Source organism: Delphinus delphis, chromosome X (assembly GCF_949987515.2).
Source record: "Delphinus delphis chromosome X, mDelDel1.2, whole genome shotgun sequence".
NCBI lineage: Eukaryota > Metazoa > Chordata > Mammalia > Artiodactyla > Delphinidae > Delphinus > Delphinus delphis.
The window spans coordinates 23252148-23357446 of record NC_082704.1 but is presented as its reverse complement, the minus strand read 5'-3'; the positions used below and the strand labels follow the sequence as shown (position 1 = coordinate 23357446).

General features: G+C 36.5%; 1 protein-coding gene and 1 pseudogene across 7 annotated transcripts; one reads left to right on the top strand and one right to left on the bottom strand.

The window, feature by feature from the left end:
- Window positions 1-532: 532 nt before the first annotated feature.
- THOC2 (THO complex subunit 2) lies at window positions 533-103313 on the bottom strand. Of its 7 annotated transcripts, none has more exons than XM_060001960.1 (39): window positions 103231-103313; window positions 88895-88953; window positions 84762-84853; window positions 82543-82594; window positions 78376-78446; window positions 77388-77509; window positions 76712-76845; window positions 67925-68091; window positions 57856-57948; window positions 54689-54844; window positions 53909-54081; window positions 52460-52655; window positions 40902-40943; window positions 40334-40464; window positions 40135-40236; window positions 35756-35840; window positions 35012-35105; window positions 34528-34608; window positions 32498-32594; window positions 30289-30406; window positions 29125-29304; window positions 28111-28275; window positions 23752-24027; window positions 22348-22489; window positions 21733-21890; window positions 20658-20786; window positions 20163-20294; window positions 19891-20075; window positions 19210-19388; window positions 18862-18964; window positions 17759-18189; window positions 17500-17558; window positions 15964-16080; window positions 10874-11011; window positions 10482-10551; window positions 10242-10399; window positions 8267-8343; window positions 7754-7799; window positions 533-2524 (listed from the first exon to the last, which is right to left on the bottom strand). In XM_060001960.1, the coding sequence occupies exons 1-38, from the start codon at window positions 103299-103301 to the stop codon at window positions 7772-7774; spliced, it is 4863 nt and encodes a 1620-aa protein (XP_059857943.1). In that variant the 5' UTR covers window positions 103302-103313; the 3' UTR covers window positions 533-2524; window positions 7754-7771. The 7 variants fall into 7 exon arrangements, 4 of the variants coding, with proteins under 4 accessions (XP_059857943.1, XP_059857945.1, XP_059857946.1 ...); XM_060001962.1 differs by having other exon boundaries at window positions 15964-15999; XM_060001963.1 differs by having other exon boundaries at window positions 15964-15999; window positions 17759-18186.
- LOC132418081 (tyrosine-protein kinase Fer pseudogene) lies at window positions 1955-2574 on the top strand (annotated as a pseudogene).
- Window positions 103314-105299: the final 1986 nt, after the last annotated feature.

The following is a 105299-nucleotide window of genomic DNA, read 5'->3' as shown; positions in this document are numbered from 1 at the left end:
TTGCATAAGACACTGCTCCCACTTTGATTTTTACTAATATTAAAAACAGGCCAAATAATAAATTAAAACTGAGTTTTTAAATGAGGTAAATTCAAGAGGGTTCAATAATTGTTTATTTTCCATTTCAAACAATAAAAAGGAAGCATTTCAAATTGAAAAAAAAAAACTAAACTCAGGCAATATTTAGTTAACCTAAAGGGAAATTCTGTACATATGTAACCTTATTTGCTTCTTGGAAACTGTATACAGCACATTGTGCTAAAAATATGGAAGTTAATACTTTCAGCCATTTACTGAAAATAAACATGTAGAAACTAAGCAACAAGTTAAATACAATAATGCACAACTCAACAATTTTAAGTTTTCGGCATGGAGCAATAGAGCAGATCACTGAATAATTTAAGGAGATGCAAACGGGCCCTCTTCGTTCATAATTCTTGGCAATCTACTCAGGACAATAAATTTCTGGTCACAGCTGAACAATTTCATTCCAATCTCATCTGAAAGAAACAAAGTGATTATATTGATAGATAAGAAAGGCATTGGTAGGGGGCAGGGAGGAAGGAGAGGGGATGGATGGAAGGGGGAAGGAGGGACAGATGAAAGGAGGAGGGAGGGAGGGAGGGAAGAAGGGAGGAGAGGAGGAGGAGGAAGGAAGGAAGATTTAAGAAAATCAATGAGTTCTGTCAATAACAAAGGCTTGAATTAAGTCCCTAAATAAGGATGAAATATTTGTGTATTTCTTATTGCCTATTCTTAGAAACCACTAAAGATAGGTACATTATGATGAATTTAAAAAAAAACAAACCACAGAACATTTTGTCTGTGAGAGAGGGAAAGGGGGAGTGGGGGGAGGGGAGGGAGGAAAAAATGAAATAGAATTCCACAGGGACAAGCAATAGCTTGTCAAAAGTAAACAGAACACATAACCGTGAAAAGGAACCAATTTTACCTGATCAACAAAAAAAGAGAAAAATGACATCACATTTTTCACAAGGACATGATTTTAATAGTTACTTATATTAAGATGCAATGTCTGCTAAATTATAAAAATTGCTTTAAAAATATATTGACTTAATTATACTCATTTCCTTTCCTTTATGTATTGACATTTTTCAAATACTGCATATTGAAATAAATTCAAAACATGATCATTACAACATGTGGCAAATAGTTTCATATCTGCCTAACATTGTTCTCATTCAAATTTTAATCTAATGCTTAACGCATTAAACTTTATTGATGAAAATACTACATTCACATATTTCATTAAAACCAGAGCTAGAAGGGCCTTAGAAAATAATCACACTTGCATGATATGCTGACAAATAATTTACATATCGTTTCTATACAGTATTCTGTTCACACCATGTATAATCTTGACATTACCAATTATAATTATAGATACATTAATGTTGAACTTACAGTTTTAATACTTAAAAATCATTGTTCCTGTTCATCACTGATGAATGGATAAACAAAATGTGGTACACATCCATACAATGGAATAGTATTCAGTTATAAAAAGAAATCAATTTCTGATACATGCTACAACATGGATGAACCTTGAAAACATGATGCTAAGTGAAAGAAGCCACATATAACAAAAGGCCACATATTGCATGATTCCATTTTTATGAAATGTCCAAAACAGGCAAATCCATCGAGACAGAAAATACATTAGTTGTTTCCAGAGGCTGCAGGAAGGAGAGAATTGCAGGTGACTGCTAACAGATGCAGGGTCTCTTCTGAGGGTGATGGAGATGTTCTGGAATTACTGGTGATGGTTACAACACAGGGATATACGAAAAACCACTTTTAAATGGAATATTTTATAAGAACTTCATCTCAATTTTTTTTAGCTGCAAAAAAAGTCAATGTTCCAATAAAGAGAATCACGGTATCAGCATGATCATAATTAGAATAAAAAATGCCTATTATGAAAATGTCATAATTACTGGGCAAGGGAAATTCTGATGACACATTTAAGGGCACATTAAAGGATAAAACTGCTATTGCTGTTAAAACATGTGAAGATGATCTTTCCCAGGAACTGAAATTAAAATTTTTACAAGAAGCCAAAATCCTCAAGCAATATAATCATCCCAATATTGTCAAACTTATCAAAGTTCGCACACAAATACAGTCTATCTACATGATTAAGGAACTGGTTCCAGGAGTCGATTTCCTCTCCTTTCTGAGAAAGAAGGATGAACTAAAACAGTTAGTGACATTTTCATTAGATGCTGCTTCTGGATGGCAAATCTCGAGTAAACATTGTATACACAGGAACCTTGCTGCAAGAAACTGCCTGGAGGTGAAAATAATGTTCTGAAAATCAGTGACTTTGGAATGTCTCATCAAGAGGATGGTAGTGTGTATTCATCTTCTGATTTAAAGCAGATTCCCATTAAATGGACAGCACCAGAAGCTCTTAATTATAGGAGATATCGTTCTGAGAGTGACGCATGGAGCTGTGGCATCCTCCTCTAGGAGACCTTCAGCTTAGGGGTCTGTCCATACCCTGGAATGACAAATCAGCAAGCACAAGAGCAAGTGGAAAGAAGATACTAGATGTCAGTCTCTCAGCAGTAACCAGAACATATTTATAAAATAATGACGTCTTGGGATTACAAACTTGAAAACCACCCCAAGTTCAGTGAACTTCAGAAAGAACTGCCATCAAGAAGAAAGTCACATAGTGATGAAACAGCACCAAATTCAGACTTCAGGACTCTATCTTCCAGCAGAGTAATATTTTATTCTCATTAATAATAAGTTTATATCACCTTACCTGGAATATTCTTCTTCTTGTTTATTAACTAGTTCTTTAAATATGTGCAACTTTAACCATTGTAATAAGAAAGCACAGGTTCTAAATGCAAGAGATCCCTCAAATCTATCTTTTCACATCTAGGACTCTTTATGTTTCTCAAAGGGTTTCTATTTCAGGCTCAGTTCAGAGTTGACTGTCCTCCATCCTAGACACCTCTACTCTCTCAGTGCTATAAACTGCATTGGTAATACCATCTGTGCAGGATACACTCCAACAAAAGGTGGCCTTCCACTATGCTAAGACAAGATTACATTTGTAAACATCACTTCCTATTGGGAATTATCTGGACAACTTTTAGTAAGGTTGTCATTTCCCTCTGTTCCACCATGCCCTCCTCCTTTGTCAGGGCATCAGAAAACTATGCATGAAATGCCCTCAAAGAGTACCCTTTCAGGGTTGAGGAAGTTGATTTTAAATGATGTTACTTTATAGACAGCTGTGACAGCAAGAACGAAGTCTGAAACGTTAGGTCTGGGTGAAAGAGCAGCTAGACTGGTGATCAAAATAGAGAAGAAAGGCAAATAGAAAATCAGCCTTATTATCAGAGCCATGCCTTTATAAACACACACACACTTTCTATTTTTATGATCAAAAAGGTCCTAAGAAATGTTTCAATAGTTCATAGACTCCTCATAAAAGAACCCTCTGGGGCTTCCCTGGTGGCGCAGTGGTTGAGAGTCCACCTGCCGATGCAGGGGACACGGGTTCGTGCCCCGGTCTGGGAGGATCCCACATGCCGCGGAGCAGCTGGGCCCGTGAGCCATTGCCGCTGAGCCTGCGCATCCGGAGCCTGTGCTCCGCAACGGGAGAGGCCACAACAGTGAGAGGCCTGCGTACCGCGGAAAAAAAAAAAAAAAAAAAAAAGAACCCTCTGGATGGCAACAAAATTTATTTAGAGAAACTATAAAATACAAGCCCAGTGAATTAAAAAATTATTCCTGGTTAATCCTAGTACGTGTACACATACACACACAGGCACGCACATGCCAAGTACAAAGGTACACATGGATGAAGTTGACAGAAGAGTCCAATGAACATTTACAAGAAAGAAAGAAGTTACAGGAGAAAGATATAGGGACAGCCATCCTAATTCCACTTTACTCCTTCATTTACCCTTAAACTGCTGCCTAGCAATTCTTATCATAGCAAACACACTTCCTGAGGTATCCCAAGTGGATAAAATGGAACAGTTAAAACTAGGATTCTACTGAACTGAATCTCAGCATACCCAGGGGTGCCTCTCAAGATAAATGTGTGTGTGAGGAATATGTGTCACACTCAAGGGTAAATGTGGCATGGGAGCCTTTTGGAAGTGCTCATGCCTACATCCAGATAAAGAACAGCACAGCACCTGAGTGAAAATTTGGTCTGCCTTAAGTGGAAGAAAGGAAATAGAAAATCCCTCCTGTTCTCTCCAACTGTTTGGTGCCTATGAATATCAGTGTACAGAACTCACTGATACTTTAAAGGATGATAATGAAGAGAAAAATAGTTTAGGTCTATCATTTCAATCTCCTAACAAGACTTTTTTACACATTTAATGATTGCTACATACAGACCCAGATGAAAGTATAATAAACCTGCCCTCAAAAAATATGTTGCAGCACACAAAGCAACTTCTTAAACAGTATACTATCAAATGCTATAAATACACTGAACCTTCTTCTGGGGGCAAAAATAGTCAGTGACGTTTCTCCTCAATTCCAAAGAGATATAGTTAATACTCCTGTACATAGCTCTCCATGTATAAAGTTAAGAGTATCTGAAACATAGCAGGTAATAAAGAAAAATACTTGATTGTTTGATTAGAAGGAAGAGATGAAGTTACTGCCTTCAACAAGACCACAATCTAAGGAGAGGGATATGTAACACATTCATATATACATAGGAATCAGTGACTAGGACTCTATAGGCAAGCTGACACACACGTGTAAGCAATGGGAAACTACTGAGGAAGATACTTAATTGAACACTTCCTACTCCAACACATATTATTACCAGCATCTAGGACTGTGTCTCAACATGGTAACACATTCCTAAAATAAGCAAACTTGGAGGAGTTAGGAGGTCAGTTCCCAAGTATGGACTGAAGAAGAAAGGCTCAGAACAGGAATTACAAAATCGATTGCTTACAGGGGCTACTATAAAATGGAAACAAATGGAAGTGAGCTGGGTGGGGCCTGAATGAGGTAAACTACAAAAAAAGACCCACTCTATTTAAGGGGAACAAGCACCTAGGCAGGTCTAGCTGACTGTTGCCATGCAGAAATCAGGACACAATGTTGCCAGATGTTCCAGTTCTTCAAAAGAAAATGAAATTTGGATTTTGTCAACTCTTCTGATTTTTAAAGGCAACTTTTTTTTTAATGTTAAATATTGTGCAAGGCCAAGAAGGTATGTCTAATAAGCCACATTCTGCCTAAGGGCTGAGAATTTGCAACCCTGGGTTTAAACGATAAGAGTTAGGTTACACGTAAGAGACCAGAGGTGAGAGACAGACCTGTAAAATATATTATTAGGCTTCACTGGAGTATTAGAATAGGAATGTAGTATACTACAAATGCAGATGGATAGGATAGAGTTAATTGCTAATATTCTTTGAAATTAAGAGCCAAGAATCCAGAATCAAAGTGCAAGAAGACTGAGCTTCTCAAAACCTAGAAGCAAGTCTCAGTTTAGCAGTGTCTGGTTCACAAAAGGACTCTCAAAAGTTAGCTGAACTCAGTGAATTGAGGACCACACATATCAATTTACAATTGCGAAGCTAAAGAATGCTTCTAAGTGGAAATTTTTCATAGACAGGAATTTTTGAAGATTAAACTAGGGGAAACAGTTAAAGGCAAAGCAGCTAGTAGCGTTCAAGAGACTAAATCAAGGAAAGAGTAGATGAATTTGGACGAAGACATTAGCAATAACGAGTAACAGGAGATACAGAGAACAAGCAAAAAGGATTTTGCAACAAAACATTATGAAACAGGAAAAGAAGACTCTGGAAGGAATTTAATCTGGGTCACATTTATATATTGTATTTTCTTAACTCTAACATGATCATTTTAATGTTTTTGAAATCAAGGTGATACATACAAATCAATGTCATTTCTCTATCCACTTTTCTCAAAAAACAGTTCTAGAAACCAACAATGAATCTTACAATTAATGACATCTCTGACTCATGGAAATGTGACATGTGTAGCAGTTCTCCTTTCTGTAGAATATAAAATAAATTAAAAAGGGAGCAGGGAGCAGCAGATTTGAAGTAGCCTAAAGGTAAATGGTGCCAATAAGAAATGATGAGACCTCTAAATGAAAAGGAAGAACCACATAAAGACTTGACCAACCCTAGAAGGTATCCAACAGAAGGCAGCCACAGAACAGCCCAAAAAAAGGGAAAAAATCAACCGGTGCCTCACAAAGAGTCTACCCAAGAAGAGAGTAAAGAGAGATGTCCAAAATCACAATGAAATTGTCGACGACCATGACTGGCCCACTGCTAATGAAGATATAAGAGGCAGAGTGTTTTTGTTTTCTTTAATAAGGGGACCAGGTGAAAGCAAGAAGTAAAAAGCAAAACGCCAAACTGAAACGAAGGTTATGGTGAAGAATAAAAAAAGAAGATTAAAAGTTTATGGTTCACTGGGGAAGACAGCTAGTGGTTAGGGTGGGCAATGGCTAGAATTTAAGAATAGGTAATAATATTTCTTTTATAATCTTTCTAATTTTAAAAAATCTACTGAATTCTAAATGCTCTCTCATAATTCTCATCCACCCTTCTGTAATACTTAGATAACAAGCACAAAATAACAGAACAGAAAAAGCACACTATTTGTCAAGAAGTTACCTACCTGGCAACCTCAAATCCCTGCTTTGCAGCCAAAATAAACAGGACAAAATCCATACTCTAAAGCTCACACCTTTATACAAAACAGGCTCTCAGACATTTCTCACTCTTAAACAACTGTAAACCGCCTTGGCTATCTATCCAGTTTCATTAGAAGATTAGAAGCAGCAAATAATATTAGGAGGAGGGTAGAGAAAGCAAGTATACTTGATATCATTAAAAAGTGACAGCTAATATGGAAACCAGAAAATTGTTGATTCTTCAACAACTTCTAATACAGCCATCTCAAACCATTAAATGTAGAGGGCAAATCATCCTACATACACCTCAATAATCCTAAGGCATCACACCAAACAATAACTATTCAAGTGATGATCTGAGTGCTCAGAAAAGATTATATTAAGGTTCTGAACAGTCCGTCCACATACAATTTATTTAAGATGGATAAAACACTTTTAAAATCTCACATAAGGCATAACTACTTTGAAAACAAAGTTGCATATTTTAAATTCCAGAACTAAAAGCACAGACCATATTTTTGGCTTTGCAAAACATGGGCAGTGGTAGAAAGAGAGGCAGGAAACTTAAAACAAAACTCTGGATAACGTGTCTGCATGAAAGGCAAAAAGAAGATCAGAGAACACTGAAGGGCAAGAAGACCTATGTTTGCATATTGGTGTGTCAGCTAATATCTCTGTCACCCTCTTCTACTTAACCTCTTAGAGTCTCAGTTTCTTCATCTGTAAAATGCAGATACCACCATCACCTACAAGGTACTTTAAAAAAGTAACTATCCAGAGAAGATGGGAATGAGTGGTGAAGAGAAAGCCAGATGTTTTTAAATACATCTTGGTGCTTTAAAAAAAAAAAAAAAAGGCGTAGCTAACAGCAAGCTTAAAATGAAAACAGCTTAAAAATAACCGGGAATCTTGTCTCGCATCTTTACCCAAAGACCTGACCATTATATTTAGGTGAAAAACTCTAGCTGTATCTTGCAAAATGGATCTAGTTTCTTCAACATTATCAGACCTCATTTTATATTTCTATCTTTAAATGAAAAGAGGTGAGAGAACACTCACCTTGATTGAAAGTCTTCATTATCTGTGCTTGTCCGAGGACTTATGAGTAGATGACAAATTAAGGGAAAACAACTTTTGGGGGGAAAAAAAGAATGCTGTCTCATCTTTTAGTATAATCCCTCAGCTTGCAGGCCTAATTGGCTCTTACCAGCCTGGTAGCCTCAAACTCTACCAGCTCTTCTCATCTGCCACATCATCTTGCCCTGCTACTCCCCATGCCCCCAGCCCAAGGAACTCTCTGTTCCCTTTCTTCCTCTCGGTGGTAGAGCCAGAGGGACTTTAAATCCCTTGATGGCATAAAACAATCTCAGTCACCAAAGAAGTTTAAAAAACAATCAAGTCTCCCATTTCCACGTTTTGTACATCTGAGAGGGTTAACTGGAGAGACCATTTAAAAGGTAGTAAGTCCTTGAGCATTTAGACCACATACTACAAGGGTACAATTCTAAATAAGACCAGTATCAAAGCTTTCCATTATACTGATTAAAAACATCAATAAGATGAAAAGGATATTGTTTCTTCTCTTCCTTTCCTCCTGAACTGTCCCGTTTCTCTTTCTTTTCTATCTTTTCTTTATCATGCCTGGACTCCTATAACGAATGGTGGAATTAGTTGGGGAAGGGAAAACCAAATATAAAAATCAGCTCAAAATCTCTTTTCATCACTCACCAGTCATAAATTTTTCTTCAAACTTATTTAATATGACACCAAAAGCACAAGCAACAAAAGAAAAAAACTGGACTTCATCAAAAGTAAAAACTTTCATGCATCAAAGAACACTATCAAGAAAGTGAAAACACAACCTACAGGAGAAAATATTTGCATATCATATATCTCATAACTGTCTAATATCAAGACTACGTAAAGAATTCTTACAACTGAGCAACAAAAAGACAAACAATCCAATTAAAAAATGGCCAAAGCATCTGAATAGATTTCTCCAAAGAAGATATACAAATGGCCAACAAGTACATGAAAAGATGCTCGACATCATTAGTCATTAAGAAAATACAAAATCAAAACAACAATGAGATACTACTTTACACCCACTAGGATGGCTACAATAAAAACTAAATAAATAAAAATAAAAACAGAAACAGAAAATAACAAGTGTTGGCAAGGATGTAGGGAAATTGGCACCCTCATACATTGCTGGTAGAAATGTAAAGTGTGCAGCCACTGTGGAAAACAGTTTGGCGGTTCCTCAAAAAGCTAAACATAGCATTACCATATAACCCAGATATTCCACTCCTGGGTATATACACAAGATCATTGAAAACAGGTATTCAAACAAATACTTCATAGCAGCACACCAATGTTCATAGCAGCACAATTCACAATAGCCAAAAGGTGGAAAACAAGACAAAAGTCCATCAAGTGACGAGTGGATGAACAAGTATGGTACATTCGTAAAATGGAATATTACTTAGCCATGAAAAGAAATGAAGTACTGATACATGTAACACCATGAAGAATCTCAAAAACATTATGCTAAGTGAAAGAAGTCAGACACAAAAGGCCACATTATAATACAGTTCCACTTATATGAAACAGCCAAAGTTTTTGATAAGTCCACAGAGACAGAAAGCAGATTCGTAGTTGCCGGGGGGTGGGGGTGGGGAAGGGGTGATGGAGAATGACTGCTTAATGAGTATGTGGTTTCCCTTTGGGGTGATGAAAATGTTCTTGAACTAGACAGAAATGATGAGTGCAAACACTGCAAATATACTAAATGCCACTGAATGGTACATTTTAAAATGGTTAATTTTATGTGAATTTTACCTCAATTTAAAAAATACTTATTTAAAAGGAGCAGCCTCCCTTTTAAAACGATCACCTTATAATTTTCCAAAACTGCTTTTAAGAACTATGAATATATGGCATATATGTTGAATATATATCATAATGATGCTTTGTAAACACTTTACACTTTAGTAATGGCTTGCTTACTTTATGGCAGATGCATCAGATGTATTCTATCATCCATTAGTATCTAAGAGAATGCACACTATACTTAATTTTAAAATCAAATATGAGTTGTGAACACATAAGTTTATTAGGAAAAAATGTTATAAAAATGTGTTTAAAAATCAGAATTAATAAAGACTTTATAACAGTGTGATGATCAGGGAGAATACATGCGACCATATTTTAACCTCATGAATGAAGAGAAACTAAAAGAACTGTTGTCAGAGAAAAAAGAAAACACGAAAAGAAAGGCTGAAACTCAATGAAAAGAAGTAGCTGGGAGTGGAATGGAGAGGAAGGGAATTTCAGAGGTAAACTAATTCCACCCTCCCAGTAATTTGGGACTGAACTGGCTCAAGTTCTCCAAGATAACCTGCCCTCCCCCAAAGCCTCCTCTTCCTGCCCCCAAATAATTAACAAAAGACTACTTGACTACAAAAAAACCTCAGTATTTGCTAAATTTTCTAATGGGTGATTTTCTAAGAAAAAGTATATTGTTCTTTTTGTTCTTGTAATTTACCTTTTTGCCACCAGAGGAGATTTTATCCATTTTTTCAGATTTAAATGAGTCACCGCCTTTTTCTTTGCCTGACGATTTTGACTTATTTTTTTCCTTGTCTTTCTCATTTGGATAAGGAGACTCACACGGACTCTCACTTTTGTGTTTTGAAACCCCCACTAAAATTATAAAAGAGAATCATGAAAGCCTTTTCCAATTCAGTTTGATGACTGCTTGGGAAGTATTAATAAGTCTACCTACTTGTTCCATTTTCCTCTTTCCGCCTCTTGGTTAAGTCCGGTGGCACTTCTCGGTCATTGTTTGAGTGATCCTAGAACCAAGAATTGTGAACTACATTGATCAAGAGTTTTTGTTTTAAAGTATTACTTTTATACAAGAAGAGAATAGCTAGTAACTAGCATTGGAGAATATCTGTGGTGCTTTCACATACTTGGTAAAATGACATGAAAGACAAGCAGAGCTGGTAGAGATTATTAGGCTGAAGATCCTTATTACTGACTACGGTGAAAATACCAGTTAAAACACTAAATAATAGACTGTCATGCAACAAACTAGTACTTTAAAAAAGGCAACAAACACACTACTGTACATGATAATGAGCTTTCCAAACTAATTTTTAAAAAATTACAAACCCTTTTCCGGTCTTTCCTGTCCTTTTCATCTTTTTTTTCTCTTTCTCTGGATCTTTCCCTCGACTTGTCCAAATCTTTCTTGTCCATTTCTCTCTCCTTACTCTTGGACAGTGGTGGAGGAGTATGATTAATGTAGAGCTGTTAAATTAAGGCAATATTACTAAAGATTATTAGTTTTCCAGTATTGGCATCATTTGCTTGATTGTTTATTTAATGAAAGACATTTGGTAGTAGACCCAAAGTCAAAACTGGTCAGCTGTCTGGATTATGAGAGGTAAAATAAAAGAGCATGGCACAAATTACGCAAAGAATTCAATTCTTGACCTTATAAAAATTATCATTTTTTTAACTCAACCAGTTCATTTCTGCCTCAACTGAGATTTTTATTAGTAAATTCACAAGCTACAGTTCCTTATATAGCTCTATTGTGAAGACCCATAACCACCATTATTACAAGAGTCCATATGTGAAAAATAGTGACTGAATTTTCTCTACTGCAAACAAACAAAAAAATACAAACCTCTACACAATCATGGAAATTTAAAATAGTTTTACCATCCACTGATAAGCAATTGATGACAGTGAGCAAAAGTATAAAATAAAACCTAGCCTTGACTTTACTAATAAGTCTTTTCTGCCTCAGTGTATACCATGCATAGATTATCCTAAATACTGTTATAATAAAGGCTGCATATTCACTACCTCTAAAAGCGCTCCAATTTCTGTCAAATAATCACAACTGATTGTAAAATTTGTCTTACTGGTTCTAAATAGCTCAGAAAGCCATATTGTCAGTTAAGGTTGATAAAACAACTCAGACTGAAAAATGATAAACCAATATTCTCTTTTACCTATTCTTTCTCCAATGAAAGGCCCATAGACAATAAAACAGCCAAAGATCAAGGATATGCTAATTCTAAATAATTAAGAGGTAACCTTACTTATGCAAGTTGTAAATATGGAAATCCATTCTAAAACAAAATATTAAGGAAATAATAAGACACCTAACCTTACGGCATTTATAACTGTGCTACAAGCTTACGTTTAACTTAAGACATTAAAAATGTTAGGCAGCAGAATACTGAATATAACTCATTACATAACTACACAATTCTAGATATAACTTGGGAATGAAAAGAACAGTGAGTCAAAAGTCAAATATTTTTACACAAAGAAATCCTTTGGTATTCAAAGGAATACATGAAAAAAGACAGCCATCAGTTTGAGAATTAAATTAACACTTGTTTTTTAACACCACCAAATATTTTCAATTCAGTTTGCTCAGAAATACTGCCATAGCAATGCATAAGTAGATTCTTTAAAATTTCAATGTTTAAAAGTTGATGATCAACTGAAATAGACAAAATGTTTATTAATAACAAAGAGCAAGAGAATGAGAAACAACCATAAAGTGCTTGTCCAAAAGGTACTCTTGCTGGGTATATACCCTAAATGACACTTTAATATTTTCTAATTGTGAGGTTTATTCACATCTTAAGTCAATACTATTTATGAAACTGACAAGACAAAGAAAGTAATATGTTATTACAATACTCAAAGAAGACTTATCTTAGGGAAGTATTGCTTAATTCTTCCAGTAAAAAATTTTTTTGTTTGTGATTACAAATAAGCACGTGTACACACATACATACACATACACACACACACACACACACACACACACACACACACACACCCCTCCACAAGAATGAAGTTTTTAAGTGTACCTAACTTGAATTCTGTATTGCAGAGAATTGGGAATCCTAGAAATTCTTAGTTTAGAAATGTACCAATTCTATTCCTTCTTTCTACCCTTCTAAGAATAGTTCTGATCACAATACTCTTTTCCACAAAAACATACAGTCTCTCATTGAGTATGGAATAAAATGCATATTCCTTAGCTTGGGTATTCCAAGCTCTTCACAACCCTTGCACAATTCTACCCTACTATGGAGTGACCCAATGTACTCTAGGCTGCGGCTACCGCTGCTCCCTAACACCCTGTGCTTCCCAGCAGTTCTCTTCACCAGAACGGTCGCTCATTTTTATCTTAATCTCTTAAACTCCTACTTTGCCTTCCAAGACAGATCGAAAGCCATCAGCACTTCAACATTCCCTCAACTCCACAAATCACTGTCCAGTGAACTCTTATTTTATATTAACCTTTTTTTTTTTGTGGCAGGAATTCCCAATTAATTTCATGTCATTTATTTTTGTCCATAACATAGTTTACAGGATAGTAGGGGAGCTAATGTGCTTTTTCTACTTTTACACACTTCCTAGTGTCTTGTACACATAGTGAGTACTCAATACGTGTTTGATGAATAAAATTAATGATTTGTTAAACTGATCTGCATGTAGCGTTGTTGGATTTGGGTTTTTTTTAATTTACTTTTATTCCTGATACTACTGGATCCTGTTTTTTACTGGCTTTTATCCTTGACATTGAGATCATTAGATCCAAAAAAACAATTTGACTGATCTTCAAATTCTGTTTAAGAGACCACTGCCACACTGACCCTTTTAAGGATACAATATATAAAGATGGCCTCACATGTAGGTTCAGGTTTGGTTGGTTGTAAATCCTTGTTTTAAGATGATGAACAGAATTAAAAGCTGAATTTTACTGAGGTGGTTATTGCTGCCCTCTGAAACTACAGAGAAGCTTGGTTTAAAGGAGCATGCTTTTGGGCTTCTCTGGTGGCGCAGTGGTTGGGAGTCTGCCTGCCAATGCAGGGGTGACGGGTTCGTGCCCCAGTCCGGGAAGATCCCACATGCCGCAGAGTGGCTAGGCCCATGAGCCATGGCCACTGGGCCTGTGCGTCCGGAGACTGTGCTCCGCAACGGGAGAGGCCACAACAGTGAGAGGCCCGCGTACCGCAAAAAAAAAAAAAGGAGCAAGGTGAACTGACAGAAAAGATTTGGACACTAAACTAGAATCCCACTTGAAAAGCCAAGTCCATGTGTATTACAAAGTGAAAATAGTAACTAGTTTAGTAAAAAGGAGGATCCTAGGGGCAAAGTATAACTAAAAGGTCAAACTAGAGCAGGGAAACATTTTTATATGTATGATGACAAAGTAACCTGAAAAAATAGACACATACCTTTCAAATCCTCTAAAAAGTAAAAGCTACCACAGAAAGTTTAAATTATAGATCATTAATTTTAGAGAGCACTCAAAGTCCAGTGAAATTTTTTTTCTAAGACATTCATATGCTATTAAACTTTCTTAGACACACAAAAAATCAACATCAACTACTATGCTTTACCAAGTCCAAAGGCATAAGAGTTCATTTCGAATATTTACTGAATACCTAATCATATTGCCAGGTACCATACTAAGCACTAAGGATCTGAAAAGTGGTATGAGTTGCAATTTTTACAAGGGTATTCATATGCCATTTTCAAAATTTTCTGGTTGAATGTGGAATAAATCCATTGAATTTTAAATGCCCACAAAATCACCATCCTTTTTTTTTAAGCGGGGTGGGGGGATCACTATAATTTAAAAAATAAGACAAACACACGAAAGAAGTTAAGAACCCTTTCAACTACTATTGAAATGGGTGCTAAGAATCAAGGAACCATATTTTTTTTTGGAATTTTTGTTTTCATTGTGGTAGGAACACTTGAGGAACCTTAATTTTAGTCCAAGTTTTGGTACTAACAAGTTATATGCCACTGGGAAAAGATCAAGAACTTTAGTCTCTTATTTGTTAAAAAAGACACTGTCACCTGCCCTACCTACCTCACAGCACTGTGATGAATATGAGATGAGATAACATATGTTTATCTCATATGTTTTATTTTCAAAAGGCTTTCACAAATGTAAGGAACCATAATCTTCATCATTGCTTAGAAAATCCAGTTAACTATAACAGCAGGTTTTCAACTGCTTCAAAATATGTTTCAGGAAATAAATATTCACAAGGTAACATTGTTAACCCATGAATTTAAAATAGTCCACACAAGCCACTGATGGTTAAGACTGACATACATACACAATCCCACTCTGGTTATGAAAACCTACTATACTGGAATACATATTCAATTTAGCAAATAAAAAGTTTTACTTTAAAAGAAAGCATTCACAGTTCAACTGATTCTCTTTTGATTAATACAGTATATTCTAAAAACAATGCTATAATTTTAGGACACAGGCACATCAGCTAATCTAAACTGTTAAAAATTAGTGCTTACTTGCCCAAAAGCCACAGACATTTCATTATAAAGCTAACAGTTCTAAAAGCAGTTAGTACTGTCAACTGGCTTTGTTTCAAAATATCATTTTTTACTGGTCCACCAGTAAGGAATCATACTTAGCAGCTATAAGAGGAGGCAAAGTAGAAAATCAAAGTGAAACAGGGTACAAATTTTATAATAATAAAGACAAAATAACATGAACATTGGACAATTCAACTATAACCATGAAATGAATGAACTCTGTAATAAGATACACAAACTGCACATGATTTTTAGTAGCAGAATCCTCAAGAAAGTAGAGTAATAGGCAAGAATTAATACTGACATGTAAACACAACCATCAAGTTGAGTATTCCCCTCCAGGAGAATGATTAGTTTACATTAACCATATTTCTTGATAATATGCTACAACTACCAAAAAGGTAGCTCAGCAGAGGCGATATAAAGATTTTTATGGGTTAAGATGGGCTCAGTTTTTAGAACAGTTATGTGAATGCATCAGATATATTTTTTGGCCTTTTGGGTTATCTAAAAAAGTTAGAAAACAGCCTGACAGATTTGTTTTGAGAAATTAAATAAGCCTACTCCTCAAAAGAAACCAACAACTCCTTCCTCAAATCTTAAACTTACTTTCAGATTTTGAAGCATAAAAGGATAATGCATAACAGCAAGGAGAGATTATAGAAAGGTTGCCACATTACACACATTTTATAACAATTTCATTAAAAGGGACCATTGTCATCCATTGTTTCAGTTTGTGATAGGTATTTTTAAAGGTTATTCCACTAACTTACTGAATTTACTAGGGTGAGGGTACCTACTCAATAAATGAAGTAAAGAATTTTTCTTTGTTTTACTTAGGCATGATGATTTTAAAAGACTCAAACCTTTGCTGAAGACTCCTTGAGTTCGATGAGACTGTCCTGTAGAAAATGAATGGAGATGACAGGTGAGCTGGCATAGTTCTCAGAACCCAGAGGAACTTTGGGAAGTATGGCTGTAACCTGGAAATAAACCAGCTACTTCTTGTGAGGATAAATCTCGTGATGTCATTGTTATATGAATATCAACAGTAAAAAACAAAAGCAAAACTATGTAATGGAATTGTAATGTTTAAAAAAAACTAAATTATATGTACTCATTGTAATAAACAAAAATCTTTCTCTGCTCAGAACTTTAAAATAAATGTCAATGCCACATTTTTCATAACACTGCATTTAAACTACAGATAATGGTAAAAGGCTTAAGAAAGCAAAACATTTTTTCTCCACAAAAAGTTTTAAATAGTGGAGGTCACTGTGGAAGAACAATATTGCCTTATATTTTCATAGTTTTTCTTTAATAGGGAGGTTTCAAATTTTCCTTTACTTGTGACTCCACCATAAATATATACACATTTTATCCTAGCCAGAAAACTCAGTGGCATTACATTAACAAGAAAACAAAATGTATTTATAAAAGAGTAATCACTTTTTTTTTTTGCAAAGTGCCTCTAACAGTGAATCTCATACCTCCCACAAAAAAAAGCACTTAAAAAAAGAAAGAAAATGAAATCAATTATGGTATTCAACCACAGTGCTCTTGATGAAGAATTAGTTAACTTACAGGTTTAAAAGTTCAACGTACTGCAAATTCAAAGATTCCATGAAATTAGATGAGTTTAGAATTAAAATTAAATATGGAGCAAGGAATGGCTACCCTGAGTCTTCAAGAAGGCTACACCCACGATTTTGTGCTGCAGTTGAATGCCTGGGGTTTCTCTTTGCTGGGTGGTAGAATTGGATGCCACATCTGCTTTTATCGTAACGCAAGGTTCAACTTGTTGGGAACCCAATGGGTATAAACAAACCTCCAAGGGAAGATACAACAGAAGCTGCATGCTCACTGAATATACACAACTACAGGAGAACTGATCACCAAGGAGACTTTAAAATGGAACTCCTTTCAAGACTCCTTCTTAGAAGGCACACATCGGTATGATGCTCATCAAGAAGCTTGATGAATTCAGAGGTATCTTGTTTATCCTGTATCATCCAGGAAGTCTTCAGTGCTATATATTCTTCAATATTTATGCCGAAAAATAGGCTTCATTCTGCTGAAAAGATTCATTTGCTTGTAGCTACCATTGCACTCCAAAAAAGACTGCGTAAAGCAGTGAGGCACTTCTGGGTAAAATTTCTCTTGCACTTTGAAACACTACAAAATTAGTGCTAGGTCCTTGAAGTTTTAATATTTTTATAAGAAAAATACTCAATAGGAAAAAAATATCAGTCCACCAATATGTAAAAAATTCATTTTCTAATGCAACATAAAACCTCCAGTGGCTCCAGTGAATACTTGGCACAAGACTTGAAGGAAGTCAGGACACGTATTCCAAACAGGTGAGCCTAACATGGACGCTGCCTTCCTCAGGCTATACTAACCTTTACTGTTGCGGAATGTGATGGAGAAGGGTAGGTATCAATTTTGCGACGTTTTTGTTCTGTTGGGATGAAAAGAAATAGTCACAATAAGGTATGTTTCCACTTTTTTCCACACACTTAAAAAAAAATCACCAACTTCTAAGGTTATCAAGTATTAGTTCCCCCTACTAAAGTCCCTAGATAACTTGCCATAATAACAAGACAAGAACCAACTTTATATTACAACAACCAAAGGTAAACAAATATAAATCAAACTTGCCCCTTTCAGGCTCTGCAATATCTGATCGGGGAACAGGTGACTTCAAGGACCCAGAAACTGGTGTTTTCTCTCCTTTAACGTTTTCCTTTAATTTCATTTCCTTTGCTATATCTCTTTCTCTGGATGGCTCCTTCTCTCTTTCCTTTTCTTGAGTCGACTTTGATTCTGCATTGGGGACAGTGGTCTTGAATTTCTCATCTTTAACTTTTTCTTCCTTCTTGAATTTTTCTTTCTCTTTGTCAGACTTAGGTGTTCTTTCCTTCGTCTCTCTTGCTTTTTCATCTTTATTTGGCCGTTCTTCCTTCGGTTTTTCTTTACCATCTTTACCACCAAGTACTCGGGCCTCTGGAGTAGTAGCTGGAGTCTTTTCTTTTTTCTCTTTTTCTTTCTCTTTCCCTTTTTCTTTGTCATTTTCTTTAACAGCTTTGCTGCTTAAGAATAAAAACATGACATTTTAAGACAAATGGTCATAAAATACATTCAATGTTATAAATCATAAAGCGTTTCTTACTGACTTCAAAAATTCTAGAACTATGAGTAGCCCTTTAAAAACTAAAGGACAACTTTAAGACAAGTAAAAAGCAAGTACTTCTTTATCCAGTAAATAATAACCGAATTCACAAATAGCGGATTAAAAAAGAATAATTAAAGTGATGTTAGGCCCTTTTTTTGTACATGTTCATAACCTTTGAGGATTACAAAGTAACAACCCAAAACTATCCCATAAGCCAACCAAGGGTGCTACCATCAGGAACTGGATTACTTGGCTGGATGGACCACTGGTCTAAATTAGTAGGCTTCTCTCATGTTAATTATTCTTACCCAGATTGTACACAGCAAACACTCAATCCTAAAATTTTTTTTTAACTTCACCACATACATTCCCCTGCATATCCCAGCAGAGGAAACAAAGTCAGTCTCAGCATTATACAAAACGTGAGAATGGTAAGCACATCATCAAAACAGCAGTATAGACAAAATTTCTCAGTCCAACAAAAATGACTTCCATAGTATTCATCTATCACCCTCTGTCATTCATGTCTAATGAGGTTGCTTAATCATGTAAGAATTCAGAATTCTGACATACAGCACAGTGTTCCTACCTGTTAGAGCCACTATTTCCATTGCTTGAATTCCCTTTTGGTGTGGCACTAGAAGCTTTATTAACTGCTTTCACACCACACTGAGATCTCTCCCTTGATTTATCTGAAATAAAGGTAAGGTTTTATTTGACAAGCCCCTAGATGTAAATAAGCTACAATTGCACAGCAAAATGATTAGAGACTAGATAGAAAGAAACAAAGGGCTGATCACTTCTTGACAGTTACATACTCCTACTTAGGGATTAAAAAAGTAACACTAAGCCAGCATTTTACTTGTCATGTGATACAAAACATTTCAGTTTGCTGAAACAAAATGTATTACTTATAAATTTCTACAAATAAGCATACCAGTCTCCTCATTACTGCTTTCATCCGATTTAGATGCACTTCCTACTGACGATGAAGAAGGCCCACCGCCAGGCCCATTTTGTACACTGGCAATTGCATTCCTCGGAGGGGGGTCTTTGTGATGAAACTCATTTTCAGGTATCATGTATGACTTTCTACTTTTCAACTGCCCAGAGTAGCTGAAAGTCGCACAAAGTGTTTAAATATACAAATACAAGTCAAAAGGCACAAACATGGGGTTTAAAAGAATAAAATTAGCAAGTTATTCACTCTGCTACTTGATTCCAGAGAATAAAAAATATTAATTTTCAGTAAGTTCCTGAATGTCTTTATAAGAGAACCTAGATGCTTTCTTAAAAATTTCAATGTAAACTAATCCTTCAACTAAAATGCCTTTTTTCCACTATTGAAGATTTGATAACTCAACTGATGATAAAATTACATTTCCTCCAAACCAGGATATACTATATATGATTTTTGAAACTATCATCCAGTATAGACCGGAAGCTGATAATCAGAAGTGACAACTCTCACCAGCCTGTGGGAACATGATCGCATAATCTCCCATAATCTCCTGAAGTAAGGCAGAAGATAAACTTCAACACTGTAAGACATTTTAAAGTCTTCAGAATCCTTCTGTAATCTAGTCTCATAAATCACATTAAAGTATAATTGTGTTACCCCATAGCCAATGCATATAGATCTGGCCTCTTCTCTTTTTCCTCTTGGCAGATTTTATGCACTCTTCTTTCCAAAGCCTGACCCAGATTCAAAACTTTTGGGTACCAAGGAAGTATTTTTGTTAGCACAATCAAGATATTCCTGATGTGAGTATATTCGCCTGTTTCAAGGCAATGTACCGATGCCTACAACAAACATTTTAAGATCTGTTATTAAAAAAGTATAAGTATGAAGAGAAAAAACCACCTTTGAGAAATACAATTTTTTCTTACCTTGGTTAGTTTGTAATGCCATTTATGTACAACGTGTCGAAAATTTTCATAGTCTAATTGATCAGCTTTATTTCCACCATCAAAACCAGTTGCCCGCAATATAGTAAGAAATCCTGGATAATTTCCACATTCCTAAGGCCAAAAAATAGGCTGTCACTTTTAAAGAAAAATTCTGTCCTCCAAAATAGTAGAAGCTGAAACTTAAGTAGACTAGATTAATGATTCCATGTGAAAATATAATGTGTATTTTCAATGATAGGTAGTTTTCACAGAAAGATCCACCTTATTCAATGACATTAATTTGAAATGTCAGTTTGAGATAGGATAAAAATATAGCATGTTTTTTAATAATGAATGAATTGTGCTTAAATTTTAAACATTGTTGTACAACTGAATCTTAAACTCAGCTTCCCTTTTAAAACTGAACCCAGAGCTTACTGGAAGCGGTCATTATATACATGGTAAATGGGTAAAATGTAAGAGTATTTGTCATACCTTTTCATATGTGGCTCTATCACTGTGCCACCTGGTCACAGTCTCTAACATGCAGCAAAGGAATCTCCCATATCGACTAGCTTCATTTTCAGTACAGCTTGCGACTGTGTAAATTATATCAGAGAAAACCTACAGAAAACAATGTGTGAAAAATAAAAACAAATCAAGGTCAAAATTAGTTCAAAATATTAAAAGATCATGTAATAGCAAATCATAATAAACTAAACAGGTAAGTTTAGTCAAAATGCATCTTCCCCTTTTATATTCACAATTCCAGAGACCTTTAAAGATTCTGGTTTTTGTGAGGAAATAGCACATTCATAAAGCAACAATAACAACAACAACAACAAAAAAAACCACTTTTATAAAGAAAGCGGATTTACAATGAGGGAAGAAAAAAACTATCATTATTATTACAACGTAACTTATTTAACAAAGACTTAGCCATAGATATTACTGGGGTTAAGGGGACAGTAAGCAGAGGCGAGGCTGATAGAAACTAGAAATAGGCAGCTGAGAGGCTGTAACATACGTCATGTTTTTAGACCACAAAATGCAGCAACTTATTATTATGAAAAAAGCCAGATGCAAAAATCTGTGAATGTGACCACATTGAAAAGCATCCCTGCTTTTATATATGTGCAAAAGTGTAAGCTTTTTCATTGCTTCTTGAGGGGGTGAAGGTTAAAAATGGAGAAGAGAGTTCTGCCTATTATGACAAACATATAAACCCAAATGTTGAGTTAATGGATTAACTAGGGGTGCTTATTATATATCAGGCACTACTCAAAGTGCTTTTGTGTATAGTGACTCATTTATTCCTCATAACAATCTTATGAAGCAGGTACTATTATCCCGTTTTACAGATAGAAAACTGAGGCACAGAGAGGTTAAAAAAAACTTGCCAAAGATCATATAGCCAGAAAGTAGCAGAGCTAGGATTCAAGTTCAGGCACTTGGCTCTTGAGTTCATGCTTTTAACCACACACACAATAATACCTCTATAGATTATATATAATGTTTAGCTATCTTTGTGTGAGACTTTTTTTTAAAGGTTGCAATAAAAAGAACTTACTCGATCATAGCAAAGAAGTGTGGAAAAATTTGGAGTTTTCTGTTGATGTACCAATTCAACAAAACGAGCACAGTAAACAGCATCAATTGCTGAAAAAATACATCGAGGAAATATACACAGCTGTAGAAATTTTGTGATGGTCTCATTTTTGGTAGATTCTAAAAATAAGGGAAGAATATATTAAGTGGTAAACTTCTTCCTCAAGTGCCTCAAGGCCACTAAACATGACAACATAAACTTTAGTGTAGAGAATGATATAAAACCACAAACTATTTATAGTTTGTAACCAAAAGGTCATGCCTGGGATAAGACTTTCATTTTCACTCTGTGGACATTTTTCTACCTATAATTTCTCCAGAGATAAGATTTTATACAGAAAAGTTGAATGATAAGCTGCCAATATTGTAGTTTTAAGTTAATTAATTTCACCAGCAAATTAAATCTGTTCCTTCAGTGAACATGTGAAGTCGACTCTGCGTTAATGAATAACCAAAGAATGGGATAGTGAACACTGAGTTGAAATACAAACATAATATACTTCAATACCTCCAAAGTTATAAAAGTTTGCTTTTTTAATGTAGCAGTGGCAGAAATGTAACAATTCTAACAACTTACTTGCTAAAAGCCAATTGTCCTTTTCCAGTTTCAGTCTCTGTAGCACTCGCTGTACATGTTCCATCTGCTTCTTTTCTTCTTCAAGAAGCTTGTCCTGAAGGGCAGTACATCGCTCCTTCTCTTTTTTCTTTTTATTTGGAGGCTACAAAGTATAAGTTGGATACTTTTCTAACTACAGGCACATTACCTCTCCTTCTTTTAATTAAAAAATTTGAGGAGATAAATGCTGATATCTTATACTAATTACTTCAACAGGGATGTTTAGGAGTCCACTTGGATGTGCTTTGACCTCCATTCAACAAATCCAAGACAAAGTCAGTCTTCGTACACTATCAAAACAGGATACCTTCTCAACACTGGTACTTTTACTCTGAGGCATGGAATCATCTTTGATCCTTCCTTCTCTGTTCCAATATTCTAACTGCTTACAAGTCTTTTGCATTCCTACTACCTCCACCATAGTCTATGCTCTCAGTACTTCATAATGAATTACCCAAAAAGCCACCTAGTTGGTCTCCCGCCTAATGCCAGTCCCTTGCCCTATCAAACGTATCCTTCATATCACCGTCACAAGCAATCTGCCTAAAGTACCATTTTTACCATTATCACTTCCCCACTGAGGAATCTAAAATAGCTCTCAATTTTATCAAGCCTTCCTTTTTTTTTTAAGTGCATTTTTAAAAACTAATTATTTATTTGGCTGCGCCGGGTCTTAGTTGAGGCACGTGGGATCTTCGTTGCAGCACACGGGATCTTCTTTTAGTTGCGGCATGTGGACTTTTAGTTGCGGCATGCGTGCAGGATCTAGTTCCCCAACCAGGGATCAAACCCCGGCCTCCTATATTTGGAGCGCGGAGTCTTAACCACTGGACCCCCAGGGAAGTCCCTCAAGCCTTCCTTTCTAACTTTCATCGCTCTACATCACCTGGCCCCAACCTAACCTTTCAAATTTATCACTAAGCCCAATCGCCACAGTAAAAGTGGTCTCTTTAAACCTCAGACTACTTCATACCTTTGCTGAAGCTTTACAGTCACCAATTTGCCTCCATATTTCCAAACTTAACCTATCTTCAAGGCCTATCCAGTTCAAGACTCACCTCTTCAATAAAGCTTTCTCCTAAAGGATTCTCCTTTGGGGAATTCCTATTGCTCTTGCAATTGGAGTTAAGCAGATCATTTTAAGTTGCTAACACAGCCCTCAAATACCTTTTGATTGGTCATAACCTCCACGTACTCACCAAGCCCCTGCCCCACCCATGGAGAGGATAACCTCTAAACCCACTTAGAAAAACATTATGTGTAACAACAAGATAGGAACCTGAGCTAATACAATTCCAAAGTATGGATAATGTTGAATTAATACCATGAAGTTATTGTACTTGAGCTACTAGACCAAAAACCTACCATTTCCTGATTGTCATCAATTGCTTTCATCTGGACTTTAAGTTTATTGACTTCCCGTTCATAGCTGGTATGTGGAACTGCAAGGTCATACATTGTCAATGACCAGAATGTGGCATAGAATTGAGGGCTGATGTCGTCCCAGACTTTGGAAACATGTAAGGAAACCACTGCTTCATGGACAGGAGCCATCACCATTTCACATGATGTAATGTACTTGTGAACTTTATGTTGCTGTTTATTTCCCTTCTCTGATTTTTTAAGTTCATCATACTTTGACTGGAGATAAAAAGTAAAAACACACACATACAATATAATTTATAGCACTGATTTTCATAGTATAAAAACCTAGGTTCCCTTTTCAAGAATCAGAAGATGACCAATCAAAACTGTTGCAGGAATTCTAATTTCTTACCAACAACATTTCTTTTAAGATAAATCATCCCTGGAAGCTGTTTCAATATTTAGCCCTGTGTGCTTACTATGAGCTTTTCCAAAGATTCATTCTTATTGCATCTGACCTGTTGAGTAAGTGAATAGGGTATGAGGGCCCCCTGTCCATTTCCCCCACCCTACTCTCTCTTGCTGTTGCATGAAGGATTGAACATGCAGGGTTTCCACTCCTGCTTTTGAGATATTCAAGGGAACCAAGTAGAGGGTCTTAACACTAGTAAAGAGGCAGAATGGAACTAGTAACAGCCAACCAAAACAGAATGTTTTATCGCTACATGTAGCCCCTATCATCTGTTACGATTTGTCAATTAAGAAGCTGGATCAACACAAAGAAAGGTTATGAGAACGTTACCATAAGACCGCTAAGTAGGGGGACCAACTGTCCAGGTTTTCCAGTGATTGAGGGGTTTCCCAGGATGCAAGACTGTAGTGCTAAAACCGGGAAAGTCTCAGGCAAACCAGGACCAACTGGTAACCCTATTGCTAAGCTAAATTATGATTTTCTCTGAATGGCTATGGTATACTGGAGTTTAAAGCATGTGGGAACTGACTTAAACCACAGCTTTTTTTGGCCTGATTGGTTTATCCTAATTTGGGGGAGAGTCAGAGGAAGGCCATACCCTTAATTGTATGAGAAAAAGAATCTGTTAGTACAATGGGAGGGACTACATATTAGTTGATAGAATGTGTGTCAAACATAAAAAAGAAAACAATACAAAGTGGAGTTGTTGCTATTATCTCATGTCCTTCAGTCTCTTTGAGACGAAAGAGCTCTCACCCAGAAAACTGTCTGGGTTAGGCATCATCCCTGAAGATGAACCTAAGAGGAGATCTAAAACTAGCTTCTTCTTTATGCTAGAAAGCACTTAAATCATTTACAGTTTGTGCTAAACATGGAGCCCAGAACTAGAAGGTCTGAAGTCAAAGGTCCCACTTCCAGTTCTGCATCGTGATAGGCAAAAAGAGTCTTGGCTCCTACAGTCCAGCTGCCGTCCCTCCTGAGCGCTCCATACCCCAGGCTCACTGGATTGAAGGCATGCCAAGTACTCTTTGTTCCACAGGGTATCTCAAACAGGCTCTGAGAATCATACAATTACTTTAGAAGTGGGAAAAATTATCTCCTGTCTTCCCCATTTTAGAGAGCATGCTGGTAACTACTGAGGCCACATAGGTGGCAAAGCTATAAATATAAAGAACATTACTTAGGAGAGAGGTCCAATTACACCAGAGACCTGAGAGAATAGCAGCTGGGATAAGAAAGGCTTTTAAATTTTTGAGGGTGGGTCCTATTGAAGGCAACTAATATGAATCTATGTGAACAGAAAGACAGCTGTTGAGGTTCTAACAAAACACAGAATAAAACAGTGATGAAACTACCTAAATAAGATAGCTTATCTACCTGATTTAGTCATATTCAGAATATGAACTAGGGGAAAAGCCTTTCTTTTAGACCAGTGCTGCAAGGTGGCTCTCAGCAATTAAAACTGAAAATTAGGTTACAGGTATGACAGTGTTATAGAATAGCCCCAGTCTCCCTAATCCTTTGGTTCTGAATCTGTGACTTCTATTTCCAGGCACCCCCCTCATTCCTATCTAGTTGAAAAAAAAGCTTGATCAGAAAAGACAGCTATACTGCATATTTGCCTAGGACAAATATTTCCTTGCCTAAAGTCAGTTTAACTCTTCTTCAAGCTCACATCTTCAGTCAAGTAGATAAGTATAACAGCTCTACAAAGTCACCTGGGGAACTAGACCTACGGAATAGAACTGATACCCACTGTTACTGTACTTTTTTTTGTTGTTTTTGGCCGTGCCATGCAGCATGCGGTGTCTTAGTTCCTCAACCAGGGATCGAACCCATGCCCCCTGCAGTGGAAGTACAGAGTCCTAACCACTGGACCGCCAGGGAATTCCCCGCTGTACTTCTAATTACTGTTCAAAAAGCTCTTGGCCTAACAATGTTATTCCCATGAGAGCCTGCCAACAGTCAATTTATGGAAGGGACCTAGCAGCCCTCTAATACTCATACTCTCTCATCAAAGGTTCTTCAAGAGGGGCTTTCACCCAAGAGGCAAAAGTAAGGATCCCTAGGAAAGCCTGGATGACCAATCCAGTGTAACCAAGGTTGCCGAGGAATTCCCTTTCCAGAGGGTGGCATGTGGCCTACCCCTGATTTGGTTGTATAGCCACCTCTGTATAGTTCTCTGTTTTTCTCCTCAAACTTGAAAGGAAAATGACATTTCTTTGTTTAGATATTTTTATCTCTTAAATGACAAAGACACAATATTTTACACAGGCTACGGAAAAAGTAGCTGTTGGTATGAATGACCTGCTCCATTTTCTGACCTGGAAAAGTTCAGCCAACCTCAGGCAACCAGGTGTTCCTGTTTGCTAGGGTTCAATAGCGCTGATTAGTGTGTCACTTCTCAGTATAGCACAGGGCAGGTCAGAATTTCTGAGATGAAGCAATTCTCCCACCTCAGTCCTTCAAGAAATCAGGTCCCCTGTTGTATAGCTGAGACTGATCTACTGTGGGGTGGGGCGACAACACAAAACATAACTACACAAAGAGAGCATAACAATTTTCTGGATTGAGAGAGTCTAAAGGAGAAGAAGCAGCCCAATCCTACTCCCTTATTCCCTTTTTCCCTCTAGAGAGTACAGCACAGTATTACAAGTGATAATTGAATCAATTAACATTTAGTTAGTTGTTAGAGGGTAAGTGTGAGACCGTAGCAGTTGATATGTAAACACTAACAGCTGATGGTTGATTAAATGATCAATTAGATCCCAAATTTCTCAGCACCTTTTCCCCCACTCTACTACACAGCCCTGTATCCCCACTGGGAACAAGAAGGGAGCCTACTTAAAGATAAGGGAACAAGATCTTCCTCAAAATCTGTAGTGAAAGCCTTGCATAGCATAGACTTAAAAAACAACAACAGATAAACAGAAGGGCCAGAATCTAAGCCTACAGAAAAATGAAGAATATGCTTGGGCTCCAGTCAGAGTGGGGAAGTACCACAGTTTCCAAACAGAGTACTGACCATGGCCCTGAGGGAAAAGGAAAAGTAAATTCCTATTAGAGGTAACTGGTTTAAAGGGAAGAGTCCAGGTGGCAGATAGAGAAAAGGAAGGAGGGCTGTCTTCTCTTCCCCCACAACCTTACTTGAATTTCAATACAGTCACTAACAGGATACCCTGATTGGGAGGGCTCGCTCTAGTTTGCTTTTTGTTGTTGTTTGTTGTCAGTTGTTTCATTTAGGTGGAGAGAAATAAAACAAGAGCCATGAATATACCTTTCCTAGAAGTTACACAACAGAGAGTGCAAGAGTATTTAGAATGTTTGGGGGTGGTTAAGTCTGTCAGTCTTTATTTCTTTCAAGGCAGTACATGTAATAGCAAGTCAACTGTCTGACAGTGATACTGTCACTGAGGAAACAGGATTCTCTGTATTCAAGAGGAGTGTTTCTCAGAATGACGTACCACATTCGCCTGCATCAGAATCATCTAGTGCTTGTTAAAAAAACAAAAACAAAACAAAAATCCCCAGGTACCATTCAAATTACTAAATTAGAATTTATGGACATGGGGTTGAGTTTTTAAGATGCTTCCTTGGTGATTCTCTAATAATTCCCTGATGAGCTGCACTAATGTTGGAGAACTATAGTTCTAGAGGGCCCATAAGACATCAACTTGGACAACTGGTGGTGTAGTAACAATAAAATTATAGAACTAGTAAGACTTACTTTTTAAAGGGGATATTTTCACTGCCCACTGCACAGAGCTGAGTATTAACAAAAGAGCAACTCTCTCTATCTATGTCAAATTAAAATGCATTTACAAATAAAACAGTTAAGTAGTAATGTGGAATCATTCCTGAATGGCAGCAAAGATACTTATACTTACCGAAATATGGTGTGCATACATTGGCCTAGACAGGAAAAATGCTGCATCATGGGGTGTGTGAAATTCATTACAGAGCACATCAATTGAAGGCACTCGCTTTATATAATCTTCTGTGCTTAGATTAGATGCTAAAAACCCACCAAACTGTACCAGGGTATCATGACACTAAATTTAAAAAATAAGACAAAAAACACAAATGTGCTACCATTTTACTAAACCAACATAACATTTTCCAAAATGACTAAGATATATTTTAACAATATTTTGATTAACAATTAAGAATTCAAATTTTACTACTTGAAAGAACTTTGGAGACAATCTACAAACTTAATCATATATCATACTACAAAAAAGATACCCAAGTCCTGAAAAGTTGACTAATCTAAGACTTTAATAGTCAACCAAGGTCTCAAGTTCCAAGCTATTGTTCACCACCTTTAGTAGCAGAATATATTTATCTAAATCACATAGAACAATTTTATGTATATGCAAGTCAATTTTCTTGGCCCTTAAAAGTCGAAAACTTTATAAAATATGATGTTTTCTATTTCCTTGTAATATAGTTGGTGACAGTTAAACACATCTTGTAGGCTAACCATAGGTTTTGGTGCTTAATATTTTTAAATATATTTTATAAATGAAGATCATATCTACTTTGTTGTGGCTGAAATTCCAGATTTCCAGAGATCAGAAAAGATGAGAGCAAACAACTTGACGTTATCTACTTAACTGAAAACATTATACATATTATTATATCCCCTAGATCCATCTCTTAAATATCATAATTTGCAAAGAGTCCCAATTTCCAGAATGTCTATTATATATATAATTACATATTATATATTGTATATAATATATATCATATGATATATATATGATGTGCAAAATGACATTTTTCAAATTGTATCACATTCTATATTTTCCACTATCAAGATTTAAAAACCCACAGGGGGCTGGGGGGGAGGAGAAAAAAAAAAAAAAACCCACAGAAACACAAAGGCCACTTTAACTTGCCTGATCATAGAGCTTTCCCACGAGTTTCAAATGTTTCTCTCCACCTTCCTGAAAGATTACCCCATTCCTCTGCTGAGCCATAAGCAAACAGAGAGGAAGAGCAAGGTCATGGTCTAATAGTGCATCCTTTAATCTCTGGGAGGATTTTTTAGTGTTTCTTATCTGGCCAAAGTAACCACCCTGCAAAAGAGAAGACATAACTTTACCAGTGTACCAGTACATAAAACATGCCATCTGATTTGAAGAAAAAACACAGAAAGGGTTTGGTTACAATCCTGAAGATAACAAACCCACACACTCTACATTCCTTCCCTCTCTTTACAAATTTATTTTACTGACACTATTACTGCCACTGGCTTTAGTCACTGGCTTAAAGATAACTGTCAACTGTCTTTAAACTTCTACATATTTTCCACTTTCTACCATGCAGTCCCTTATAAAGGATTATCCTTTAGTCAGTGTGGGGCAGAGTCAACAACTGTCAGATTTATGCCCATTGGGGTATCAAGGACCACAGAAGATTTGATATTTATTTCCCTCCAGATGTATTACTTACTGTCTTTTACACTTTGTTTCAGCTTTTTTAAAAAGGTTAAAATAACTAGTATATCGCAATTTTTAAAAGGGAGGTGGGGGCGATTTTAAGAGGAGGGTATGTATGGCTTTGACACTTAGCTTTATGTACTTATGTGCTGTTTAAATTCTTTATTATGAACATGCGTACATTTTGATTACTGCAGCTTTGTAACACTGTCTGAAGTCTGGGAGGGTTATGCCTACTGCTTTGTTCTTTTTCCTCAGGATTGCTTTGGCAATTTTGGGTCTTTTATGGTTCCATATAAATTTTAGGATTATTTGTTCTAGTTCTGTAAAAAATGTCATGGGTAATTTGATAGGTATTGCATTCAATATATAGATTGCTTTGGGTAGCATGGCCATTTTAACAATGTTAACTCTTCCAATCTAAGAGCATGGGATATCTTTCCATTTCTTTGAATCATCTTCAATTTCCTTTATTAATGTTTTGTAGTTTTCAGCTTATAAGTCTTTCACCTCCTTGGTGATGTTTATTCCCAAGTATTTTATTTTTTTTGATGCGATTTTAAAAGGGAGCATGCATACATTTTGAATTTTGAGTCACTAAACAAAAAGAGCAATTCTCACCTCAGCTTTTAGTTGCTCTCCACCAGTCATGGCCTCTAGTTGCTCCATTGTCATTTCTTCTGTAATTTCTATTCCTGCCATTTTTTGTACCACTTCTTTCAATATAAGCAGGTCAAAACTATTTAGGAAAAATAAGAAATAGTCTATAGTTGAAACTTCAAACATAAAAGTAAAAATGAATTGTAATTAATATACTAAGAATCCCTAAATTATTTGTATATAAATATTTGGGGCATGTAGTATGTTTAACTTTTTACTTGGAAGTAATTTCAAACTTACAGATAGGATACAAAGATAAGAACAGTACAAAGCACACCCACATAGCCTTTATCCCTACTTCACCTGTTATTAACATTGTGAACATCCCGTTCACTTTATCATTTCTGCTTTCTCTCTCTCTCCCCCATCTTCTCTCTCTCTCTCTCTCTCTCTCTCTCTCTCCCTCCCTCCCTCCCTCTCTCTCTCTCACACACACACACACACACACACACACACACACTCTCTCTCTCTCTCTCTCTCTCTCTCTCTCTCACACAATTTTCTTGAACTATGCGAGAGTAACTTATCTAGTAAGTAACATCATTTTAGAGGTACCTAAAATTCCTAATTACCCCTAAAATTGCTAATGTGTTTCCTAAGACTATCGCTATTCTCTTACATAACCACAGCAATAGTTATCAACTTTAGTAAACCTAACACTGATGCAATACTTTTATCTAATATACGGTCATATTTCATTTTTAGCAGCCAACCCAATAATGCCCTTCATAACATTTTTTTTTATCCTCCAGTACAGGATGCTCAATATATATTTTTTGATAGTATAGAGCCATCTCTTTAAACAATCACACACACTTAGGAGGAATGGAGGGAGGGAGAGGAGAAAAGAAAAAAGGAAGGAAATGCAAATTCCAAGTTGTGATATTTGAGCCTAAGATGACAGTTTAGTGGCCTGCCTTACACATATTTATTACTGTGCCAACAGTTATTCATTTGAATTCTCAAAGTTTAGGACTGTCAATGGAAATAACACCTTATGACTTCCAAGATCTTCCTTACTTTGTTAAGTAATGAAGATAAGGAAAAACATTCTTTCCTACAGAACAAATACAGATGTTTTTCCAAAGAAAGGTAAAGCTAGGTATACCCAAGACACAAGTTAATAGACAAAGGAACAGTTTTCTAAGATTCTTATTAAGTGCTTACTCTCTCAACTTGCCTCGCTTCTCTAAACATAGTTTTTGAAAACAAGAGGGCCCTCTTCAAATAAGTATGCAACAAGTACCAATGAAATATTTTGTTTTTCCTTTAAACAATCTTTTCATTAGATGGTCACAAAAACTATATCACAGTACAGAAAACTGAACTAGAGATTTAAAAGTAATGTGATGTTTTCCTGGCCTATACAGACACAGAAGAGTAAAATGTATACGAATGGCCAATAGAGGAGTATAAAGCAAGTGATATATGCGGATTAAATCCCAAACCTAATTTTTTTTAAGCTTTCCCTAAACCAAAATAATCTGTCAAGAATTACTTAGGTAATACTTGTTTGGAGCACCAGATAGCTTTACAGATTTCTGTTTGCTTTCTACCAGAAAGCTTTTGAAAACCATTTCCAGTTCTTTTGAGTCTAGTCAGTCTATTGCTGATGGGGTTTAATATACATTCCAATTCAAACTCTAAGCACTGATATTGGTCCAGAATAAAATAATAAAACTCAGTATTTATAAAGAAAAGAAGACAATGTCCAAAAGGTGCATTAGTGTTACCTATCTCTGAAGTTTAAATTCAAAAAATAGTTGTGTTTTAAAGATACTATATATACCCTCAAAATAAACACATTCCTACCAAATGTTCAATGTAAAGGCCAATTACTGTCCAGTAGCATAATCAATAGTGCAATGAGTTTTGCCATAAGAGGATTTACAATATACCATATCAACCATTTATTCAAAAGCCTAACAGGTAGTCAAAGTGAGTTAGTTACTTTAATGAGTTACACATATAGCCAAATATTACATTTCTTTCTGCATATTTTAAGTTATTTCTTTTAATTAAAGAATTCCATATAAATAAGTGAGCAATTATTTTCTTAAGCCTACAACCAACAAACAGTTTTTCAACATAATAGTAATGTCAGTATCCCAATACCGGCAGAAGTACTCTAATTACTGAATTTCATTTACATATAATTTGCTATGAATACCTTTTGCCTGCCTTTAGCTGATTAGCCACATATTGAAGAAGACCAGCAAGATCAATTGGATATTTACGAAAAACTGCACCACAGAAACTAGCCAGACCTATATGAGATAAAAAAGGAATAGGGCTTTTTAAAAAACAGTTCATAAAACAAAAAGCACAATATTAAGTGTTATTTCAATGAAATTTCCCAAACAAAATGAGGTGGGAAAAATTGTATTGCTGATGCCACTGAACAGAATTTTATAATTAATAATAGCTAATATTTATTGACCATACATATGCCAAGCAGTCTATTAAGCTCTTTATGTAATTATCTCATTTAACCTTGGCAGTAATTATCTCAGGTTGGTATAAACCTATCGATGAGGGAAATTCCGAACAGACAGGTCACGTAACTTGCTCATGGACACACAGTTGGTATGAGGTAGAACAGTGATTCAAACTTACACGGCCTGATTCCATAACTTGTGACGTTAATTAGGCCACAACAAAATCTTGCAGATAACTCAGTAAACTTGAATGATCAACAAAACACCTGCCCCTCAAATGTCTGAGTCACACAAAAAAATCTCATTTTATCTAGGAACATGCCACTAGTTGTGGAGGGGCAAGGAAACATTGCCAGACCAAGAGGCAATCAAAAGACCAATTTTAGCCAAGAGTCCTTATCACATTAGTAGGGAGAAAACCCCACTCAAGACAAGAGCAGGAGGGACTTCCCTGGCCATCCAATTGTTAAGACTTGGCACGCCCAATGCAGGGGGCATGGGTTCAATCCCTGGTCAGGAAACCAAGATCCTGCATGCAGCACGGCGTGGCCTTTTTAAAAAAAAAAAAAAAAGAGGAGGAGACCCCAGTAAAGTCAAGTGATCTGCAGCCTTTTCAAGAATTATTTGCTGAAAATTATTTGCTGAGCACCTAAAGGACAATGGACAAAACACAGGTCCTGCCCTCAAGGAACTTACAGTCCAGAGAGATATAGAAAACTAAACTAAAATAACTATGATGAATAAAAAGTTCCATAGAAGTACAGAAGAGGGGCACCTTATTCTGACTTTTGGGTTGTTAACAGGGAAAGCTTTCCAAAGAAAGTGACCTCTAAGCTAAAATCTAATGAATAAGTAGAAAATGTGTTGGAAGAGATGAGTGGGCATAGAAGGGTATCCCAAGGGTACCCCAAGAAGAGGGAATAACATGTGCAAAAGAAAGTGCAAGAAGTTCAGCATTAACGGAACCTAGAATATTAGGGAGGGGCAAAAGATGAGGCTAGTATAGAAAGGACCTGATCCCAAAAGAACTTACTTGTATGATTTATTACAGATTGCAGACTTCAAAGAGCAATGGGAAGCTACTGCAAGATTCAGCTATCAGAGACACAACAGGTTGAAAGAAAATGTAACTGGCTGCTAGAAATCAAAGGTACAAGGAAAAAAAACAAGGCTAGGGCTTTTTGTTAAACAACCAAGTTTTTGTTCTTTTAAGGTGACTGGAACCTCAGGATGGAAAGGAGAGAAGGGAGAATAGTTCCCTTAAGATTAATTCTTCTAGGGACTTCCCTGGCAGTCCACTGGTTAAGACTTCACCTTCAAATGTAGGGGGTGCAGGTTCGATCCCTGGTTGGAGAGCTAAGAGCCCACATGCCTCACAGCCAAAAAACCAAAACATAAAACAGAAGCAATATTGTAACAAATTCAATAAAGACTTTAAAATTGGTCCACATCAAGAAAAAAATCTTAAAAAAAAAGATTAATTCTTCTAAAGTAATAGAATGGATGGGAACTTTCATCTCCCCAGTAATGCTTGCCCAAATGCTATCACAGCCAATACTGGCCTCTTGAGTTAGAAAATGAATTAAGTACCATATGAACCTCCTTACACAGCCAAGGACATGGACCCTCTGTAGAACAAGTTGAGTGGCTAGATATTCTCAAGAGCACTTGACAAATAGGCTCTTAGCATAGGTAACAGAATACATAGCATAGCAATGACAAAAGATGGAAATTTCATCCTTGGAAAAATAAAAATACTTACTCTGAAGCCAGCTTGAGATGGTTGTGTCGTCATGTTTCATTCTCTCCTTTTCTGGATTAGCTAAAGCTTCAATGATACAATCTTTCATATAATTAAGAAAAAATTTTGTCACCACATCCCTAACAAAGACCGCTAAAACAACAACAACAAAAAGCCACCCCTTGGAAAATAAATTGTTAGCTCCAATTTATTACCAATTATGGAAAAATACACTCACTGTAGTACCAACTTTTCTTTTTTAGCCTCTTTCCCAGCTTTCAGCAAGCAGATTCTAACTATATCAAAGATATTTAGTAATCTTAACATTGTCTTTCTCAGTATACAACACAGACACACACACAAACTCCCAGCTGGTCAACCTCTCGATCAGCCAACTGAATCAACCTCAGATGGTTGCTAAAGAAACTTAGAATGAAAATAAAACATTCACCACTAAGATCTATGAAACGTGAAATCTATGTTATTACTTCACCTGAAAGGATACAGGCCAAGACGTCATAATTCAACGAAGTGAGGTATTTCAATGAATCTACTACAGGTGTTATTAAGTTATCATACTTCTGTATTTGTGACAAGATCTGGAAGACAGCAACAAAGAATAAAAGGCATTGACTAATCAAAAGAGAACTTTTACCGTGCTAACTAAATAATGGCTACACTTTTTTTTCAAAAGAAATAATGCTTAAAATTAGTTTCCTTCCATTGTGTATTTATATAAAACCTACTATTCTATCATTTCCTTAGAAAATATTTTCTTAGGCTACAATTTCCAATTAGGAAATAATTCCAGGGCATCCAAACTTGAATTTTGGAATTATAGAGGCTAGACTTATGTCAAATGTGTTTTAGAAATCTCTTTCTAAACATGAAAGTGTTACATCTGAATCACAATGAAATGCTGTTCAAATGTTTCTAAAAACTAAAATCAACAAATAATGCATCACTTTATTAATGTTTTTATAACTCAAAATGTGGTACACAAGACAATGTCAGTCTGTTTAATAACAGTAGCACTGTCACTTATTGTTAGAAAAGTAGATCAATGTGTTAAACATATTACATACTAAATTTTGTTTTTAGAATAACCATACAATGTTTCATTTGCTAAAGTTTTTGTCCCCTAAAACTATCAAACATTTTTAAACTACATCATTCTATTTCCACTTGTGCTGATTTAAAGACTACAAAAAGAAAAATCCCTGAAAATAGTATTAACCTCAAAACATACATAATCAAACAAAATGGTTGGATTGCTGTGGCTCAACTTCCCAATTTGTCTTCCAGAAGGCTTCACATTTTCCTTGGTTAGACGCCTACAAGGGGAGAAAAAGGTGGCAGGGATCATCTTAAGTAATTTCCCTTTTAATGTTGGTAGCTTTGTTACATCATGAAAAAAATTTTATTTCCCAAATATCCAAAATGGATCCATGTAAACAACCACCCTCATCATATGCTTTACTACAGGACTTGGGCTATTTTGATTAGGCATTCTCCAAGAGGGTATTAAAATTTTGTATTAATGCTTAACATTTACAATATACACATGTTCATTTTATAGTAATAGTCTAATAAGCATTAAAACTCTTAACGTACTCTACAAGTACATAAAACTCTTCTTACAGAGAATAATTATTTTAGATTTAGAAGGGCTCATTATCACTTTAGGGATTAAGATATCAAATTTGGTGTAATACTTTGAAATGCCTCATGCCATCTGTGTCAGTGACCCTAACAGAGTAACAGCTAATGCTGCACTCACTCCTTGATACAAGAAGTTCTCTGGTTTTCATATTCAAAGTAAACAATTCTTGAAAAATCAATTCTACTCTTGTCCTTCCTCTTTAATTCTCCCTCTACTCAGTATTCTTTTACTAACATTTTGGAAATTTATATCTACGAAATGCTTACAAATTCAAAACAATTATTACACAGGATCTTAAACTCTTCTGATGAAATTACTACATAATAAATCTAGAAACCTGAAAAACTAACAAGTGACAGGAAGCTTTCTAGAGTGAAAATGTAATGAAGCAAATAATGAATTTAGTTGACAATTCAAGGAATGTGACCATTCTGGAAGTGACAAACTTGATATAATTATCTTAAGAAACTTATGACAAAACTGATCCATTAATCAAAATTATTTCATCAACAACTGCTTCCCTTTCCCATTCTGCATGGCCCAGTTTCTTTTTGTCCCACGGAAAAGAGAGACCCATCAGTTTTAAACTTTGGCTATACTCTGTTCTACTTTGAAGCTTTATTTGAAGCACAAATAAAGTTCTACCACCACCTGCCCTTACTTCTAACCCTACTATTTCACGCAAGCCCTCCTACTTGCCAAAGCCAACCCTTCCTTTCCATATTTTTTATCCCATTCCCTTCTGCTTCCTCTCCCCCAACACCAAAAAAAATAAATAAAAGGAATATTCTCTTGATTATGTCCTCCTCTCAAGCAACCATGGTGCTTGGCATATGGAACACAATCAATGAACATTTGTGGCATGAATTACTGGATGCCCTATAGAAAATTCATGTTTTAAACAGTAATCAAAACTTGTGAAATTCCCAAGCAATAAATTAATACATTCCATTCTCAACTTAAAAAGTTCAATCAATATCAAAATCATATTATTCAAGGCTGGTGAAATAGCTGAGCTTACAAATATAACAAAAATCCGAGTACATTAAAAATTCTGCACATATTCTTCTGTGATAAACATTTGTATTAATTTACTTATTCATTAATTCATATTAATGTCTTCTGTGACAGGCAAAGTGCTAAGCACCAGGAATACAAGGATGAGTAACAGCACCTGCTCTCAAGCTCAGTCCAGCTGGGGAGGTAGATTTAAAACCACTTTTAAAATTTTTATATTCTTAAACAAATAGAGCAACTTATAGAACAGTACTTATTATATGCTATCAATAGTATAAAAAGGGAGGGAATAATATATTTGTATTCACTTGCATATACATAAAAATAGCCGGAATGATAAATAAGAAACTAAACAGTGACCACTTTTTTTTTCCCTTGGGAGAACTGAGTGGACAGGGTGAGAGACTTTTTACTGTCTACCTTTTCATATCTACTACAATTTAAACCGTGTGAATATATAAAATAGTCAAAAAATTAGATAACTTTAAAAAGAAAAATAATCATAGCAATATACATAAGCGGTATGATAGTAGTTATATGCATATGACATAGTGGTAGCACAAATAAAGAACAATCAATTGTGCTTGGTGGTATGTGCAAGGGAAGGCTTCACAGAGGTGACACTGGAGCCCACTGTCCAATGATGAGGTCACCAGATGGAGAGAGGAAAAAGAGGTAAGGGAAAACCTGTACAAACAAAAGAAACAAAAAATTATATGCAAAGGAAAAGGAGACCATAGCACACTCAGGGAAACATAAGTGGGCTCAGTACAGCTAGAGGTAGAATTGGCGGGAAATGAGGATGGAAATAGGGAGAGACAGATCATGAAGGTTCTCTTATATCACCAAGCCATAAAGTCTGACATATAACCTGCAGGCAATGCTTAGTCACCAAAGGATTTTGAAGAAAGAGAATAATACAAGGCACTATAACACTCCAGATAAAAGAACTAAGTTAGTGGTGGTAGAGAGTGGAAGAGACAGATTCAATATTTAATGTATCGGGGCTTCCCTGGTGGTGCAGTGGTTGAGAATACGCCTGTCAATGCAGGGGACACGGGTTTGATCCCTGGTCCAGGAAGATCCCACATGCCTCGGAGCAACTAAGCCCGTGCGCCACAACTACTGAGCCTGTGCTCTAGAGCCCGTGAGCCACAACTACTGAGCCCGTGCACCTGGAGCCCGTGCTCCACGACGAGAGAAGCCACCGCACTGCAATGAAGAATAGCCCCTGCTCGCCGCAACTAGAGAAAGCCCGCGTGCTGCAACAAAGACCCAACACAGCCAAAATTAAATAAATTTATCAAAAAAAATTTAATGTATCATTAAATAATCCATATAAAGCACTTAGTTCAGCGCCCACCACACATAGTAATGGCTTCAAAAATATTCGTTGTTGTTAAGCTAGAAACTCTACTTGGGGAATTTTTAAGCCTAGAACTCTTTTGGAAGGACCAGTTCTAATATCATCTCTTTCCATGCCTTCCCCAACTTCCATGGGGTGAAATATTCATTCTCCTCTCTATCATCCCATAGAACTTTATACATATTGTATAACAGCATCTATTAAACCAGACTGTGATTGTGCACACACCTGTTTCCCTGGTAGACTGTGACTTACGACAATATCACTCAGCAAAGAAAGTATCACTGGGGGCTTCCCTGGTGGCACAGTGGTTAAGAATCTGCCTGACAATGCAGGGGACATGGGTTTGAGCCCTAGTCTGGGAAGATTCCACATGCCACAGAGCAACTAAGCCTGTGTGCCACAACTGCTGACCCTGCGCTCTAGAGCCTGCGAGCCACAACTACTGAACCTCGCATGCCTAGAGCCTGTGCTCCACAACAAGAGAAGCCACCACAATGAGAAGCCCATGCACCACAACGAAGAGCAGCCCCTGCTCGCCGCAACTAGAGAAAGCCCGTGCACAGCAACGAAGACCCAACGCAGCCATAAATAAATAAATGAATAAATTTATTATTTAAAAAAAAAGTGTCACTGCATACTGTTAGTTAAACCAGTGAATGTACTACTTCTAATTAGAATAACCATACAACTGCACAAATGTAAAAGAAATGATAATGAACAGCCTTGCTGAAAACCCTTGCAATACAGCAGTGTAATTAGTATCTAAACCAATACTGATCTGAAGTATACAATTTTCATAATTAAACTTCAAACAGTTTATCAGGAAGTATCAATAGATTAACATCACTCTTTTGTTTTGTTTTGGTTTTTTTTGCGGTACGCGGGCCTCTCACTGTTGTGACCTCTCCCGTTGCGGAGCACAGGCTCCGGACGCGCAGGCTCAGCAGCCATGGCTCACGGGCCTAGCCGCTCCTCGGCATGTGGGATCTTCCCGGACCAGGGCAAGAACTCGTGTCCCCTGCATCGGCAGGCGGAATCTCAACCACCGCGCCACCAGGGAAGCCCCACTCTTATGTTTTTAATGACATGAAAATAAAGCACACAAATGAAAAAACTAGAAATTTTTCAAAAGTTGACTCCCTAAGGAGATAGTTCTGCATGATTCTACTAGATCTTCCAGAAAGAAAAAATAAATCTTTATTATAACTTTCAACAGAAATTCCTAGAACTTTGACTACCTTGTACAAGCCACCGAATGTATTATGCAAACTGAGCGAAGGCTACACAGTATGCTCTCCTTTAAAAAAAAAAACACGTCATCCTATAATATAATGCATCCTGAAGAGGATTTTTATCAGATTTTATAGCTGGGCAAACATGACAACTACAAAAACTAACATGGTAGTCAAAATGAGCTAAAAACCACAAAAATTGATAGTCACTCTATGTGTAGTATATAATTAGCTACACCATTAGCAAATACTCCTGGGCTTCCTCAAAACTGAGGCTCAGACATAAGCTGGCTGAAAGACAGTAAATCAGATCCAGATATTAAGAAGAAAAATAAATTAAAACTTACTTCATGATATATTTGGCTCTGTCTATTGTTTGAGCTTTAACTTTTACTAAAAGTGGATGACTGTTGTAAGTTTCATTCTTCCACTGGCCATACAGACGATATCTTGAAAATGATGAGATGAAGAATTAGGAAAAGTTAAACACTTAGAGGTTAGTGCACTAGAATAGTAGCTAAAAATACAAAAATATTATGTATTTACCTATGCTGATATGGAAATGTTTTAAACATTCCCCACAGTTCCTCAGACATACAAGCATTGCAGTCCATCAAAGAAAGAGATGGAAGTAATACCTGGTCAGTAATGCTAAGCAAGCAGCTAAGGATAACTTCCTACGAAAAATGGAGGAAAAATTATTTCAGTTAAGAGGTGCATATTAACCCCCCCCAACAAATTTATGTAAGCCTTGGAAAAATTGCCGTTCCTTGATTTAATAACACACCATATCTAATTCCCCACACTATCACTGTACGTTTCACAATGGTTATTTGTGTTTCTCCATCTAAGAAAGCAAATGAGGTGAGGGAAGGAAAGGGGTAGCAAGAATGAGGGACTTTTTATCCCTTTTCCTTTCTCAACATGGTAATCCTCAAAAACAGGAGGCTGTCAATCTTAAAAGATACTTTGTACGATATGCCAAAAGCTACATTCAACATGTAAAGTATAAAATAGTTATTCACATAGGTGATTAAAGCTTGTTCACAGTAAAATTTACAGTATGCTGTACCTAGACAAACATTAGACACATTGGATTTTTCTAGTCTCTTACCGTCTTCTCTTTATCTTCTTGTTTGCTTCCATCAGACTGAAACTAAAATTAAAAAAAACTATAAATAAAATGCAAAAAGGTTAAGATTATGCTGTCACAATTTCGTTTCTAATTTGAAAAAAAATTAACTTGCACGTAGTTGTGAATTATTTCGTTACTTGTTACACACATGTAGATTTTACATACAGTCAGTATTACCAATTAACATTTTAAATTCTCATCTACATTTCTAACCTCCAAATAATTTGTGACATTCATGAACTTTAAATGCCAGTTTTATAAGCCAATTCTTTTCTCAACCTCATTATCACAAACCAAAGCATCCTAAAACTGATCTGAGTATTTATTATAAAATTGTAGCCAGCACAATTTAGTTATAATGCATTTGCATTTCTCCTTCGAGATGTTCTAGTTTTCCCCCTCAGAATTGGTAAAATCTAACACTAAAGCAACGACAACAAAAATTAAACCCAAAGAAATCCAAAGCTATGTTTTAATTCACCACCACTTAAGCCCTAAGAAATAGGCCCAAAATATTAATACCATTGCTGACAAAGACCAAACCACTTCCTAACTTGGACAGACTGAATGAAAAAGCATGGGTCATTATTTTATCAGTGATTTGCAGGTGGGCTGCTGAAGTGCCATGTTTGACAATGCTGTCTATACATACAAAATGAAATTGTGAGTAACATTTGTGTGTGTATAGGCAGGTGGAGTGTTGGGGGAGTACACAAAGGCCAAAAGGACAGGTGAAGCACTGATACTCGAGGACAATCTAGATTCCTGGAATGTATTTAGCTCAATACCAAGTATGAGAAAGGGAAAAGCTAATATGCAGCTAACATACCTTATTGGTAGATAAGGATATTTTGTGCATGTATGTTTTCATGCTTGAGTAAGTTAATGGGTGTTACTACAGGGAAGTCTAACTTCTGTGCAATATTTTCACATAAGACTAATTCAGGGACGGCCATGTTACCTTGATGGGAAAACATACAGAATCACACTTTTTTAACTGGCAGGTTAAAAAGATATGGTTCCCTTTCACAGAAACGATTATTAAGTCAACATACATCCTGGTCAGCAAATAAGGAGTCAGGTTATGAAGGAGTGGCCTGGCAGAAAACAAACTATATAGTTGCTTTTATTTTGTTGGAAGGGGATGGTAATTCTGGTGGCATACTGTGTGTACACTGGGAGGCAGAAATAACGGTATGTCATAATTGGAAGAATCCAGTTTATAGGGTATTGTGTTGGGGATAAAGGCAGTTAAGCTACTCCTTTGCTAGCATACTATGATTCAAATTAACCTAATAAAGCTATAAATAGTTTCCTCCATACAAATAAAACATTTTCTTAGTTACTAAGCTGTCCTAATTCCTCTTACTAGATACTTATATTAGTTTCTAATGTCTGTTTGTCAATTCTCTAGATTTCACAAGCAGGAAAATTTGAAAGAGAGAAAGAAATATGGAAAGCACAAGGAAACTATCTAGAAGAGCAGTAAGAAAAGGTTTCTATCAAAGGCTAATTATAACCAAGATGAACAACAACAACAAAACAAGATGTACATGCATGTAAAAGTGATTTTCTTTACACATTCCACTCCCCTGATGCTTTCTTTTTCATTTAGTTTAACTTAATTTGCTTTTTAATTCAGAGCACATACAAAACTCTCCATTCCCACAATAGAATACTAAAAGTTTTATTGAATGGCCAGGCAGAAGTTGAAGAAAGAAAGGATGGGGAGGGACAAAAGACATTCATTCATTTGTTTACTATGTGCCAGGCACTGGGAATTCAAAGATGAACAGTAGAGAGTTCCTATCTTTGAGGAACTGACAAGGCTACTTGTCAGTAAGAATCTAGAAAATCAGTAAGAATCTGTCAGTAAGAATCTAGAAAAGAGAGATCTTTCAGGATCTCTTTAAGATCAAGACTACACTTACCAATGTACTGTTAGGAACTGAATTTTAAGTTTGAATAAAATTGAGCACTCACAATTATGTCTACACAGACCATCAGCTATAAATGACCCCAAGCAGGTTCCAATCTTGCCCTATAACAACAGAGCAGCTGACAGGGCTGCATAACACTACTGAGCACTGCCCTCCCCCCAAAAAAAGCAGGTTCATCAAGAAGGGGCTTTTGGAGAGTTGAGAAATAAAGGCTGGAGTAAGTCATAGATATAACTAGATAAATTACTTTTTTATTACTAATGTCCTATTTTTAGTACCTCTAACCCATGAATGTTTCAAATGCTACTTTAGAGCAGGGGTCCCCAAGCCCCAGGCCGAGGACCAGTACCGGTCCGTGGCCTGTTAGGAACTGGGTCGCACAGCAGGAGGTGAGCAGCAGGCGAGCGAGTGAAGCCTCATCTGCTGTTCCCCATCCCCCCCACCAACATCCATGGAAAAAATGAAAAGGGAAAAAAATGAAAAATATTTAAATTTGTGACTTCGACTACATCTAAGTAAATTATGGCATTATTGTCACCGTCCTTATTAACTATCATGCATTGAGTACTACATGCCATATAACAGGCTAAGAACTACGCATTTATGTCTTAAAACTACTCTAATAGAAGAATCTTTTTGTTAGGGTCTAAATAAGACCCATCAAAATAACTTAGAAATAGGAAAATATAACCTATAAGTTAAAAGTTATGGGAACCTAGCCAAAGCAGTCTTGAGGGAAAAAAATGGAGCTGGAGGAATCAGACTCCCTGACTTCAGACTATACTACAAAGCTACAGTAATCAAGACACTCTGGTACTGACAGAAAAACAGAAATATAGATCAATGGAACAGGTTAGAAAGCCCAGAGATAAACCCACGCACCTATGATCAACTAATCTATGACAAAGGAGGCAAGGATATACAATGGAGAAAAGACAGTCTCTTCAATAAGTGGTGCTGGGAAAACTGGACAGCTACATGTAAAAGAATGAAATTAGAACACTCCCTAACACCATACACAAAAATAAACTCAAAATGGATTAAAAAGACCTAAATGTAAGGCCGGACACTCTAAAACTCTTAGAGGAAAACATAGGAAGAACACTCTTTGACATAAATCACAGCAAGATCTTTTTTGATCCACCTCCTAGAGTAATGGAAATAGAAACAAAAATAAACAAATGGGACCTAATGAAACTTCAAAGCTTTTGCAAAGCAAACTACAAACAAGATGAAAAGACAATCCTCAGAAAGGCAGAAAATATCTGCAAATGAATCAACGGACAAAGGATTAATCTCTAAAATATACAAGCAGTTCATTATCAAAAAAACAAACAACCCAATCAAAAAACGGGCAGAAGACCTAAATAGACATTTCTCCAAAGAAGACATACAGATGGCCAAGAGGCACAGGAAAAGCTGCTCAACATCACTAATTATTAGAAAAATGCATATCAAAACTACAATGAGGTATCACCTCACAGCAGTCAGAATGGCCATTATCACAAAATCTAGAAACAATAAATGCTGGAAAGAGTGTGGTGAAAAGGGAACCCTCCTGCACTGTTGGTGGGAATGTAAACTGACCACTATGGAGAACAGTATGGAGATTCCTTAAAAAACTAAAATAGAACTACCATATGACCCAGCAGTCCCACTACTGGGCATATACCCAGAGAAAACCGTAATTCAAAAAGAGACATGTACCACAATGTTCATTGCAGCCCCATTTACAATAGCCAGGTCATGGAAGCAACCTAAATGTCCATCAACAGATGAATGGATAAAGAAGATGTGGCACATATATACAATGGAATATTACTCAGCTATAAAAAGAAACAAAATTGAGTTATCTCTAGTGAGGTGGATGGACCTAGAGTCTGTCATACACAGTGAAGTCAGAAAGAGAAAAACAAATACCGTATGCTAACGCATATATATGAAATCTAAAAAAAAAACAAAAAACAAAAATGGTACTTATGAACCCAGTGGCAGGGCAGGAATAAAGACATACACATAGAGAATGGACTTGAGGACACAGGGGGGAGGGGAAAGCTGGGGCGAAGTGAGAGTAGCATCGACATATATACACTACCAAATGTAAGATAGATAGCTAGTGGGAAACAGCAGCACAGCACAAGGAGATCAGCTCGGTGCTTTTCGACGACCTAGAGGGTGGGATAGGGAGGGTATATGGGGATATATGTACGCATATGGCTGATTCACTTTGTTGTACAACAGAAACTAACACAGCATTGTGAAGCAATTATACTCCAATAAAGATGTATTTTTTTTAAAAAGTGGAGAGAGATGTGTCCATACTACCCTTGACTAGTTCACTCATGAAACCCCAGCAACAAAAATTTCCTTTATTTGATAAAAATTCTTTGATTTGTTACTAATTTATAACAAATTTCAAAAATGAGAGGGAAAAAAACATCTATCACTACAACGTAAAGAAGCTAAAGGCATTCCTACATAAAATCAAATCTACTCTTGAGGGAAGTGAAACTGCTACTTTAAAGTGGCATCTTATATTTAAAGACAGAAATAGATTAAAGTATATTATTAACGCTTTTTAAAAAATCATCAAAAGCTAGTGTAGTGATAGCTTACATAAGTGATAACTTATTATGATCTAAAAAATTCATGACAACTATTTTTTTAACTAAAATTGAATACCTAATTATTAGTATCTAATTCATGTTTAGACATATCTCATTTGATCCATATTGCAACCCCAGGAGCTAGATAAGCCAAATATTATTACCACGAATCTCTGGCTTAGAAAAGTGACCAGCTTAAGGTCACATTACTAGCAAGTAGCTAGCAGCTCATCCTGATGAAACTAGTTCACCTAATTATCAATTTCTAATGCTTTAATTACTCTGTTTGGGGGACAGCCTTAAATGAAGAATCTGTGGGCAAGGTAGGTTCCAAAGTCAACACATAAAGTAAAAATTACATATACTCACAATTACCCTACAAAAATCCCTTATATCATCTATAAAGTATACAGACACATTACCTTTCATTTAAGTCCAACTCAAGACTCTGTTTTTCCCCTCTAATATGAGGAGAAATCACTAAGTGACCACGAGATGTGAACATGAAATAAAGTGACTGGCTTGCATTTAGGGGGCCATGTCACACGAAAACACAGTTTAAAAACTAGACTAACTGAATGTGGTGAGATACTCTCTAAGACACCTGAGAAACTGAACCAAAATGAAAGAAAAAAATTTCTCCAATTTCACCCTTGCTCCTAGACATACACACAGTATTTTGATGGAACAAGTCTGGCCACATTCACATAAACTAAGCACAGGTATGGTGTAATTCCACTGTACTTGACTGACTCCCATACCTTCATCCAAAAGGAATATTAATTTTGAGCTCTAACCCACACAACCAAGTTAGATCTTCAATTTTGAAAAGAAATAAATGGACTGAAGCAGGATCACAGGCTCTCCCTCCCCTAATAGCTAACAAAAAACAACAAACATCAAGTCAAAATTCTAAAGTAGCTGGTTCATAAACTAGAGTTTCAGGATCAATGGTATTAAGGTACATTCTCTCCCTAGGAACCCAAATTTTTGTTATGAAAAATTTCAAGTTTACATAAAAGTTGAATGGATAGTATACTTATCCATAAACACCTATATATCTACCATGTAGATTCAACAATTAATATTTTGCCTTTTTTTCTTGACCAAATAAAATGCAGACATGATACTTTATCTCAAAAAAATTCAGTGTGCATCTCCTAAGAATAAGGACAGGGACTTCCCTGGTGGCGCAGTGGTTAAGAGTCTGCCTGCCAACGCAGGGGTTCGAGCCGTGGTCCAGGAAGATCCCACATGCCATGGAGCAACTAAGTCCGTGTGCCACAACTACTGAGCCTGTGCTCTAGAGCCCACGTGCCACAAGTACTGAAGCCCGTGCGCCTAGAGCCCGTGCTCCGCAACAGGAGAAGCTACCGCAATGAGAAGCCCGCATACCGCAACCAAGAGTAGCCCCTGCTCACCACAACTAGAGAAAGCCCGCGCGCAGCAGCGAAGACCCAACACAACCAAAAATAAATTAATTAAAAAAAAAAGAATCAGGACATTCTTCCACATTACCACAATCATCATAATCACAACTATTCCGAATATCATCTAGTACCCAATCTAAGGTATATATCCTGACCCTTTGACTCTAGGTTTCTCTAAGCTTTATCTGTGAATCAATTTAGTGCACTTTGGCTCTTTACCAAAGGCCAACATAAGAAATAGCCATATAAAGAGACAGTGAGATAACTGAATTAAGATGACAGAGTGAAGCATGAACACATAATTTCTCTCCCCCAATCCCTAATGCAATGAACAAAGTACGTCTTCATATTTGTTTTTAATCTCCCAAATTCACCACCAACCAAGCAAAAAAAGAGGAAATTATGCTATTAACTTCAAGGTGATGCACACACAAACACACATAAGATTCTGAACTACAGACAGTGTGGTATGGCGCCTGACCTTAACCCAATCCCCAGAAGTATCGAGCAAGGAAGGTAAGTCAACAAAATCCTTTAGGCAATGTGGCCTGCAAGGTAAATAAGTAGCCTGAGGAAAAACCCTTGTGAGTAGAAGCCCAGCAGGATTCTGGCTACTAAGGCTTGCTGTCTCTCAAAGGAACTGTGCTCAGATGGATGAGAGAATCAAACTCCAAGGGAGTTGGATACCCACTTGGTTGGGCATGCCTAGCATAGGATGGGTAACACGATCTCAGAAGACAAAGCAGAGGTTCCCTAAACTGGGGGCTATACTCAGCCTCACTGAGCTTATTCACTCCCCTATTCCAGACTACAGAAAAGATTGAAAAGAGAACCCAATACTCAAACTGTAGCTTGAGGGGAGAAGGACTGGTCATAAATAAGGTAGGAAGGGTGTGAGGATTCACTCACACTATATCAAAAAGAAGTTGTCCATATTAAGATGAAAAGAAATGCTGTGGCTACTATGGAAACATAAATAGCCTAAAAAAATCATATAAAAGACAAATGAACTTAGTCTGGAAGAAAGTAGAACACAGAGGACAGACAGATTCTCCAAAAGTATCTGCATATTGTCATAGAAAAAAATATTATGAACTCAGTAAGACAAGAAAAGCTTGGATATGAGATACACAGAATGAGATGAAAACAGAGACTGCAGAGATAAAATAAAACACCACTGATACAGATATAATTTAAAATAGCAAGGAATTTCAAGAATTGAAAAATTTAGACAACCAATCATTTCTTCCATTTTAGACACACTACATTTGTATAGGCAGTAGGGCATGGTGATTTTGAGCTTGGCCTCTCTGAAGCCAGACTGCCTGGATTGAACTCGCATATCTGTCCCATACTAGCTGTGTGACCTGGGACGAGTTACTTAACCTAGAGCACAAAAGGCTTGGTAAAGATTAAATGAGCTGATGCATGTAAGGTACTAAAATAGGGCCTGACACAGAGTAAGAGCTCAATATTAGTAATCACTATCAGAAACAACTTAATCCACTAACATCAGCTGGATGCAAAAAAGCACCAAGGAATTCATCTTTATGTGTGTAGGTGCTATCAAAAACATTTAAGTATGTCAGGTGAGCATGTTAAAGCTGTGCTTTATAATTAAAGAAAATTTTAAAGATACCAAAACGTGTGCATTCATATAGAAATATTCTATAGAGCCACCTCCCTCTTTTAAGCCTGAAATAAGGACCAAAATTGGTTAATATACTAGAACAACAGTTCTCAAAGTTTGCTCTTTGGATCAGTAGCACCTGGAAACATGTTAGAAATGCAAATTCTCGGGTCCCACCCAGACCTACTGAATCAGAAACTGAGGGTGGAGCCCAACAATCTGTATTTTAAGAAGACCCCCAGGTGATCCTGATGCATGTAAAGTTTGAGGTTCACTGTACTAGATAGTCCTATACTACATACCTCAAATTTCAGAAATACATAACCACATACACATACACACACACAATCAGAGACATAAATGATTTCAAATAACTATAGGCTGAAAAGACTATTCTGTTAAGTGATATCTAACATAAGCTATTTTTTAATATGCATAATTTATATATACAAGCAACCTCAAGCTTATGAATGAGAGATTTGTTAAAGATTTGTTCATTGTAAATACATTATTTGGAACTAAGGTCATATTCCCCCTTTAGAAGCAATCTTAAAAACTCGTGTTAAATTCCTAGTTAGGCAACATAAGCCTTTTAAACCTATAAACACATAATGATTTGTTATAGTGAAATGTTTTTAGGGTAAAAACAATGAACCAAAATTCTAAGTCAGATCATTGGAAAGATTCACTTTTCCTACCACAACCTTAGCAATGAGAGAAGACAGATTTCTTCCCACACTGGGATCAAAATAAACTTTTTCTGCTTCCCTTCTGCCCTTCTACCTCTGCAAAAATAGAGACTAGAGTTAGGGGCAGGCACCAGACACAATTCTGATAGAACAGAGATAAATGAGGGCTGCAATGGAGATGGCAGAGTGGAAGAGTAACAGCTTTAGCACCTGTGTATCTTGATAACAATATTGTATCTGTATATGTTTATACATATGTCTGTATACGGGACTTCTACAAGTTTGATGTTCGGTCTCCTGCTTACAAGTTTATGATACTTGTAGCCAAAGAAAGAATTTCAGAACAAGAGATCTGAACATTAAGATTTTCAATGAAAAAGAATAGCATAAAAAAAAAGAATACCATTAGTGGGTAAAGGTAAGATGAAAAAGAGGCTGTTTACATTGTCTCAAAGTATCTCCCCACAGGATACACATTAACAACAAAGAGAAAAAGAATAACTACACTGGAGAAACCTGGCAGCCATCACCTTAACCAAGTGATCGATGTTAACAGCACCAGTAATGGGACAAATTGACTTCACATGCTTCCCAATACGATTCAATGGGAAAAACAAGTACTAGTTAACATGACATCCCTTTCAGACGATAAGGATCAAGATAATGAAACACTGTTATACTTCTTTTTTATATGGATATATGCTATATAATAAATATTATGTATAGTAATGAACTACTTAGCAGATTTCTTCAGCATACCTTTACACAATATAAATTTGTTAACATTAAAAAAATTTATCTACCAGCTAAGTATTTAAAGCCAAATCAAACATCTCAGGTCTCAAGTGATTAATACACAACAGTTGTTAAATTTTCTATATAGTTACTGTAGTCGAAAATTAAAATTAGGTGCAATCGCCAAACACTGGAGAAAACTGCATTTGTGCTTGTAAGGATTTCTAGATTCTTTTGCTTACGTTGCTTTACAATTGAAAAGAAATTGTGTATTCTTTTCAACTTTAAGACCTTGGTTAGGCAAAGATCTCATAGAACACAAAGAGCAAACTATAAAAGAGAAGTGCTGTTAAATTGGAATCGATCAAAATTTTAAATTTTTGCTTTTCAAAAGACAGTAAACAAAATGACAAGGCAAATCAGACTGAGAATAAAAGACAACTGAATTTAAAATGGGCAAGAGATTTGAATAGACATTTCAACAAAGATGATTACAAATGGCAAATAAGGGCATGAAAAGATGCTCAACATCACTGATCATCAGGGAAATGTAAATTAAAAGCACAAAAGATAGAACTACACACCCATTAGAGTGACTAAAATTTAAAAGACTGACAACACCAAGTGTTGATGAGGATGTAGAGCAAATGGAAGTCATATACATTGCTCCCAGGAATGCAAAATGGTACACACATGTTGGAAAAGTTTGACAAAAAGTTAAACATACACTTACCCATATGGCCCAGCAATCCCATTCCTGGGGAAACAAAAACATATGCACCCCCCCAAAAAAGACTTGTACAAGAATATCCATAGCAGCTTTATTTATAATGGCCCCCAACTAGAAACAACCCAAATGCCCATCAACTGGTGAATGGATAAACTCTGTTATATCTATATAATGAAATATTACACAGCAATAAAGAACTACTGACATGTGCAACAACTGAAATGACTCTCAAAAGCATTAAGTGGAAGAAATCAGACAAAAAAAGAGTACATTCTATACTATCCCATTTATGTGAAGTTCTAGAAAAAGCAAAACAACAGTGACAGAAAGCCTACCAGTGGTTGCCAGGAACCAGCAATGAAGGGAGGGAACTGATGGCAAAGGGGCAAGAGGGAACTTGCTGGGATGATGAAAATATCCTATATCATGATTGCGGTGGTGGACACACAACTGTATACATCTGTCAAAACTCATCAAATTGTACACTTAAAATAAGTGAGGTTTATTGTATGTAAATTATAACTTGAAGCTAATTTTAAAAAATAATAAGTCAAACATGGAAGCAACCTGTGTCCATCAACAGATGAATGGATAAAAAAGATGTGGTGTGTGTATGTGTATATATCTATATATATATCTATATAGACATATAGATATATATATGTGTGTGTATATATATATCTATATATGTATATATAGATATATATATACACACACACACACAATGGAATATATCACTCAGCCATAAAAAAGAATGAAATAATGCCATTTGCAGCAACATGGATGGACCCAGAGATTACCATACTAAGCGAAGTAAGTCAGACAGAGAAAGACAACTATATGATATCACTTATATGTGGAATCTAAAAAGATGATACAAATGAACTTATTTACAAAACAGAAACAGACTCACAGGCATAGAAAACAAACTTATAGTTACCAAAGGGGAAGGGGGAGGAGGGATAAATTGGGAGTATGGGATTAACAGATGCACACTACCATATATAAAATAGACAAACAATAAGGATTTACTGTATAGCACAGGGAACTATATTCAATATCTTGTAATAAACTATAATGGAAAAGAATCCCAAAAAAAGAATATATATATATATATATATATATGTAGAGCCAAATCACTTTGCCCTACATCTGAAACTAACACAATATTGTAAATCAACTATACATCAATAAAAAAAACAATAACATAAAGTTACCCTTGGGGTAGTGATTAGAAGGGCATTTAAGGAAAACTCTGGGGTGCTAGTACTGTTCTATTTCTTGATCTAAATGGTGGATACATGGGTGTTTAGTTTGGAAAATGTCACTGAGCTGTACAATTATGGTTTGTGTGCCTTCTGTATTATGTTTTATTTCAATAAAAAGTTTACTAAAAAAAATAAAAGAATGGATCCTGAACAGTCTGAGGTTGAAGGGACTTCACACAAATAATGGCAATGATTCAAAACTGCAGCCAAGAAAACTGAGCAGAAGAAAAGCAAGAGGAAAGAATGTTGAATTAACCACTATTTATAAGGGGATTCAAAAAGCAATCACACGTCCAAAGCATATTTTCCTATCTGGAGGACTTGACTAATAATCTGGCTGGATTTAAGTTTTTATATATAAATGGTTGGGACACAACTGACTTTCCCCAAACCTTACTCAACATAACCTTTTCTTAAGTTTACTTTCTTTTTATTTCTAGAGAATATACTCAGAACAGTTTCATTCCATAATTTAGTTTTCTGCTTGGAAGAAAAAAAATCTTACTAACCTCCTTCATAAATGACTTGCCTATCCGCACCACTTTTGCGAATAAAATGGGATCGTGAGAAAGGTGAGGACCAAGGTAACAGAACATATTGAAGACGTCTCTCCTCAAATCTTCAAAGCTCTCTGCTTGTTTTGGTGCTCTCTTATTTTGCAAAGCATTAACAGGTGAGCCTTTAGCACCTTTAGGAACGCCAACTCTACAAAAAGAAGGAAAATTTATATATATATAACTATACAATACCCCATTTTAAGTTAACACAATCATATTAATCAGTAAGTAAAACTTTTCTTGCTTATATTTGCTTTCTCTATTTCAACTGTGCCTAACTTCATTATACCAAATAATTTAACTGGTAGAAAAAGACAAAAACAATACTCATTTGAAAAAAAAATCAGAGCTTAAGAGACTGTTTCAAATTAACTGCATAAGAAAAGGAAATCAGAGAAATGCAGATTCCAAGTAACATTTAACATACATCATATGAATTTGTTTTTAGTTAAATTTGGCCAGTATCAGGAATCTGGATATGGGAATGGGGAACAAGGGATGGACCTCAGAGACACAAAGATGAAACAGAAAAATATGGATATAACAACACTGATTCAAGTTAATAAACATTTCTCAATCTGGCTTCCACTACCTAGACTGAATATGAGGTAGGTGGTGGTAGGGAAGGTGAGCAGCATAATGAAAGAGGGTGTGTCACACTAAAAAGGACAGCATGCCCAGAGTTCTCACCTGCTGAGCAGGTGTCCCGCTGTGGAGTCACAGGGGTCACTCTCTGAGAAGAAGCCTTCATGGTCCACAGCCCAGGTGGCACTGAAGGCAGCAGCCAGCAGCTATGCACGAGTCACAAGGCTGGGGCTTTTGAGGCAGGCTCTGATCTGTGGGGCTGAAGCCAGAGCTGCTGCCAGTACTGCTCCTAAGTATCCTGCAAGTAGGCTGAGGGCTAGCGGACTGGTCGACACAGTAACTATGGGATGATGAGAGAGGCTGCACTACCAATTTCCAGAACAGCAGCCTATATGCCAGGAGAGATAAGGCAAGCAGAGAGGCAAAGTCCTCACTCAGAGCCACTCAACCCAGGATAGAGGAAAATTACACTAAGTAAAAACCTTAGGAATTCTCTGCCCCCCAAGAGAGGAGGAAAAGTCAAAAACAGAAGAATGGAGTTTTCACTCTCAACGGAGCAAACCCAACCTAGAAATCTAACATACAGTTTTTAGACAACACTGCAGCACAAATTCTGCAACACCTGGTCTACATGATAGGACACAATTCACTGATTAATACCTGCCAAACTGATATGCTCTGTGAATAGTTCTTATCTTCTGATAAAACATACTAAAATATATGCCTGGTTTGAGGAGACAAGATAAACATGCAGATTTTTTTTTTGTAGTCCGAAACTATTTCTACCTCAATTAGTAAAGCATACAGTAAACATACCTTCGGTAGAGAGGCTCAATAGTTATATGAATAAGCTTGCAAATAGCAAGGGCTATTAGTTTATGTGAAGCTGCATAGTATGGAGGCATCTGATCCATAATGTTCTGTGCATGCTGCCAATCACCGATCTTTAACAAGGCTTCCAACAAACCAAGTTTTTGGTTGTCAGGTGGCTAAAAAGGAATAATTACAGCAAAGATACTAAGAATACAGACACCAATAAATCTTTATATATGTTTCATTTAAAAAATTAAGCCAAACAATACAACAATGTATGTGAACAACAGCTGCCATTCATGGGAACTGCAACACTATTTTCCTGAAAGTACAATCAAGTTTTTTAGTGATTGGAAAATAACAACAGGATCTGCTTTTTCATTTAGCAGCCAAAGCATGACAGTTTATAGACTTGGAATTAAATTAGGTCCTACTTAATGTTTTATTGTGCCACAGGGAACTAGAATTCATCCATCTTTGAGAATCCCTTTAGGACTGGAGAGACATTAATACACAGAACACAAATATAGTCAAAACGTGTGTTATCTTATTTAGAATACACTCTGAAATTTATATAAGAAAAAACATTGCAGCCTCTTTTGGGAAGGTGCCAATCAGATTAAAAACAAAACCACCTTTGCAAATTTGTATTCCAAAAACCAGGTTTCACCACAATCAAAACTAAGAAATTATCCTTCCATAAGTTGATTAACCATCACAAGTTAAATTTCATAATTCTAAATCCAGAAGACAATGTTAATTTTATCAGAATAAACTATATACCTTCTCCACTTTCTCCTCTTCTTTTTCCTTTTCTTTCTCTCGCTCGTCAATTTTATCGGAAGACAGTACAACCATTGTAAGTTTTCTAACAATCTGCTTAGCTTCTACAATTTCTCGTTTGTGTTCATCCATAATGCAATTATCAGCTGGAAGAAGCTAAAAATGGTTCATTAAAATTTCATAAAACAGCTAATACTATTTGCACATCCAAAATGCAAGCACTATCTACTCTCTATTGGTAAAACTAAATAAGAAGCCTGGCCTATTTATGACCATAATTTCCCTTCTAAATAGGTCTCTCTCCATTATTTTCATATAACCTGACAGGATTAAGTACCTGAATTTTGTACACCTTTTAAACTCAGGTAGCAATTCAAAGTTTCATCTCTTCTGTCTGTCAGAGGTCCTAAATTAATATAATACTACAACAGTGATGCTTACCATTGAATTTATTAGTTTACCCAAGAAGATGTGTACCTGTTCCATTAAAAATATCACAGATTTCCCCTTTAAAGGCCAAACTCCAAATTAAATAAAGTACTACACACGGATCCAATTTGGAAGAGGTAAACTACTGATTGACATAAAGGGGCAAAGTTGATTCCTCTAAATGAAAAATCTCTTGGGACTGACATATATACACTAATATGTATAAAACAGATAATAAGAACCTGCAAAAAAGAAAAAGATTATACTTATGGGTATAGCTCTCAGAGCAGCCCTGATAATTTATACGGGTTTCCTTTATTATCGCTTGCTTCTGTTGTCATGCTTAGAAAATACACACATTTTCTTCTAGTTATATAAAAAAAAAACTCTACAAACTCCATTAAATTTCCATGGGATCTAGAAATAAACTTTACATGTCTATAAAAAAATAAGTAAAAAAATAAATGAAAAATCTCAAGTCGAAAAATTATGAACAGCTTGCCATCTCACTTTTCATTTTCTAGATACCTATTTGACTTAAGTCACAAACTAGTTTCTAGTTTATTACAAAAGAAAAAGTAATATGTGGATAGTTGACCCTCCATTATGAACAAAGGATCAAGTATCTCAAGTTCAGCCATCTTGTATAAATGGAAGATGGCTAATGTGGACATTTCGTAAAATAACCTAGACACATAACCAACAAACCATTACTTAGTAGCTTTTGCTAGGCACTATGGTGAGCTATAAAAGAAGTATTCCTGCCCCTAGAAATGCATAATCTATTTCAGTAGCTAAGTCTAATGCAAAGTAAACAATCAGTAAATAATAAAAGGAAACACAGTGAAATATTAAGCCACATACTATAGACTTTATCCCATTAATCAAAAAAGGGGAGTGGGAGAAAATGCATTATGGACTGGTACAAGGAGGTAAATGAGACTTTTTCTCATTCTTTATTCTCTCCACTGGCAATCAAACCCATTTTTATTGCTTTATTTATATATCTATCACATATCTACCACAGGTCCTCATCTTTTACCTAGTCTACTGCAATTGCCTCTAAAATCTCCATTTAACCCCAATGGGTTAAATCTAAGTTTTTAATTATAGTTCTCTCAATTTCTAGTCTTCTGTATTTTGAGAATATGTTATTAGGTGTATATAAAGTTACAACGATTATATCTTCCCATAAACAGAACTTTATTATTATAAAGTGACTATCTCTATTTTACCTGACAATAATAATTTCCCTAGTATATTTTTCCCACCATTTTACTTTCAACCTTTCTTTGTCCTTAGGTTTTAGACGTCTCATGTAAACAATAAACTGGTTTTTAATCCCATGTGAAAATCTCTGTCACCTTAACAGGAACACTTAGTCTGCTTATATTTAAAGTTAAACTGAAAAATATCAGTAATAAATGTATCATCATTTTTGTACTTTCCATTTGTCCTGCCAGTCTACACTTGCCTATAAACTCATACCTACGTCTTCAGATTCTCCTTTTTCTGACCAAGTTTCCATGTTTTCAGTTTGTACATCCCTTCTCTACTCTAAATCTTGAATGGCTCTCTACTATCAACAAGAAAAAAAATCCAAACTCCTTACCATGGCACTTAACAACCCTTCACAGTTTGGTCCCCAACCTAATTCTTTCTCCCTCCTCATTTCTCCTACATACCACCCGAGGCTCCAACCACTCTGAGCTTCCTGCTGTTCCCCTAAGGTGATAGTGAAGCCTTTTCAAACCTCCTGCCTTTATATTAGGTTAATTCTACCTACAAAGCTTCCCACCTTTTAAGCCTGGCCAACACCTACTCATCTATCAAGTTCCCAGTTCAACATCAGTAGTTTGGAAAAGCCTTCCAGAATCCCCCCAAGACAGAGATGGTCACTATCTATTCTGGGCCCTCACAGCACTTTGTGAATACTTCCAATAAAGTACTTATTGTATAATGCAAAATGTTTTCTCCCTTGCTAGACTATGACTGCTTCCAAGGTAGTGATCAAGTTTCATTCAACTCTGTAACCACAATATGCAATGACAGGCAAGGAAGTGATTTCAAAGGCGGTGAAGATGATGTCAGCTTTGGACAGTTCATAGATATCCTAATGCACAACTTAATAAAACAGGAATTTCTATGTTACAAACCTAGAGTTTTCAAATTGACAGGCTAAGCTGTTGCTAAACTAGAGATCATAAATCATAATCACATACACACTCCTCTAAATCCTAGATCCAGCAATAAAAGCACAATACCAGTCATTTATTATCCAGTAAAAACACAAAAGAAGCCATTTTTTTAAAGTATATGAAAAGTTCCCCATTCATACTGAATGCCTAAAATTAACATGTGGGTGAGAAGGAAGAACTATTTAGGTAATCTCATATTTCCCCTAATTTGTGTATAATACTGAAGTCTAAAACCACATTGATTAGAACTTGGCCTCGCTCTCCATGAGGTATGCCTTGACGACAATTAAGAACTTTAACTTCATAGCCAACCTTGAATTCTGTAACGGTGACAAAAGGTATTTCATTTCCATGGTTCCAATGAACTAAATTCATTTGCTTTATAAGGTAAACACAAAGCAGTAATGCAATAGGGCTTCAAAAATTAAGACTTGAGAGCCTAGAACCAATCTTGGAGTGCTATATATGGCTGCCTACTCCTCTTCCCCACCCCTGGGACGAACAACCAAATATTCTTAGCAGCCCACTGGACGGACTTACATGTACATAAAGATCATCTAAATCAATAAGATTAAATTGTAGAAGTACTGCTGCAACTCTGTACAAAGATGAAGGAGTCTCTCCATTTGGTTCCTTGAAAAACAAAAGAAAAGTTTCCATTTAGTGCCTAAAGTACAACTAAAATCATATCCATTTATCTACCAATAATTAAGAACAATTACATCAAATAACTCTAGGTCAACAATAAGCTTCATTGCTCTTCCTGATCATAAATAACATCCAAATTCAGGACAAAGATATTTATGTGAATATCCCTTTTCACACTAGCACATCTGATGAACACAAGGAAAGCAGTTTCAAAAATGGACACATTTTACAATACATGCTGATATTTGAATAAAATCTGAAACTTGAACAGAATGAGATTTTATACTGCATAATATCTATTTTGGGTTTCTGTTTATATGTGTGTTTTCTTAACTTGGTTTTTCAAGTACTTCTCAGTGGAGATGCAGATAGACAAGACTGACAAATCTGGAAGTACGGAACCATCTGTGTCTGCTTTATACTTTTCTTCCTATTCTTTTATTTCTTGGGGTTTATGCTAAGTATATCTGCTTGCCAGCTGATTTCCCCTTCAAAACAGGTGTCTATACTTAATACACATGAATAATTCAACATTTTAAACAAGGAATGGTCAATTCCAGGTCAGCCCTATGGACCCTACGGAGAAACAGAAGGATCTTTGAATGCTATCAAGAAAACTTTTTCCTAATTTTTAAACTGCTTGGGGTCAGATGAATAGAAGAATGACGTGAGGACAACTAGCAATTATTAAATGGCAAAATGCAAATAAAAAGCAAACAGTGACAATACACTATGTTCTGCTTCTACTCAACACTGAAAATGAGATCTTTGTAAGTAAGCGCCCCCCACAATTGTGATAGGTGTTATGTACATAATATATGAAGCTAACGAAACTAATAGATATCATATAAAAAAGGCATTGTTTCACTGTAATTTTTAAGACAGATAAGTCTTCAACTTAGCAATAGTTTGATTCTAAATGTTTTTTAAACAGTTATTTAGTATCAAAACATTTTCCCGTTAAAAACAAATGGTGGTCACACTTTTGAAGCAAACCCACAAAAGCTCACTACCTGACTTGAATCCACCAGGAATATTCTCATTTTTCCCATTATCTCTGTTTAAATGAGTCACAAGAAGCCCCTGACTCTCAGGACAAATGTCAACTCCCGTAAACTGATCTTCATATTGCTCTGCACAATCCCTGTTCTGTCCTATCCTACCTATCCATAGCCTTCTTAAAAAACTTCCATGGAATCCTCTGGAATTCATGATCCATCCTCAGCAAAACCCCATATATCCTGAACCTCTCCTCTAAATATATCCTCTAAACCCCTCCTCCCCCCTTCACCTTGACACTTGAACAAAGACTAGACTCACTAGGAACACCACTCCCACTGTAACCCAGTCAAGTGGTGGCTCTTTTCCCCAGACCCCTCACACTACTAGGCCTGGAGATGGGGTATGAATCATCTCTGCTTTTTATAGTTGTTTTCAGACTATTCTCCCTCCATGCTCCCTAAAGCTCAGCCAGCTCTGAATTTCCTATCACTCACTATCCCTCACTATTGCTGTGATCTAGTTTCATCTGTGATCTAGTTTCATTCTGCTGTGGTCAAAGAAGATATTTTGTATGATTTCAATGTTACAAATGTATTGAGACTTGTTTTGTGGTCTAATATAAGGTCTATCCTGGAGGATGTTCCATGTGTACTCAGGAAGAATGTGTAATCTATTGTTGTTGGGTGGAGTGTTCTATATATGTCTGTTAAGTCTAACTGGTTTACAGTGTTGTTCAAGTCCTCTATTTCCTTATTGATCTTTTGTCTAGTTGTTCTATCCATTAATGAGAGTAAGGTATGGAAATATCCAACAGTTATTGTAGAACTGTCGATTTCTCCTTTCAATTCTGTTAATCTTTGCTTCATATATTTTAAGGCTCTGTTTGGTGCATATACATTTATTAACTGTTGTGTGTTACGTTCTTGATAGGTTGACCCTTTTATCAATACATAATGCCTTTTGTTATCTATTATAAAAAATTTTGTCTTAAAGTCTATATAGCCACCCCAGCTCTCTCCTGGATACTATTTGCACGGGGTATCTATTTCCATACTTTCGCTTTCAACATATTTATATCTTTGGATCTTAAAGTAAGTTTCTTATAGATAACATATAGTTGAATCATGCTTTTTTTTTCCCTCTCATTTTATTACAATGAATTTTAACAGTACAGAAAAGTCACGTGACCTTGGTGGGTCTGGATCATGCTTTTTTATACATTCTGCCAAACTCTGCTTTTTAATTATAAAGTTTAACCCATTTACATTTAAATAATTAGTGACAAAGAAGGACTTCCACCATTTTGTTATTTGTTTTCTATATGTCTTATATTATTTTTTGTTTCTCATTTCCTCCATTACTGTCTTTTTTTGTAGTGTGCCATTTTGATTCCCTTCTCCTTTCCTCTTCTATTTATTTTTTAAAGTATTTTCTTAGTGGTTGGTTATCTTGAGTCTTACAATTAACATTTTAAACTTATAATAACCTATTTTGAATTAATATCAATTTAGCTTCATTTTTTTTTTGGCCACATGGCATGTGGGATCTGAGTTCCCTGACCAAGGATCGAACTCGCTTCCCCGGCACTGGAAGCACAGCATCTTAACTACTGGACCACCAGGGAAGTCCAAACTTAGCTTCAATATTATACAAAAACTCTGCACCTATAAATCTCTATCCCTCCCCCTTTTATAGTGTTATACATTGTGTGCCAATCAGATTTATAATTGTTGTTTTATTCCTTTGTCTTTTAAATCATATAAGTAAAAAGGAGGAGTTACAAACCAAAAAATACAGTAATACTGGCTTTTATATTTACTATATAAATATAAAGTTTACCTATAAAGTTTCCTTTACCGGTGTTCTTTATTTCTTCACATGACTTCAAGTTACTGCTTAGTGTCCTTTCATTTCAGCCCAAAGGACTCCCTTTAGCATTTCTTGTAGAGTAGGTCTACCAGCAACGAACTCCCCCAGCTTTTGTTTACCGTAGAATATCATAATCTCTCATTTTTGAGGGATAGTTTTGTTGGATATAGAATTCTTGGTTTCATTCTTTCAGCATTTTATATATGCCATCCCACTGCCTTCTGAAGAGAAATCAGCTGTCAATCTCATTGAGGATCTCTTGTATGCAATGGGTCACATCTGTTTTGCTGCTTTCAAGATTCTCTTTGTCTTTCAACATTTGACTATAATGTGTCTCAGTGTGGTCTCTGGTGAGTTTATCCCTCTTGGTGTTCCTAGAGTCTCTTAGATGTGTAGATTCATATTTTTCATCAAATTTGGGAAGGTTCCGACCATTACTTTCTCAAATACACTTTCTGTCCTTTTCTCCCTCTCCTCTGCCTCTGGGACTCCATAATGTACATATTGATACACGTTTTTGGGGGGGTTTTCTGGCCGCCTGCACAGCTTGCAGGATCTTAGTTCCCCAATCAGGGACTGAACCCAGGACCATGGCAGTGAAAGTGCCAAGTCCTAACCACTGAACCGCCAGGGAACTCCCCACATATGGTGTCCCATATAGTGCCAAGTGCCAAGTCCTAACCACTGAACCGCCAGGGAACTCCCCACATATGGTGTCCCATATAGGACACCATCAAGTGTATTGGTACACTTGATGGTGTCCTATAGGTCTCTGTTCATTTTTCTTCATTCTTTTCTGTTTCTGCTCCTTTCAACCTCAATTAACTTATCAAGTTGTCTAATTGTTTCTTCAGCCTTCTCAAATCTGCTGTTGTACCCATCTAGTGAATTTTAATTTCAGTTATCACACCTTTTAGCTCCAGAATTTGTTTGGTTCCTTTTTTTTAAAAATAATTTCTGTATTTTTTATTGATATTCTCTGTCTGGTGAGACAGTGCTTTCCTGGTTTTCTTTAGTTCTTTTCCCATGGTTTCCTATAGATAATAAGCATATTTAGGACTGTTGATTTAAATTATTTATCTAGTATGTCCATTGCCTGGGCTTCCTCAGGGACAGTTTCTATTAATTTCCTTTTTCTTATGAATGACCCTTACTTTGTTTCTTTGCGTAACTCATCATTTCTTGCAGAAAACTGAACATTTTGAATACTGTGTGGCAACTCTGAAAATCAGATTCTGCCCCCTCTATGGGCTTTGTTGATGCTGCTTACTGTGGTTTATTGTTGTTTGTTTAGTGACTTCTCTAAACTCATTTTGTAAAGTCTATACTATTATTGTGTGTGGCCACTGAAACCTGTTTCTTTTTAGCTTAGTGGTCAGCTAGTGTTTTGCATTTCTTAAAGGCCTGAAGAGAAAAAAGAAAAAAATACTCTTCCAGTCTTTGCACATTGGCTCTATGTTAGGGCACTCCTCAACACTTAGCTGGGCCATTTACAATTCTGCCTTAGTCTTCACTTCCTGCTTGTGTAGAGCCTGAAGGCCAGCCAGAGGAAAAAGCTTAGGGTCTTCTCAGCCCTTTTCTGAGCATGCATCCAGTTCTGGGCATGTGCTTGGCCTTTTTTTCTTCTGATTCCATGGTACATACAGGAACTTTTCTAAAGCCCTTATTCCCCTGTGTATCTCCTTATCCAACTTCTTCCTTCCCAGGTTTTCAGTCTCTCTATTGCTTGTCTGACTGTTGTCTCTTACTCCAGACTGCTAAAGCCAATAGTTGTGTCTTCAAATGTTTTTGGCAAAAGCCACCCCAGGGCTTCCCTGGTGGCGCAGTGGTTGAGAGTCCGCCTGCCTATGCAGGGGACACGGGTTCGTGCCCCGGTCCGGGAAGATCCCACATGCCACGGAGCAGCTGGGCCCGTGAGCCATAGCCGCTGAGCCTGCGTGTCCGGAGCCTGTGCTCCGCAACGGGAGAGGCCACAACAGTGAGAGACCCGCGTACCGCAAAAAAAATAAAATAAAATAAAAAAATAAAAATAAAAAGCCACCCCAGCCCTAGGGATGCTCCCAATCAGGCAAAAAAAAAGACAGGCCCTTGCACCAGTCCTTCAGGTAGCAGCCAGATAGGCTGAATTCTTTGTAAACAATTCTTTATATCCTCTGGCATTAGCAATCTGTACTAGGAGTGCAGGCTTCTATCTTCACAGCCACCATCAATCTGGGTGTGAGGGATAGTAGGCAGGCAATTTAAAATATCACAGTACTCTCTTACCCCAAACAGCAGCTTCTTTCTTCACCAAACCTTTCCTTAGTTGTTTTATGTTTTTACTAAATTCCAGAGTTCTGTAAAAGTCGATTCAGTTTTTTGCCAGTTCATTAGTTGTTTTCATGAAGGGACAGAGCTCTGGAGTTCTCTACTCTGCCACTTTTACTTATGTCCTATTGTTGTCATCTGTGGACTCCTGGGTCACTGCCCTTCACTTAGCAATGAATGATCTTAGCTTCTGATTCACTTTCACTTTCTCCAACTCTATTCCTTTCTTAATTTTTGGAGATTTTCAAATACACGTTAGTGATTCTTCCATCATCTTGGTCTCTCAGTTCCTTGAATCCCACTCTTCCAAAGATCTCCTGTACCCTATCTCAGCCATTCACTCCATATCCTGAACTTTAATATTACCAATAGCTACAACTCCTCAAAGTACTAATTTCACATATCCACCCTTAAGTGGGTCCTTAATGCTGCTGGCCAATCATACTCTATTTCTCTTGTCCATTCACTCTCCCACTCTCTTACACAACTATTTCCTACTTTCTCTCCTAAGCTCCAATACCTCCTTTCTCATCCTCTCTCTCAGTTGATGACCTTGCTTTCTATTTCAGCACGAAAACTGGAGCAATCAATAGGACTTCTATAAATTCTCACCATCAGATCTACCCACCTACCAACAACTGTACCCACATACGCTGCCTTTCCACCTGTTATTACTCTATGCTCCTATTTAAACTCCATCCATCACTTATGCCATAAACTGCATTCTCTCTATCCTACTCAAGAACACTGATCCAATAATTCTCTCCTCTTTCTCCTACATCACCAGTTTTCCTTTCTATGCAATCATTCCCATCAGCATATAAATGTATTCTCTCTCCCATCTTCAAAAAAAAAAATCTTGAGTTCACTTCCTCTACCAGCTATCACCCCATTTGTCTGTGCCTCTTTGTAGCAACTCTTTTACAGAGTTGTCTGTTCTCATCGTCTCCAATACCACTCTCCCCATTCTCTCTCTTAACACCACCCAAACTCTACAAATATGGCTAGCTCTGACCTCCCTGCTGATAAATCCAATGACCATTTTTTAGTCCTCATCTTAAATGACCTATCAGAGATATTTAACGGAATTGATCATTCCTTCTTCTATTTAGCTTCCAAGATGCTATATTCTTTTTGTTTTCCTCTTTCCTTATATGTATGTGTTCCTTCTATACCTCCTTTGCTGGTTCCTCCTCTTCTCCCAGGCCCTTTAACATCAGAGTGCCCCAAGGCTCAGCCCTTGGTTCTCTTATGTCTCTATATCCAACTTGATGATTTCATCCAGTATCACAACTTTAAATATCATCTATGTGCTTTTGGCACCCACATTTCTATTTCTAGCCCAGTCCTTTCTCTAGAACACCAGATCCAAATATCCAGTTATTGGAACTTCCCTGGTGGCACAGTGGTTAAGAATCTGCCTGCAATGCAGGGGACACGGGTTCAAGCCCTGGTCCGGGAAGATCCCACATGCCGCGGAGCAACTAAGCCTGTGCGCCACAACTACTGAGCCTGTGCTCTAGAGCCCGCGAGCCACAACTACTGAAGCCCGTGTGCCTAGAGCCCATGCTCCGCAACAAGAGAAGCCACCGTAATGAGAAGCCCACGCACCACAGTGAAGAGTAGCCCCCGCTCACCGCAACTAGAGAAAGCCAGCACGCAGCAACGAAGACCCAATGCAGCCAAAACTAAAATAAACAAATAAATAAGTTTATAAAAAAAATATCCAGTTATTTACTCAACATCTCCACTTGGATATCTAAATCTTTAACAGGTATCTCAAACTTAACATGCCCAAAACTGAATTCCTGATTCCTACCCACAACACTCTACCTGGCACATAAGAGGTACTCAGTCAATATTTCTTAAATGAATAAATGTGGGGTTATAATGGTGCCTGACCATGGTACTATTACTGTGTTTTGAATCCAGAAATCAAGGGTGAGAGTCATCATCTCCTTCCTCTTTCCTGTGGCAAGACAACTCCAGCCAAGTTTGTCTTTCAATACCCTCATACTTTCTAGTTAGTCCTTTCTTCCTGCCCTTTGTGCTGACCTTCATGCTGTCCCTAAACCCTCTATTGTAGCGATCCCTGTTAGGAGAATCAAACAGACATACCTGCCCAATTTTCCAAACTGGTCATGTGCCCTAAAACTGTTTACATCTGTACCACCCTTCCAAGTCAAAACATCCAGTATAGCTGACCCCAGGTTGAAGCCAGAATTAAAATCACTCTCACTGACTTCATAGCAGAAATAATTACCTTTGCCTAGAAGTCCTAAGCATTAAGGGAAAAAATTAAAAGAAGCCTGTTAATCCAAATAATTTCCAACTGGTGAAAACATGGGTTATGGTCAGTGGGAGTAAACATTTTCAGATAGTGATGGGGAGGGGGGAGTGGAGTTAGGCAAGGGACCAATACACAGGGTGAGCACACACACCTAGGAGCCAATTCCCCAGGTTACATGCCCTAAGCAGTTTTTTATTTTCATGGCTTTTCCTACTTTACCTCCCAAGACCACAAATTACCTAAAATCCCTGACATTTCTTCCCCTGCCCGCAGTGGTCCTTAAGACTGCAGATTCTCAAAACAAGATAGCTCAGGCAAGAGAAATAAGGGAATGGTGTTATACAGAGCAATACAAGGGTTACTCTTTCCAATAATAGGTCACTTCTAAATCAAATGTTTCTTGGCTGGGTATTTCTTATATAAGACAAAGGCCCCATTATCTACTAAAAAAAGGATCATTCTAACATTGGTCAACCCCCATGGATATTTTAATTCAGCTCAAAAAGTGTTACCATTATGAGGAATATTTTCATGTAAAAATTTTTAATTCTGAAACTCACATTCAACTAACAATACTTGATATTAAGCAGTAGGTCATCCATATTCACTGCAATATGCTCTGAAAACCTCAGTCTGCAAAGCCCTAACCTATATTCTAATTAATCGTGCCCAAGTTAAATTTCAGCTACCCTGTCACTTCAGCAGTCGGCTTCATGTTCTCAAACCCAAAACAATCAAGGTGCCTCTTAAAATGTGATGAAACACTTGAACTTCTCTTTCTCTGTACTAAGAGCAGACTCCCTGGCTACTGGTAGGAATAGGAACATCTGCCATCACTAATTTTTGAACCAAGGTGAAATGCTCTTGCCCCAAAACCCTGCCATTCATCTTGTTTGGTATCACAAAGCTATATGCTTTTAGTTCTGATCTCATTTCTCTTCTGGAGCATTCCAGAGAAATGGAAAACTGAAGATAAGCAAAGGCAGTAGGTGGTATATATTTGAGAATCCTAAAAGAAAACTGTCTTACTATCCTGAACTTGAGCTCCAGAGGACAGGAATAGACACTCTTCACCAGAGTATCCTCAATGCTTAGCAAAGCAACAACATACCCTAAAAACTCAATAAATGAGTATTTCTTGACTAGTTGAATATCCCAGGCAGGTAGACAAATTAGGAAAGCTATACCAAAAAGGCAACAGAGGCCTTATTACATTAAAATCCTCCATGCTATCAAGAGAGTTATCTTCCTAAAACATAGATAACTCATTTGTAGTAATTAGTGAACATTTACCATAGGCTAAGCAATAAATTAATCCAGAGAAATTAGTAAAATATAGACCATCCTAAATGACTAACAACCTAGCAAAGGAGACAGACATGGTTTATTCTAATATAACCTGATAAGTGCTAGAAGCCTGTGTCAAGTTTTATGAGAACAGAGTTTAAGAAGTGACTAATTATGCACGGGTGAAGTGCCCACCAAAACTTTATAGCACAAGTAGCACGTGATCTTAAAGAATAAATAAGAGTTTACAAGATGAAGAAAAGATAGGCGAGAGGGGGTGGGTAAGAACAGTTTTCTAGTTATAAAGAACTGCATGTAAACAGAGGTCTATACATAGCAATGCCCCCACCTAAGTTCAGGAAATGGCTAGTAACTGAATATGACTAGAATATGAGGTTTGAGGGAAAAAATCATTAAAGATGAGGCTAGAAAGAAAGAATGGGGCTAGATGGGGAAGAGCCTTTTCTGCCACATTTAAAAGTCTGAATTTCATCCTGCAGGTAATGGTTTTTAAACAGTGAGTCAATTCGATCTCTTTCAGAATGTAACAGTAGTTAATAATATGAAAGGTGGATTGAAAGAGAAATAATCAGAGGCATAGATTTGCAAGATAACTACTGTGGTGGTTTAAGTGAAAAATGATGTAAGATATGCCTCAAGAATTTATTCACATCCATAAAAAATTCCAATGGTAACTACCTGTACAATAAAATTCTAAGTCAACACAGTGTTCAAGGCCCTTGACAATCTAAAGTTATGCCAACCTTTCCAACCTCACTTCCTATCCTTTCTCTTCCCCACATCTTACAATCCAGCCACATGAGACTATGTACCATTTCTTCAATATGTTACGTACATTCACACTGCCACGTCTTCACTGACACACTATTTGTTACTTCTGCACAGACAACTCTCAACAAACTCCTACTCATCCTTCAAGGACCAGGTTTAAAAAAGGTTCTATCTGTGAAGTCTTCCCTCACTCCATCTCTCTCAAGGCAAAAATGTATTATGCTTTCTTCTAGGCTTTCACATCACATCATTCATACCACTAATGTAGTTTTTTCTATCCCCTCTGCTAGAATGGCTGAGCTAAAACCAGTCATTAAGAAATAAAATTCAAATTAAATTTTACATATAAAATCACAAAATTAACATACACACACACACACACACACACACACACACACACATATTGTTCTTTACCTGGTAAAACTTGAATTTGAACCCAAGAATATGACACAGTGTTTGCGGTTCACACATACTCATGTAAGATTCTAATAAAGATATAAAGAAGTCATCGTGTTCTGGCCTGCATTCAAACACTTCTAAAATGACATCCAGAACTCTATTGGGATCCAGATTAAAGCATCCTGCAACAGATGGATATACACAAATTCAAAAGTGATTATACATAATCTCTAGAAAAGCCATTAACCTTCAGGGACAACATACATAAAATAAAAATGTTTTTAAAAACAACTTCTTTTACAAGTTTGCTTCCCCTGCCCCAGAGGGAAATCTTCATAATTTTCAAGGTCATCACGGCTACTCCCCACATGTTACAGATGAGAAATATGACTTGCCCAGGATTGCAAAGTGGGTTAATGACAGGGCTTAGGCTGGAGCCCAGGACCTGTGACACTAAGTCAAGTGAAATTTCTTCTATGCCACATCATCTCATCAGTTCTTGATTACTCACGCTAGTGAAAGAAATTCACATTTTTAATTCTTAGCAAAATATGAAAATCAAACAATACAAGTTAGGCAACTAAAGGTTTTTTTATGTTTTATGCAGAAGTGCTTGGAATGTTGACAAATGAGTTAAAAGTTCAGGTTCATGAAAGTAGAGCACGATTTTTATAATCATTTTTTAATTTATCTTACATATACAACAAAACGTAATTGTACATTCATAGTTTTGGGCAGCATTCTAAAGGAAAACAGGTATACTGCTAATACTAAAAAGATGAGAATACAAGGAGTTGGGGACAAAACACAAGCAAACAGAGAAGGAAGAAAACAATCTAGGTAGAGCAGGAAAGGGAAAGGAAAGAAGCACTTAATAGGTACCGATGGCTACTTATCCTTGCTAATCTCCTAGGGTAAGCTAAAAAGGGCCAACAGACATGAATTTAATAAACATTCCTATCAGCCACCCTACTATTAATACATTATTACCTCTATTTGCATTCAGCTTCAGCTGTTACCATAATTATATTATAGCACAGTCACATCATACGTGCATTTAATTTGAGAATGCAACCATTTACACACAGCAAAATAAACAAAAGAGAGAATTTAAATGATATAGTCAATTCCACCCACCATTCCTCTCAATATAATGTATGCTTATGACCCAGAGTGAGCATATCAATCGGCTGTTCCCTCAGTTTATATCAGTTCCCTCATGCCTTGTGCATCAAGCTGAATGGAATTCTAGTATTTTTAATTACGTATTTTTCATTAGGCATAGCCCTTAAATGCAAGCTAACCACTTCATCTGGGGCAAGCAAATAAACACTGATTTCTTCTAATGCTGGAGGAAAAAGAACAACTGTGTTAACTTAGGGAGAGACGTTAGGTCTAAACACTATACACCTTATGGATGACTTAGAGGATTTTTCAAAGAAAATTCTTATATATCCTATTAATGATTTCCAGAGTTACTTCTATTATCTCCACACTTAAGTATATTAAATGCTATAAAACTAATGTCTAATTTGCAGTATCTTAGCAATCACTTAGAAAACCAAACTCTCCAAATACAAGAAGTATTTCTTTCCTCTTTTTATGAAACGCAAAGTTAAGAATATATTTTCTTCCATTTCTCTCATACTAAGGAAAGAAAGGAACAACACAGTGATCATCTCTTACTGAAAAGAGCTCCAGGCTTTCATAAATTCTCCAAAGAGATGTTTACCTAAAGTTCTGGGAAGAAAACGTCTAAATATTTTTGCCTGTCCTTGCACCCCCAAAAAGTATGGCTTATGAATGTACAAGTGACTCCAAAATAGCAACTGGAATTTTTAAATGCTGCTGGTGGAAATAAAAAATGTAAAACAGTACGACTGCTTTGTAAAATTGGCAGTTTCCTTAAAAGTTAAACTTAACACCTACCATATGACCCAGCCATTTCATTCCTAGGTATTTACCTCAAGAGAAAAAATATCTATGTCCATACAAAGACTTGTACACAAATATTCACAGCAGCTTTATTTATAATAGGACACTGAAATAGCCATCAACATGTGAATGGATAAACAAACTGTAGTACAGTATATTTGTAGAATATACAGTGGAATACTACTCAACAATAACAAGGAAAGAACTACCAATACAAGCAACAACATGGATGAATTACAAAATAATTATGCTGAATGAAATAAGCCAGACCCCCCCAAAAAAACTCACTATATGATTCCATTTATAAAAGAATTATAGAAAATGAAAACTAATCTATAGTTTAGAAAGCAGATCATTGATTACCTGGGGAGGAGAAAAGAGGAAGTACGGGGGGGAATGAAATACAAATGGGCAAGAGGAAACTGGGGGGGGGGAGTGATAGAAATGTGAATTATCTAGATTGTGGTGATGTTTTCACAGGTGTATACATGTGTTAAAACTCAAACTGTACACTTCAAACATGCACATTTTATTGTATATCAATTATGCCTAGATAAAGCTGGGGAAAAAAAGCCACTGACAACAGATTATAGAAGTAGGATCTAGCAAATTCTCCAACCTTATAACTGCTCCTATATTTACTAAATATAAAAGTTTAATCAACTAAATAAAAATGAATAATGCTCTACTCTGTCAGAGAGGACAAAAGATACACTGAATACACTTTTGAAAAAATGGCTGGCTTATAATTACCCATTATGCTACATCCACAAAACTTGTGAATAAGGACTAGAACAGCAACATGTTACACGGAAATGTGTTTCATTCACATTGCCTTAAAGTTTGTATTTTCAATGTGCTACAATATGAACCATTGACATTACGTTTTGTTTAAACAGTATTATTCCATGAAGGCTATTTTAACAGTGATCTGTACAGTCAACTAACTACCAATTTCTTTCTAGAGGCAATTTAAGGTAGTAACCTACACAAAAAGGATGCAACTTTTATTTATAATAGATAACCTTTGTATCTTTCACAAAAGAAAAACTGGCTTAGGAATTTTCTATTATATGTCTCAGGTGCCATAAGTTAGTCCAATCAGTTGGAATGACCTATGCTACATAATATGGAAAAAGTAGCCAAACCAAGGACTTAGAAAACCATTTTTGAAACCTTAGAGATTTGCTAAATAACAGTTAAGCTATTTCACATACAAGATTTTAGTAACAATAAGTAAGCTTGAAATGTCCAAAATAATTTTTTTCTAATGGCAGCTGTGGTAGAACAGACACTCTTGTGCTCAAACATCTTAAAAAAGGCTTTTATCCAGCCCAAGCATCAACAGTCATGTGACCTTGAGACAGATCATAAGCCTAGCTCCCTACCTCTACCACCAGCTACATTAAGGAATATACACACACACATGCCTTTTGAGGAACAAACAGGGAACCATATCGGAAGCGGAAACATTTTTAAATGGTAGACTTGTAATGGCCATGGATTCATTCCTTCATTTAAATAAACATTAAATAACTACCCACTAAGTGCCAGGTGCTTGTGATACAGAGATTAATAAAATGCCTTCCCTACCCTTGAGGAGAGTTCACACCTTTTGGATGATACATCTTTGAAAAAATGCATTGAAAAGTAACTGAAGGCTCCCCAAAGATGGACAAGATGGCCAGTATATTAGAGCAAGTAATTGCAACTAGAGGCCAAAAATATGATAAAAGTGACAACGGTTCTTTTAGGAATAGGTCAAATTGAGATTCTTAACAGGAACAAAAAGGCCAAGGTAATATTGTAAACATGACTTGGAGAGATGTCCAGCCTGTACATTTCAGACAAGGAAACAGAATGATAGCGTCAACCATCATGTTCCTGACAGAATAAACCTTACAAGACAAAGAAAAACCATGTTTTGAACAAAAGGACATGATCTGGCTATGGCATGTAGAATTACTTTAGAAACAGGCTATACCATGGTCTCAATGTTTTTTGTACCCCCAAAATTCATATGTTGAAATTCTAATGCCCAATGTGATGGTATTAGGAAGTGGGGCCTTTGGAAGGTGAATAGGTCATAAGAGCATAGTCTCATGAATCAGATTAATGCCCTTTAAAAAGAGAGCTCCGTTGCCCCTTTTACCATGTGAGGATACAACAAGTTAGCGGTCTGCAACCCGGAAGAGGGCCCTCATGAGAACCCAACCATTCTGGCACTCTGATCTTGGACTTCCAGCCCCCAAAACCGTGAGAAGTACGTTTCTGTTGTTTATAAGCCCCCCAGTCTGTGGTATTTTGTTACAGAAGCCTGAATGGACTAAAACAGACTAATAACTTATGCTAACTATTTCTAAGAAATAGTATTTGCAAAAAACTGCACATCTCAAGGCAGAGAGCCAGAGAGCCAGAGAACCAGAGAACCAGAGAGCCAAGATGCACCCAACAAAATAAAAGTCTAATTGTAAAAACAACTACGCATGAGAACACCAATCGCTGTCTTCTTTTTCATAGTAGAGATAAACAACTTCTTCATAACTAGTGTGTAGTAAAGAAACTCCAATAAAGCAAAACCTTAGGGAAAGGAAGCAGTCAACTGGTTTCCCTTTCCAAGGGATAGGAGAGAGTTGACTAAAAGATAAGACGCTTCAAGGCTTAATGGCTCTTATATCCATACTGATCCAAAGACAAAATACTAAGTACACTCAAGATAATGTAGTCAAAGTGATTAAATGTCCCATAATCTACCAAAGAATAAAATCATTTGACTGGGGATTTTATTTTGTCTTTAATGTTTCTCTGGTCACTTAACAAGCAACCAAGAGGACTTGTGAGACTGAAGGAGGAGAGATTCTCACCCCACCCTTCCCCATCTCCAGCCAAATCTACAATCTTGGACACCAGGCGACAAATGAAGGTCCTGAGGTTTGGTGAAGAGGGCTCTGATTCTGGGTGAGAAGGAAAGGATCAGAGAGCCAAGGCCAAAAAGATCCTGGACCACTAAACCCAAAACCAGGAAGAACCATTTTCAGTCTCTAAAACCAAACTCGGAACTTCCCTGACGGTCCAGTGGATAAGACCACGGTCCCAATGCAGGGGGCCCGGGTTCGATCCCTGGTCAGGGAACTAGATCCCACATGCTGCAACTAAGAGCCCACATGCCGTAACTGAAGATCCCACACACAACAACAAAGATCCTGCACGTGGCAACGATCCCACGTGTCGCAACTAAGACCCAGCACAGCCAGCTAAATAAATAAATAAACAAACAAACAAACACACACAAGTAAGCTAGCTCCATGACTAATTTTTAGCCAGAACTTCTGATTTAGAGCAGCGATCAGCATACCATGGCCTATGGGTCAAATACATTCGATGTTTGTAAATAAAGTTGTGCTGGAACACAGACTCACTCATTTATTTACATGTTGTCCATGGCTGCTCTCACACTACAATGGCAAAAGTGAGTAGCTGCAACAAAAACCATGTGACCCAAAAGGAAAAAGATATTTACTATCTCATCCTTTACAGAAAAGGTTTGCTGACCACTAATTTAGAAGAAAGAAAAGAACACCTAGCTATTACTTTTTTGAAGGGCATTCAGAAGAGTAGGGTGCTTATAGTTTAGTTCAGCAATCAAAGGAGTCCATCTTTGGGAATTCCCTGGCGGTCCGGTGGTTAGGACTCTACGCCTTCACTGCCGAGGGCCCAGGTTCAATCCCTGGTCAGGGAACTAAGATCCCACAAGCCACGTGGCACGGCCAAAGAGTCCATCTCTGATATCCTTTCCTCTAATTTCTAAAAGATGCTTTTTGCCATCTTGATGCAGGGATCATTTGTGAGGCATCTATGATATGGCAGCTCAAGGGACTAATAATCACTATCCATTCCTGTTAAGTTTTTCAAGCTTACTGTCAGACAAACACCAGGCAGACTTATAATGGTTCCTATTCCTTGCTTTCTTGCAGTAAACAGCCCAAGGTTATCTGATAGGACATACTGTTTATTTAGGACATAAACATTTTGATGTGCCAGAATCTTTTAGGGAGCAAATGACTATCTTTTAACTATAGAATGATAAATAAGGATTTCTCCTGATCAGACCAAGTACCCTGAAATATAAGTGTATCTAAAATGCATGCCTCGGGACTTCCCTGGTGGCACAGTGGTTAAGAATCTGCCTGCCAATGCAGGGAACACGGGTTCAAGTCCTGGTCCAGGAAGATCCCACATGCCGCAGAACAACTAAGCCCATGTGCCACAACTACTGAGCCTGAGCTCTAGAGAGCCCACAAGCCACAACTACTGAGCCCACGTGCCACAAGTACTGAAGCCTGCGAGCCTAGAGCCCTTGCTCCACAAGAGAAGCCACCGCAATGAGAAGCCCGTGCACTGCAACGAAGAGTAGCCCCTGCTCGACACAACTAGAGAAAGCCCACGTGCAGCAACGAAGACCCAACGCAGCCAAATAAATAAATAAATTTATTTTTTAAATAATGCATGCCTCCCAAACCAGGTATCAGTTCTGTCAATGGCTGGTGAAGGAGATCAGACCTGAGATAGCTTTGTATAAGATATTATCTGTCTAGGTTGCTCCTAAAGAGAAAGCAATGGGAATAAACAAGAGGAAACTCATCCAAAGATGCCATGAAAAGCAGGATGCTATGTTAGTGAACTGCTCTGGACAGATGAGACAAGGCCTACCTGAAGTCTGCACTGAGGGGGAATCCGATAAATTCTAACTCTTAAAGAGTGAGTACTCACTGGAATTGAAGTCTTAACCTCAACTTTAATGTCAATGAAAAATTCCTTTCTCAGACAATGGGGGAGGAGGGAATCAGCTAGTCAAAGAGAAACAAACACTAAGCCAGGGAGATGAACTTTCTCAAATCCTCCATGTCAGGGAAAAAAGAGGCTAGGAATCACTATAAAGTCTACTAGAAAGCGGGAAACATTCATTCGTTTTTCAATGAGTATTTATCCAGCACCTACGTACCAGGCACTGAGGTTAGAGGTACTAAACAAAACAGACAAAAACCCTTGTCCTCATGGAGCTTACTTGCATTCCAGTGGGGGTGTGGCATAAAATACGGTGCACATTATATGGTGTTAAGTGCTCAGAAGAAAGACAGTGAACCACAGGGAGTGTCGGGGTGGGGGGTGGCCATATAAGGCTACACTGCGGAGGTGGCATTTGAGTGTTTCTGGGCTAGCGTGCTTTGGAGCACACCCGACGGACTAGAACAGAGGTTTAGCCCAAGAAATCAAATTGTTTATACTCATGGAATATCCATGTGAGTTATGAGCTTGCAGTTGTGACTGTCACACTGTTCTTCAGAGACAGTAACATAACCTGTTCTCTATGGGGACAAAGTTCAAGAAAAGAAAGTACACAGCATACATTTTTCCCAGTTAGATAAAAGCACACTTTCAAGAAAATCCCTCTTTGAAATGTTCCCAAAATAACAAAGGACTAAAAAAGTATAAACTCACAAGGACAAAAAAATAGAAGAAACAAGGCCAGACAAGAGATGTCAACAAATAAGCAGATAAAGTAAAAAAAAAAAAAAAAAAAAAGTGAGGACCTTATACAGCAGAGAATTTTTTTGTGGGGGATACCATCTTAAGAGAGTACATGGCAGGATATAAGGAAAGACAAACTTATAGCAAGGCAGTACTGACAAACATCTCAAACTAGATCAAAATTCTGCAGGAAAAATGTAGAGCCTACCCTGGAAAGAACAGAAAGGAAACCCTACAGGAGGATTTTTTTTTAATGGGTCACTGCTACACAGGTAAGCAAGAGCCCTGCAGCCTTAGGGGACTGCCAGTCTTGGTGTTAATTTGACAATGGAAGAAAGTAGCAAAGAGACTAAATCAGCTGCCAGAACTAGACTTACCTCAAAGAAAAGGGTAAATTTAAACTAAAAGCTCCTTACCTCTATACCTGTTGGCCACCAAAAGCTTAAGCTAAAAACAAAAATTACTGTAGTAAAACTGGTTTTATCTGGGTCCCCACTGGAGAAAGGGGATAAGGATTGGGACACCTCCTCTCTCTTTCTCATCCATAAATTTCAAAAACAGAGAAAGAACTGAGAATTGAGCATAAGCATCCTCTAAAATATAACCAGTGAAGCAGGAAATATGACTTTTCCAACAGGTCTCAAAACTTAAGACATCTAGGTGTTGCAAAATCTTCCCTGAGATAGCATAACACCTAACAAATAGCAAAAACTCTTTCCATTCTTGAAAAATCAGGAGTACCCTATTTTTCTATCATTCATTCCTCCTTTCTATAGAAGCCAACTATTTCCTCCAAATGCTCAATGCAAATAAAAAGAACAATGCTAAAGAAATTCTATTTAAAAGGTAGGGAAAGTAACACTTTCCTATTTGTTACACTTTTACAACATCTGCACTTACTTTAACAGACTGTTGTAAAAATAAAATAAAATGTGTATCAAAGTTGCTCGGTATTTTTAAAATCAAGTTCAAAAGAACTAAACATCTCCACGTTTCAAGAGTTCACCGAAGATTTTATTAAAGTTTCACATTTGCTTACTTATTTTCTGCCCTCCATAAAATTATTGGAAAATACTTAAAAATTAAAGATAGAAATACTAGAGAGCAGAAACTAATACAAACACAAAGGTAAGAGTAACAAGATTTCTTATAAATATCATCCCAAATTTTTTTATTACTGATAACAATCTTAAAAGTACAAGCTAGACACTTCTCTCGTTTCTTAACTTAAAAACAAAAAACTATAGGGAATGCACTAGTTTCGTCTTTATGGATATTCTTCAACAGTTAAAAAAATTTATCTTAGTAACATATAGTATATATAGATATACGTCTTACCTATTAAAGATTTGATATTTTCTAAGATTAAATCACTAGTAGTATTTCCAGATAAATCTTGCCCCAATTCAGCAATCAGCTTGGCATAACCTTCATTTTCTTCTCTTAACAAATTAAATTTTTGCTGCTTATAACTGAAATTAAACATCATAAAGCAGATAAAATTAATTCCAATTAACAAGCTTGCATAAGAGTATTGTATTCTTCTCACTGAATTTTCTTACTCTCTTATATAAAACAATCATAAGAACAGTTGTTGAAAGTTTACCTCTTTGTCTATCTTTTAGGATAGAAAATAACAGTGATTCTTAAGGGACACCCCAATGTTAATTACACAAGGAAAGGATATCGCTAATAACATAACACTATTTCCATCATTGACAAGAATATACCTTAAAGCCACAGTTGTAAATTATTTTATTGGTAGTAATAAAAGCACTGAATATTATTTTAACTTCTAACACGGAAAAAAATTAACATTGGTTTCACACAGGTAAAGTTCACTGCTGACTCAATAACCATAGGCTACTCTTAAAAGGAAAAAACACAAGACACATGCTAACAGCAACAACAACAAAAATCTTCAAAACGCCTTTAGAAACTTCTAGTATTCAACATGAGAACTAAAAAGCATGCTCAGGTACTTGATCTGCAACATAAAAATACATGTACTTACAAGAGTTTTGTCTTGATTTTAACTGACTTTTGATTGAATTGCTGTGATTGTTTGATAAGCCCTAACGATTCCAATGTTTCTGGATCCAAGCGTTCCTTCAGAACTGTGTCTGAAACTAAATGCTGTATTAAAAAATATTAAAGGCCATTTTACTCCTCAGCATTCCAACTATGCATTCACAATATTAAAACATATTCGAAATTATTTTCCCAAATAAGAATATTAAAATCACCTTATATATATACATCAACAACTTTATTAAAAGGCTTGGAACTTCAATCTAACAAAAATGATGACTTTCCAAGTACTGAAACATACAGCTTTTTAAAACTTCACTAAAAATTATATGCCATGCTGTACACAACCTAAAAATGACAAGAACTACAGATGTAATTCTGATTAAAATTGAGTCTGTCAACTGAATTTTCTTTAAGATAATGCAGCATTTCAGCCTTCTTTGGCTTCTACTGTTTAAGTCAAATTCTATTGTCTGTCCTCGCAGCAAAGACAAGGACATTCTTCCAGGTCTGAGTAATGGCATTCCGCCTTGGTTTTAAATTTATGAACATAAAATGGTTTGCTAGACAATGATTATGATGAGCTCTAGAATTAATTATTTTTAAACTACCTCCATTCTTTTTCTCCTTGCCTAACAGTTTATGAAAAATTGTTCAGTTTAAAAGCTGTCCATATCATTTCTAGTCACTTGATAGATGCTTACCTTTTCCTTAGTTAGGAACTTACTAGGTCAGGAATATCACCAGAGGTTTTCTATGCATAGATAGTTTAAGTGATATGGTAGCATGCCTATTTCATAGAAAAAAATTAGCATGTCTAATTTTACAAAGCATTCCATTTCAAAACCCAAATCTCACCTTATAATGAACAGTCAACTGAATGTCAATACCCTCCTCCATTAACATGATTATCTGTGATTATAATCATTCCACATAAAATTTAGAAATGGAAAGTATTTTTTAAAACTTACCAAACATGTTAATACCAATTGTGTAAAATAGTCTCTCTTGCTTTTTTCTTCTAAACAATTTGTCTCAATATCTATAATGATGAAGAAAAAGAAAGATGAAAGTTTGATTTTTCTAGACTCCACAACTATAATAAGATACCTGTTTTCTTTAAAACTAGCTAAATTTAAAACTCCTCATTCTGAATTTGGGGAAAAAATTTAAACTGTGGTAAGCATAAGCAGTCCTTCATGTGCATATGAATACTTAAAGATTTATAAATTTTATAAATTATATATTATAAATTATTATATTATAAATTATAAATACTTATAATTTATAAATACTTATTAAAAACTTATATAAATACTTATAATTTCTCCTCATACTGAAAAACTGACCTTGTGACCAATGGCATATCCATAAAATGGTAAGTTGATTATGGAGCTATGTGCTAAGGCACTGCAAGCAACAAAGCTTCCAAAAAATACTGTTTTCAAAAATGGAAACATTAGGGAATTCCCTGGTGGTCCAGTGGTTAGGACTTGGCGCTTTCACTGCCAAGGGCCAGGGTTCAATCCCTAGTTGGGGAACTAAGATCCCACAAGCCACGCAGAACGGCCAAAAAAAAGGGAAACATTCAAGCAAAGTTTAAACAACCACATGTCAGAGATGCTAAGGTAAAAAGCTGAACTGGGTGACAACGAAGATCTCTTCTAATACTAAAGATCCTATTACTCAGAAGATCAAACCCTTGACTTTGGCCACCTTGGTACCATGTTCTAACCAAGCTACTTGGTCACCAACTCTATGAAAACTGTATTAAAAGGTATTTTTAACATCCTATTTTGAATTACAATTCTAGTCAGCAAACAAAACTTCACTCAAGATTTTCATTTTCTTCCTACTGAAATATTTTTTTAAAAAACTGAGACCTCCTTGAGTTTCAGTACATTATTCAAAAAATTTGTCAAACAATTTTCTGATCTAAAGTATAGAGGAAATAAACAATTAGCTCTAAATGGTAAGCATCAAAAACTTCAACCAGGATTAGCAGGATTACAAAATTGATCTCAGGATTGTTTTAACTGATTACACACCATTACCTTATTTTTAAAGTCAATTCATATTTAGAATGTGCTATAGAAAACGGCACCAATTTTAGTGATGTAATAAAAATTGCCCTCTAAAAGTTCTAGGGCTCCCCCAGACAGACATCCTACAACTGCTTTGCTTCAGTTTACTTTCTACTGCCATCACTAAGAATCAAAAGAGAAGAGGACCTATCATTAAACACATCCATATTTTCCGGGGCCTTCTCCACTTTTCCTTCTTGGACAGTGCCATCTCCCAATATTCTGGCAACTACAGCTAAGCACACAGTCAGCTCAAGCGTATTAAGGGAATTTCAGGGTGTAATTTATACAATGTAAATTGCAGTACAATCTCAATCTATCAATAAGACTTTTAATCTGTGTGTATCTCAACAATCCCTTCCAGGGACTCCTAGTTGTCTCCTCATTATCTAGTCTTCTGGTCCCTCCTCAGCCTAGAACTTCAAGGATACTGATCTTGAGGGGTCAGGACTAAAGTGGGCCTATTCTTTTAACCAATATCCATCTACCCTCAAAGGCCCTACAGTCCCTAAGATCTACCTCCAAAGTCCCCAAGATGAGAGCATTTGGGTAGCACGTTCATCCTCTTCAAGTAAAGTCTACTCTCCTCTCAGCCATCGGACCTGATTAACTCTCTGGGTTCTGACCATATTAGGAAATGCTTAATGGGACCTCAGTAAATTTCTTGGCTAAACTATCTCAATAATCAATATAGGACTCTACTATTCCAATTATGCTTTCCCTGTTTTCTTTATTCTTTTTGTTCTAACTTACGAAATCATTCATTATTTATTCATTATTTCTGACTCCTCAACCCCAAATCAGCACCTAGTAAGTTTTCTTTAATTTCCCTCTGATTTTCCTAAAAAGCCCTCAGCCATTTCCATCTCTAGGCCCAGTATCACCAACCACCTAACCCAGCTCAGAGGTCCCATCAGTGCATCAAGTCACATCAGACTCTCCTTTCGGGTTAATATAGCTCTCAGGCCCCCTCACCCTTACATGATTAATCTTTTAAAGGAAATTGTTATCTTAACCAGGGAAGTACAGCACTGATTTCTCTTATACCTGTTAAAATATTAGAAAGATAACATGATACACTAGAAAGATCATGGACTCTAGAACCAAAAAAACCCAGGTTCAAACCCTGCCTTATACTAGTTGTGTGGCCTTGAAAAATCACTTTTCTGAGCTTCGATTTTCTGATCCATGTATCTACTTTACAGAATGCTGTGAGGATTTAAATGAAATTAAATGCTTAACATACAGAAGGTGCTCCAAAATGGCACCTACATTATTATTACTGTGATCATCATTATAATTATCATCATCATTATTAGAGGTAGCTCACGTTCTCACTCCTATTCCCCTACCTCGGTCTGGGGTCACCCTTGGATCATTTTTTTTTCTGCCAAGGGTGGGGGTACGTGAGTGAGGGGGCAGGTGAGGGAAATTCTCTTTCCAAGTTTGCCGTCCTGATCCTGCTTGTAAAAATGGACTGGATAGGCTAAAAGAAATTTCCCAAGAGCAACCAAACATCATCTTCATGAATTCATGTTACTAGTAAAAAGCAATGACTTGTAATAATAATTCATATTATATAACTAAATAACTATGAAGGGAAAATATATCCTAATAAAATAAGTCAATATAAAAAATTACTAGAACTTACTAGTAAGCTGATAATTGACGATTACCCAAAGAAAGATATAAAATGTACTCCTGACACTATCAATGAATAACAGCTTCCACACAATGGTACCTACAAATCACTCTTTAAGTCTTACAAATTTATAGTAAAAACAAACAATTTTCTAAATTGAAACCTGTCTCGTGTTATATTTATTAGTAACATAATATAATATCTTTAGTGCCTGCTCTAAAAATTAAGCTTAAAAGGTTTTTGTTGTTGGCATAAATCAATCAATCCAATAGACAGCATGAACAAATACTTTATCATCTAAACCAGGATAGTTTTAAGATTGAAAGAAGGCACAATTAATAATTACGCCAGGAGAACAAAACAAAAAGGGGACATACGGTCACCAGTCAATGGTCTTTTCATTTATCACTCACGGTCCACACACATTTTGACCTGTTCCCAACCTTACTGTTGTTATAAAATCTTAAACGTCCTGAAGGATCAAGGACCAGACATTTAGATTTGTTGCAGTCAAATTTGGGATTCTCAGTAAGACATTTAAGTAACCTATCTAATTCTAAGAGTTAAGATTAATGAGCTAAAGTAATTCATTCCAACTTGACAAAGTCTCAGAGGATAACTCATATTTTAAAGCGAATATTATAATGTTTGGTAATGTTTTCTAACAGGTCAAAGTTACAGAAAGCATAAGACTGATGAGGAAAACTGTGCTCAAAGATACTTTAATTCAGATTTAAAATCAGAGAAATAAATTTGTAATATACATTATTTTTTAAATCCATGCCTCCCATGGAGGGACACTACCTTTTGTTCTAAGTCAAAGAAATATTCCTTTCTTATCTTGCATGAATTCTTATTTATTCTGGACAAATAGAGAAGCTGCTATTTCCAAAGTTGGTTTCTCATCCTCAAAACAAAAGTACTTTTGATTACTTTGGCTCTTCTTGCTCTCTCTAAAATTAAGAAGAATCAAAAGAGTACAATAGTAAAGTAAATACCTCTTGAGTATCCTAAGTTTGAGATTCTGACATTCATTGATAATCTGCACTGAATAATATTAATTAGGTGGTTACTAAAATCTGAATAATTCAGACTAACTTATCTTCAGAAAACTTGGCCTTTTTACTTGAAATGACTTAATTTAGCTCAATTTTATATAAAGATACATTCTGAAACACTCAAACTATTTGAATTATAAACTAAAACTATTTAAAGCTAGCTTATAAATAGTAATTAAACTCACATCTGACTTATAATATATATTCCCTGTAAAGTAAAATATACATATATTCTAGATTTGTAGAAACATTTGTAAAATCCGCAGTTTGAAAGACAGCATTTTATTTAACACAGTACATTAATTTACCAAACAACACTTTTTACAGGTGAAATAAAGGCTTATTAATACCTACCTAATATGCAGAATACGTCGGCAAGAATGGAGGGCATATCCTCACGAAATTCCTAATTTTAAAAAATACAATTATTCATAGTAAATACTAGAATAGCACACTAGCAATTATTATGGTTTCAGAAAAACACTCTTCAGTAAAACTTAAAAACAAAACCCTAATACCACTATGTTGACAAATAAAAGTTTTCAAGTTTCATAATATAGAGAAAATTAAGAGGGAGATAATGGTTGAAAAAAATGTTTAAATGTCTACCATGAAATAACTTGAGTTAAAAAAAAAAAGAAACTTAAAACAAGCACCTCAGGAAATAATAAAGAACACAAATGAGTAACATTTTTCCAGTGAAGTTTCATGTCAGAAACCACTGGAATTTGGAGTACCTTACACCTACCTAAAGCAAGACTGTTAAATATGGTACATTTTTCATCTAAAACTTTAAATGTTGTGCTCATGCCTGAGTCAACACTGATCTATGCAAAGATCATAGTATTATCAGAACAAAAATCTAAAAAATGCAATAATAATTACAAGCTGTTGTCTCATAACTCAAGATTCTCTGAAGATGAAAATAATTACCAAAAATCTATCTTTATTTTCTTCATGCACTGATGTTTGCAGCCTTTGGAGAAACTGACCCGAAACTCTCCCCTCATTTCTGGATGAATACTTCAGCATTTATCCTAGATTTGTCTCCTGACTTCCCACTCCCACACCCAATTTTAGAGCCATTTTCCATTAGTAAGGATCATAGTTCAATTATTGCAATTAGTTTGCTGGCACTATAGCAACCCTAAAATTAGCCTACTTTCAGAGAGTAAAGGAAAGAAATATAATTCTAAAGAAAAAACTGGTAGCTGTAAGAGACAGACAAGATATGTTTCTGTGGCTAAGATATGGGACAGTGCAATATAGGACTATGAGAATCTAGCCACGACAAAGAATCCAGCTGCAGAAGTATATATATCACTAAGGACTCAAAGAAAGAGAAGCTAAGTAAGAACAAAACACACATTAAGTTCATTTGGACTATTCATTTTCAATAAATGTGAAAAGTATTAGAATCAAATTCCATTAACACACTAAACCCTATACTGATGCCCAATTTACAGAATGAAATAACCTTCATTGCCGATCAGACATTAGTCTCTTCTTAAGGGCTATGAAATTTGGCTATGTCTACTTGAATGCAAGTGCTCCAAAACAATAGAGCAAGACAAGAGTTTTCAAACATGGAATATTAGTTGTTGAAGAAATAGACTACTCCAACACAAGCTAATCAGATAGAGACAGTTGAGAGGTAAAGGAGAAACTCATATTGAACCTCTACTGTTCAAATACATCTCAACATGAGGGGGGGGAAAAATCACAACTACTAAACATAGAAAGTCCTTAAGACCATCCTCGGGAAAGCACAAAAATCATACAAAGAAAAAGGCTACAGAAGCTTAAAGCAGCACAGGGGAAATTCATACTGACATCAAGAAACTCCAGGTACCACCTCAATAATACTTATTATGAAAGCTGTTCTCAACTGGGCAGATAATTTTATTTATACAAGTGTAAAACCCAGCCTAATAATAATATAATAATACACCACTTGTAATAAAATGAAACTTAACTCCTGCTTTACAATAAACACCCTTACAATTTGAGAGTTCATCTTTCAATTCAAATACCAAACAACCATGGAAAGTATCTGGTCTGAATCTAACTTAAATTTTCTAATAAATAAAAGAGTGAAACAGAATATCCACTTAAAGGTTAGGGAAAAATCTAGTTATTTTCTAAAGCAAACAACAAACAACAGGAAAATTAGCATCAAGCAAACATTAGAATCATACAACCTCAATTTAAAATAATTTAATCCTCAATTTTTTTAATACATTCAATTTCTAAACATAACCACAAACAAAAGAAAATGCCTTGTTATGCTATACTGGGAGAACAGTCTAACCAAATTATTTTTTTATAGGAGCTTTTTTTTTTTGTCCTCCCAGCTTACGTAATATTTCCTGCTCTACTCACAACCAGAGAAAAAGATTAAAATACCTATATTTCTGTCTAGCAACAATGGCTTACCAATATTATCTTAAAACATTCACTACTATAATTTTGAATAAAATGAAACACAAGTTATACACGTCAGGGATCCTTGCATCAAAGGCAAAAAGAAATATGTAACAATTATCAAATTTAAAAAACATATATATACTTACACTAATGTCATTAAGAACATTAGATGCCTGTTCATGCTTTAGATTTCCTTTAATGACATGGCATGATAACTCATAAAGAGCTTGCTGGAAATCTGTCAAACATAAAAGAAAGAGTATAATGACACAGTCTCTTGAACATGAAAGGTAGACTCTCTAGGGGAAGATCTACGTATTTCCTACTTCTCGGAATTATTATAAACATCAATAATGATTAAGAAAACTATACTTCTAATGCTTCTCTCTAGCAGACTTTTTCCTTTTATTTTCACAAAAACAATACTTAGAGTAGAAAAAAGTTAACCTTGACTCCACTACTATAACATAACTACTGCTTGAGCACTTCCTTGCAATCTTTTTCTATATGTCTACATATTTTACATACTTGCATTCATAGTTTACATCATTTGGCATTCTGATTACCTGACAAACATTTCTAAAAGCATTTTCTCGTGCTACCAAAGTCTACGAAATTATTTTTAATGAGTGCATAGAACTCTAGCAAGTGAATATAAACTAACCATTCTTCTCGCCAGGAGATTCACAGGTTTTTCTAACTATATTCAGATTATAGTCAATTCAATCGCAGGGCTACACTGACAACAGATAAGGAATAGCAGTAAATATAAAATTTAATTTTACCCATATCCTACTGTCAGAGAAATTTCTCCCCAAAATCTCATTTTCTCCTCTATTTCCATCAGAATTCAAACTAAAATACATTCAGCCTTCTGTATCCATAGGTTCTGCATCCACAGATACGGAGGGCTGACTTTAGTCACTGTACAATGCCATTTTATATAAGGGACTTGAGGATCCTCAGATTTTGGTATCAGAGGGGGCTCCTGGAACCAATCCCCTGCAGATACTAAGGGATGATCGTAGTTACATATGTACATACACACATAAAACATCAGTCCTATGAGAACTGTCAACCACATGTACAGTAGTCTCATTCACTATTAATCAGCATAGCCCCCCTTTCCTGGAGAAGGAATTTGAGGAGGGGGGAGGAGTTAATGGTCAGGTGAACACCTCCTTTCAGCCACCTTTTTCTTTAGTCCCATACACTAAAATCTTTATCTCCTTCCTCTCATTAAAAGTAGGAAAACAAGTAGCTCTAAAAACATTAATGTAAAATAAAGTCAATTTATAATCCACTTTTGAAATAAATCAAAAAATCTTTCAGGGCAATATAACAAGTTAAGAAATCAAATATCTGGGAGTTCCCTGGTGTTCTAGTGGTTAGGATTCGGTGATTTCACTGCTGTGGCCGGGGTTCAATCCCTGGTCGGGGAACTGAGATCCTGTAAGCTGTGCAGCGCGGCCAAAAAATAAAAAGTTAAAAGAGAAATCAAATATTTAAAAATCTTCTCCTTTGGTCTACTACTAGCCACAAAAACGGAACATAACAGAAATCAAAACGTTTATCAATCCCCCTTTAAACAATGAAAATAGTATTTTACAATGAAGTAAATTCGTCCATTAAATTATTCACAAAAGAAATACAGCCAGATTATCCCAATTCCTTATGAAGAATCCATTAAATATATTCTACCTTTTTCACAAATATGCCTTCATTATGCTTATAGTAAACTATATAAAAACTAAAATGCAAAGGAAAAATTTCTGTTAGTACGGTAGGAATATGAGGTCAATTTCATGCTTTCAATTTCCATTAATAAAATGCTTTTATAACGAATAATAGCCATTTGAAGTTATCCAGTTAACTAAGATTTTTTAAAAAGCAATCACTCTTAGAAGCACAAAACAGCTGAGCATCATAAACTAAATTCCCGTAAGAATATGGGCTCACAGGGGCTGAGGGAATTCTAATCTTAATCAAAGGAGATTAAAGTAGAGAACAAATGGCCCAGGTCATCTTGCTGACACTAAGTGACATAAAAACAATCACAATGTAATCCACAAAGTAGCAAAGACAGTCCCCAATTCACATGTTATTTAAATGACCATTTAAGTGGCTAGCCCTGCAAAATCCACAAAGCCCTGCAGAATCTACACTAAAGCTGAAAGCCCTGCAAAAAAGCCCTGCAAAATCTACACTAAAGCTGAAAAAGCCCTGCAAAATCTACACTAAAGCTGAAAAACTTTACATTTACAATGGGGAGGAAAACTTACAACCCTTATAATTACACAGAAAAGAATAAATGCTAACGTTTCAGAAAAAGCAGCTTTAAGAACAGCCACAAGTAAAAGGGACTTCTAGACATTCTTTGTGGAATTTGAACATTTTAGACACTAGTTCTTGGTTATGTCGAATATCACTAAGACTACTCATGTTTATCAGCCATCCTTACAACGTTATTTTATGGGGGTGTGGGAAAGAGACTTATAAAAAGAACAAGGAGAAGCAGCGTGTGCAAGGGAAACTGCCTGCCTGAAATGAAATCAATTTGAGGGAGAGGCACAAAGGGAAAAAAGGGCACAAGGAACACCACCCAAACTCAATCCTCCTGAGATAGACGAAGGAAATTCTGAAGAAACAACATTCAATTCCCTGCATGGACTACCTACTGGGGCCCTCAGACCAAAGCTTGATTGTTGGCAGATATCAGCCAAAGAGTGTTATGCACTGAGGAAGTAGGCAAGGGCTCATATTAAGGTAATATTTAATTTCTGATAAAAGTAAACTTATCTACAGAAAATTATCTCATATTTTTTTATTTAAAATAGAATATTGACTATAAATTATTTTTCCAGATTTGAAAAAAAAAAATGTTATGGGTTCTATCCCCAATGAAAGCTACACATGAAAATGCTTTAAACTTACTGGGCATTACTGCTTTTGTTTTTGCCCCTCCTTTTCTAAATCCATATACCTAATTTTATTTATTTTTTTTATTTTTTATTTTTTTGCGTTATGTGGGCCTCTCACTGTTGCAGCCTCTCCCGTTGCGGAGCACAGGCTCCGGACGCGCAGGCTCAGCAGCCATGGCTCATGGGCCCAGCCGCTCCACGGCATGTGGGATCTTCCCAGACCGGGGCATGAACCTGTGTCCCCTGCATCGGCAGGTGGACTCTCAACCACTGCGCCACCAGGGAAGCCCCATATACCTAATTCTAAATTAATGAAAGTTAAATAGCAAGTCCTTTAAAATTAACATAACTAAAAATTTACACCCTGTTTAATAACATTTTACTTAATATACCATATTTGTGATATGCAGTAGTAAACAACTCTGTTCCTTTTAATGTTTTCCATGACACTACCTTTAACAAGATCCCCAGATACCACCTAAACATAACCAGCTTTAGTAAAAACACTGAACCTCAGTTTCTGGAAGTTTCCTAGTGCCAAAAAGATCAGAATAGTTTTTTTTTTCCGTGCTAGCTCTTCTCTTCTGTTTATGATTGATACCTAGCCTGTGTAAGTTTTACTACAGCTAGCCACTGCTGAAATGTAGGTAAATATACCATGTTACAATTATAAAAGCCAAGCAACGTTATATGACTATTATGCAGGTCAAAAGACAACCATATAAAGAGATATATAGTCTTACTATAACTATAGTTTTAATCTCAATTCTAATATATTCATATAAAAGCTTTATATAATGTGAATATCTTAGACCTTTTGCTTTTATTCATAAAATTTAATGGAAAACAGGATATTTATTAATTTTGACCAAGCCAAAAATAATAGCTATGATACTTTATTTATTTATTTTTTTTTGGGCTGCGTTGGGTCTTTGTTGCAGCGCGCAGGCTTTCTCTAGCTGTGGCGAGAGGGGGCTACTCTTCATGGGGGTGCATGGGCTTCTCATTGTGGTGGCTTCTCTTGTTGCAGAGCACAGGCTCTAGGCATGCAGGCTTCAGTAGCTACAGCAAGCAGGCTCAGTAGTTGCAGCACATGGGCCCTAGATTGCGCAGGCTTCAGTAGTGGCACGTGGGCTCAGTAGTTGTGGTGCACAGGTGATAGGGTGCGCGGGCTTCAGTAGTTGTGGCTCGCGGGCTCTAGAGTGCAGGCTCAGTAGTTGTGGCGCACGGGCTTAGTTGCTCCATGGCATGTGGGATCTTCCCGGACCAGGGATCAAACCCATGCCCCCTGCATTGGCAGGAGGATTCTTAACCACTGTGCCACCAGGGAAGTCCTATGATACTTTTAGAAGTCTTACCTCTAGAAGTTGAACTATCATGGCTTTTATTTTCACTGAGGATCCGGCATAAATGCAAACTAGAATAAAACAAACAATCTGTATTAATTTCTAATCCTAACATAGATAATCCTTATAGAGCAAATTATATCAACTAAAAATATCTGGAAATGTATCAGATATTTTTAAATCTATTAGTTTATAATTTAAATAAACCTATAAACCCTAATTGGTCAGAACTGGAGGATGCTAGTGAATCAAGTCATTATTTTGAAAACTGGTAAATAAAAGAATGAAAATCAAGCACTTATTCTGCCTTTTGTATATGAACGAATAGTTAATAAGAAATGCCTCTGTTAGTATTTCAGCTAACAAACAAAGGAATGGTAGAATTAGAACAGCACCATTTTAAGGTCCCTAATAAATTAAAGGATCTAGGCATCTATTAATGGCTGTTCACATCACAAAAGACAATCAGATATTATGTGCCTCCTGATCCTGATATACAAGAATACACCACCACCTATGAAGTTGTCTTTAAAGGGGGGGGGGGGCAATAACTTAAATTCAAACTGTGAGAAACTCTATAGGACAATGGCCCAGTCTCTTCAACAAATATATTACAAGGGAAAATAAAAGATGGTGCGGGATCCTTAGGGTGAAAAAGGCTTAAGAGATGTATCGATCACAGTGTATGGCTCCTTATTTGGATCCTGTTTCAAACAAATATTTTAAAAATTAACATTTATGAGTCAACTGGAATATTTTATAACTTTTTAAACGATAGATGCTGAAATATCTACACATGAAATATTTACTTCAAAAGTATGGGAAAATGGGTAGGGTTATAGATGAAACAAGACTGGTTAGCAGTTGATAAATATTTAAGTTGGTTGATGATTTCATTGGGGAGCTATTATATCTACTTTCTCATCTGAGACTTTTTTCCTATAACAAAGTTTAAAAAAAAAAGTTGAAATTTTTTCATAAAATTAAAAAAAATACTTGTTGTATGGTGAATATTTCTTCACTAATTTAAATACAGCAAAGGATAGATATACAGTATACAGTGAAAAGAGGTATGTTTAATTGGAATTCCAGAAAGAAGAGAGAACAGGGCAAAAGCAGTATTTGAAGAAATAATAGCTAAGAATTCAGTTTTCCAGAACTGAAGTGAAATCCGTATCTGGTTATATCAATAGTAAAACTACAGAAAACCAAAGACAAAATCATTTAAGCACCTGAGGAAAAAAAGGCAATTATTACCTTCATGACTTCTCAACAAGAACACTTGATAGCTGGAAGATACATTCAAGGTGCTAAAACAAAGTACCTGTCAACCTAAAATTCTATACCCAAAAAACACAGTTCCAAGAAAAGACAAAATAAGGACTGAACTTCAGACTAATAAAAATTGAGTTCACATACTAAAAGAAATGCTTGAGGACATTCTTCAGGCGGGATAAAAATGATCCCAGAAAGAACCTTAGAGTTGCAGCAAGAAATGAGGGAAAAAAGTGCTAAGTATATAGGTAATTCTAATTTAATATTAACTGAATAATAATAATAGTGACTTATGGTATTTAAACATGTGTAGTATTAAATATAGAGAGATAGATATATAAATGGAAAAACACTGAAATACATCAAGGCTAACGTGGGTTTATCCCAAATACACAAAGTTGGTTCAAATTAACTCACCACATTAAACTGACTTTTAAAATAACACAATAATTCAGGAATAGGTTCTATTCCTAATTTTCTAAAAGTTCTTTTATGCATAAAAGACATTTGACAAAATTCAACTTCCATTCACTATTTTTTAAAAAGACTTTTAGAAAATCAGGAATAGAAAAAAACTTATAATTTGATAAAGTAGCAGTTCTGATAGTGTGGTTCACAAACCCCTGATCCCCAAGACACTTTCTAGAGCTCTGTAAGCTCAAAACTATATTCATAATAATACTAAGACTTCATTTCCCTTCTTTTGCTGTAATGACATTTGCCCTAATAATTCAAAAGCAAAGGAAGGTTAAGACGGTTAGCACCTTAACATTTATCAAGGCAGTAGCACCAAACTGTCTCATTGAATTCTTCATTATCAAGAAATCAAAGGAAAGAATATAGCCAGTCTCATGTAAGATGTCACCAAACTGTTTCATTATATATTTCATGACCATTCACAAACAAAAGCCAGTTTCACTTAAGAATGTCCTTGATAGGAGTGACCTCAGCAAGATGGCAAAATAGGAAGCCCCAGGCCTTCCTTCCTCCCACAGAAACACAACTCAACAATACACATATCCAATTCCCTTTACGAGAAATTCAGAAACCAGTTAAGAGGCTCCTGCATCCCAGGCGAGGACTAAACCAGCTGCATCAAAGCTCGTAGGAAAACACAACACACTCTTTCACCATAGTCCCTCCTCCTGGCACACCACCACACAACTGGGAGGAAATTCCCAATTCCCAAATTCTCCCTGAGGAGGGAAAGAGGAGACTGGACTATATATACCTCTAACATTCTGATTGGTTGGGGGGGGGAGTGGGCAACAGCTTGGCAATCTCTCCCTCAACGGAGAAAAAAGAGTGTCCAATAGCCCAGCCTTTGGGGAGGGGGGACTGCCTGAGAGACTGGTTTCTGTCTAGCCTGACTTAGGGCACTGATGGCACCCAGCATACTCCAGCTGCCTGGGAGCCACTAAGAACAAAAAGAGCTGGGTGCTGTGCTGCTGCTTCACAGGACCCATGGTACAACAGATGGACACCAGAGAATGCAAGAGAGTGCCAGTTTCCGGAAAAAAAGAAACTGGAAAATCCCTCTCATCTGGAATCTACACATGAGTCCAGAGAAGACATATCCAGAGAAAAAAATTGAGAGGCCCCCAGAATCTATAGCCAAGCTGATTGGTAAAGGCCTTCCCCTGTACTAAAGCAGTCCATAAAGACTGGGATAAGAGTGTTTTTTCAAATGCAAGGATACCAACACAAATTACAAAGAACATAAAGAAACAGGTAAAATGGCCCAATACAAGAAACAAAATTAGTCTCCAGAAACTGATCCTAAAGAATTGGAGTCATATGAATTATCTGACAAAGAATTTAAAATAACCATCATAAAAATGCTCAATGAGCTCAGGAAAATGATGCATGAACAAAATGAGAATTTTAACAAAAGGACAGAAAATTTTAAAAGAACCAAATTTTGGAGCTAAAGAATGTAACAACTAAACTGAAAAAGTCACTAGAGAGCATTATGGATAATTCAAGAGCATTATGGATAGTCATATACAAAAGAATGAAATTGGACACTTCTTACATCATATACAAAAATCAACTCAAAATAGATCAAATACATAAAAATAAGACCTGAAACTGTAAAACTCCTAGAAAAAAACACAGGGGGAAAGCCTCATGACATTGGTCTTGGCAATGATTTCTTGGATATGACACCAAAAGCACAATGAAAGCAAAAACAGACAAGTGGCACATCAAACTAAAACTTGTGTGCGCAGCAAAGAAACAATGAACAGAATGAAAAGGCAGGGGACTACCCTGGTGGGCCAGTGGTTAAGACTCCATGCTTCCACTGCAGGGGGCATGGGTTCCAACCCTGGTCAAGGAACTAGGACCCTGCGTGCCACACGGTGCGGCCAAAAAAAAAAAAAATGAAAAGGCAACCTACGAAATGGAAAAAAAAAATGTTTGCAAACCAGCCATGTATCTGATAAGGGGCTAATATCCAAAATATTTAAGAAACGTCTACATCTCAATAGCAAGAAAAAAAATCTGATTTAAAAATGAGCAAAGAATTTGAATAGACATTTTTCCAAAGAAGACATACCAATGGCCAATAGGTGTATTAAAAGATGCTCAACATCACTTATCATCAGAGAAATGCAAATCAAAACCACAATAAGGCATCACCTCACACTTGTAAGGGTGGTCATTATTAAAAAACCCCAAACAAACAAACAAAAAAAACCAGAAATGACATCTGATAAAGGACTATTATCCAAAATATACGAATAACACTTAAAACTCAACAATAAGAAAACAAACAACCCAATTTAAACATGAGCAAAGACCTTAACTGACACCTCATCAAAGAGGATATACAGATGGCAAATAAGCATATGAAAAGATGTTCCACATCATATATCATCAGGGACATGGAAATTTAAACAATGAGATACCACTACACACCCATCAGAATGGCCAAAATCTGGAACACTGCCAACGACAGATGCTGGTGAGGATGTGGTACAACGTAACTCTCAATCATCACTGGTGGGAATGAAAAATGGTACAGCCACACTGGAACACAGTTTGGTGGTTTCTTACAAAATTAAACATACTCTTACCTTACAATCCAGCAATCCCACTCTCCTTGATATTTACCCAAAGGAGGTGAAAACTTATGTCCACACAAAAACCTGCACATGGATTTATAGCAGCTTTATTCATGACTGCCAAAACTTGGAAGAAACCAGGATATACTTCAGTAGGTGAATGGATACATAAATTGGTACACTGACCCCATAGAATATTATTCAGCACTAAACAGAAATGAGCTATCAAGACATGAAAAGACATGGAGAAACCTTAAATGGACACTAATAAGTCAAAGAAGCCAATCTGAAAAAACTACATAGTATATGTTTCCAACTAAATGTCATTCTGGAAAAGGCAAAACTATGGAGACAGTAAAAAGTTCAATGGTTGCCAGGGGTTAGGAGGAAGGATGAATAGGCAGAGCACAGAGGATTTTTAGGGCAGTAAAAATACTCTGATACTATAATGATGGATACACATCATTACACCTTTGTCCAAATGCATAGAATGTACAACACCAAGAGTGAACACAGAGGTAAACTTTGAATTTGGGGCAATTATGATGTATCAATGTAGGTTCATCAGTTGTAACAAATGTAACACTCTGGTGGGGGATGTTGATAATGGGGAGGCTGTGCATGTGCGGGGGCAGGGGGTAAGGGAAATTTCTGTAACCTCCTCTCAATTTTTCTGTGAACCTTAAAACACCTGTTTAAAAAAATTAATTCTTTAAAAACCAACAGAAAATAAGTGTTAGGGAGGATATGAAGAAACTGGAAACCCTGTGCACTGTTGGTGGGAATGTAAAATGGTAAACAGTATGGAAGTTCCTCAAAAAATTAAAAATAGAACTATCATACAATCTAGCAATCCCACTTCCAGGTATTTACTCATAAGAGTTGAAAAGAGGATATCAAAGAGGTATTTGCACTCCCATGTTCACTGCAGAATTATTCACAATAGCCAAGAGATAGAAACAACCTAAATGTCCATCAACAGATGAATACATAAAGAAAACATGGTGTATACATACAATGGAACATTACTCAGGCACAAAGAAATCCTGTCATATACAACATGGATGAGCCCTGAAGATATATGCTAAGTAAATCAGTCACAGAAGGATAAATATGGCATGATTTTACTTATATGAGGTATCTAAAGTAATCAAGCTCATAGAAGCAAAAAGTAGAATTTCGGTGGTTGCCAGGGGCTAGGGGGAAAGAGAAACGGGAACTTGCTGTTTAATGGGTATAAAACTTCAGTCAAGCAAGATGAAAAAGATCTAAAGATCTGTTGTACTACACTGTGCTCACCGTTAACAATACTGTACTGTACACTTTAAAATGTGTTAAGATTTATCTGATGTTATGTGTTTGTATCTACAATAAAGAAAATGTCCTTAATGAAGTAGTGAAAATTAATTTTAATAAATCCTAGCCCTGAGAACATGCCTTTTTTAAAAATACATATTTTTAATATTCTATGTGACAAATTGGAAAGTATACATAAAACATTTCTGTCACACACCAAAATACCATGGTTGTCTCCAGGAAAATCACCTATACGACTGTTTGAATTCTGAGCTAAACTAGCTGCTTTTTCACAGAACACCATTTTTACTTGAAAGAAATGACAAACTATGGTTATTCGGATTTGGGTCTTTGGCAGGCATTTTCTCAAAAATGAACCAAGAGAGCCAGTCACTTCAAGAAAAACAACTGAGAGTATTTGTTGCCAATGAGAAAATGTAAGGTTTCAAACAAAAATTAGAATTTTGGAAAACTTTTATCTGGCACCATGGACTTGGCTAGTTCCCAATTCATAAAAACTTTCCCGATAAGTTCAGTGATGATACTAAAGAATGTGGGGGGTTTTTATATTATACAATGTATTGTGTCAATATTTGGAAGTGCTGCATCATTCAGTGAACCAATATTTTCCAAATGACCAATGCATGACGTTGCAAAATAATGCATGGGTAAAAGACAGATTCCAAGTAAAAGAGAGACAATTGGATTTCAATTTAACAAAGTACAAAAAGTACACTGATATGGTTTTGGATTTGGCATTGCAACAAACCATTAACAAACTACCACCTGACAAATTTTGACATGATATCAAAGAATATCTACAATTATCTGAAAAGGTTACTAAAATTCTCCTCCTTTTGCCAACTATTTATGTGTGAGGCTGAACTTTCTTCATATACGTCAACCACAACAATATATTGCAACCCCTACTTCACAGCACACATAAAAATCAACTCCAGTTAGATAAGACTTAAAAAGGGAGAGCAAAATAATGTTTCCAGAAAATCATAGGATAAGTTCATTAACCTGAAAATGGAGAGAAACTAGTAAACCCAAAAAAGTACTAATCAAAAAGTAAAAGATTGATAAATTTAACTACATTAAAATGAACAACTTCTGCTCATCAAAAGTCACCACCATAAGAGTGGAAGTACAAGCCTAAGAATAACAAAAGATATTTGCCACACATACAATGTAACCCACAAAGGGGACAAATACAGACTACAGAAAGAACTCCCACAAATCAATGAAAGAAGTGCAAACAATCCAACAGAAAAATGGGGAAAAGATATAAAGAGGCATTTCACAAAAAACCAGAAATCCAAATGGCCAATAACACAGAAAAAGACGCCTATGCTACTACAAATGAACGCATATGCAAAACAAACAGACTCACAGATATAGAAAACAAACTGTGGTTACCAAAGGGGAGAGGGACGGGGGGCGAGGGGAGGGGGAGACAATTTAGGAGTATGGGATTAACAGATACAAACTAATACGTATCAAATAGATAAGCAACAATGATATACTGTATAGCACAGGGAATTATAGCCATTACCTCATAATAACCTGTAATGGAGTATAATCTGCAAAAATACTGAATCACTATGCTGTACCCCCAAAACTAATATAATATTGTAAATAAACTACACTTCAATTTTAAAAATTGGGAAAAATGCCTATGAAAATATGAGCCCCAAGAAAATAACATTAGATACATATTATATTGACCAAAAATTTACAGTCTGACAATATTAAATGTTAGCCAGGATGTGAAGGTGAACTCTCATACACTGCTGGTGGGAGTATATTTTAAAATAGTTTGGCAGTATCTAGCAGAGCTAAAGTTAATCACAATCTAGAACCTAGCCACACATACAATGTATGTATTCTACAGTTCAGTATATATCCCACAAGAACACATGCTGTGTACACTAAGATACCTGTATAAGAATGGTTCTATTGGCACTGTTGGTAACAGCCAAAAGCTCAAAACAACAAAATTGTTCATTGGTAGCCTAAGAGATAAATTGTGGTATAGTTATACAATGGAGTATCTTTTAACTATGAAAATCAAAGAACTGCAAATACTTGCAAAAATATGAATGATTCCTAAAGACATAATGTTGAGCAAAAGCAGCCAGATACAATAGAATACACCCTCTATGATTCCATTTATATGAAATTCAAAAAGAGCAAACTTAAACTTATTTGGGTAGCAAAACTGTAAATAAAAACTAGAGAAAGCCATAAATGTCAGTTACCACAGGGGAGATAAAGAGGGTGCAATCAGGAAGGGGGATTATGTTGACTAGAGCTGGATATGAGTTACATGGGTGTGCATCTTACAGTGATTCTTTAAGCTCTACATTTAGATTTTATGTACTTTTCTGTATTTTTTTAATTTCACATTTCAGAAAAAGAAATATTCTTATTACAAGCTGTACAAAGCTCTAACGAAAAAGAAGAGAACCAATGAATGCGCATGTTTCTCACTCTTTTATGTCTAGCAATGCTCTTTCCATAGTCAATAAAACAAGTAACTTTAAGACTTACAGAATATGCTTATATATCACATCTAAGGTGAAATATGATGCCACATGACAATCATCCACAGAGAGATTATCGACTTTGCAGATTATGCATGCCCTTGCAGTTCACCTCTCTGTGTCTTGATTATTTCAATACTTCTTCATCAGAATGAGCAGAGTACGGTTCAATAAACTTTTCCCAGTCAACAATTCATTTGTAGGTCTCACAAAATTATTTTCAAAACCAAAGAACAAAAATACCTTGCCACTGAAGAACAATTACTAAATTAAATCTGCATAGTTTGAAAATCTCATTTAGTTATTAGTTTTTAACCAATTCCTATTAAAAGAACAAAAAAAAACTTTTCAGAGAGCACCTTAGAAATGGTTAAATAAGCTGATTTAAGTTTGACCCCAAGTACTTTCAACTACTTCTGAGAACCAGATAGGCCTTCCAATGTGTTAAGACAGTGGGTAAGCTTTTAATTTCTCAAAATAAGTTAAACCTACCACAAACTTACCTCAGATTAAAAAAAATCAATCTTCATTACATTAGGCAATACAAAAATATCTGCTTCAAGACTATCATCAGAGAATATAACCTAAAAATTTCTGATACTTAGCTCCTTTTTTGTTAAGAGTAAATATATAAGAAGGTGCATCAAGGCTGCTTCAATATTTGCTATAAAGTACTGAAACAATTCCCCCTTGTGGTTCTCACTGTCCCCAGAGGTTCGTTTCCCTTTAGAATGTAGTAGCAGGAAATACTGCATCTTTGACAGAAGAATGCAAGGGACATCAAGTAACTCATCTTTCCCTTCGTACCCAGGCTACTAAAAAGCAAGGTCAAATATTCCTTCTTACAATGAATGTGTTTGCTTATTCACATTTTCAATAGCTTCATTTTCTATTTGTTTTAATAAGCTTAATGCAAATGTCTTTTGTTATAATCCTTCCAGTGGGGAGGGGGGAATGTCAGTGTTCCAAATCCCACTTAATCTAATGGTACAGTCATTGTTACATAATTTTTAAAAATCATTGAAATGTAATTTCATCTTGTCAGTCACAAGGCCACAAACATATTCATTAAAGGATGCAGATGATAATGTCATCATGAACTATTAATAAGCATCTCAAAGATTTGCTCAAATTGTGTAAGGAATCACTGATGGGTTATTATGATAAGGCAACTTACTTGTATAACAGATACTTTTATTTCCCTAGTATAAAACACTTCTGCCTTAGTTGTTGGAGGAAACTAAAAACAATCACTAAGAATTTTCCCCCAATCAGTAGATTTGTCCCAGCTCTTCCCCTAAGTAATTCACTAACAGAAGTATCCTTAAGTATCCTAAGTATCTTTAAGTATCCTTAAAGAAACAATTGTTTCTGAATGTTGGGTGTCTTACTACAGCTCTCATACAGTTTTAGTTCTCTACCCTAAATTTTAAAGGGAGGAAAACAAAACTACCTCCAACAGTTGCCCATTTTAATGTGGTTTTAAAAATAATCAAATATTCTGCCTCGGTACAAATTCAACTGATTATTTTAGTCCTTTAATAACCTCCAAATAATTGAGTTTACCATTTTTTCCACTTTTATAACAGTTTGGTGCTACTGTGGAGATGCTATCTCAGGCCCCTGAGAACAAAGAATATACTTTCTGTCAAATTCCTGTGAATCTTAAACTGAATAAAATGTCTTAAGTTCTTCCAAGAACTTAATGTTATTTTGCAAATACTCTTTAACATGAGTATTTGGCTTTCCGTCTTACTTGGTCCTATTTTCCAGTAAAAAAAAACACAACACAACCTGCACTACTTGATTATGTTCAACATCTCAAAGTTGGCTCTACATATAAAAAATTGATGTCAATCTGTGCTTCAATTAATTTTTAAAAACAAAACAACAGAAAAGGCTGCATTTTGTTAAGCAAGTGCTACCTCTATTATCATTGATAGAAGAGAGACATAACCCACAAAAATGAATATTGGGACATGTAGTTTTATATTGAAAGATGCATTTAAGAAAATGAAAATATGCACTTATGAGGAGGAAAGGGAACAGGAAATCTTAAAAAAGACAACAGAAGTTCCTGCTCACAAGTACATTAATAGCACTCACACTACCTTAACTAAAGAATAATTTAATTTTTCTAGCAAACAAAGAAAGCAGTAGCCTGGAAAAATGTTCTGATACTGCTATAACATTTTCTGAAGAATGAATTTCTCTTACCAGGGAAATAAGACCAAGACTTATGAACACAGGTCAAATGAGAAAACAAATGCCAAATGAAAAGTAAGACATAAAGAAATGGTTTCAGATAAAGCTTCAGCTGAACTTAGAGCACCTTTTGAAGAAAAAAAAAGACTTAAATACTAACACTGAAGTTTCTTAGAATTATTATTTGCTATAAACTCCCTCCTCCAACTTCCCTCCAAAAAATTCAGGACAGACAACATTTAATGAACATCCAAATGTACTTCCATAAGTTCTGGAATATGTCATCTAGTAGCAGAGGAAGAAAAAGAATGGCACCAAAACATTTGGCGATTAAATTTTAAAACTTTATTTTAACTACCAGTAATTAATAAGGTAACACCCAACAAAAATTTCTAATTGATGTATAATTTTTTTAAAAGAAAGAATTAAGTTCTTTAAACAGACAAATAGATGATATTCAACAAATACAAGTATTTCAAAATTAAACTAAGTATTGACATGAGGCTAACATCTTCAGATTAAGAGCTTGGAATATAAATCCTCCATTAAGGTTGCTTGTGACACAAAGAAATGCTGAGCTCACTGTGTTAATCATGCCTACTAAAAACAAAATTCTCCCCTGGATCTACCAGTACATGCAAGTTTATTAGCTTAATCGTGGCAAACCCTATGCTAATATGAAATCATCAAGAAACTAGAGCTCTAATTCCAAAATTAAAGTGATTAAATCCATATCTTGCATATGTCGCAGAATTTCAAAGAGTTTGTATTAAGATGTGAAACTCTGAAGAGCAGATCTAAGTGTTACTGGAAAGGACAATTATGTTTTGGTAGTCCTCCTCTGTCCTTTTGCTATCTCTTGGAAAAGATCATTTTAAGAATTCTGTAATTTACCATGAAAAACATAATCAGTATCTCTGGAAACAACAGATTAGCTAAGTATGTGATGGACCATTCAGATAGGCAAAATACAGTTTTTCTTTTCTCCCTAGTTACTTAACAAAATTTATTCTTCAAAGCCAAGACTTTCCATCTTAATAGACAGTTGCTTTTCATGAGGCACAATTAAGAATTTGCCCTCTCAAAGTTATAAAATATCCCATACATTGCATATGTTCACTATGCTGCTGAAGTTGACTACAACTCCCAGAATACAGACTTACACTGCTGAGACAGACAAGAAATGAACTAATACCTCATGAAACATATCATGCAGTTTTTTAAAAAGGTAACTTTCAGTCAAGTTAAAGCTCATCTGCTAATTTATCTCATTAAAAAGGAAAAATCCACCCAAGATATAATTTTAAATACTGGTCATACCTTAAAAGCCAAATATATAAATGGATTCATTAATAATTTGGTGGCACATTTTTTTTAACATTTCCAGCTGCTGGTTTATATTTTAAGAAGCTGTTTTTCAGACAAAAGAAAGGATTTTTTGTAATATATTTATAATACCATTTTTTCTAATAAAATGAAAATGCTAACTCTATCTTTAGCAAGATACAAAAATTCCAAAGTTAGACTATATGCAACAAAGTTTTCAAAGAGGGAAAAGAGGTCCAGTAAATGAAGACTAAGCACTGGATGGTGATTTGTTTGACTATTTCATACAACTAACAACTATTTACACTATTTCATTATTGTCACACAACTCTCTTCATGTAACAGAACAGTTATAAAACTGACTAAACTGATCTGGATCTACTATAGTTCAAACTACATTCCACAAGCCATGCACTAACTACATAAACGTTAAGTCCTAATAGCAGTTTTGAAGCAGCTCTTCAAACACAGAAATTATGATGGGTAGCATGGATCATGTAAATATACATAAAGTGAATCCAAAATTCCATTTTGACTAGGTATTTCGACTTCCTACATGACTTTTTCTCCAACCACTGCCAGTCAGAAGCCAAGCAGAATTTCCTACCCTGAATACCACTCATTCTAAGGTGGGAGTCATAGTAAAACTGTCAAAAACAGTTAGCTAGAAGGAGGAAGCTGAGCAATCTACAGATGACAGTCCCTAAATAACTGTTGGCTTTAAAAGTAAACAAAACAACAATGAACTGATTTATCCGTTTTGGGGGGTTATCCTAATCGAATATAGATGAAAATGATGGTTTGGTTTGGTAACTTCCCATCCTGCCTTCCTTGCACACAAGAGACTTAATAGCTATTTGTTAACTAGCAAGTACAAGGATTTGGAAAATGTTCCTAACAGTTAAAAATGAATGCTTATCAAACAGACTTCTCTGGCAGTTAACAAAATAAGCTCTCTAAGCATATGCTAGAAAGGCTATGGGGGGTGGGGGAAGGACGGGGACGGGAGGGTTGAACCAAAAGAAAACGTGAGACAGTCCCCACTCTTCAAGGGTCTCTCAATTCGTTAGAGTACAAGAGTATACATGAAAGAGTCAGAGACTAATTAATTGCTAACCTGAGTGGTACAGACTTTAAGTGCAAGAGCTGTCCAAAGAAGTTTAAATATCTAAAGATTGGAATAATAATATTACTTTTAATAGCTATCACTTGAGTACTTACTATAAGGCAAGTGCTTTACAGGCGTTATTTAGTCTTCACAACAATGCTTTGAGTACTTATTATTCCCAATTTACTCAAGGGGAAACGGTCAAAGTGGTTAAGGAACTTACCCAAGGTCACTCGGCTAGTTAAGTGGCTAAAACTGCCGCTTACCCAGGCAATCCAAGTCTAGCGCTCACACTAAGACTTCATAAGGCAGCGCGAGCGCGGCAGCGGGGTGGGGAGGGCCATATAGGCCGGCGCTATTACACGCGCAAGATCGGCCGACGCATTCCCCACGTTTCGTTCCAAGTAACGAAGTTTCAAAGATCCGTATCTCGCGCCAGCAACCGTAAACTGACTACGGGGATCGGCGCGCAACCACGGCAAAAACGGCTAACAGGAGTTAATCTAAGACGGGGCTGAGCTTTAATTAATAAAGCGATTCAGAGGAAAAAAATTGCAGTAAGTTATTTGTTTTAAAATCTGGGGTTTGTTCCGCCGCTTAAGAGAATTTTCCCCCCGAGACAGGGAGAGCTGAAATTCGGGGCAAGGAAACCGCGGTTATAGCAAATTACTGTTTTCTGTATTACTGAAAGGAAAAAAAAAAAAACAAACCCAAGTTTTGGGTCTACAGGAAACGCGTTATTCTAGGTACACGAGAACCTTGGAGAGTTGCCAAAATTAGTTGCAGTCCCAGGACAAAATGGGGTTTAGGAACATTTAATGACGAAAGTTGATTCCAACCCGAAACGGCTCTAAGGTGAAAAGACGGAGCAAAGAAATGCCGGTAGGTCTTCGGGGAAAGCGGCAATCCTTGCTACACTTCGCCCACGGGCAGCGGCGCCGCGCGAGGCCGGGACAGTCCGAGAGACAGCTCCCGGAGAGGACGAGAGGTGCCAAGCGGGGTTCTTCCCGAAGCCCCGGGCTTCGCGGCGGCGGGCGGAGAGGAGGGGAGGGAGTCCGGGACGGTTCGGACTTCGGGCAGAGGAGGCGCCGGGCTCCAAACTGCGGAGTCGAACGGGTGCAGAGTAAAGAAATGGGACAGACTGAAACTCCGAACCCTCCCGGCGCGGCCCCGTGAAGAGAAAGGAGCCAAGTGAGCTCAAGCGATGAGGGGGACAAAAAGAGACGGAACGAAAGCGCAGGGACCCGTAGGGACAAAACGAGAGTTCCGCTAAGAGGCTAAAAAAGACAAGCTCCGGCGGGCAGCGGGGCTTTCTGGGAAGCCGGGGAAGGCAGGAGGTCGGCGGCGACTACCAGCACCTCTCATCCCCGAGTTCGAAACTCCTAGACAACCATCCACACCCGCCACCCGGATGGGGGAGGGGACACCTCTTCCCCACCACCACCTCCCCACAAATATGAGAGCAAGGCTGACGCCCGAGCCCAGCCCGGCCGTGCGCCCGCCTCCAGCCCGGACACTCACAATTCGCCTCTCCCTGATTTCTCCCAGTTCTTTATCCACTCTACGGGAACCAAGACAGTCGCGGCCGCCATCTTCCCCTCACTAGTAGCAGAAACCCGGATGTGTAGCACGCGAGCGAGGGGTCAAAGGGGAGCACCGCCCACGAGGAATGCCGGGAGTCGCGAGTTCGGTTTTCGATTTCCCGCCCCACTTTCCACCCCACCCTGCGGAAGGCCGAGGCCCTGTTGCCAACCAGGTGGCTGGGACCCGTGGGTCCCATCGCAGAGTGACTACGCTGGCCGGGCCCTCTGCAAACCTTGCCCCCCCTTCCCTTTAGGACAGGAAAAATGCCATCCCCAGGCCAACTCGTAGCCTTTATCTTCTTCCGTAGCATCTACTCCAGACCGCTAATTCAAAATTGTGTTTTTTAAAGCACCTAATATGTGCTAGACACTGGGGACAGAGAAATAATAAGCCATGATGCCTACCCTCAACGAGCTCAGTCCGTGGGGAAGACAAACATATAAACAGATCAATTACAATACACCCCGCTGAGATCAAAGAAATTGGGGAAGAGGCAGCCGATTACTGTGTGCCAGGCATTCTGCTAATCCGAAGGATACAATCTTACGAGAAAGATAAATCGGCCCTGGGAAACGCTTGCAACCATCAGGGCTGACAGCTACTGTGTCTGCGGCTGTCATTGTAACCTTAGGCAAAACTAGGGGGCGCAAGTATGAAGAGAAACGAGTTGTTTACACTACATAGTCTGAAAGTATCTCCCGACGAGATAACTTCGTATTTCAAAGGGCGAAATAGAAACTTTACGGTCGGAAAACATGGCCGACACCCTCCTAACTCTGATGAATATAAGCATCCTTATGTATTAAACAAATAGGCGTCATATGCCTCCTGATGAGGTGCTAAGAAAAACACTAACCAATTTTGTAGTATTCATCATGCCAAAATTCGCATAACCTGAATTTAATCACGAGGGAACATCAGACAAGCCCATATTAAGGGACAGTCTACAAAATTACTGGCTTGCACTCTTCAAAATCATCAAGGTCACTAAAGACAAAGAGAGATTGAGGAACTCTTCCAGATTAATGAAAACAACAGAACAACTGATCCCCAGCCAGAAAAAAAAAAATTTTTTTTATTTTGCTGAAAAGGGCATTCTTGGGACAGTTGACCAAATTTGAATATCTGTAGATTAAGTAATAATATTGTATCAATGTTAATTTCTTGAGTTTAATACTCGTTTTGTGGTTATGTGAAAGTCCTTATTTAAGAAAATATGAAGTATTTAGAGATAATGGTGAACCATGTTGCAACTTTAAAATATTTCAGAAAAAAACGATAGGATGATGAGGCAAATGTAAAATATTAACATTTTAGGAATCTGGGTGAAGGACTGACAGATTCTCTGTTCTATTTGTGCAACTTTTCAAAATAAAGAGGTTTTAAAAATACATGTTTGGCTGAAAATTTAGAAAATACAGACAAATGAAATGAAGAAATCCTACCACACATATATTAATGTATGAACTTTAGAACTAATATCTAAATTTGGCAAGTTTTACCAAATGGACCAGGTTTATTTGCATTGAAAAACTGTTCAGGGGATAGGCTGTATTTAGAGTCAGTTGGGGAAAATGCTACATTGTTTATGATTGTTTTTCATCAGCTATATCTAGTCTAATGTCCTGTCTGATTCTGAAATTCTAAAGCCACCCATTAGAAAATATACACCGTTCAGTTTCAGTGACATCTCAAAAAAAATCTTTTGCCACTTCAAGGAGGTTCAGAGATATGAGTTCCCTCTGATCTTTTCATTTTTCTTATTATGAAATATTTTTAAAGTGAACAGAATGGTATAGCGAATCTTCATTGTACCATCATCCTCCCTAAAGAGTTTGAAATCATTGTTACAGGATGGCCTCTGTGATACAAGAAGAACTATCCTGATGCTTATGTATACTTCACGGTATAATCTACAGCAGTGAGCACTATCCACATTTGGGATCAGATAATTCTTTGCAGAAGGCAGGGGGAATCCAGTGCACTGTAGGGTGTTTAGCAACATC

Coding starts and splice junctions, on each gene's coding strand:
- THOC2 (XM_060001960.1), bottom strand. CDS start 103,301: ATGGCGGCCGCGACTGTCTTGGTTCCCGTAGAGTGGATAAAGAACTGG. Junction 57,949..67,924: donor TCAAATTCAAGTTTTACCAG/GTAAAGAACAAT, acceptor TTGTTTTTCAAG/GAACCAAATGGAGAGACTCC. Junction 18,965..19,209: donor AAGCAGTAATGAGGAGACTG/GTATGCTTATTT, acceptor CCTTTATTTCAG/ATAAATCAAGGGAGAGATCT.